Raw genomic sequence first — 144,179 nt, 5'->3', positions numbered from 1 at the left:
CTTAGAGTAGTTTATTTTAACTGTATGCTACAGGATGTTGTGGGATGAGTCTTAATTGGTTCACGAAACTCAAAGTTTGCTAAGTATTGACTTTTATATCTTTCTATATGTTTTTGCAGTAAAGAAATCCTTCTTTAAGTTTTGGCTCCAGTTCAAAATCTTATTGTTAAATATGCTTTGTTAGTAAGAAGCCTGACTCGTGGCAGGCTGTGCTGGGAAGGACTGATTACCAGGGATATCAAACAGACCTGTTCCCATTCCACTGCCAGAAAAGTTATCTTTAGAGTTTGTTTAAGAAAGGATTAATTTTACCCAAAAGAAACAGTTTATGTTTTCACATTGCAAGGTTTTTGTTTTCTGTGTGATGATAGCTCGTTATTCAGCTTCACCAAGGATTGGGAAAAACTCACCCAAACATATGTTGGAAGAAATTCTCCTGTAGTGACAGAAAACCACTGGAGTGTGCAAATACACCAGATGAGCATCACGAGATGCAAGTTCTGGACAGCTGCAGTTGTGGTGCTGAGAATCACTGAAGCCCAGGGCTGCCTTCTGGAACAGGAAAAATCCACGTTGATGCACACACAGCCTGTTGCAATCTGGTAGTGCAGGAGTTTAGCTGTTGGGTACTATTTTGTTTTCCATCCTTCAGTTACTTTTATTTCTTTTCTTTATACAGTTGATGGTTTGGACAAGGCTTCAATTGCTAACTCAGATGGACCAGCCCCAGGATCCCAAACTCCACCCTTCAAGAGGAAGGGCAAACTCTCCAACATTGGCAAAATCTTTAAACCTTGGAAATGGCGGAAGAAGAAGACCAGTGACAAATTCAGAGAAACATCAGCAGGTATTTCTGTGGTCCTTTGGTGAAAAATAGTAGAAAACACTGTGATGGTTTTGCAGGGCAATATTTGAAAAGCTCTTTGAGCTTGTTAAATGGCAAGGATTATTTAGGCATTTGACATACAGAAAAACAGTTTGATCCTTGGCAAGGAAAAACCGAACCTTGTTCAGCTTCTGCCTTGAACCTATCTCCTAAAATACACAGCTGATTTGTTTACTATGCATATCCTCAAATATATTGGAAAATCTCTCTGTCCTCCTGGTAGTCAGTGACTTGAATTATGAAACAAACCTTGTCTTCGTGGGGACAGATGTCTGGGGGAGAAGCAGATGTAGCCATGCCCAGCAGAAGAACGAGGATCAGCTCTGCAGCCCCTGCCTTCAGAGAGGCTGCTCTGGCCTTTCACCTCCCCACTGACCAGGATGGAGGATGGTCTGAAATCAAATGCTGTGATTGAATTATATTCTGTCTGAAAAAGAGGGATACTAAAGGCTGGCATTTAGTTAGCCAAACATAGTTGTTTGGGGCCACCTGAGATGCTCTGGGGTGTCCTGGCTGCTCTCCCAGAAGATTTGATATCATATTTGTCATCCCTGTGCAGACAGCTCCAAAACCCTGGGGCATCTGAAGTGGCTGTAGACATCCATGTTTAGAAAACTGAATGCCACCCTTCATATATGTGTGTGTGTGTGTCTTTGTGTCACTGCTCTAGCCAAACTTTCTCTACAAAAATTCCAAAATTATGGTTTGGGATTCAAACATTTGATGTTGTGGTTTCCTAAACTTGAATCTAATTAGATTCCAGTGAGCTTCTGTGAGATCTTTATATTCATTGTCACACTGCAAGCCCTCTGTCTACTGTCCTCCAAGGCTATAGGCAATGAAACCAACACTAGTCTCCTGAAGTGTTTTCAGTAGGCTCCCCTGAGCTCTTAGAGGTACACTGCTTGACATTTTAAATCCATACCAACCCCTGACAGTTACAGCAAGGAACTCTATAGTTTAACAACGAAACTTCTAAAACAAACTTTTTATACACAAAAAGGAAAAATAAGCCATTTTCTCTGGTGTCTTCGTCACTCCATATGCCAGCTGAAGTTTTGAACAGATTTCTGAGATCTTCAAATCCTTCTTTCTGTCCTTTTTATCTTTTTTTTTTTTCATTTTCCCACATACCCTGCAACAAACCCCCCACAATTCCTTCTCCTACTGCAATAAAAAATAAAAAAAATTCCCCTCAGTCTGATATCTCCTTCATTGCTTCCCATTTCCTTCAGCTTTCCCAGTACTTTTATCATATTGCTAAAGCAAAGTTATTTCTAGTTAATGATTCTTGTGTTCTGCAGCTTCTCCTGGATAGGTGTGTGATTTTATATACGACAAGTTCTTCAGAGTAATGAGCATTCATAAGCTGTGTATACAGAGATTCCCTAAACTTTCACAATCTATTAGCATGTGCTAAACTGTTATGCCATTAAATAATAATGCATGTATAATATTAAAATTATTTTTTAAAAAACTAATATCTGGTAAGTTCATGTTAAAGGTTGTATTTCTTATGTTGTACTGTCTTTCTTCCGAGGGCCTGAATCCAGTCTTGCAAGCATGACACCTCAATTCTTATAATACCAAGGCAGAGGATGTGTTATATTTCTTTTACAAAAGCAGGAAATTAAGCACAAAGAAATTAAGGTCAACATTTTCAAAAGTGCCTCCTCAACTACTTATTCTACTTAATTTGCTGGTCTTGTTCATGATGTTGTCGTCCCTCAAGATACTGAATTGCTTTTAAACTGTTCATGGATCACTTATGTTTGTGTATGTGCTTCATGTGAGGCTGGAACTTGAATTGAGAAGTACTCTGAATTGCATTCATCCTGCCTTAGATGGTAATTTCAGGGATGAGTAAAAATAGTATTCCTTGTATTTCTTGAGGAAATAGACCCAGGACCAATGGAGACTGGGAAGAGGCATTGACGTGGCAAGCTGCCCCTTGCTGCTTGCTTAGTGACACGGCAGAAGAAACTTGCTTATCTGACTTGAGAAGGAAATGGGAAGACGTCCATTCAAAATAAAAATCCTACAGGATATCCTCTTCCTCACGCTACTCAATCAGAGGTGTATTTTCATTACCAAGTGGGGGCTGTGTGTGTGCCTGCCTCTTACATGCAGGAAGCCCATTTCCTGGCCTGGGACCATGGGAAAGAGCACAACGATCCTCATCTATTGCTAGTACCCTTAACAGGGCTTCAGCGTGGTAAATCCACATACAGCTGAAGAAAGGGTTTCTTCTAAAACAGAATGTGGGATATTGGAAGGAACCCTCACTACTTTCTCTGGGTCTTCAATAGGCTTTTTGAAATAGGTTCATGCTATGGCCTTGCCACGACATGTACCATGGAGCGCTTTTTGTCTTAGGAGCAACTGGAAGATGTTCGTAAAGGAGCAAATACCACAAGCATTAAAAAGGAGGGATGTTTAGATATCAGATGTTAATATCTGTGCCAATGTGGGAATGATGGTTGGGATTTTCCCCTTTAGCAATGTGTTTTCCATGCTCTATCTCAGAAAGTCTGTTATTTGGGCACTGGCTGTATGCTTTTTGCCTAGAGAGCTTTCAGAATCAAGGAAAAACAAACATAAAATGCCATCATCTCAAGGGTTTCTCTCCTCTGCAATGTTTTGCTGCAAAGGAAAAGACAGCAGTTTGTGTCTTGGCACAAAGTAGATGCCACTTCAAAGCTTCATTGCAAAAGTATATACAGAGAGGGATCAGAAGGCCATTTTAGCTCTTACTAGGTCAGAGAAAAATTAATAATTGGAATTCTCTCAAGCTTCACTTAGAAGAACAAAACTAAGTACTGGAGGATATCCAGACTCTCACAGCACTCTTCAAGTCAAAGAACGGGTTTTCAGACTGCCTGAGGTTTGCAGCTGCTGACCATCACTAAGCAGTCTTTTTTGTGGGGATGAGGAAGGGGAGAGAGAGAGAAGCTGCTTTTTGAGGTCAACTGTTCCCATTATTAGTGTTACTATTATCTGTATTGGGCAAAAAAGCAAATATTTGTGAAGGGGAGTAAGATTTACTGGAGTAAATGAGGGCTCCGTACAATACAATAAATTTGCAACCTTTCTGATGGTAACACCTGAAGTCAGGGCAAGTTCTGCTGCTGGCTGCAGCAGGAGAAGGATTTTTACCTGGGATTTTCTGATTCTTCTGGATCATGAGACTGGAGACTGCCTGCCTGCCTCACCTCAGCCTTCTTCAGTAGGCAAGGACTCATAACCAGTTACCCTCGCAGTCAGAACTGATGTCTTTGTAAAAAATCTCAATACTTACATGTACACAGATGGAAAAACTGTTCTTCCCATTTTATTATTGCTTAAAGTTATAAGAAGATTTGTACTGATAGTTGGTCAGCTGGTCACTCAGCCTAATTGCACGGAGTTTTAAGAATCTCAAAGCAGTCTGCTGAGCTAATTACTTTTGGCTACTGTTGTGTTTTTCAGTAAGCTCTCCTAAAATGATACAAAGTCAAGCATTCAGAAGTCAGGAAATGTTTGAATGATGGTTCTGGGTGACAGGATGGTACAAAATACTTTTGTATTTTAAATTACACATTTACTGTGTAAATGTGAAATATATTGCATAATCTAAAATAAACCAAATATGTTGCATAATGTGCAATAAACCATAGATTATTATGATGAGTCCACACTCACTGAATAACACCCACTATAAGTTCCTAAGTTGGCAGGCTGCTCATTCCTCTTATACAAGGGGACATATTTTTGCCACTTTGATTCAAATTAAGATTCTGCCTTTTTCTTTGTACTAGTAATGAGCACTAGCTTGATTTTTTTAAATGTTCTTTCCATGGGCCAAATAGTGTTTAAAATAAATTAGCTTTTCAAGCTGAATTAATTGAGCTTAATCAGTTTAAATAAAACCACCAATCATGGCTAGCATTTTAGAAGATGGAGGACTGGGACTTAAGCTTCTTATCTGTTCACAAATTTTCAAATATGTGAAATGGGGATAGCTATGTCTCAGGGTTGTTATGAAACCTGTGTAATTTATGAAATGCTTTGAGGTTTTTTTAGTCTAGAAGTGTAAGGGGTTCATGCCTTTTAATGACAATTGGCATTTCCCATGATAATTAATTCAATACAGTGGTTAATTCAGTGTTGTAGAACTGAAAAAAATATCATTCTGCAAACTAGAGAGAGGCATTGAGGGGGGAAGGTCTGAGTCAATGTTCTTAACTTGCTGGAAAAAGCATTATTGTTTTCAGGTGGCATTGAGTTGTCCTACAGATATGTAAGAGATCATCTCATTTCACTGTCCCCAAGAAAAGAGATGTAAAAATGAAGCAGAAAGGACAAAAAGAGTGGGAATTAAATAACATTTATAATAGTTATAAAATAATAGTAATAAAATAATAGTAATAAAAACAAATAGTAGAAATAGTAATAAAATAACATTTAGAGTGCCAGCAACAAGTATAAAGTGCATATGTAAGGTGCTCATCCTTCAGGGCTGTGTCAAAGGACATTTCACCCTGCTTGTGAATGCACCTGCTCTCTAGAAGGACCCAGACACCCCATCCATGCCTGGCCACATAGTCCTCTGTCTTCATGACCACCCATCTCTTTTAAAACAGTATTTAAAACAGTATTTAAAACAGTCCCCTACATGAAAAACTTTGCAAGCCTAGAGTGTGTTCCTGTGCCAGTGTATGTGACAAGGCACATGCTTTAAAAAACACAGAGAAATACAATTTCTCTTCCAGAAACTGGAAGAATTTGTGAGTAATTTAGGTGTGGGACCCAAGGCAGCCTAACTTGATCAGAGTTCAGGCTACCACACTCTCCCCAAGGAGGCTAGCTGGTATGAGGTCTGAACTTCACATGGATTTTGATGTCTGTATGTAAACAGAATCAGGATGGGAGACTATGACACTACCTTTTCCTAACAGGGAAGTCAGGACTTTACAAGTGATGCTGACATTTTGTGACCATTATGCACCATGGTCCCATGGATCATCACAATAATCTCCCAGGTCACTGCATCAGTTTGAGGATGGGATGCAATGTGGAGCTATTCTGTTCTAACATCTGTAAATGCTTTTCCCTATAAAACTATTCAGCATTTTTCCCATGGGAAATAAACATAATAATTAGACTGCTTCGTGCCACAGTCTTGGGGTTTTTTTGACCTAAAACCAGGATGCTGTATTTCTTTTCCATGAAAGTCAACCAGCATCAATCGATGCATATGTTATTTCCTTTTAGAACACAACTTTCTGGCTTCTGTTAAAGGTTGTTTTTGTTGTTTTTTTTTTTTTTTCCTTTAAATAGCTTGCCTGTCACATGGGCTACTCTGCGAGTTGCTTTCTCTGAGCAGGGTTTTTCTCACTACTCAAAACCTGTACAAAGCAGATGAAGGTATCTGCAGCTGAGCTACTCAGTCTAGTCAGTGGGGAAAAGGTACTTTTACATGTTAAATGCCTATGCTAGGAGGAGTTCAATTTCACCCTGAAAATACCTTTTTCCACTGACCATAAAAGAAGCCTCAGGAGAGGCTGAGCTGAAGGTGTTGGATTATATGAGTCCCCACTTTCTGTGCCTGAAATTGCAGGGCAATATTTTCAGAGACCGTCCAAGAAAACCCAGACAATTTCTTCAGCAGAACGAGAGGAACCAAGAGTTCTTATTCTATAAAATAAAAATGGTTCTCTACACTTTTTCACAATGATCAGGAGTATGAGAATAAATCTATTCTTAACTGTGCTTTTTCTTTAGTGTTGGAAAGGAAGATTTCGACAAGACAAAGCAGAGAGGAGCTGATAAGAAGGGGAGTGCTGAAGGAAATGCCTGAGCAAGGTGATAATGCATTAACTAGAATTTAGCTACTAAGCACTAAACATGTATAATAAAGCCACTGTTGCACTGTTTCCATATAGTATAAATAGGTATGAGGAGACCAACTGAGAAGTGTGAGAGCTAATTTGGGCTACCTGAAAACTGAAGTTAAGTCAAGGGATTTGTGCTCTGTAACTGCTTCTGCCATAGGTGCCCCAGCTGACCTCTGAAGTATTTTAATGTTCCCTGTAAATAATGTGACTTCTGTGGCTCCTGCTTATTGTTTGCCAGAATTTTTTCTAATTAGTGATAAATCTATTTTTGAGTCAAGGTCTGCTGTCTAAAGCCACTAGAGTATAAAATGAGAAATTTTGGCTGAAAAATTAGGGGCTTTGGAACCCAGAAAAAAATCAATATAATGCATTTCAGTTATCAAAAAGTACCAGTGCTGGGATCATATGGATCCAACCACTATCACACAATCACAAATGGCATCAGCATAAAACAGTGGGCAAGAAATCACTTGTTTCAAAATGCTCTAAGGTTTAGTAACTGGCATTAGCAAGATTCTACATTTTGAAAAGCATGAGTAAGCCAAAGTAGATACTTCTTTGCTACATCCAATTATGTTTCTAGTGGTATTCTCTCTAATAATCTTCATCTTTTATAAATATAGATCAAATGAAAGTCAAGTGAGTAAAATAATTTTCTGTAGCTTAAATTAAACCATTTGTCATTTTATCATGGAGTCTAAGAACTCCACATTTTCCAAAAATAATTTTCTCCTAAAAATGGTATTTTTCTCTGTGATCTGAAGAATCAGTAAAGTATCAGTGTGTATGGGTTGTATCATACCCATAGATACTTAGAAGTAAAGGGTCTGTTTGTTGATGTGTGACATCCGTGTCCATAACAGAGTTTGGCTAATTATCAGGCTATGACATTCAGCATGGCTGGCTTCTGCATTTGTCTCTGCTACTGTCATTGTCTTGAAACAAGACTTGTAAACTCTCCATACCTCAGTTTGTCCATCTTTGGATTTGTTGTGGGTTTTGCCACGTGCTTTACTGGGGGACCTGTGTGATCTTGTCCTTTGAAGGTTGTAAATTGTATTATTGAAATTATTACCACTTAATGAAATGTGGTAACTTCTCTGGTTGATTACAGTCTGAACATAAATACTATAATTTGTGATAAAAGTATGAATACTTTGGTTATCAGTATCCTTGTCCCTCTCTTCCATTCTTAAAGGGAATGGGACTTTGGGTTCCTTACAGGGATCGAGCAAAGTGAGAAAAGGATATAAATATGAACAATTTCCTCTTCTTCCTCCCATGTCAATCTGGTCCGTGTTATCTTCATCACATTGTGTTCATGTTTGATGAAAATCGTAATTTTTAAGGACATTTTGAAAGAATATGGGGTTGGTTTGAAGGTGCTAAAAATAGAGAGGTAGGAAAGACAGTTAAGGAGTGTGAAGGTAGTTAGAAGGAATGACTATGAGGATGAAAGCTAAAAGAGGAAATTACACGGATACTTGAAAGGTGAGAGGTAAGAAATGTGAAGAAGTGACAGCGTATCACATGGAGTGAAGAAGAATGAAGTGGAAAGTGGCAAGTGCCACGTGGAGGCAGGAGGTGTTTGCAGAAGCAAGAAGAGGTGGCAGTGTCATCTGTGGAGGCGGAGAGGAGAGAGTGGATTTAAGAAGCCCTGGAAGAGAGAAGCTGAAGAAACTGAATGTTGCAGTTAAGGTAAGTGCAAGTGTCAGCTGTAGTAAATTAGACAAAGTTAGGAAAGCAGAACTCATTTTTTACAAATCAAGTTGATGTTAGTGTGCGGAAGGTGATGAAACAATCACCTGAGTGGGAGCACCCAAGGTGGTAGGACAGAGGCTACATAATTGTGCTGAAACAAGGGAAGTGCCAAACATCCAGGTCTGATAGCACACAGCAAGGAAGAGAAGTGGAATTGCCACAGTTAGTGAAAAATCAATGGGAGAAATCAGAAGAGATGCCATGTAGATTTGCTTACTTTTTGGATTGACAGCAAGTGAATCCTGCAGAAAGAAATTACCAGAGAAGAAAATCAGCAGCAACTTTAAAGTGCATGGAACAGAGAAAGCTGTAAGCCAGCAAGAATAGCACTTTTCAGCAATAAAGAGACAAATAGGGGAATAAGGTTTTTTTCAGAATCAGAAAAACTCTGAAGCTGAGCTAGTCTGGGTAAGTGAGTAAAGTATCATCAGAGCTGAGGAAGAATTTGACTTGCAGAATTTAATTATGATACGATGTATGATACAGGAAGACTTCACATTGGTTCTTAAGACTGGATGATGTCTTTGTAGCATATTTTTATATTAAATAAATGGCACATACATTTTGAGAACTTATGTCAGAATTCCTGGCTCATTTACATGCTGAGAGTGCATCACAGTACTTCTGCAGCTCTCCCTGCCTCTAGTCCATTTTTGGAACATGCTGGAACATGTTACAGCTTTGTTGTGGTCCATGCACACGTTTCTTTGCTCTGTAAACCAAGCTGCAGGGATAAGAGAACAGAATGCTCATGAACAGACATGAAGAAGGAAACCAGCATGGACTTCCAAGCCTACTACTGCAGAGGTGTCTACCTGAAGAACGTGAAAGCCTATAGAGTTTCTTTGCAGAGTTACTTTCCAGAGCAGATCCTAGATCCTGATCATTTCAGTAAGTCTTCCTGCTTTTCTTCCACAGAAGCTTGAAAGCAGAGAGATGCTGTGTGTTGTAAGTAGGTGCTAAGTAAGAAGTTAAACTGGGCAAAGACTTTAATTTTCATTTCAGATGGTGATGTAACAGTAAATTTTGGAACTTCAAATGGACACACTGTAGCCATTGGTGAAGAAACCATACAGGAAGAAAATGTGGTAAAAGCCAGTGGAAATAATGGCACTTTATCAGAGAAAGCATCAGCATCAGAAGGAAAAAAAGAAGATCAGAAAGGTAAATTAACGTATTCTTCACAGATTGTTTTTTGCCTACTTTAAATATTAACATGTTCTTCCACTAGCAACTATACATGCTGTGAGTTCTGTCCTGCCACAAGGATGCCAGCAGAACCTGCTGAGAAGATAAGACTTGTGAAACACCAGTATTCCCTCACTGGTAGGCGTGCCTCTTCCTGTGTATGTGGTAAGGTAAATAAAGAGAAGCATGATCTGAACATCACAGTGCATGCAGGGAGGTTCAGTTTCTCAGTTCACTGTGAGCCTTTCCTTGTAGCCACGGCCAAGCTTTGGTGTCAGATTTTCCTCTTATGAAAGTACATATGCATCACCTTGCAGCATCATTGCAGAAGTGGCTCATGGGTTGAATGTTCAAAAGTGTTTAAGTCACTTGAAAACCATCTACCATTTTGAATATAAGTTCAGCAACTCATTCCAATTGGTTTTCATGGAATCTTAAACACTTGCAGTCCAGCACTTCACAAACATTCAAGGGGCTGTGTCACTACTGCAAACAGAAACTAGGCCATATATGGAAAATAAAACCCACTTAAAGTGTTTTCTGTAGATGAATTGTAGTAAATACTGGTAAATATTTAGCTTTCCCAGTATCCATCTTAATTTTGCTACCTTTACTCAGATCTACCTGAGTTTGACTCATAAATGAAATATAAAGATTAGTGTGGAATCACAGGAATTGAACCAATTTTATTTTCTTTCTCTACCATCTTGAATAATGCACCACTTCTTTCCCCTGTCTAAAGTGTTCTTAACTAGTATTTAATTTATTGGATTTTCCTAGCAAAAAGAGCAAAGATACAAAAGATCAAGACCTTCATGGCTGGCTGAAGCCATGGAGGCAGGACAGAACAGCCTTTCCAATGTCTTCAATCAAACTCTACCTAGTGATGAATGATCCTCTGGAGGTTGAGAGGGTCAGGTCAGCTAACACAAAAATTTGAATTCTTCTCAGAGCTACGTAAATCACTTGACTATGTAAAAAGGGGATAGATGTCCAAGGAGAATCTTATGAGATTTCTAGTACTTCCTGTCTCCCAACAAGGCAGAAATACAAGATTAGCCTTTGTAATGACATTTAAATACATCTTTCTTTTGGTGCCAACTAGAACCAGATGTGTATTGGGTCAAGGGAAAAGAGTTATAAAAGCCATGGAAAACTCCTTTAAAATGGTTCAGTTTAACTTTGGGGTTAGATCAGACCACTTATTATTTTGTGCATCACTAAGTACAGTTTTTTGGAATTGTCAGGACTTGGAAGTTTTCCTAAGGTACAGTTTATTATTTTAGAAATACACATTTCTAACTGTGTTGAAATCCCCTCTAACTGACTTTGCAGAATGTAGAACTCCAGTGAAGCAGGAGAGGCTCAATATCTATTTCAACATCTTATTAGATTCTGCACTCCCTATATATTGTTTTGACCTTATGGGGAGAAATTAAAAATGATTGCTGTACAGGAGTAGACTCAGTACAAAAGAAAGTACAGCTATCACTCCAGTGCCTCTTAGAAAAGTGAGACTATATGGAGGAAGGAGAAGAAAAACAAAAGAGCAAAATTGGTATTCTAGGCTTCACTGAATCTCAATATGAGCATCCAGAAGATGCAAAGCCCTGAAAGTATACTTTCCTCTTGCACCTAAACATGAAGTTCTCCTATGAGTTAACATCTTGAGTCCTCTGAAACAAAAGGAGATAGATTTATGCAGAGAATACTCTCCCCACAAAAGGTGTTAAGGATCCCTTCCACGCATCAGAAAGTGTTACGCTGTAAACCCAGTACAAGCCACCCCACAGTCATTGTGAATACACTTCACAATGTGTTATTGTGTTATGTCACACAGTTATTCTTTATTTATAGCACACTAAGCAAGAAGGTGAGCCAGCCTGTTGAACTCAGTGGAAGTGTAAGGCCCACAGCATCTCACCTGACAGATTCATACTGGGTGATTTTTTTATGGCAGATACAGTAGGTTTGCATTACACCCACAACCACTGGCAGAGCAAGAAATCCACAGCTGCAGAGTGGAGATTTGCTAATGCTTACAGAGCATCAAAATCAGAGCTGAGGCAGGAATACTCAGCTCACTGTCTTCTGCTAAGACCAAAAAATGTGCTGGTGCTCCAGATCACAACCCTCCATCATGAGAACTGAGATAGGTGGATTGAACACTAGCTGACAATCAGGAGTAATGGCTGCAAGAAGTTCACCTTCAGCGAGGCCAATGTGAGGCTTCTAAAGTCATGAACTCTTAGGTGGAAATCTTGAAGGAAGATGTGCACACCTGCCATGTTTGTGAGACCCAAAGACAGGATTAATTCCTGCTGCTTAGTAGCACAGCGTTGTGCTACTAAGCAGCACCAATTTCCATTTCCAATTCCCACTGAATCAGTTTGCCAAAAAATGCATCTCAGCCCCATAAAATTATAAGGTTATTTTTAAATGCTCTTAAGAAATTATGGCGGTCTTAATTTGCCCTCTTGTTCAACTGGGTCTTGGAAATGGCCTTCACATATAAATGTGATGACTGCAGGAGCCAGAAGCTTGAAAAGAGCAAATGGTACAGGCACCTTGTGATAGTATGGTGAGAGCTGGCAGCAACAGGTTGTAGAATGTGGAATATATTAGAAGTTAAAACAAGTTAAAGGAGGAGAGTTTTTTCAGCATGAATTATGGAAATACAGTATGCACAGGGCAAACAATAGGCTCAGCCATGCATATAAAAATGAGTAAAGCAGAAGCAAGTGAAGAAGACAGCCCCTGAAAGCTGTTCCCCTTGCTGCCAGTCAGTTCCATAAGCTGTGTACCCATCTGCTGCCTATCAGCTCACAGGTGCCTTTTATATGTGGTGAAAAGTTCTCTTGGGCAATTTAATAGTATAACTGTTTCTCTTTGTAGTAATGATGACAGTCATACAAGCAGGGTGTTTAAAAGAAAATTTCTCCTTTATGGCAGGATGATAAGAAACGAGTGACAGTTTAACATAAAGCAGGTAACTGATGGATAAAGCCTTGCTGTTGAATAATCAGAGAAATCTTTTTCTGAGACCATTTATTCATGTTGTGCTTGTACTGGGCTGACTTCTGAATTATTTTATTTTGACTAAGGAAAGTCACTAGCATCTTTTGCAGTAAATAAAGAGCTAAACTGTGGTTATTTTATCTGTGAGCCTTGCAAGGGATGCAGAGCATTAATGTCAAAGAAGGCCCTGGGTATCTGGGCAGCAGACTGAAATCTCCCATTGTGCCTGGGCTCCTGAGCCATTGCACTGGGCTGCAGAATCCCCAGCAGTACCCAGAGCTCCACGTTCCATGTGGGGTCTGAGCATTGCAAAGGGATCTAAGGAGCCTCTCTGCCTCCTGCCCCCTGTAGCAGTGTTGGACAAGATCAAAAGCCACATCAGTAGAATAGGTGTCAAAATTGTCACTGTTTGCCTCCCTGGATAGCAGGAAATAGTGTGGTGATGCAGCATGTGTGCTGCACATGGTAAAGCCTCCAGGTACTGTGTCAGAGATGCTTTTCTCCTTTCAACCCTCCCAAGATGTCTCTGGAACGCGAGAGAACCCCTTATTTGTATCTGACTTCAGTTTGTAAACTTCAGTCTTACTCATTTTTGTCAAAGCAAGCTAAATCTTTTCATGATTCTTGCAGATGGTTCCAGGTTTCATAGTTAGCTTGGGATTGAAGAAGTGAAAGGCTCAGTAACCATCAGCAAGATACTGCCTGGAAAAAGCAATAAGTTCTGTTTTGCATGCCATCAGTCAGGTGTGTTAGGTGCTGCTTTGATAAATAATTGCATTGCAAAAAGCCAGAGCTCTGTTACAGGTGCTGTGGGTGATATGGGGCATAAGCTTCTGGAATGTTCCTGGGCCATTTATAAGAGATTGATCTTCTCAGGTTTCCTCATGTCTGAAGTAGACATGATTAAAGGAAACAGTTTTTAGTCCTGTTTCAAAATGAATTGTTGGGCTACATGTGCATATTTTTTTCCCTGGAGGCTAAGTCTCATATGAGAGCTGGAAAATGTTCCAGGCCTTAGTATGTTGGGTTTACAGGTTCTTTCCTCTATATTTTGTCTGCTCTCCTTAAATCTGCCATTAAATTTAATCTTCCCTTTTTCATATGGGTAACCAAAGAAAAGAAGTTTGCAGGCACAAAATCTGGTCTTAACAACATGCATTGTTGCTTTCTGATGCTTTACTTTGTCTACCAAGGAATGGTCTTCAAAGTCTAATTTTCTAGGTTCCTTTTCTCAGAGATCTTTTCTTTATTTCCCCAAAGCAGAACAAAACCTGTTTGAATATAAGGTAGTAACCTTCATCTTCCAGGGTCTCAGACAAGAGCCTGCTTTGTCTCAGAAGATTAAACCTGCAAAGCAGTCACTGTGAAAAACTAGGCAGACTTTCATCCCTCTTGTGTGCCTAGCTGGCTTCCAGCACTCCTGAGCTCTGCAGATCATTGATATGAGCAGCATACATAAAAGGTTGTGGGCTTTCTTGCCTGACTCCCTAAGAATCTCTCACTCCAGCTGAGCAATTTGCTGGCTAAAACCAGTTCTTCTAAGAATAGTATATCTTCCATTCATCACCTGAACTATGTAAATGAGGCTGAATCCAAGTATTCTTAAAAGGAAAGCTACTCTAGATAAAGCTGTGTTTGGCCAGAGCCTGTCCACTAAGTCAGCAGGGCTGGCTCATGCTGGTAGAGTGACGAGAGAGGCACAGGCTTTCACCCACAAAAACTGAGTGCCTGAAGAAAGCTCCTGACTTGTAAAGCTGGTTTGTTTCAGTTTTTTTCTTTTATAGGAAAGATATCCTAATGTGACTCCAGAAATAAGATTGTGTACATTTTTTTTTTTTAGGAACTAACTATTCAATTATTTGTGTATCTTTACAGAAAGTGTAAGAGAATGTAGAAGCCTACATGCCTTCCACCTTCCAAGACTCTCACAGATCAGCTGACAGTGAATATGTCTTAGGCATTCTCTTTTTTTTTAGCAGCTTACTTCTTACACAAAGATTGAGCAGTTAAAAATGTAAAATGATAGTCAGGGGGTTTTTTTTAATCTTTTTTATCTTGAACCTAATGCAAAATACCTGAATGTGGTTGCTTTAGGTGAGATGTTACACCTGTCCCTTTCTCCCCTCCCCTATTTTCTACACTCTGTTACAAGGCCTCTTGCATTTGGTGCTGTTGAAACTATGGAGTCAGTAAGATCTAGAAGTCTGCAAACGTGCAGATCTGCGTATCCATCCTCAAGAAAGATGAATTCAAAACTGCAGAGAGAGCTGCAAACAGCATTGTGAGACAGCTGTCCTGGTTCAGTGTAGCAAAACAGAGCCCAACAGAGCCCAAGAGAGCCTGAGTGCATTAGATGAATGTTGCCAGTTGGTAAGCAGCCAGGAGAGAGCATGGCTAAAGGACAATGCTGGCACAGGTAGAAAGGAATAAACAGTGGATTGAAATACAGTTAGAGTGGAAATTAAAGGAAGCTTTCTAACAATTAGAATGGGTCTTTTCTTGAACAGAATTTTATTAGCAACAGCAGGAACAAAAAGTGGAGTTGGTTAAATCTGAAGTTTATGAAAGGATTTGTCTGGGTTGACCACCTGCATCAGCACAATCAATGAGTCAAAAAAAGTGACAAAAGACACCTTGTCTTGTCCTGTGTCCCATGTTCCTGACTGACAGCTTCCTGGATTTTGATTAATCAAAACACAGCTCTCTGCATAGTCTGGAAAGGAAACTCATGATCTGCAAAACTCTGTAAGAGTTTCATCGTGCAGGGAGTCATCCTGCTGAAGATAACAAACTTACATTATTTCCAATTTTCATTTCACATAGTGTTTCTCCAGTGTGTTGTGTTCATCCTCCAGGAGGAGGGTGCTTTGCAGTGGATGGAGATCATACACTTGTGCTGCTTTTCTGTGAGGTAGCTCCATGACACTGCTCGAGCTGTACAAACAAAAATACCAGTTCTGTAGGACAAAATCCTCAGGTAGAAAAGCTCTGGCCTTCTGTTCCCTAGAAGTTGACGGAAGAAAAAATTGTTATATTTTACAACCTATCCTCTGAAAGTATGCCCAGCATTTTCATAGGTTCATTTTGTTCAGAATTTGCAAAAGGTCCCACTTGTATTTTGCAAAATAAGTAATCTGATTTTCTAATGCATGTGGCACACTGGCATCTCTCTGAAAGTCTTTTAGATTTGGTAAGTCCTCACAAGAGCTGTTGTATACTGAGTACTTTGTAAATCTGACCATCATTTAGCTGTTTACATGAGAACAGAGCTTTGTTAAGAGTCTGGCCCCAATCACAATTTCTGGAAACAAGAAAATCTGGTTTGAAAGTGAGGTTTGTTGAAAATCTGGCCTTTGGGAAATTTATTCTAAACATAAACATATCATCGATCCAAATGCTGAATGAGATATTAACATTTGCTTTCCTGTAAAAGAGGTAATTTATAAGCAAGTTGCTTTTACAGCAGATATTTCCATCAAGGCAGCAGTGGTTAAAAGATATTCCTATCTGATGTGTTTTGGAGACCTTTTTTAAAAGGTCAGTTCTGGATGAACAGATGTCTAAATTAAGAAAAACAACAGCAATAAAAGTGTGTTGCAGCTGGTATTGAGGTACCTGGGGGATTGGTTTGAACAAATAGATGGGTCTGAACTGATTCAGATGCCTCCTTGTTTTTGCAAAAGAAAGAGCAGGCATGAAGACCGAGGGTCCATGTTCAAGCAGAATCATGTTAGGGAGGTACAATTACAACATAATTGTATCTGTAGCCATTTACAGACATCAGACCATCTCTGTCACTGTTCAGGATCAAGCCCCTCTTGCAGTTATTAGTTATTTATATTACTACAGTGTTACTGTATATACCAGCCATTTATTATAGTATCTTACATAGATGCAGAAAACCACAAGAATTTTCCAATGGACTTGCATTTAAAGAAAGGACATTATGATTAGGCACTGGAAAACAAGAGGACACCAGACCAGGATAAAAAGCACAATAATGGCAGCCTATATATTGTCCGCTTGGCATCACAGAAGAGGGGAGTTTAACGGAGGACAGTCAGTGAATATTCATGAAGCCTGAGGGTCAGCAGAGGAAAAATAATGAAAAGCATCTGCTTCAAACTTGGCTTGTCACTGTCAAAAGCTGATATAATGGACTGGTCAAGTAGGAACTGGAAATCTCTGTCTCAAGTAAATGGGAAACTGTACCATGGGCAAAATCAGACTGACAGTGAGATAAGAACATGGAGCTTACAAAGGTAAAAGCAACAAAGCCAGTAAGATGCCAGGAGGAACAGCATGGTCCAAGAGAATAACCTCCACCACAGATTTCCTTCTGGCTGTGAGTAAAAAGAAGGTTCACTGGTAACCAAGGGGCAGTCAAGACTGGATGAGATGTGTAACTATCTGAGCAAGTAGGATGCAGCTGTGCAGGAGTCTGCCAGTCTTTGGAATGAGGTACTTAACACTATGAAAAAGAGCTGTCTTAGACAAAGACAGGGTTCCAGTAATGGCAAGGCATTTCTGTTAAAATAAATGCTATATAAATTGCCAGTTTTAATCACCATTTAAGTCTGCAAGCAAGAACTTTGATGTGAATGAACTGCTACGGTTTTGGTTTTCAATTACAGTTTTTTGTTATTTTTCTAAAGAAAAATGGAAAATTATAGGTTGTCACTAGGATGTGTTTATTTGCAACTAAATAAAGCTTTTATTTTGTACCTTTTTTTCTGATTCAGAAGATGAATTCTGATATACATTATCTAATCAGCTATATAGTTTAGTGTAGATTGACTGTATTACTTTAGAATATAGTGAATGCTATGTTACTTTTTCTAGGTTATCTTTTTCTTTTATTTTTAAAAATTTTGTCTAATAATGACCTGAAACAAAACACAATAATGGTATATAAGTAAACAAGTTTTAAATTCTTTTTTACTAGTAAATAAAATTTTAGCATTATGGGTCTTTAGTTAATACATTTAGCAATGAATTGTTTACACTTATTATTTCTGATCATCATGTCCTTCAGGATCTTCAAAATACAAAATCATATCTTCTCTTGACATGTTTGTTATTAATGGGCTTCAGATTTTAAAACGTTCTGCTTTTTCAGAATTATATCACCATTTCAACTTTAAATGAAGGTAGGTAGAATTTCACAAGGAGACCCTTTTCCTGCAAAAGAGGAGGTCAAAATGTAACAAATAAGCATGCTTCTTTCTCCGTCCAAAGTCTTTCTGTGGAAAACAAAGAGATGGTACAAGAATCTGTCCTCAAAAAAAATCTGTTTGAAAGTTGTAAAAGGTTTCTATGAGATGGTCCTTTCAAAGCTTTAGCAAAAGCATATTGGTTTATAATGGGCTGGAAATAAAGGAGGAAGACACTGGACAGTTAATTCCTTCAGTTCATGAAGACACATGTGCACAAGTTGCTTTAATAACTGCAGGTGATGCATGAGGTTCCTGTTAACAAGCCTTAAGCTAGAATTGGAAAGGCTTTGTTTCTGCGAGGAATAATGTCTTTGTTGTCTAGCACATTATTTGTTTTTCATCTACTAATCTTAAAATTAAAATGTGTTGCTTAACTCTTGGGAATCTTTAACATGGGAAAGAAGAGAGATGAAAATGTCCATTTAATGTGTGTTAAGAGCGAGGCTCTAATAGGAACATAATGCAAGAAATGAAATGGTTTTCTCTTGAGTGAAAAAAGAGACTGTTAAAAGTCTCTGCAGTATTTACTTGTCTTCTTTCTTCCCCAGTCACAATTTTCAGTAGCATGCAAACAAAGCCTATATGATTCTTATGGAATGCTCTTGGTTCTATAATATCCATTTTCAGAAAGGTGTGGGAAGGCTATCTTGAGACAAAATGGGCATAGAATTGGTTTAATTGAATAGATAAAGATTCCCATCTGGGAACTTCAGCTCTTGCACCTGGGAACACCAAGTTTTACAGCCATAGTGATAACGTTGCAAAATCACACATTGACTGGAAATGGCTCACCTACATTAATATTACAGCTGGCATTAGGTATGCACTTTTGAAATTAATTTCCTGGTCATCCCCACTAACCCTTGTTTGGTTTGCAGGCTACAAAAAAACCAGGGTTTTTTTTTGGATGAAACTAAGACAAAAGATGCACTCGGGAACTTGTAGTCCCTCCACCACTGGTCATGCAATGTACAGAACTAGCCTGAAGAAAGTCCAAAGTCTCCTGAAACGCAGATTGTGGATATTGGGTCCTAAGTGCTACCTCTTTCACTCTGCAGAAACATTCCTGTTGCACAGCAGAATGTAGATAAAGACCAAATTCCTGCTGACTAATGAACTCTAGACTCTTGAAAGTGCAGTTGTGTAACAGTATCCAAAGAACCTGCAGGACGGGAGAGCATTTTCGTGCCAAATGATAGCCTATCTTATTTAGCTTCATTTGTTTCTGAAGAATAAAAATACTCTGAGGAAGTTACCCAAAATAAAGCTGCTAAGAGCAAACAATGTGCAGCTCAGAAGAATGAGTTGCTTCAGGGGAAAACTGGGAAAATTTCCTCTGTGTAGCCATGTGCAAGCCTGTGGCTGGGAAAATGGCCCTGTTAACATTCAGCTTCACATGAATCTGAGTTTTACAGCCTGTTGATTTTAGGGTGGGTAGGGTTGAAAAGAAGCTGAGGAGATTTGTTAGAGAAGTAAATAGAATTCCCTCATTTCAATAGCATTTAGTTTGAAGCCAGCACTTTCATTTGGGATACTGAATGTAAAGGCTGATCCTTGGACATCTAGAATAGATGAGTCTGAGAGAAGTTCCAGGTAAATTTTTTCTATGAGAAGATCCTGAATTGAGGTGAACAGTAATTTTCTTCTGAGGTAATACTGCATTAAGAGGCAGAAAATGAAGTCTCTCCTGATTCCCAAGAGCCCAAGCAGCAGAAGTAGTCACTGTTTTGAGGCTTGCTGTTGAATTTACGTGGTGTATGTCTGTGTCAGTTGGCTTCTGTTCACTTTCTTACCCATAGAGAGCACTGGTCACTGCCCAGAAATACCGACATCCCATGCTCCACCACTACCTAAGCCTAAGCCTAAACATAAAAAAGCTCCGCTACCACCAAAAAACGCCATTGCCGCTTCCACTACCACCAGCCATAAGGGTAACGAAGCACCTCATGCTAAAAAAAAGGGAAAGGCTCCTGCTAAGCAGCCTCCTCTCCCGCCGCCCAAGCCAACGGGTGCCAGTGCAAATCGAGAAGCTGGTGAGTACTGCCCGTGCAGTGCAGCTGCGGTGGGTGCATGTGCATGGGGCTGCTTGCCGTGGTCTTACCGTGACTCGTGCCTTCGGACATAGCAGTGTTACTGAGGAGCATGCCATGGATGTTTGTAGAGAGCTTCCAGCTGGGCAATGGTTCTGCTGGCCACAAACGCCCCAGGCAAACACACAGACCCCCTCGCTGTTGAGTGAACCTAGATACAGCACCGAGCACATCAGAGACGGCATTGAATTCCTAGTTCAAGTGAAAATGATCCAGAGAATCAGCAAAAAAATGATCCAGAGAATCAGCTCAAGAATAAGCAGGATAGAAGGTGAACCAAGCACAACTTACCCCTAAGTAAAACTAATTTGGTATTGCTGTAACTTTCCACTGGAAGTATCAGCTATTCCAGTTAATTCGAGAATATGACAAGATCACAAAGAAATTAAGAATAAAACCATGAAGGCATCTTAAAAGGCTGTTGAATAGCAGTTGGTTTAGCTGACCAAAAAAAATGACAGCCATTAGAAATGACCAGGCTTCCCTCAGGTGCTGTGATTCTAAGTACATACTAGAAATGGAAAATATCAATCATCAAGCACATAGCACATGTATTTATCACCACACTATTACATCAAAATTCAGCAGTGATGCAAGATTAAAGGTTATAGGTGGATGCTCTTAAGGTACTGATCGTGAGTTTGAATGGTTGCAGTGATCAATCAAATTTAAATGATCAATGACAATGATCAAAATTAAAACATACATATATCATTTGAATACAAGCAGTATTTTGATGAATGGGCTCCATATATGTTTTGGCAAATTTATACAAGCCCTGTGTTTTCAGTCTCTGTCTGTCTTTCAAAGCCCTCCAGTCCCTCCAGTTTTCCCTGCAAGTATTTCTCTTCACAGCTTGTACATTTTGGCACATTTTGTATTTGAAGCATACAGAAGAGGACTGTTTGAAAACATTGCAAGACTTCTAGAATTACAATAGTAACTTTGCCATAAAATATTCATTAACTTGGTATTAACTGTCCCTACTACATCAGACAACTACAAGAATAAACATTTTGAAAATCCAGAATTTGCTGCTTGTATGTCACATGCAGCTCTTCCTAGGTGAAGCAGCCTTGTAAGAACAGACCTTTCAGAAATAAAGCAATCCATCACTAAATAAATAAATAAAGAACTGTTTATACCAGTGATTGGTAACAAGCTGTCAGGTATCTGACTTTTTAGACTAAAATACATTCAGGTTCCAGATTTGCCTTCCATTAGCCTTGCTGAAATGTCAGCCAGTGCTTGCAGACCATACAGATGTGAAATATATCCACGAATATCCCTTATTCTACTGGTAATTTCTTCCAACATTAAAAACATACTGTGTTCATTCAAAGTGGGGCAGTACTTAATCAGTGGAGCTGGTTTGAAAGAGTGTTAGTACAAGAGGTTTGTCAGATCCCCATGAAAGTGAACACATGATGCAGCCAGCGATCAAATCTCATGAAGGAGGAGAGGAATATGAGTAACAATTGAGCCATGGCTCTCCTGAGGGCAGCACAGCAGGTTTCCATACTGAAACAGTGGAACTGGGAGAATGGGACTTAAATGTAGGCATGGATGTGTGCCAAAAGGCAAACAACAGCCATTAAATTTTTCATTTAATCAGAATTCAAATCTTTTACTGAAAAAGAAGCATGACAGAAAATTGTCAGCCAGCCCAGTCAAAAACAACAACAGCAATAGCACTTTTGACCCATGTGGACACATAGGGGGTTTTCTGTGGGAGAAATCTTTTAATTTTCTGTGTCTAATTGCAGGTTCTGAGAACAATGTAAGGATTTTTACAATGGAAACATGTTTTGACATTTTCCCAGCCACAGTTGTGTGGTGATATATTTGTACTATGCTGCAATTCTTAAGTGCAAGCATGTAACTGGTTCTGTTGACCTCCAGCCTGTACCAGCCTGTACCTGAAGGGGATCAGAATCAGAGCCTTTTCTTTCTACCATCCACCTACTCATTAATATTTCTGTTAAATAATATGCAGTTTGGAACCACCATCTATTTCTATTGTAATTATGAACTTCTGCTGATGCCATTTTTCTGCTTCATTTTGTTTTGCATGTAAACTGAGTGATTTGTGCCTGATGAGGGAAGGTGAGTGCAGTATCAGTTGATTCAGGACAGTGCCCTTTACAGTCACCTGGCAGCACAAAGAGGAACAGGGATTTGCCTAAAGTTTCTGTAATTTTTTTCAGATATACTGAAAGCTTCACAGCTCTCTAAATATTTTTAAACCATAACAGCTGCAGAAGAGAACAGTAAAGTGTCTTTGGAATTAGTTTCCGTCTCCTTTGAGAACAGTCTCACTGTGAAAACGGATTTTATATCGTGAACTTATTATGGCCAGTATCTGCATTTTGATTCTCTCCCAATCTGCTGGGGGCTTGTTTTTTATTTGAATGCTTACAAGTAAAGTAGGCCTTTCAGCAGATTTCAATTACAGCTTTCTGTTTTACTCAGTAAGCTTAGCCAGAAGGCTGCTATATAACTTTATAATCTTTCATTTGTTCTCTGGAAGTTAATGAATTTTTAGAATTACATCAGAAGTATTTGAGTCAGATGCATTTTGATGAAAAGGACTGAACCATTAGATGATTGTCATTTTTATTGCTTTTTAAATGGAAGTCAGAAGTTTGAAGCTCCCATCTCAGGTGATGACACAGCATGACATTGACACAGCAATTGGAAATGTGGCTGGAATGCACATGGAAATGCGGGCTAGCTGAAATCTCTGGTGAAATTCATTATACATATATGCTTCAAAATGCTGAGTGTCACAGGATTAAACAGTCACCTTGTACAGCTCCTGTCAAAACCTTGTTTCACTACATTTTCAAGACTGCCCGAGTTGGTCGCTGGTAAGATGAAAGCCTCCAGTAGATACAGGAGCCTTCAGAGCCTCCTCCCTTCTGAAGGTCATTTGTGCAGAGTGACAGCAGTGGTTCCTGCCTCTCTTTTGTGGACAGACCCAGCTGGACTTAAAAGCACAGCTTGTTTTGCTGCCCCTCTGCTGTTGTCCTTAGGTAGGAGAACACCAATTGCAATAACATTGTGAAAGGTAATTCGCTGATACTCAGTAACAGTCCTCAGATGTTCATTGAAAAGTATATGGAAAATCACAGGGTTTTCACAGTGATCAGACCAAAAATTCATGTAGTAGGAAAGATCAGGCAGTTTTCTCTGCCAGGGAGCTTTTTTAGTTTTTTTAGCTAAGTCACTACACCTATTTTTAGAATAAGTAGTGGACTTCCTAGATGATGTCCAGGCCAGGTGTAACGGGCCAATTCAGAATGCTCAAAACAAACTCCTACCCATTTGTAAGGCTGGTCCTCTCTGCTGTTCTTGGGCAAGTATTCATCATTTCAGCGTCTCCCGCACAAAGGTGAAATTGGAACGGCAACATTTCATTATCTCAAGTATTTACATGAAGTATTGTAGAAGTATCAAGTGTATTTTTATTTTGAAGACCAGCACAAATCAACTCATGCAGAAAATATAGCGCAAAAATCATTGCAAGACTGTAAAATGCCTTTTATTTTCTTTCTGTTTCAGCTGGTTCCTCTCATGCAAAAAAACTACCAGTCTCCAAGTCTTCTTCATCACCATCTCCTTCGTCCACGTCATCTCATCCCAAAGCCTCTAAGGAGACTTCCAGCAAATCTGGCACATCAGGGACTCCAAGGGGCAAGAAAAAACCTGGGAAACAGTCAGCCCCACGAACAGCACCAGACGGGGCTGCTTCTTCCCCCTCAGGTGCGACAGCCGACAGTTTGGAAGCGAAGGCAGAAAAACCCAAGCCTGAGCAAACTTCCATAGTAGTTTTTGAAACGGAGAACGCAGACCAGTCGAGCAAGCTTGTTGTGCCCCCTCCTCCCACCGCTGCCCCTCCTCCACCTCCACTTCCACCTCCTTTTCCTGCTGCAGCTAGTCAGCCTGCTGGCTCCTCAGATGCCCAGGATGTGTCAGACAGCTGTGTGGCAGGGCCACGCAGCCCTGGGTCAGACACAAAGCCTCTTGTCCCAACTGAGCGTGGCACAGAGCAGAGTCTGAGCAGTGCAGCCCTAGGCAGCGCTCCGGATGCCGGAGGAGAAGACGCGGAAAGGTGAGACAGTGCGGCTGTCCTGGGGGAACGGTGGGACCACAGCCAAGGAAGTCGTGCACATTTGTGTGCACCGTAGGCACGTGGGGATCTCTTCTGCTTCTTCTGCTGACTGGGAACAGTTTGTGTGGCAGCCCAGCACAGTTTGTTCCTTCCCGGTACCTTTGAGCCTTTCACCTGCAGTACCTCATGTTTCCCCAGAAGGTCGTTCCTCATGACCTGTGTCTTCATTGTGTGGCTGGCACTGGGGTCAGCAGTTCAGCTCAAAGCTGATGACACTTTTATTTATCTCTCATCAAGGCAAAAAAGAAGTTATGCCAAATTATAAGGGGGTTCTTTTCTGTAGATGTCTTTTTTTCTGTAGATGTCATTAAATATCTCACTGCTAAAGTTCTCGATTCAATAGCTGAATTTACTTGAACATTTGAAAATGAGGGTTTTTTCAGGCTTCAGTTAGTAGGTGTTTGGTTTTTTACTGCCTAATAACTTGTCTAAATCTCGGGTATTGTAAAAACTGGTCAAGACAAAAGTCATAATTACATTTTTAAGGAAAATATTTGGCAGAATAATGAAACTGGCTTATTAATTTGTCTTTTCCGTGCCACAAAAAATCAGCATATTTTATATAAATACAAGAGGGTTTAGTCTAGATGCAGGTAGCCTAGAGACCTTTCTTTAAATTCTTGCTGTTGCCAGCCCTGCATTGTAGTGCTGCATCTCCCCCTGCTCTACCCTTCCTTTACATAAAGATTTTCCCAAGGCAAAGGGCAGTCTGCTGTTGATCTCCATGTTCATCAGTGATGAGCTTGAACATTTTGAGCTCAACTGCAGTGAAACTGTATTTACAATAAGTAGGGTTAGGCTTCCCGAACAGGAAACTTTGCAGTCCCATCTGCTCTCCAACTTGCTCCTCTCACCCCCAGCTTTATGACCTGTTTGCTCTCTCGGTCCCAGCCCACAAGAAATAAAAACCAATTAAGATTTGCCTTAATGCAATCTTTAAACACTCAATCATTCGGGATTGTTTGCATCCTTTTTCCTAACACACATACGTAGAAACATATACATAGCTGCATATGTTAAAAATCTTTAAACACTCAATCATTCGGGATTGTTTGCATCCTTTTTCCTAACACACATACGTAGCTGCATATGTTAAACATGTCTTCTATATGTATGTTTTTTAGAAAGGAATTAGTTTGATTAACAGAACTTTTATTTTCATCCTTGCTTATTCAGTTGCTTCTCATTGGTGTTTTGTTCTGCTTGCATTTATGTGTCACCCTCTCTGCTCATGAATGAACAGCTTGGCTACCAAAGAAGACCAGGAAGGGGAGACTCCAGATGAAGCATTCTCTGAGCTAGTGGAGGAGGCTTCTGACGCTGCTGCCCCTCCTGAGAGTGAAAGCAGCAGAGAGAGCCATGGCAGTGACTCGGACTCGGACGGGCCGATCCTGTACACAGATGATGACGATGATGATGATGATGACGAGAATGCAAGTACTGAAAGTAAGCATCCTGCCCAGGAAGCTGCAGGCTGCCATTCGCAGATTGCATTTTGTGAACATGCCTGACCCATGCTAGTGTGAGGCAGAGAGAGGAATGGCTGCAGGGAATGCTTTTATTTAGAATGATTTAGTATTTTGTCACTACTGAGAAATGAGTGTCCTGCTTGTCCCAGGCAATCATGATCAGAAACCTGCTGGGGCCTGTGCATGGGTGAGAGCAGATCAGTCATTGCATGGAGGAGAGTGGAGGTGGGAGGAACAGGTTCAGAAGGACAGGAGGGTGGGACAAGGTGGAGACCTTAGGGCATCTCAAGCCATTCATTTGGCTTGCCCACGTCATGAGTTGCTTGTGGGAGTTACAGATGTGGTGGATGACAGAGGAGGCCCATCAGTCAGCAGCTTCACTGTCTGAAAGTCACTTGTTCCTCTTTGATCAGGGTGTTTTAAGCACTGGAGCAACCTTAGGAGACAGAGCAGATCACAGTAGATTACATCTAAGTCTTACAGCTTTGAAATTTTATCTGGGGACATGACTCTATCATCACCTTAACTGGGCAGAAGCCCTGCTGTGCTGAAGGAGTTGTCCTGCCCCCATTCTGCCTAATCCCTGCTCCCAGCTGTTCTTTCCTTAGGCTAGAGTTCATGTTTATTTTTGTAGGAGCAGCTATTGTGGAGCTGATTTTCAATAGAATTCGTGGTTCCCTGATCCAGCTCACCCAAAGGCTTCACCTTTGCTTGGGCAAAGAAGACAGCAGCAGGCTGTCAGGAGCATGAAGGAGGGCAGCCCTCCCTCTACCTCCTCCAGGGTGCTTTATGTCAGTATGAAATCACCATCAAACCATGGTTTGAGAGCCTTGCTCACAGCTTTTTTGGAGGAGGTGCTTCACTGTGCTCAACAAAGAAGGTTTGAATGCCAAGGTCCAGTGTACCAAAGTGGTATGAGGCAAAATGAACATGTTTTTTGGTTGTTTTTTTTTCTTAGCCACTAGTGCAGGAGAAGGTGAAGTGCTAGGTAGCTCAAGAGGCTGAAGTCTTCTGCAGTTCTTTGTTGGGTTTCAATGCAGCCCAGAGTGATAGAAACCACAAGTGCACGTGTTCACACAGCAACACAATGTCTTATGAAAAGTGAGCTGGGAACCTGTGCCTTACCAAACTGCCTTACACAGTGAAAATCTGCCAGGCTAAGGCATATGTAGCCCAGCTCGGTCAGAATGTCAAGACACAAAGGAAATACTATAAAGGCTGTGAAGAATGCCCTTCCTTCCACAGCTGGCTGAAGCTAATGCTGGCCAAGCTGCAAAGCCCTTGTCCCTACAGTGTCAGTTTTATGGAGAACAGATTGCTTCAGTGTCTGGGGGTTCCTGCCTAGGTTACTTTACAGGCACTCTGAGCACTTTTTTGAGCTGTATTTTTTGGTTTAGTTTACAAATAACTTAGAGATGGAAAGCACTATAAAAGAACTAAGTGGTAATTGGTTGAAAAAAAAGTTGAAAAAATGAGGGAAATTATGATAGAATGAGACTAAGCCATTTAAGGCTGAAGAAAAAGAGCAGCAGTTGCTAAATATACTAAGTAGATAAATAAGCCAACCTGTAACGTATTAGACTTCAAAGACATTTTAGTGTAGATTTGTTCATTTTTATCCTATCACTTCACAAATGACAAGTGATTTTTGTATCAATTTGGCTCGTAGCTTTTCCCTCCAAACCTTTTAGCTTTTTGTTGTCATGAACTGAGCTAAAATTTTTCTTTTGATGTTAATTAAAATTCCTCTCCTGCATGTGGGAACAAGGTTGCTTTGGGGAGGTATTTAAAAGTTCTTACTGGAGTTTGTCTCTGTAACCTGAGCATGAATGAACTAAATCTACCCTACTCCACCTTTCCTCAGGCTCTTTGGCAAGTAAAATTCGTCGTAGGGATACTCTTGCTATCAAACTTGGCAACAGACCATCTAAGAAAGAGCTGGAAGACAAAAACATCTTGCAGCGTACATCCGAAGAGGAGAGGCAGGAAATCAGACATCAGATTGGAACAAAGCTTGTGAGGTATCAGTCTCAGGGTCAATGTGGTTTCACTGGGTGGAGGTGGAGGAAGAGAATTGAGAACACTGGGTTCATGTTTTAAATGCAGTCCAATGTGCACTGCAGGATCTTTGTGGTACAACTGTCTGGAAAATGGTGGTTTTATTTCTCACAAAACTTTAAACTGTCAATAATAGATTTTTTTTTTTGTCCTACAAGAAACAAAATCTGAGAGCTTTTGGGGTTTTGGGTACTTTGGTTAAAAAAGGAAAGAAGAGGAAGAGGGTAAGAATGAGTCTACAACAATCAATGCCTTGGTTCTGGTTCTTTCTCAGATTTGTTAGCAGAACTTCCACTTGTATACCCATCTCAGACAGAGCATACCTGTGCATGTTGTGCCTTCTGACCCTTCTTCTCTTCCTCTGGCTCTCCAAGTCCTTCATTATCATATGCTGATTCCAGCAAAAGAAGTTGAGCCAGTGAATGTTTAGTGTTTTACTGTACCCAGCAATGAGGCTCATCTTTCTCAAGCTGTTAAACTGCTATGGGATGTATGTTACTTTCTCCTTCTGGACTTGAGAATCTTGCATAAAAAATTCACTTGCCTTTTACAGGTGTTTGTTTTTGGTTTTTTTTAATATTCACATTTATTTTGGCTTTTTTGGTCTCTGAGAATAGACTACAGCATGCCTGTATTTTGCTAGACCTGTACTTGTTTCTGTTTGGCTCAGGAATGTTGTCCAGATTTGGAGAATGTCCTGTGTTTTTGGAGAGTCCCAGATATGGGGTAATCCAGTTGGTACTGCTCCTGCATCAACACCCAGAAGATGAGAGGAGTTGCTCTGTGAACTGGGTGTCTGGCCAAGGCAGCTATTTCATTACTGAACTGTAAGAGTGATACATCTACTAGATGTAGAGCCCAAGGGTCATTTTTATTCTGCTAATAAAGAGGTGTTGTTGTTAGCATCACTTTCCTGAACAAATCCCAGCTCTGGTGATCACATCCTGCTTGTCAGTCCTCCCTTGGGGCTGGAACTGCAGAAGCTGCTTTGTGGGTTCTGCTGGAGAGCTGAAAGGCAATGCACACAGCTCTGCTTTGGTGGCAGGAGACAAGATCTGTGTACATCAGGGCTGTGCTCATACCCAAAATCACATCCAAGCGTGATGCCAGTTTCTTAAAAATTCCTGGCCTGGTGGTCAGCACCTGGCATCATCGAGGTCTGGTGGAAAATCTGTTCCCACAGCTCAGTCAGGTTGAGTCAGGTCCCCACCTGGGACTTCCTACAGCTGGGACTGGTCACCTGTGGTAAACCTGCCAGTCCTCTGGGACAAATCCGTAAGTCCAAGGGTGATTTGAATTGGATGAGTGTCATGAGGCTAAAGACAGTCTGTAGTGAAGTGTGTGAGTGCTGATGAACAGAGAGACGCCTATCTTGAACACACCTGCAAAACAAGTTTTACTGCTGAAATTTTTCTTGCTCTTTTCCTCAAGTGAACAAGTGGACTTGTTTAGTAAATGCAGAGGCAACATCAACCATGTTCCCCCCATTGCAAATCAGAAAATTAATATCTCAGTTTGGGGTTTTTGTAATGGCAGTTGTTATATTTAGGTAACTAAATAAAATTAGGTTTCAGGTAAAGCTCCCATTTGTATTGTACATACACATTAATGAGGAATGATCAGCTTATGGGTTTTGTTGGTTTTGGTTTTTTAAAAAAATTTAGTCAGATTATAAAAGATCAAAAATATCAAAATTAATTCAGAATATCTGATAATAATCTAACAATTGCACATCTGATTATAATGATGGTACTTGCTAACAAAGAAGATACATGGATTTATTAATGAAACTATACCTGTGAGGATTTTAAATTTGCTGGTACAAATTCTGTAATATTATTCAAGTATCAATTATTCGTGTGTTCAAATGGCAACACTACATCTTTTAAAACAAATGGCCACTCTGGTTACATGAGCAGTTATTGTAACTGCCTGGAAATTACTTCCAGAAATTACATTTTTTAAGCTGTATTACAAATCCTCGTGTCATTTAGATCTGGCTTTAAATCAGCCACTTACTTTTTTCTCACAGGAGACTTAGCCAGAGGCCCACAACTGAAGAGCTGGAGCAAAGAAATATCCTGAAGCGTAAGTATTTCATTCGGGTTTCATATAGTATTTGCTTAGAAAGGGAGCATCTGTTGGATTCATATGGAAGCCCATCAATGTTGCTCCAGTATTAGAATCATAACTAGAGAGAAATCATGTTCTAGAAAATAATGTGTCAACTCTTGATTTATACACTAACCTGTAATTGTAGCTTTGAAAATTCCAATTATTGAGTATGCCAAATTTTACTTGTCACAATCTCACTTCTTGAAGCTGGCCCCAAAGACCAGGAATGACTTAAATACCCTTTAGAAATAGTTCTAGGCCAGTTAACCTTGCACCTGATTTTTATGAGGAGGAGAAGAAAGGAATATCAGTTGGAAGTGCAGGTGGGATGGAAGGGCAGAGGTTGGAAGGAGGAGTAGGAAGAGGAAAGGCAAAGTGTTCAGCAGAAAGTCAATAGGTATATGCCAACTACTTCAGCATGCTGACCTTCATATCCACTTCTGACATAAATGTCTTCTGTACTGAAACCTGCATGAGATTCTCACTATCTTCCCATTGATTAAATCCTTCCTCATATCCCTGCTGAAAAAAGTCTGTAATTCAAACAGTCAGGGGTGGAGGAAGTACATTAGATGTTTACCCTTTATACCTATTCTGCCATTTACTTTTGTTGCTCCTGTTCTTTGGCTGGCAAACTCTTCAGAACAAGCATTGTTTTGTCTTCCTTTATGAATCTTTCCATAATAAAGATGTTACCTAAACACACAGTGCAATAGGTGCCGTGCCCAGTTCCACCTAGTCCTGTGTTCATCTTGCAGAGGTGATTAGTACTTGATGGTTAAGTAGAAGAAATAAATGAAGAAAAGACACTTTATAATAATAAATCAAAAATCACACAAATAGCAAACAAAACACCTCTTAAGGCATGAGAACTTCTCACACCTGATCAAAGAGTTGGTATGATGCTGTAATTTCCAGCAATTGTTCAGTAAAGTTGGAGCTCATCTGTGCAACCCTGGTGTCAGCCCTGATGTGTAGCATGCTAATGGGAAGGGAAGAAAAGAAAATGGGATGTTTACTTGACAGCAGCCATGGACTGATGACTCTGTCACTTGCTCAGGCTAGCAAATCAGGGAGAGGGCAATTTTTGGCTTTCAGGCAAACCATCCTGATAATAAAATGCTAATAAAATCTTACTACTATTGTTTGAGCTCTCAAATGCCAAATAGTGCTATGTCTTACTAAAACGGGAAGCTGCAGTTCGTGCTTGCACAGGAGAGGGATCAGGGGCCTCCTCTCCGGCACATAATGTGAATAGACTTTCTAAAACTCTAATTTCCAAACCTATAAATTTCATAGATAAATAAAGATAAAATTGGAAATAAGAACTTTTTTTAATATATGACAAACTTCTCGTGCTGGACTATGTGAGAAAGGTAAATCCAAAACATCTTTGGTGGGCCAGGATATGGCCACTGAGCTGGGAGCACCAGCTGGGCTCCCTTATTGCCCTTTCTCGCTTATCTCAAGGTGACCAACCCAGCAGCGAACCTGTGATGTATTCAATAGCCCCTTTTGCCAGTGTTTATTCCATTCACTGCTTTTGCAGTAAGTAGCTCAAGACTGGAAAGCAGTTAATAGATTTCTTCTCCTGTTTCATCTTGTTTACTTTAAGCTTTTGGCAGCGCACCAGGCTTTGCACTCCATGCCTCCTGCCATCCTCCCCTGCTGCTGCTGGGGGGTGTCTTAAAGAGGCCAGGGAGAGTGAAAAATAAAGGCTTGGAAGCAGAATTGTAAATCACAAAAAAAGTCACAGAGACCTTTGTGAGCACGTGGAGGAACTGCTTTTTGCTCATGACTGAGATATAGAATATTTCAAGTTGAAAGTGATCTATTAAAACCAAAGCAAACCAAAAGCAAGACAGGGTTTCTGATGAGAGTCTGACTCAGAGTCCATTCAGGATGCAAGTTTTCTCTAAGCTGTAAGGCACTTATACTTTACATCAAAATTATTGCCATTCCTTCCTGTGGATCATTTGAAAATGTTTACACATCTTAAATGCCTTTGTTGGTGTAGTGAGCTTTTGTGAGTAAGTTGGGATTTCTTTCATAAAGTTTCCTTCCTCATATTTTTTAAGCTGTGGATGGGCAGAGTTATATTATTGTGTGTATGTAAACTGCAGCTAAGGGGATGTATTGTTTTGAGTAATATTTATCAGACTTCGAGGTTACATTAAGTGGTAAAGGTCCAAATGTTTACTTCAGGATAAAGTTCAGCCCAAATCTTCTAAGAGGTTCAGAAAAAAATCCCTACTTTTTTTCTTTTTTTGTATTTCCAGTTAGTGAGCAAGTTTGTTTTGCAAGAAGCTTTGTTTTGATAGTATTTCCAGATAAACCAGTTACTGAAAATCCTGTTTCCAAGTACGATGGCAAGACATTGCAGGCGGATTTGTTTAAAAACTGTTTGGATAAAACTATCCAGACTTCTGAGACTTCCCACACTAAAACAAAGTTACGACAACTTAAGAGTCCACTTGAAGGAATACATAAAGCCCTGTGTTTTTTATAAAGGCAGGCTTCTTGCACATTGGCTTTGAACCAACAGTATTTATAGTATAGCATTATGGCAAAAAAACTTTTTAGTCTTCCAAGAATTTCAGATTAAGATAACTGTATTTTTTTCCTGTATTTGTAAGGGACGGTGAATTTCTTGTACAGTGCACCTGCATGCCTGCCAGAAATGGCTTTGTAGAAAATGGGGTTTAGCTTTCAATGCTTGTTAAAGAATATTAATGGTTATCTTTGCTTGTAAAACCAGGAAAGAGAAACCACTCTGTGCATTTCAGAGCACTGCAAGGAGCAAGTGCTTTGTTTGTCTTTTCTTTCTCTTTTCTTAGCAAGCCCACAGAGAACTCTAAACATAGCTAATCCCATAGGGACACAATGGAAAGTTTGGTTTTATGCTCCAGGGGTATTTTTTGGTCAAGAATTGAGCAGTCCTCAGGCAGGAAAATTTGTCTCTTTTCTTCTCCCCTTGTGCTACTAAACAAATGTCCGACAGAACAGAAGGTGACCAGATGTAATGTGGTAAAAGTTGCAGGAGCAATAATGTATAGATGACAAGGAAGCTGCTTGTTTGGCTTTGACTGGTGGATTATTTAACTTGACGGCCACAATAACTGATGCTAAATAAAATTGTTTCAATTAGGAGTCAAATCCCAGTTTGACCTCCTAGGAATTGCAGGCAGGGAAGGAGGGAAGCCGTAGTTTTGCTGGGATCTAATCAGAGACTTCTGCAAGCAAAGGGCACTCGCTGGGCTGGTTCTTTGCCAGTAGGGCAGCAGCAGGACATCTGAGGAGGGGACTTGCAGCTGAGAACGCTGTGTTTATGTTTTCTCTCTCCACATCATACAGATTAGATCTGCTTTTAAGGTGGAAAGCAGTGATAAGTGTTTTCCTGTGCATTAATGTGTTCCTGTTTGGCCAAGTGAGTCACTTCATACCTGCAGCCAAATCTTGGCTCTCTGGCTGGAATTTTCCACAACACCTACAGGAACCAGGAGCACCAGACCCATTATTTTTAGCAGCACACATCTTCTTAGCTCCCTACAGCAACTTTCAAAACTTTTACCTTAAAAGACCAAAAGCACACTGTAGTTTTTACTGTTTGTAGGAATTTGTATCCAGGCAGCATTTCTGTAGCACCAGGCTTAAAGCAAGACTCTGCCCAGCAGGCTGGAGGTGGGAAATTGGTGCTTTAGGTACAAGTCAGTGCCAGACTTATACCTAAAGGGGCCCACGGGCCAAACAGCAGATTCAGTATATTACTAGCAGCCACAAAATTTCAGTCCATTTCCTTTAGCTCTTGAGTTTTATTCCTAGAAGTAAACCAACTTGAATGTACAAAATCCTGTCCCTGACCTTTCATGCAGAAGACTGTCTGTTCCCCATGGGTTTGATCCTCTCCTGCTTTTCCCAGGATATAAAGAAGCTCCTGGTTCCTCCTGTTGGAAATATCCTCCAGAAGATGGCCTGCTCCAAGGGGTACCTAGACCCTCTGCCCGGTCACTAAGATACTTGCTCTTTTTGTGGGGTTTTTCCCTTGTCTAGCCATCCCACTGTGCAGTCATCTGCTCCCCACAGGGATCTGGCTTCACAGCTTGGGAGAGGCAGTTAGCCTTCCACCTTCCTAAATGTCTAGAGAAAGATTTTTAAGGCATTTTATCCTCCCCCAAAATACAGTGAAACACTATTTAAGGTGCCATGCTGTTGGTAGTTCTTCATTAAGATATACATTAAGCAGCATGAGCCCCTGTTTCTTACATGAAGCATCTTATTGCTGCTTCTTAGAAGACACTGTGGTTTAGATAGCAAAGAAAGGCCAAGATATAAATAATGCACAACATACTTCACAAGCTAAAGTAAGGAAAGGGCAGTACAGTGATGTGTACATTCAGTTGTCTTTTTTCCTTCTATGTCTGCTACTGGAGATTGTCTGAGGTAGGACTTAAGCAATTCCATTCATGAGGGGACAAAATTTTTTATGTCACATGATTCCCAAGTGAATGGAACCCCAAAGTAATAGTTTGTGTTTAATTACCTCAGCTACTGTGTCTATTCATTGCAAAGACAGGATGTTTAAACAAAAGCCTACAGATGATTTATCTGTCCCAAAACAGCTAAAGACCTTTTGACTTTTTTCGGTGAGGATATTATGAGATTAGTTTTCCTTTAAAGTTATAAGTCCTTAAATATACCCAACTTATTTATTGATAGATACATTAATTTAAAAAATTAAAATGTAGATTAATCTATAACAGTTACAGTTATTCTTCAGTTTGAGTCCATTTACAGTTCCTCTATAGAAACAGGCTATCAATTTCTTTTCAATTTAAGAGAAAAGCAATTAATAAACCATAAATTAGATCCATATTTCAGTATCTCAGTAACACCACCAGCAACCTGAAATCCAACCTAATCCTGCCAGCAAGCCTGTGCGATTGCACCTTGCTCTTGGAAACCTGATGTTGGTGTTGGAGTCTTCTCACAGAGAAGACCTTGGGCAAGCACTGCCTTTTTCCCACTTTTTCCCTTCTTACTTTTTTATTTTTATAATTTGTCCTCTCCTCCTTTCCCTGATATTCTTCTTATATAAAAGCATTTGAGAAGCAAAAGATATCTGTCAGTACCATGAGGTGTCCTGTCGTAGCATTTTCTCCAGTGTGAAAGTCATTACACAGAAATTCTCCTCAGGCCAGGTCACCTCTACTAACACAGCAGGCTGGCCACAGGAAACAGAGCAAATACAACTATACCAGGATTTAAAACTCCCTTTTCATCTATACAAGTTGGCTGTATCCAGAACAAATTAATTTCTTTAAATTTATAGTTAGCCTTGAACTGTAATGCAGAGTCTGTAATCCCCAGCCATGAATAAAACAGGATCAGAATTTTATGTATTTCTCCATGTGGGATATTTCAGCCACAAAACTTTGTATATAACCATCAGAATTGGACTGAAAGGGCAAATACTGTCCTTCAAACCATACATCAATTAAAAATATGCTGAGCCCACATGAACGTGTCTTTCTAAGTGTGCTTTTCACTGGCAGTCAAGAAATCAAGTTTGGTGAGAATAGAAATTTGTTAAAAGGAAATTGTTTCATTCATATGCCCATATAAATTCTAAAAATGGACATAATTTTCTGCTGTACTGGTTCACTTGGTCCAGCCAGTGGCCCTTAACCAAGAGGGCTTGAGTGTTGGATCATATCCTTCCGTTATAAAACCAGAAAAAAAATTATATAATAACTGATTTGCTGGCAAATGACCATGAAACAAATGTCATTGTTTCATGTCCTGTAGCAGCAGAAGAAACTTGGGTAATTCAAATACTCAGAGTAAAATTTTCACTTGGCATTTATAAATTAGCCTCTTACTCTAAAATCAATGTTGGAAGTAAAAGCAACAGTGATTGTAATGCTAAAATAAGTAATTGAAACATCAAGCAACTCTTTCAGGGTACTTGCTTGCTGGTACAAGAAAGGAAATGACAGGCACCTTCTCTTTGCTGTGCTCGTGACCCACAGTTGACTTGAGATGTCTACAGAATCAGGGGAAATGCGGATAGGGAAAAGAATGAGAGCAGACAAAAGCCAAAAAGCAGACAACACATGCGGCATCTTCCAGAAATATGAGGAAACATGAGCCAGGACTTGGGAGTTCTGAAGCTTTCAACCAAGAGAAATACAGTATGTGCAGTTATAATACTTAAATATTCACTCCTTTTTATCTCTTCTAAAAACAGAGAAGAATGAAGAAGAGGAACAGGAAGCCAAAAGAGAAATAAAACGTAGACTCAGTAGAAAGGTGATGATGTGCTTTTTTGTATTGTGTATTTTTGTACATAGAATTATGTTTCATAAGAATCTAAAAATCAGTGTATAGACATTGCTGCAAATGTCCTTCAGTCATTTTCCCAGATTAGAAATCTGCTTAAAAAGCAGTACAAGCCAAGGAGACCCCATCCTGTCCAGTTCCCCACACCTGGAGAAGCATACTCAGTCTGGCCATATCGCTGTTTCTAAGCAGGGGACACAAGTGACAGTTTTCCTCTGTAGCATGACCACCCCTGTCATAGATGATCAAGAGCAGCCACACGTGTAGATCCACTCTTCCCTAGAGCAGTGGAGAAGGCAGCAAAACAATGTGACCTCTAAGATACCCTTTCAGTGCTTTTCTAACCACATCAGCGGTCTTAGCTTCTGTGGGTGGGATCATGCTCATTGTCCCTGGAAATGGAGCAGTTACAGATACAGTTCTGGGAGAGGATGGGAGGAGTTTTCATGAGTATCCCTGGTCTGCCTGTCTCTGCAAAAATACAGTTTCCTTAATATGATCATCCTTAGTTAATTAAAGTGAATATTGTTTGAGGTGACTGAAACAATTTGGCATTATAATGACCCCAAATATGGTCCAAACCAGTTTTTTTTTAGGCAGATACTTCCAAATGTCATGTATTTTTGGTATTACAGTTTTAACACGGTATAACCATTAATGCAGATGGCCTAGTGGGGTAGTGCCAGTTGCAAAGTCACAATTAACATTCCAGGGATAACTGTCATGATTCTCTGTGACCTGCTCGACAAAGACTATTTTTATAATTGAAGAAATCAGGTTAGGCTGCCTCCCCATTCCTGCGCAGCACTCCCAGGATGGTGCCTTTTTTTAGACACCTGAAAGTGACCCTATTTAGAAATACCATTAAAGTCCTCTTGAGGTTACATCATACCCTCCTCTTTTATTTTATTTCATCTTATTAAGCATACTATTTTCTGCCTCCCGCTTACAGCTCAGTCTGAGGCCTACAGTGGCTGAACTTCAAGCGAGAAGAATCCTTCGATTTAACGAGTACGTGGAGGTCACGGAATCTCCGGATTACGACCGTCGTGCTGACAAGCCTTGGGCCAGGTTAACTCCTGCAGACAAGGCAAGGCACAAATGTAGACTATAAGAAAATGCTTTCATCTGTCACTTTTGGGGAGCTTTCCTCTCTTTTACATTCTCTTGATTCATCACAAATGACATCTGCTGGTGACAGCAAGATTGTCATGGTGCTACTGTGCATCTACTGCCTGCAGCTAAGAAAACGCACTCAGGTGCCTATTATGAGCCTATTTTCCACCTCCATTATGACAGTTTGGGCCACAGTTTCTAAATTTTTTTTTCTAATTTTTAAATCCTTGCTAAGACAGATAAAAGTTTACCAAAGGTGGCCCTGATCTGTGGGAATTCAGGCAGGAGTTTGCAGGCAGAAGTCTTCGTCACTGCTACCAGGAGTTGCTTTTACCACTCATCAGAGTGAAAAAAAGGTAGAAGCTGCTCCATCCTCAAGGTTATTGGCCATAACCACCAGTGCAGGAACTGACCACGTGCATGCAGCACAGCTTCTTGGGAAGTTTGCCCCTAACATCCTACAGTTAATAAAGCTCTGCTGCCTGATTACAAAAGATGAGACAAATGATCCTGTGATTCTCATTTTTAAAAAATATTAGTCAAAGATTACCATAAGGTACTCTTCCATTTCCCTCCTATACTACTTAATGAAAGGAGAGCTGTAAGATTCAAGTAGCCCAAAGTGCTGGCTCTTAAAGCACTGGGTCTGAACCAAGACCTATAGACTTTATGGAACTCCCATGAGATGTGCTTAACATGAAAAGTGGTGTGTGCAAGAACCCACTCTATTTTGGCTAAAGGTAGTGAAGCTACTGATTGTATTTCAGCTTGTATTTTAATATTAATATTTTAAAAATGACAGCTCATCTGACAGGTGTATCAGGTCAAGGTGAAGTAGTTAAAAATATAGTCAGAAGTGTTTGTAGATGTTGGTTATGGGAGATGCTGAGCACTGTCTAGTCCTCCCAAAGTCTGTGGGAGGTTAGAGGACCCAGCACCTCCGCTTTGACAGAGGTCCAAGGTAAACTGCACTAGAAGAAAACAATGGAGTTTCCTACCTACTTCAGGGTAGCAGTTTTTAGTCTCAATTCATTTTGTAATTACAGGTGCCCAAGGCTGATCCTGTCAGCCCCAACTTTGTTGGCCTTAGCAGAAAAGCAGGTTTGGGGTTGTGTGGAAACTCCCTTGTCTTTTTTTTTTTTTTCCCAAAGAAATCATTCTTCTAATTCCAGTAGGAGCACTCCCTTGTCCTACAGCTGTATTACAGCTGTATTACAGAGCTGGAGCTCTGCTGTCTTTGTTGCTGATTTGGTGCTCAGAAATCACTGTTTCTACAGCAGCCTCTTGTAAGCATGCTGTTGTGGCTAAACACGACCACCCCTGCTTAAAGCAAAGTTTATCATTTAAAAGACTGCAGCCTGCTGATGCTATAATTTTATCATGCTTCTTGTCTGTTCTGCACTGAAAGGCATGCACACTAGATGACATTTCTTTAGGGATTAATGAAATTATACTGTCTTTATTTAAAGTGGTGAAAGAAAAGAATGAGTAAGAATAAACTCATTTCCTTTAACAGTGAAGGTAGGAAGGTGTGTGGCATAGAAACAAAACCTCTTGTAGTACACATTTGAATATTTCAGAAACTGTATTTATTACTTGATGAAGTAAATTGCTTATCATTCTCTTAATGTAAGCAACATGGCATTTACAAACTGTACTGAATTTCTTCTGTGCTTTGTTATCTGCCACCTAAAAATCCAAGCCTGAAATGTCCAAATGATTCATGGCACTTTACATAATACTAATCAAACCAAGTGACTAATTCCACTTAAAAAAAATGCTGTACATCTTGCATTCCTGAAGTCCTGTCTCCAGAGGGGACATACAAGGACCCTGCTGTGCACACAGTGCCTGTGCTGGCAGAGTGACTCACCAGCTCCTTAGGACTGTGCCTGGAGATAGAATCCCCTCCTGTCTGCCTACTCAGCAAGTGATTGTCAGGGTATTCCAACCCCTTGCCCATTTTTGACAGTAGAAGTGCTCTGTCTCAGTGTGGGCTTTGTTCCCCCATTGCAGATTGAAATGGGAACTCTAAAACACCTGCAGTAGTAGGGCCACGTTTCTTTCAGACTCTTTATTTTCCTAAAAATTCATATTTCTTACGGTTGCATATATCATTATTGTTTATTAGGCAGCAATACGGAAAGAACTGAATGAATTCAAAAGCACAGAAATGGAAGTACACGAGGAAAGTCGGCAATTTACCAGGTGAGTGAATCCCTCCTCTTGTGTAAGTGTGAGAGAAATGAGTATGACAGCAAGCCTCTGCTTTTCTGCAAGTTCTCTGCCATTGTGTCATGATTTGTGTGGATTCCTATCGTGAGTCCCCTTGAATCCCACCACTGATTCTGTTGGAATTCCCAGTATTGCTGATGCCATCTCTAGCTGTTACAGCAGTGCAGGTGACTGGTCACTATGTAGAAAAAGATTGTTTGGGGAATCTAAAAAATGCAAGAACCCTTGCAAGAACCCTTCAGTTCTTACAGATGAAGTTAGCAATCTTCAAGCACACAAAATAAAAGGGGTTTCCTCCTCTGGCAGCACTCCCTTGCTCATTAAAGTATACATTTGTGTAGATGTGTTTCCTAAGTGAAAATTAGATGATGTTTTGAACTTCAGAAAAGCTCACCAGTGTCTTGGTGAGCTTTCTAAGGGTCACTAAGGCTCCTGGCAGCACTTTCTGGGGAACACGATAGATTGCCTTGTTGCCACTTCTAATGTGTTAATGTGGATTTGTTTTGTTCTCTGCTTTGGATATCACCAAGATGTTGTCTGAAGCATTGTTATTTTAAGGAGCTCTGAAGTGTCCACAGTATTTTAGCAGGCTTTCAAATTGGGCAGAATTATTCCTAGGGGGAGGGACACACTTTCTGAAATCTAGATGGCATGTGTTCATTTTTCTTGGAAGTTACAAAGGCTGAAATTTGCCACCAGCTATCAAAACTTGATGTTAGGGTTGGCCAACATAGTATTAATGTCTTTGCTTCCGCAGAAAATTAAGTCAAACAAAACCAGTTGTCTAAGACTGAGTCCCTTCTGTTTCCTCCTACTGTTTCAACCAAACCAGGATCTGAGCTAGTGAGTGTGAATCACCTAATTAAAGAATGCGTCACAAGGAAAATTCATTATGGGTGTTTCATGTATCTGCTACTTCACTGTTTGATTTCACAACTTCAGTGATTTCTTTCTCACCAAAACATGGAGTTTTAAAAATAATAACTTATCACTTCTGTGTAGATACAACATAAAACAAATTAATTTTTAAAAATTCAAACCAGTTTCACAGACAGCAAACCTAAGCCAGAAGGTGAACCAGGATGCAGGGTTTTAATGTAGTGTTGCATTCTGACACTAGAAAATGTATTTTTCAAACATGGAGATGTATTTTTTCATTTGGCTTCTGATGTCATTTTCTCTTCAGGTAGCAGATACTATATCTTTTCAGAATGTATAAAAATACTAATTTTTAAAAAAGAGCATCCCAAGGGAGAGAATAAAAATAGCAGGTATGGAAACCAACCCCCTGCTTACATTGTTGTGTTTCTTGAGTTGCTTTGCAGTATTGAATCCTAAGTACAGATTCATACAGGCATGATTCACACAAAAAGAATTGGATATTTTTTCATGAGCTTTGAGAACAGTTGAGGCTGATTACAACTGGATTCTTGAAAGCTGAACCAGGAATCTTGTGGAGTGACAAACCAGTAAAAAAGTGAATTATTTTCTTCAAGGAGGGCCTTTAAAAATGGAGTAAAAAATAGGAACAGCTAAACTGTGATAAATACAGGCAATGATTCCATAGGGTGCTGAAAGAATTATAACCTGCGGGAAATCAGGTTTTTTCTGTTCCTTATCCATGCTCTTTTGTTTCACTGGTCATGTTGTGGAGTTACTGCACAGAAGTCAAAAGAGTAACACTAGAAAAAGATAATTAAGAGCAGAATAACATGCAGATGTTTTAAGTCAATTACAATTTTGAAAATAAAAAGAGATCCCATTTTCCCTGGGACATCTCATTAAAAATTATGTTTTCTGCTACGTAATATTGGATTGATACAACAAAAGTGATTTAAGAAAACCATAGACAGAAGTCTCTAGCCAGAGAATTAATTTCTCATACTTTAATTATTTTCAAGATCACTGAGATAATGCAAACCAAAAGGCACTTGCATTGGCACCTGATTAGCAAAGACTATTCTGTGATAGACTGAGACAACAAGGAGGGTGCTTACTAAACAAAAATAACTTATAGTATATGGTTTCTTATACTATTGCAAATTAAATATAGATGATTTAATATTATAATCAGTACTTACAATATATTTGAAATGTTAAAAATTTATATCAATCTTAGAAAAGAAAGAACAATGGGTTTCATTGTTCATCATTTACTCTAATGACTGTCAATAGACTGGTTTTCTAGTCGTAGTAATTTAGACTGATTCTTTCTGTTATTTCATAGCAAAATCCAAGAAAATTAGTTTCTAAAAATAGAGAAGTCAATACAAGTTTGGGAGGGGCATATTAGCAGGTGTTCGTTAAGTGTTTCTAATGAAAATGCTATATATGGTCCAGTATATTGTTTTTCCACAAAATACAAAACCCCTGTGTCTTTTTAGCAATCCTCTGAACCCTCATTTAGCAGATCAGCTGCTTAGTTGTGAATGTCAGGCTTTGTGCACACCTCCTTCATTTGAGAAATGCATCCCTGTATTGTATTGAATCAACTTACAGGGATAATGTGTGGAACTATCGAGAGAAAATGTGTCAAACAAAAACTTAGGTAAATCTATTGTGTAGATGTATCATTATCTATGTCTTTTTCAAGCTGCTGCACCTTTTACTACTTCATGTACAGATAAATTTTTTAAGCCATTTAAACAGAGATATATGTCTATACACTGAGAACCTGATACTGGTGCCCTCCTTACCCTTTTGCTTGGATTCATTACATTTAACATGATTTAGAATTTCAATTGCTGTAGGTTCCTAACTTATTATAGAAAGGGTTGGTGACACCTTTTGGAGCAACCCATTTCTCTAGCCATCATACAGGCAATCTGGAGTGATGTGCATGCCCTACCTAAAAGCCTAAAAAAGTGAGGTATATTTGGGTCTTCATGTACCTCAGTTCACTGCTGTTAATAAGAAGAAAGCATCTGAAATGCTATAAAATTTGCTGCTTAGGTAAAAGAAAATACAAAATTTTTGTTAGCCTCATTTTACACAAGGATTTAAATCCCAGAATTTTAATATTTATGGTTTAGCAAAGCTTTTCTAATAATACTTACTGACAGCATCTGCAAGTAATGGATGCAATTGTAGCTAAATCTGTATTGGCAAACAGACTGGAGACTCTTCTCTGGCCCTGAGGCCAGCAAGCTTGGCACAGCTTGAATCCATGCAGTTAACCTGTCCCTCTCACCTCAAAACAGGGTGATGTCCCCCCATTCCCAGCCTGCCTGCTGTCCTGTGCTAACCCCAACCATGCCCAGGCAGTACCTGAAAGCACTGGCTGACCCAAGCAAAACTCTGCCAGGGATCACATTGGCAGGTTAATGGCACGGACAGACAGCGACACACCAGGGCTTGAGCCACACCAAATCTCTGTTTGGTTTTCTATTTAGAGAGAGATGGACAGCAGGAAATAACAGGTCTGACTCTAAACCAACACAGATCAGGAAAATCAGGAATAATTGGCCCACAAAAGGAAACAGCTGTGAGAACAGGATGAGGATCAGTGTCATTGTCAGTTGAAATAACACAATTCTAAGATTTTAATTTGTCTTTTCAGGTTTCATCGTCCATAACTGTTTGACTACATCCCATATTTCAAGTAACAATTTTCTTTGGGGAAATCATTGCGTCCTGAAGACCTGAAATTGCACTGGAACTTGACTGAGTATGAGTGTGTGCTAGAGCTTACCCTGAGGCTAATGAAGAAAGTGGCCCTTGTCTTTGTCAATGGACAAATGATTAGTCTAGGAGGAGAACCCACAGGAAGTGTTTGTCTATGTCCAGACAAACCACGGTTCTGTGGCCAGCCCACATGGACAAGCCAGTGGACTTCTTTGTCAGAGCTCCACGAGTCAGGAAGTGCTGAAGACAATCGCTGGAGAGCCTGCTGCCAGGATCTCATCGGGCTTCACGGGGTTGGGACTGAGGGTAGCAAAGAGGGAGGGGGTGACAAAAGAGCTGAGAGCTGGGGGAAAAGAGACTTTGTCTGTCAGTCCACAGAGCTAAGTGGAATGGATGGGACTGCTCAACAATGCATTTGGCCAGTGGGAAGAATTATTTTTTAAAAGAAAGAGAGTCTAAGCAACTGTGCATGTAGGTTTTTTCAGTGGCTGCAGCCTGTCTTAAAAAGATAGAGATAAAAGATAGCAAGCCATAAGTCCTCATGTCATCTGTACTTTAGGAAGAACTATAATTTTCTTTGGTGCCAGTAAATACAGTTGCCAGAAATTAGTCCTAGGATAACTCAACTGTCTTTTTTTAAATCCCAGTGCGCATGCTTCAGGAAAACACACGGAACACTCATACAGAACAAGTAATATATTTTTTTGGTTTTTAATGTTGACATACTCTGGATCCTCAGAGATACATAAACAGGATTTGAAGGACAAATAATGTGACACTATGAATGCAATGAAATGCTTTGTGTTTAGAAACACTCCTTGCTGTCACTTGCCATTCAAACCATAGGGATCATTATCTTTGTCATCCATGGCAGGAAGTGGTGACAGCTTTGACATCATGCTAGAGTGAATCCAAAGTCAGAATTGAAATTAGGCACAGAAATCTTCATTAATAGGCCTGAGCAGTGATTACTAATGTAACTTTTTACATTTAAGGACTCTTGCGCTGCATTGAGGAAGAACTCCCAGACGAATCAGTATGTCTTCAGCTAGTGATCCTTTAAAAGTGAAAGAAAAAGCCTTGGAGTGTCTCCAGCCTGTTTTTGTTGAGTGTGAAGAATACTTCTCAGATTCCTAATTTTTTTATACTATCTTGAAATTGTACATGTGAATAGAGTACTATTAAAATTAAGTGGTATGGAGTGTGAAAGGCAATACATGGTTTTTCTAAGTTGGCCCAAAGGCCTATTAAAAAGCCTGTGGCATTGTTTACACTAAGAAATTCTCTGTCCTATATTAGCACTTATTTATCCTTTGAATTAGTGTACACAACATTGGGGGGGTGGGTCTGGAATTCACATATGCATACATTTAATGCAGTATTACAATATATTTGCTATTTATCCTTTCTAATGTGTGTACATATTACAATTTATTTTTGTCTTTTATGTGTCCTGTTCAGTTTTTAATTATGAAGTGTAAGTATTTCTTTTTCTGGCAATAAAAGGTCTGTGTAGATGTGATTTTTACCTCAGAACCTGTGATAGATTCTTGTGGAATGTGTTTAGTTTATAAAATTGAAAGTTGGTGTTAGAGATGTCAGCCTAAAGGCAGGAAGGCAATTTGGTGGCTATAATTAGATATCCCTCTTTAGAGCTATTTACAACAAGACCAGTTTTGCATAAATGAGGTGGATTATTTTAATGAAGAGCACTTCTAGTAACAGAAGAGTGCTTTCCAACAGCTGTCACTCTATTATTTTTAAAGACATTGGGAAAGCTTTTTTAAAAAAGGTAAGATTTAAATTACTGTTAGGATCCATTACACTTTGATAGAAATCTTTGTACAAGCCACAAAATATCAATAACCAAATAAAAAAAGCCATCTACATGCTTGTAGCAAAGAAAAGGAAGCAGCACCTTCCTTTTTTAATGGAATCAATAAGAGCCATTAGGATTCCATTTGCAGAAAATAAGCTTCTGGAAAGTCCATCACTTTATAAATATAGAAACACCACTTTGACATCAAGGAAGCAGTGAAAATGTATCTTTGGCACTAAATCATACAGGAATTAGCAGGGCATTAGGTTTGTCAGCAATTCTGGTAGAATGCTAATTTTTATTTTTAGAATTTGAAGAGTATACTCAAAAGTTACACTAGAATAGTTCTGCATAAACTTTTTTTTTGCTGATGTTGCCAATTTAGGAATGTGTGTCCAAAATCATAAAAAGGTCTACTATGTTGGCTTTTAAATATAAAACACAGTATTTCACTTCAAAGAAAATGAGTGGAGCAATTAAATAGATCTCAGTGTTGCATTAATCACGTTGAAACATTTGAAAGCAGCCAAGATACTGAAGGCAGAAAGACAGCTGTTAGACAGGCAGCATAACTCAGACAAAGGTAAGGTCAGACTATAAATATTTTATATAAGACAGTAGCTCCACCACTATGCCAAGGTACACACAGGTTACACAAGCAAATTAAAACTTGTTAAACTCTTAGGATGAAGTAAAAAATTGACTTTGCAAGAAGACATTCCTCTATACTAGGCCTGGACCATGGATGGAAAGTCATGCCAACCTTATTGTTTTAAGAGTAATAACACAAAGATGAGGATACAACTTCTGGCTTAGACGTCTTCAAGCTGAAGTTATGTCATAAGAAATAAAGATGTGTAGGTGAGATATTACTTAGGCTTTCCCTGTCTTCCTTCTGGGGTTGGAGGTTTTTAAGTATTCCCTCCAAGCCATTTCTAGTAGCAGGACTCTAGCCTTGGTAGAGATGCTGAGTTAATTTTTAATTTCTTGCTATTTTGATAATAATCAGATGCATTGTGTGCCCCACACTTCAGCAAACTAATTAAGCACATTTATGTAACTGGACAAAAAGAATTACCTTTATGGGAACTTATGTAAAATCTTATGTAGTATACTATATAAGATTATTATAAGATGTAGCAGAATTAGAACTACACACTATCTATAGTGTATTGTATCCACACACAGACCTAGAATTGTCCATAAAAAAAAAAAAAGAGAATTTGGTATGTCACCACGTGCAGTGAAGAAAGTTTGCTTTAAGAAGCCTGAAGTCAATTTCTGCTGCCTCTCCTAGTTGTCTGTATTGATAAGTTCAAATGTTTTCCAGTTGCATCAACAAACCATTGGAAATATTACACCATATACCTGCTTTGGTGCTGCATGCCTTCTAGAAGGGAAAAAAATCAGGGTAAGTCCTGAGAAACTAATGAGTTAATAATCCTAGGCAATAGGATTTTAATTATTAACTCATTTTTAATGAGTTAATAATCCTAGAGTTAAAAATAAAATGTTAAACAGGCAAAGAAAAAATAGCCCTTTTCTTGCAAAGTATAGTACAGTCCAGTTGGCTAAGAGGGATTAGTATGATAATTTTTATCAAGTTGGATGAATCATTTAAATGTCATGCACAAGATATGACAACCTTACATACATGTTACCTATGTTCCCACAGAGTCAGGTATGTCTACATCCACAGAAAGGAAAATGAGCAGCTTGAAGTAATGGCTGCTGAAATTATCTCACATATAATATTTATCAGTATAATCACATATCACAGCATGTTGCTGTGGGTGCAAAAGAATGGATGCTTAATCAAATCCTAATTTCTTCTTCACATAAAAAATTGAAATGGTTATAGAGTGTCTCGCCTCTCTCTTCTTTCAGGTAATACATATTAGTCTTTATAACTCAGATACAGTCTGTCTGGATTTTTTTTTTAATTGTGCAATATATGTTGACTCAACAAGTACCAAAAAAAAAAAAAAATTAAACGCTAATGATTATTTAAGCTAATACCATTTCAACTGGTGATTTGAAACATGTTAGGACCAGAAGCAACATCTCTTCAAAGTCACTGTAAGTACTCATATATTTGTAGTTCTACAAGACTGCAAGTTCTACAAGACTGATTTATTTGTTGGGTTTATTATTTACATACAGTTGTGCATGTCCCTTGCTGTGGTGGACTGGACCGACCTCTGATGTGGTGTGGGGCAGGACAGCCCCACCATCTGCTTTGGCCAACCTGAGCACCTCTTAGAGAAGCACCACAACCTCAGTGCTGACATGGAAAAACCACATCAGATAAGCACCCATTTTTTTAACTTGAAAGCCAAATGAAAGCTGTGAAACAAAGGTATGAAGTATCCCTGATATTATAGAAATTAGACCCCTCCTTCCAGGTGAAGTGAGTGCTTGGTTTCCTGCAGAGATGCTTCAAACTCAGACCTGTAACTAATAATGCTACAGCTACATGAGAGAATTTGTTTCAAATTAATAGTTGCTTAACCTGACTATAAACTCCATCTGAGCCCCAATTTTGTATCATCATAAAGTACGAAAAGATCCAGCCAGCAACAGACTAAAAACATCTAATTCAGTCTGACAGCCTGGGAATCAACCAAAACTCCCTGACTGTCTGCAGCTGGCAGGGCTTGGAGTCAGGGTAGGGAAAGCCACACTGTCACTGGGTACTTGGCAGCACAGACCTGGGTGAGCACTGCTGACATCCTAAGCAGCGACCAGAATATTGGCCCATGTCTTAATGTCTGTTGATGCTTTAATGACAAAGCAAACCAAGCTAAAAGCCTACATTTGCATGAGATTGTCAGGTGCACGTGAATGGTGTGTTTAACACTTTCCCATCCTCTGGATTTAATGATCTTCAGGAGTTAAGACCTGTGCCATTGTTGTAAACTAAACTGAAAATATACTCAGGGTGAAAAAAACAAGTGTGAATAAACTTGCCTCCTGCCTTTAGGATCTTCCACATTTAGTACCATTGTTGTTGCTTGCTGTAGTCTTATTATATCAAGATCAGTGCAATATTCACTGGTGGGTCATAGATTGTGATGAAAATAAAAATATATATTCTGAAAGATTTTATAAGGATGATACAAAACTATTTTGAAGGTCAAATTAAAAACAAAACCAAACAAAAAACAAGCAGTTCCCAGAATAGCTTAAAACTTCTATTTAACAGAAATCTGAAAAAAAACCCCACCAAAACTTATGAAACTGTATCTATAGAAAGAAAGGGAGAAATTGAGTGAAATTAACATATATTTGCTGTAATGTTCAAACAGGTTTATATTTATTAACTCAAATAATTAATAAGGTCTTGTTTTACTTTGTGTTCCCATTTTGTTTCAAGATTTTCATGGAAATAAAGCTTATATGAACTAGATACAACATTTCACCAATATTTTATAGAAGCTACATATTGCATTGGATAGAAACAAAGAAAGCAATGGTATTATCTGTATCTTCTTGTTTAAGCATAAATTCTTTATATTAAAAAATCTTGCAATACTATGTCAAATTTAACAATATTTGAACATTGTTATGATATAGTAAAACGTTAAAACGTTGTTAAACATATCTTCCTTTCACTACTTTGTGTGGTGGTACATTGATTTGTAAACTTGTACAAATTTTGGAATTAAAGAAATACTGTGTTTTGGATTATTATTATTTTAGCTGATGTGATTTGAAACACAAATATCACTGGCTCGTTTGAACAGGCTGTATCAGCAGCGGCGGAAGGGTGTGGAGATGGCCCATGCTTAATTGCCTGCAACTGTTTAAATAGCTCTTAAGTTTTGAGGAGAAGAGGGGGTATCCTTAAAAAAATAAAACAGAAATCCATTTACAACCGAACTGCAAATCTGGGAGAGGCACAAGAAGACTGCAGGGCACAGACACTGTTGTGCACACACAGGAGCTGATAAAGCTGGTAAGTTTGTGTCCCTTCCCCGCATTCTGCGGCACAATAGCTCAAACGCTAAATCATGGCGACGTTTGTGTGCCGTGCTTTGGACCCAGCTGCACCTTAAACACTGGGAGATCACAAACCTGTGTTTCTCTGGCAGAGCTGCAGTACACCAGGACAGGTTCAGCAGTAGGAATCACTGCACTCCTCCCTCTTCCAAGCAAGCCCACACGGCCGCTGCGGAGCGATGACCCCCGTAAGGAGGGCTGATCACACATCCACACCAGGGCGGGTTGCTGAGCTCCGGGACGGTCTTCCGAGGGTCCAGCACAGCCAGAAGGTTCTTCCTTGCTGGATAGACTCCAAGGCAGCCACAATCACCTGAAATGGAATTGTCACATGAATTCATTGCAACTCAAATTTTGCATCCAGAGTGTCACCTATTCATACACACTGGGCCATTTCTTAGACTTTATTTTTTCTATTAATTTGATGAAAAATAGTGAAAAATTATTCTTTAAGTTACTTCCTTTGATTTAATTAAATGTTCCCATTTTCAAGTCAAGTAAGGCAAACAAAATTCAAACCTTGGTTCCCCACTGCCCTTCATGCTAAATAGCTACTGGTAACTACAAAAAATGTATCTGAAATATTATCAGCTTAGAAATGCTGTCCCTCTAAAATGTACTTTCCACATGTTTCATTACTTTCAAAAGATGGATGCTGTGGAGAAGCAATACCAACAACTTTTCAGCTTACACAGGGCGGATTTTATGCAACAATTATAAAATGAATACATCAACTTGGCTCAGTGTGATTGAATATGGTAACTCTAAAGAAGTGGCAGATCTGATACTGCATTTTACACAGGTGTGTGATATCTGGGAATGCAAGTAACTGTTACAAATTAATGACAGCTGCTTCTTGAGGTTTTATCTGTTTTATATATATTTATGTATATACAAACACACTAATATAGTCCAGTATCATCACCTGAAAAACATAAAGAATGTATTGGGGGTTTATACAGTACATATGTTATGCTTGTTTTATGGTGTTTTTATTAAAACAAGGAAACTCAAATTGTGCTGCCTAGTTGCACATTACTGTAGGATACTCTGCTGTGCACAGTTCCAAGTGCCTTAGATAACTGTTTTGCTCTTTGAATTATAGATATATATGAATCAATATATAGAAACAGAAAATTTTAAAAATCACGTCTAGAAAATTGTTCAGAAAACCTTTACTGAAAATATTTTCTTTTTTAATCTCTAGCATGTACGTAGTACATAAATCTCTAGCATAGTAGAGTTAAATTCAGAGAGCCTCCAAAGGCCAAATTAAACTCCCTCCTTGTGGAACTGAAATTTAAAAATGTTCCTGAAACCTTCCTTTGAATTCTGGTAATCCTTCAAACACATGTGGTAAACTCCCTCTGTGTGGTGTATTCATGGAGAGGTGTGTTGAAAGAAGTGATACTTGGTTTAAAAATACAGTTAGGGTTGTAGCTTAATGATTTGGAGACCTAATCTATGCGCCCAGTTTCCCCTTTTTTTAGCAAGAAGTGTTTTTTACCAGTTTCATTGACAGCAGATTTACAGTGGAAATACACCCTCTGCACAGGAACAAAACTGATCTGCACAGCTGAGGCTTCAGCCTAGTCAGCAGTGCATCTGCCAATCTTTTAACTTTCAAAGTGACTGACAATGACTTTTGGTTTTAATTACTTTGAAATAATTTCTTCTTTGAAAGAACTAAGAGGAAAAAATGAGCATAAATTTCCTCACTCAGAAGGCAAGTTGATTATTATGTTAAGGATGTGCTTCCAGCATATTATCTTTTAAGTGGCTGCCTTGACAGTGAGACTGTTTCAATACTGACCACTTTTCTTCTGCAAGCATAAAAGGAGTGGTTAGGACCTGAGCACTTACCCCTCAGTCTCCGTAGATGCTCTTTGCTGAGTTCTGTTAGCAGTCTCTGCAAAGAACCTGGCAGTGAGAGAGTGCTGTGGGAAGGATGGCCTTGTAAGGCTAGGATGAAATGAGAAGCTTAAGCAGAGTCTCTGAGACACTCTCTCATACACAGTACACATCCATGTAATGCTATATATTGAATTTTGATATAAATAAGGAGATGGCTCACCCTCAGGTATCAACAAAGGAGGCAATGTGGTGCCTATTGTTGTTAATCCATGATTCAAACTCATCCTCAGATGTATTACTGTTAGTATACATTAGCAATCTTCTGTGATACGGAAAGGAACCTGTCTTAATCTCTGTGTGACCATATAATACATACCCTTCCTCCTAAATACTTAGAATCTAACCAGGAAATTCAGGGGAAGGATGTAAATTAAAGTAAGACAGAAAACACTGAGACTTAACTGGTAAATTATCTTACACTTAGGAAAAAGCTGACTAACAACAGAGCTGAGAGCAAAATATAATTTTTCCTACATCCAAACTGATACAATGCTCCCAGACCAGATTTGGGGTGTGTGGAACGACAGTACTGCCACCACCAGATACGGAGGTGCCAGGTTTAGGGGACTGTGAAGCGTAACCCTGTCACCAAGGCTATGTACATGCAGTTCTGGGGATGCCAGAGAGGCAGGTCAGGAACTTGGAAGCAATAAGGAGTAATCTAATCTAAGTCATTACCCCACAAATAAATGCTAACTACTGTGTTTTCAACAGCTGAGTGACTCTGTTCTTAATTACCCTGTGAAAATCCAGCTCTGCTGTTCCAGCTGTCGCAGAGTTGGCAGCACAGACACACTGCAAGGAAGGAGCTGTTGCTGTTGGGTGCAGCCATGAAAAATCCATTCGCAGGCTGAAATCCAGGAGGGATCATTTGCGGATCTCCTCGTGCCCCGGGGGCACACGCCCGCACATGGCTGACAACAAGGAGACACTCACCGGCGCTTTTCCCAAGGAAGAGGAAAGTCCAGCCCTTGCACAGATAAATGCAGAGATAATCTGAATCCTCCGAGTCCGGGAGTTATTTCAGCTGATGGAGTGGATCAGATTAGATTGTGCACTTCTGCAAGAGCGGTGTGATGAAACTGGGTAAAGATTCAAGACTTCAGAAAACAGCCACAAGAGTGAAAATCTGGCTTCTTTCGGAGCTTTAGTGACACCTACTGAAAACCAATGAAATCCACCCAAATATGACCAAAGCTAATACCTTCAGGTACATGCATGCATATATATTTAGCTGCATCCATACACACATAATGTGGGTAACTTTTCCGAATTTTCAGTGAAAACCTCTTCTTAGCTGTCATTGTTTTATTTGCCTGTAAACACATGGAAAAAACCTGCTCCCCTCTGTGTTTTAAACTTTCTTTGAAAAGTAGCAAAGCAGGTTTTAAAATACCAAGCATACTTCTCTTTTTTTTTTTTTTACCAAGAAGCCTGTACATGAGTGCCCGTGTCTGTGCACAGCCCCGCTACACGGTGTAGGTAAAAATTCATACAGCTATTGTCATACTGCAGAATGGTTCAGGTTGGAAAGGACCACAGTGGAACATCTGCTCCAACCTCCCTGCTCACGCAGGGCTATCCTGAGGCACATGGCACTCGGCTGTATCCAGATGGTTCTTGAGTATTTCCAGTGAGGGAGACTCCACAGCCTCTCTGGACAATCGGTTCCACTGTGTGATCACATGCACAGCAGAGATTTGTCCTTATACTCAGGTGGAACTTCCTGTGCATCAGTTTCTGCCTGGCGCCTCTCGTCCTATTGCTGGGCACCATCAAGCAGAGCCTGGATCCATCCTCTTGACACCCTCCCTTCAGATACTTATGGCCATTGATGAGGTGCCCCCTTTAGTCGTCTCTCCTCTGAACAGGCCCAGTTCCCCCAGCCATTCCTCCTCCGAAAAAAGAACTCAAATAGGGCAAAACACTGTTAATACCAATACGGGTCATTTACTCCCTGTCCTCCAGACTCAGCCCCCATAACCCACTCGTCCCCTCAGCCAGCCCAGCCCAGCCCAGCTGCTGCGCACGCGCACCGCCCCATGGCCGCCTGCGCCGCGCTCCGCCATTGGGAGAGCTAGCGGCTCGAACCATTCATCACTGTTTTGAGGGGAGAACTGGGAAAATGTGTCTCCGACATGCGTCATGCTTGGGTCCACTAAGCCTCTCTTTTTTAAGAATATTATTTCAGTTTGAGAAAATACACGTTGGTTTTTTTTGTTTATTAGGAAACAAAAACATACAAACTAGGCCGGACTGGCAGCTTATCTGGTTCCCCCCGTTGGTCAGTGGTGTATCCCAAGATGGAGGGCACAGCCCCGGGACACTGACGCCCGGCCTGCGTGGGAGCGAGTGGGGTTGGGGACGCCGGGAGCGGCCGGGGGACAGCGCCATGGTGAGTGTGCCCTGCTCCGTACTCGGGATTGACAGGGGAACAAGGCAGCTTAGAGCAGTAGGGCCCCAGGTAGCCTGTATCGGCTGTAACGCTGTTTGTTAGGTGAGTAAAGCCGGAAACCTTGCTGGAAGTGTTTTTCCAGGTGAGATGTGGTAAGCCGTAGGAAAGGCTTTCAGCCGGCTGAGGATACTCGGTGGGTCTGTTGATGCAGACCGCACGTGTATTCGATGTTAGAGCTGTGCCTGGCTAGTGGTGCTGCCGATGGTGCTCATGACTGATGTTAAATTGCTGCTCTAGCAGTAGTCGTCTACAGCACGAAACAAAGTGTGTCTGGATGAATTTCCTTAGGAGTTTCCCGTGTTTCTTGGATGAAGTGTGTTGCATAATTCCTTTCTAGGGCTGTTTGTTAAACTGTATGTGCTGTTATCAGATGTGAAAAGTGCATATTGTGTTGCTCTATACAGATATTTACTATACACATTAAGTTGTATTGATTAGTTGTGCTGTATTAACATTTTGACAGTATGGTAAATGTAGTTTCATAGTTAAAAGGTAACTTTTGTAGTTAAAATAGGAACTATGTATGTGGAATGTTTTCTTTTTAGAAAGGAATGAGGTGCTCCCACCGGATGATGTCTGCAGGATACCTAAATCTTTCAGAGAAAGAGAATTTATTGCTCTTTTATCAGGAGAAATGAACTTCTTTCTGCCTGGTTCAGTCAAAAAAGATGCCATTAGGATTAAAGGGAGAAGTTGATGATGAACAGACAAAATCCTTTATTTTAATGGAATTTATGCATCATGTATGAAGTATATGAATATGCAACAGGCTGTCATTTTTAAGGGTTAATCCTTTGTTAATGGGTGCCCTTTTTCGGGCTTATGTTGCCCAAAAAGGTACCCGGACCGTCCGTAACGCTTTGTTCTTATTGTCTTGTATTGTCCTAACCTCAATTGTTAAAATTTTAATTACTCTAAGTATATTGCATTTTTTGTAACCGTCTTATTACAACTTTTAAAATTTTAAAAACAAGTGATTGGCGTTTTTCACACAGATATTTACTGTTTGATGTATTGCCGTTTTGCAGCTGAATAAGCTGCGTTGCTGTTAGAACATATGAAATGCCTGTTGTGCCTGTGGGGAGATGAGTTAAGCTCCCACCAGTCTCTTTGTGCTTTGTTTCCAAGCATATGTTTATAAGGCATTGCCTTAAAATGAATACAGCAGCACACTACAGCTTCTCTTTAGGTGCATTGAATATTTAATTTTTTGTTAACAGTTAACCAAATTTCCTTTTTCAGCCTCACAAGAAGAAAAAGCCCTTCATAGAGAAGAAGAAAGCAGTGACATTTCACTTAGTGCACCGAAGTCAGAGGGATCCCCTTGCTGCTGATGATACTGCACCCCAGAGAGTTCTGCTGCCCACACAGAAAGTAAATACTCACTTTTAATACTGAGGTTCATTCAGATTAAGAAACACCACAGAGAAAAAAAGGTAGTATGCAATTATACAGTTCAAAAACTGCCTGAGAGAAGGTAGTTTTTAGTTTAAAAAAAAAAAAGCTTATTAAAAAAAGGAATGTTGTAGGGAATTTCATAGTTGTGAGTTACTGCCTGATGGTTAAAGGATGACTTAACTGGCATTAGAGGTGTAAATGCATTTAAAAAAACCAGCAAAGCTTGCCTGACTCGCTGTGATAAAACAGGCATTGTTGGTATGTTGCTGATGGAAAGGTGCTGCACAGACAGCACCCAGACATGGAACCAGCTGATTACAACATTCTAACTGGCTATGGATTAGGGTATGGAGTGGAGAGAGGACTATGAGGACTTCAACAGCCAGACACTCTCAGTAGCTAGAGAGTAGACAGTGTGTTGCTTTTCTTTTTTCTAGTAAGTTTTAAGTGGACTTGGTAACTAAATGTATTCGTTTTGATTATTTTCTTCTCCCTCCATTTCCTAGGGGCATGAGGAGCAAAGAAGGGAAGAGCAGCGCAAGTATGGTGTCTTTTTTGATGATGACTATGACTATTTGCAGCACCTCAAAGAAGCCTCTGGTCCCTCTGAGCTTGTCCCATCTGTGCGTGGACAGCAAAGCAGAATTGTCATCACAAGTGAGGGGCACATAGAGGATGAAATTCAGAGAATTTCAGTAAGTAGTATTTTTGCTGGTGGTAATGCTGTTCTTTGGAGCATTAACATTCTCTAAACACATTAATTGTGTGTGTGTGTATTTATATTTATGTGTAAGGATCCTTTTGACCCACAGCCAACTTGACTTTCCTGCGAGTAAACCCAGAAGCTGACAAGCAGGTATTTACTGGTGAACATTATTTTGCTAGCTCAGTGTTAAAACACTTCAGGTACCCACAACAAACTTTTTTCTACAGAGATGGCTTGCAGAGGTGTTTGTTTGAACAAGTTGTGTGTTTTTCTGGGGTGGGCATTTGTTTTTAAGGTTTTTTAGAACTTCTGTATGCTGTGGGAGTAATGAATATGCCAGGTTGTATTATCAGCACACCATGATTTTAAAGGAGACTGTAATAGAAGCCAGACAGAATAAAACCCAACTTTTCAATTGTTGGCATAACTCGTAGAAGTTCATGATGCTGGATCACATTGGAATGGAAAAGCAGTAAATGCTTTGAAGCAGTGAAGTATGCCATTGCCAGTCACTTACAGCTGAGGGTGTTTATATTTTAACCAAATATTGTCATTTTAGTCAAAACTAATAGTCTTAGTCAGAGGTACCTTTCAGGTACAGTTTGGTGGTACTATGTAAGGTTTAAAGTTAGGGTAGATGTGCATGTTGTGAAGCTTTTAACAAGTATTTCAGTAAAGGGGTGAATTCAAATGGGTGATAGTGTTCTCCTAAACAAACCAAAAAAATTTTAGAAATTTCAGTGTGCCTGCTGTACAATCATTCTTTAAAAAGCTTTAGAGGTACATAAAATACTGTTTCTGTACCTGGAGAATTTTGACAATATGAGAATTGATGCTGCCAGCACTTTATGTAGCTATCATTGTATAACTCTGAAAATTTATTGCAGGTAACATAGCACTTGTTGTAACATTTTAGTAGCGCTCACACAATTTCTTTTGGTCACAGGAGTGTCTGCATGATTTTGTTACTATGAGCTCAAATAAGAAACTGAAAACAAATACACTGTGATCATGTTTTTCTTTTTATTTTTCTAAGGCTCCATCCATTAAGTTGCCTTCGTCAGTGTTTGCCACAGAGTTTGAAGAGAATGTGGGCTTGTTGAATAAAGCTGCTCCTGTTTCAGGTATTTTTCACCTTTCTGTGATGTGAGTTGTCATCTAGGAAGTAGATGGTAATTAGGGCTTCTGCTGTGATGTCATGGTTTTTTTGGGTTAGAACAGGCTCGGTAGCAGACATAAGGAGTCATCTGTGAGAGACCCATGTTTCAATTTGAGACTTCTGTGATTCACGAGTAAGAGTTCTTTAGCTTTGCTTGGAGAGGGTGAATCCATGAGCTCTTACTATTGCCTAGCAAATACAAACTAATAACAGGGGGAAACTGTAGATAATAGTATTAATTTATTATTCTGTCTCTTTTAATCCGAGTCTGGAACTGGATTTTCACTCAGTTTCTCTTCAAATGCTGAGTAGTGTTTATATCCCTTCTTTCGTGTTATTTCAGTGTTACAGGCTGTGAGTAGGCTTTTGTTATGTATCCACATTTGCACTGGACATTGACTGCACAGCTATCTCCATATTTCATAACAGTAAGGAATTGTAGCAATTCTCTCTGTCCTGACAAAAGAATGCTGAAGATAATTCTGCTAATTGCAGCAGAGAAACACTTTTTAACCTTTTGTAATGTAGAGAATTTTAGGGTTGGAGCTAATGCTGGTAGTTGGTCATGTGGTCCTTTAACCTTGATATTTTTTTCTTTATAAAAATATTAAAATGCATTTATGGAAGCTTAAGACCTCTGGAAAATGTTTTTTTCTGAGTGATAAAAATTGACAAGAGACTGGTGGCATGCCCTGGCTTCTATCAGATCTACAAATATTCTTGAGAAATTTTGTGTTTCTTTGGTTTAAGCTTTCCTTACTGCAAATTAACAGTCCAGCTGGATTGGTTTTTGTCCAGGAAAGTAGCTTTGTAATGTCAGAAGAATGTAAATATTTATGTTTTGTTTTTTCAACTTTCTAGGACCACGGCTAGATTTTGACCCAGATATTGTTGCAGCTCTTGATGATGATTTTGACTTTGACAATCCAGAAAATATCCTGGAAGATGATTTTGTTCTGCAAGCAAATAAACCACAGAAGCGGTAGATAGAGCTTTGTTGAAATATTTGTCATATGTGAATAGGAGAGATGCTATTTGCTATTGCATGTGGTGGTGTAGGAAGCCACAATGGTTTCAGATTTCAGATTGAATACTTTGGTGTGTTGAAAAAAGTGTTACCTTGTGTTACTTGGATGGCAGCTTGCAAAATGAAATTTCTTACATTATCCAGGAAGTGGGTTTCAGATGTTACTTTGAGCTCATGGATTATATGCAGTATTTGGAATAACAGTGTTCTTAAACTGTTTAAAACATTGTCATCTATTACATGTAAAATACATTGGTAATAGTATTGATGAAGGCTACTGGGTGTTTCTGACCCCTTTACAAATGCTTTGTGTGATACCCCACTGCATTTTATCTACTTAGGTTTTGGTATCATTCTCATAATTTCATGAACACTAGCAATTTTTGCTTGTTTTAATAGTCAAGAATGCAGCTGATATTTTTCTGCTTTGACTTGTACAGCTGAATATAAAAATAACTTCAGTCTCAGTGCACAGATGCATGGTCCAGCTAGAAATGCTTTCAGCTCTCAGAAAAGTGTCTCTCTCAAGATTTAAATCTGTTATTGCCAAGTTGTTTCAGATAACCCAGGATAGGTCAGAACTATGTAAAGGTCCATGTATTATTCTAAAACTGTTCTGTGCTTCTGTTCAGTGGACCTGATGCTGAGGATGAAGATGAATGGGAAGATATGGAAGATGATAGTGATGAAAAGGATAGCTGCAGTACTGATAAAGATTATGATTCAGAAGGTCCTTTGTCAGATAGTGAGGTTAATGGACAGACAAAAGAATTCCTTTTTATGCAAGAAGAAACCAGGAGTCGTTTCACAGAATATTCTATGACATCTTCAGTAATAAGACGGAATGAGCAGTTAACCCTGTTGGATGACAGATTTGAGAAGGTGAGGCTGCTCAAGATTGTAACTGTGAAGGGTGTTAAATGCTTCTTTGTCTATTGATTAATTTCATCAGGCAGTGTCCTGTATACCTGTGCAGATTTTGCTGCTTTTAGCAGTCAGGGCATCAAGCTACTGCTCTTAGCATGTATTCTGCATTTAATATTGGGTACATTCAGAGGCTTGTGTCACCTAGGCTTTAGTGTTAATTGCTATTGCAAGGCCTAGCACCGATGGAGGTAACCAAAATTACTCCAGTGACTGTATGAGCATTCAAAAGTGTTACACTTTTGTCTGAGAGGCTCAGTTCAACACAGCAAGCCATTTACAGGGCCCTGGTAAAGTATAAATTCTTGAACAGAGCATGGAGGTACTGACAGTAAGGAGGAAATCCTACTGCAGATGTGTTTGGCAGTTGTTCAGCAAATGAGAGGGGAGAGGGAAAAGAGGCAAAGGAAATGTGTGGCTCTTCTTTAAGCTGTCAAGCAGTTGCATAGCAAATGTGGTCTAATTACAGATATCCACTTCTTTATTTTAGTTTTATGAACAATTTGATGAAGATGAGATTGGAGCCTTAGATAACGTGGAGTTAGAAGGCTACATTAACACAGACAATGCTCGGCTGCAGGAAGTCCTGGATGATTACTACAAAGAGAAAGCAAAGAAGTATGTATTCCCAGAAGTACTGCTTCACATAAGTAGTTCTGTAATCTTCTGTTTATATGGAAGTTTTGGGCGTGTTGTTTCAAGTTTATGCACTCAAAAGATTGCATCCCAAAATAAAAGCGGCTGTATATGAGTATTATCCACTTGCATGATAGAATTAAGTGGAGAACTTTATTGGTTTGAGTAGGTCATGCTCCTTTTGTATAAATGTGTTGAATGTAATGTAGCAATATCTATTAGAGGCATTCATCCTCTTGAAAAAAATACTTTTGTTGACTGTGTCTTTGTCCTAATGTTTTTAGTTTATTTTGAGGAGGCTTACTTAAGGAAACTTCATTTTTTCTGCAAATTGGATTGGAAATAGCTGTATTGGGTCTGGGGCTTGACTTAAGGGAGTCTGAGCTTACATAATTATACATTTTCAGTAAGAGATAAACTGTATTTTTTTGTTCTCTGAACTTTGACAAAGTTGTGTGAAACTGGATGCTCTTGAACCTGATGAAGATTTGGACTCTCCAGCCAATGAAGAAAGTGAGGAGGAAAAGGAAGAAATAGTAACTGTAGTTATTGAGGAGCCAAAAGAAAAGTGGGATTGTGAATCCATTTTGAGTAAGTATTTTGGAGTTTGCTTATTTGCTCTTAGGATTTCAAAGTAAATGATAGGTGATTTCAGAACTTCCCTGGCAGTGCTTCAAGTAAAATGGTTTATTCTCTGAGCACAACAGGAGAAATTCCCAAAACCTAAGTAGCAGTCCAATTGCTATTTGCAAGCCTTTCTTGACTACTTTCTTTTTTCTTTGTGACTTAGGTACCTATTCAAACTTATATAATCACCCAACACTTATTAAGGAGCCATCAAAGGTAAAATTACTAAACTTACTCTGATGAATAACACTGGGAAAACATGAGATAAATGTGTTTGTTTTCTCAGTGGGTATCAGTTTTAAAAGACAGGGAGCAGAAATGAGGGTTGGGGAGGGCTCTGGTATTATTTCTTCACTAAAGAAGAGTTTGGATATATTTTTTCTTATTAGAAGGAAAACTGAGTCAGGTAAAAGTTTCTGTTATAGCTAGGCAGAAACAGAGCAAGGAATTTCCTTTGTTGTTGTCTGTGAGACACCTGTGAGAGCTGTGTAATCTGTGTCTCACAGCCACATACTTGCTCAGGTTTATTTGCCTATGGTCTGGAACAATTTATTCTAGTTCTTTGGTCTTCCATATGTTCCCTATCATTAGAGCACAGCTTGATATCCCCAGATTTGAAATGAAACATTTTTCTTGCAAGCTTATAAAGTGACTACTTGAGTTCTTTATTTTTTCAGTAATATTTAAATAGAAGGAGAAAATGTTTGTTTTTCTTGTTCTGGAAGGCCAGATTCTGTCACAGATGTTTTGATTTCTTACTTTGGGATTAATGTGTGTTTTTGTGGGGGACTTAAATAGTATGAGGAGACTTAACATTTATTACTGTTAAATCTGAATCTGAAGTTTTTACACTGATAACGCAGTGCCATGTGCACTTCTTGGAGAGAAAACTAGGGGCCACTAATTCATATGCACTCTCTGTTTTAGCCCAAACCAATAAAAATTTCTCAGAAGACTGGAATTCCCCTAGACATCCTGCCTCAGAAAGGTCTCACTGCTAAGCAGGTGGAGCGCATGCAGATGATAAATGGCAGCGACCTGCCAAAAGCATCAACACAGCCTCGTTCCAAAGCTGAGAGCAAAGAGGATCGCAAAGCCAGAAAACAGGCGATAAAAGAGGAGCGAAAGGTACACCTGACTGCAAATAAAACCTTGCAAAGCATTTTATGTCACCTGAATTCTGTCTTACAAACTTTGTTTAAACAAACTCACTTGTCATGTCTGAAGGTAGTGGGAAAATCTTGATGGTCTCAAAGGACTAATTATTGCTTCTTAAAAAAAAAAAAAAATCTACTGGAAAGAAAGTTAACATCACACTTTTGTCTTACTGATTTCCAGTATCAAAACTTCGGGTCTGTTACTGTGGCCGCTACTGCAGATACAACTGCTGAAGGAACATCAGATTTCCTTGCAATCTAGAGTAGCAAAGGAAATAGTTACTTCTCACTTTGTGTGATCTGAAACATCATATCTGAAAAAAATGTGGAAAATCCTAATTGGCCACAGTGAAATCCTAGCTGTCTTACTTAGGAACAAAAATTGCCAGCGTATTAGAAGCTTTGGCTAACTAAAGATGTTTATCCTGGTTGTACATGTATTAGTTTGACTACTAATAATTAGTGCCATAAATAATATTATTGTCCAGATTGCTCTTACTTTCATAATCTAGAAGAGTTAATTGGAATGGTTTGATTTGCATGTCAATTCCTATTTTGTAAATTTCTCATTATTCCTATGTACAGGAACGCAGAATGGAGAAGAAAGCCAACAAGCTGGCCTTCAAACAGGAGAAAACAAGACAAGAGAAAGAGTTGCTCAATCTGAAACAAAATGTGCAAGGTCTGAAGCTGTCCTGATGAAACTGAGAAACTTATTGTGGAAATATCCCCAATTTTTCATTTGTGTTGAGAAGGAAACTGCTAACTCACACCTTTGCCAGTCCTGATTAAAGAGGCTTCTTCAAAACTCACTGTCACAAGACCCAGTAACTTGTCATTTTTCTGAAGTGAAATTCTATATAAAATAATGTATTGGTGATATCTATTCCGTCATGAGTGACATGGCAATTGCTGCAAAGTTTCATTACAGTAGAAGTGTTTTAAAATTACAAATATTTTTCATACAAGTTATCACTGAACAAAGTTATATGTGTATATTTGTTGAATGTATTCAACAAATCAGCAGAATCCTACAGATTTGATCTGATTAGATTCTTCTATTAAATTATTTCAGTATTTTCATTTATGTCTTTTTCTCTCTTATACTGATGGTTGAATATAGTTCCTTGCTATAATACAGTTTTGTATGTCAAGAAGTTTACACTCACTCCTCCTTGGGGGTTTTTTTGGGTAGATTATTTATTGTTTTGGTACTATGATGGGAGCCTTTTGTAAACAAAGGCGTCTGAAAAACTGTTCTCCAGCTAGACATCGCTGTTACCCAACCGAGTTTTACATTTCTGGCAAATAAAATGTGTCACAAGGAGTGTTGCAGTTACAGTAGTCAGTAACCCTTAATGTTGCCATTGGAATTGGCCTTGCTGGAAGTACTCAGTCTGAGTAGGATGGCAAGCAAACAGCAGATACTTGGATAAAAAGTGTGTGTTGCATATAGTCATCGTCTTGCTGTTTCTAGAATACCCTTCCTTAGGTCTTGTGTTTAACTTGGAATACAAACTTAATACCCACTACTATTGTTATAAAAACTTCCTAAAGATGAGCTGAGGGCCAAAATCTGTAGGTTTGGTGTGAACTTAAGTGTTTATACTGTGAATATGAATTATTTTGATAGTGACTGGTTCATAATGTGAGGGAAATGAATAGGATTTGTAGTCAGCCCTGAAACCTTCTGTATTCATAAAAAAGCCCCTCAGGTTTATGTCTGTATATTACAGACATAAATCTTCTGCCTTTATGTGAAAAGTTAACTTTTTTACTGGAAGGGACATGGTAACCAATACATCAGTGCAGTGGCCTGACTACTGGTGAATTCAAAGCATCTTCAATATTCTTCAATAGTTTTGTGAATACTAGATGGAGACAAGCTAAGACTGATAAAGTCTTTTAATGTACAGAAAATTCAAAATACTTGTTTTTATTGGAAGAAAGCTTTTATAATATATTTTGATTGGTAAAGTGTCATGAGTTTGGAGAAGGGAATGAAGAGGCATCTGAATCTGCAAGTCTTGGTCACTGCTCAGAAAGCTAAAGTATCATGTACAGTATACACATCTAGATTAAGCCTTCATTTTCTAGAATTATCTGTCAACAGAATCAATAGAAATAATCTGTAAGATTAGAAAAAGTTTCAGCATTTTCCTTTAGCTGATGCCTTATACTAGTTTTCATGTGTTTGACAAGCTTAAGCGGGATCTGCCTGTGTCTTAATTGCTAATTGTATAGTCACTGATTCTGTGGTAACTGGAATACTGACCACCCAGTACTCGTGACTCCTGACAACAAAACAGAAAAGGAAATCTGAGAAGCAAGTCTGTTGAGGTGAGTCAGATACCAGGAAATAAGTTCAATGGAACAAGTAAGGAACAGATGCTGTTCAGTGCTTTGGGGTGGAATGTGATTTTGTGGTTTACTAAAAAGGACAGTCTTACTAAAGCCAGTGCACACGTTCTGTGCTAGGCTTCTTGTCACTGATTCAGTGGTGCTGTGCTTATACCTAAAGTCCTTTAAAATAAAAACAAAAACAAAAGGAAAAACAAACATCTAGAGGGGATGAGAACAGAATAAAGAAGTGGGATAGGCAGAGGAAGGCACTTGAAATGAAGAGTGTAGTCTGGACCAAGGACAGACAGCTGTGGCTTGGAAACAAAAGGGGAAAGAAATTTAAACAGAGGCAATAGGAAAGGAGTCAAAAAGATTACGGAATTGCTTTGTTCCTCTTCACTTGTAATCAGTGAAACACTGTGGTAACCTTAACAGTGATTTGGAATGTGGTAAAATCCCAAGGAAAAGGAAAAAACAAAAGCAGTCATTCATCTGCTTAGCAAGACAAGGATTTCTTTTGTTTTAGCAAGCAGAGGTAAAGAACACTTACAAGAGAAGTCCTTACAGAAGTTAATTTAATGAAGTACCTCTGTAGGTTGCAAGTCAAATGAAGAGAATTCTTTTCCTGAAGTTTTTCTAAAGGCTGTTTTTGTTTAATAGAAGTCATGTCCCTGCTCTGAAATGAGTATGATTGTCTTTGGAGTTAGAAGGGCCTGAAACTACTTTCCATGTAACTTCAACACCTACTTTTTCCAAAAATAAAAAGGTGATTTAAATGCAAATCTCAACAAACTTAACACCTACAAAGTAAGGTCATCTTGGAATGCTGTTTAGCGTATCATGGAAGCATTCCACCTTAATAATGGAGGTCGTGCCATACTTTGCATGACACTTTCTACCTAAGCCATTACTGGGTATCCACTAGCTGATATCCAAACCATAAATCGGGGTGGGTACAGGTCACCTGCCCTGAATTTAGGCAGTGATGAACTTAAGTATTGTTCCACCACCTCCTCTGCCAGCTGTGATGTCACAGTGAAAGCACGTACCTAAGCAGTCATGTGGAAAACAGAATGCTGCCTGTCATAGCGAAGGAGAGCTTGTGCTTGTGTTGGAGCAGGATAAATGAAGAGGGATTTCTGCAAAAGGGAAGCCTGGTATGCAACGGGAGAGTTGGGTTTGATAGTTCTTGGGTCCTTTCCAGTTCAGAGTATTCTGTAATCCTATGGAGATGTCCCTTTCTGACAATGAGGTACTGTTCCAGCAAAAGCCCTGTCCAAGTGCCGACTGCCGCAGTCATGACACCCTGTGCTGTGTAACCGAGGCTCCTGCATGCTTTGCATTTTGCACAGCAGCCGGAAGTCAAGGTCTGGCTCCTTCTACAACCCGTGGAAAACACTTTGCATATTTTGTGGTAAAAAACTTCTTTTTAATGAGAATTTCAATGCATTTAGCTGAAATGGGTAATGAGCACTGAGGGAAGGAGGACATGACTGCTGGTAGAGAAGTGGGTTGAACAAGTTTAAACAGCAAATTATCTAGTAACTGCTTTCATTAGTGAACTTGATTAGAGAATGTATTGTGCACAGACAGACTGTGAATTCATCTTCAGTCTTTCACTGTCTTAATTTACCTGCGTGTCCAAAACCATGTTTACTATACACTGAATTTAAAAGAATGTATTTTCTCTTGGTGAGGCATAAATTACTAACTTGCAGCTTCCTTTTTTGCTCCAGGAATTTAGGCTGAATTTGTTGTTTCAGTCTTCTTGGGAAAAAATAGACTAATAAACCATCTGATAAGTAGTTCCTTTTACAGCATAATGTGGGCACCAGGCTCTGTTCCAAAGCCTGCTGAAGTGAATGAAAAGATTCCCCTTGACCTCCCTGATCCCTGGATTACAAATTGAATGCCTGACGGCACAGTTTGCCTGACACAACCCAAATGCAGGGTTTTTCTGCAAGGAGTGGGACTCTGCACATAGCCCTCTGCTCTTCAGTTTGTGTTACTGATCCTGTGTCTCTGTGGTAGATCAGATCAGCCCTGAAATAGTGCTAAAACCTGATTTGGCAAGGAAAAACCCAAACAAAACAAAACAAAAAATACACTGAAATCAGAGTGACTGCGAGAAGCAAGACAAAGGTGCAATTACTTTGCGTTAGTTGTCCCATGTTTGGTATCTCAAGATTTGTGAAGAGCATAATTGTTTTATTGAGCAAGATAGTTTGAAAAGAGAGAGCTGTGTGTTGTAAGAGAGGTGACAAGTTTTATGTCACCATGACTAGTGTGAGATCCAGCTCCTTACAGTGGCTCTCCATGCCCTGGTGATGCAGGACTGGTTTGCTCCTCACTGAGCAAGGCACGGGTGTCTGCTGCACTTCCAGTACCGCAGAGGAATATTCCTCTCAAGTTTGCTGTCAAAAATGTCTATAAACAGAATGTAAGGACCTGAGTCATAGGAGTAGAAGGTTCAAAGGGAAATGAGGACTTGGAAATGTGTGTGGTTTTGTAGAATGAGGTGTGTTTTAGTCCAGCTGAGCTGTAACCAAAATTCCTTGCTTAAGCGTCTGCTTAATTCCTATGGAAAGAGAGTGGACAGCATAGAGAAATTATTAAGAAGATCAAGAGAATAACTGAGAACTAGAAAGGGGGAGTAAGCAAAATAAGATAGGAGCAGGGTCTTTAATTTACCAGCTGTGGATGGACTCATGCAATTCACAGTGCAGGAAAGAGGCTTTAGTTTGATCCTTGCTTCCATGGTGTTCCTCACAAAGGGCACTGCCCATCCTGTTGCAGGAGAGTGATGCTAACCAAAATCTGAGACATTTCTGAACCTTACAACCTCATTTGTTGTGAGGCATGTCCCTTATACAAATTTGGCACTGGATATCGTATCCACCTAAAATTTCCCCGTGCTTCCAACTGCAGGTTATATCCCTAGTTTTCCTTCTGTAAGTCAGGTTACAGGTGCTGGTAAGCAGCTGCTCCCATTCAGCCTGGAGCTGTGGCTCTTTCAGTGGTGTTGGTGGGATGGGCAGCACTGCTGTTTGTCAGGAGAGACCCCACTCTGGAATACATCTAAACTCAGAGAACTAATAATGAAAATATTGGCTCTTGAACAGGATCAGACTGGTCTCCGTCTTAATTAAGAAATAAAGAAATAAAGAAAACCAGGTGTGTGGGGGTGAGGAGGGAGTCCAATGGGACAGCTCCTGTTCACAGACCCAATCTGTTCTTGTCTGCATGTCATCATTTGGACTGCTCTCCAGTCTGTTCCTGAGCAAAACAAACTGGAAATGGCTTCTATTTCTTATTTGTGTTGAACCGCAGCTGTACTTGGACAGCTTTTGGAAGTTTTGATGAAGTTCTTCAGGAGTTAAACTGAACCCAAAATAAATACTGCTGCAGCTCCCTGCTCCTGGATGTAAGTAATTTTAAAGCCTGGGTAAGAAAGCATCATTAGCAAAGCATCACTCCAACACATAAGCAACAGTTTTTCTTTGCATCCCAGCTCATCCAGTGTTCCAAGGAAGCCTTCAACAGGAAGTGCAAGCCCTTCAGCATTTTGAGACAGAGACTATAGGCAACAGAAATCACCACTGTGAAGAGACAGCCCCTGCAAAGGATATAGTTAAAGCTGGTGTGTGTGTTATCTCCATGTGAAGTCTTTCATCCAGTAACACTATTGTTTCCTCCAAGGACAAAGCCTGGATGTTGTGGATGAGTGTCACATATGTGCTTGACTAGGTGCCAGATTCGTTCCTCCCCCTCCCGGTGCTGCTAGTGTTTGGGAGTATGAAGAGCCAAATCAGTAGATGTCATGCCTGCCCTGGGCACATAAGTGTCTCTGCTCTTCGAGTAAATGTTCAAATATATTTTTTAAAGGCAATGTGAATCTCTAATAGATTTCTCTTTAAGAATCTGAAAGAGAGCATCATTCAAGACAGTTGATGCATGAATGCCCAAGGTTGAACCTGAGAGCTGCCCTTGCACAGATGAAGTTGCAGGGATTCACTGCCGTTTTACTGAAGGGTTTAAAAATGGGTTTGAGCTGAACTTATTTAGATGTTCAGCTAAATGGATGGAGGAAAAAGATGCTTAAGCTCTTACTGGAACAAATAATTTTTCTAGGGAGGAAGTGAGTACTCATGGACATGCAAGGATATTATTTTATCCAGAGATGCCAATTCACTACTGATTTGGTCAACTGCTGTTGTAAAGTGTCCTTTAAAATCAGTTGTGGAAAGAAAGAGAAGTGCACATAGGTTTAAAGTTAAAAGAATGTGACAAAGGGAGAAGGGAAGGTGTCTTTTCTAATAATTCTGATTTTCTGATTCTTCCTAAGTGCTCTTATGTCTCCCATGACCATGGTATTTTGTTGGAGTGCATTGGTTTTTTTATCCTCCTTCTTGTGCTGTCAACAGACAGTGAAAGGCTGAACCAGCTTCCCTATGCCTTTCAAAAAATGCAAATTTCTTTTGTTTCTAATGTTTTCTTTTTCCCTCAGAAAAAAACAAAAAAACAAAACAAAAAAAAAAAAAAAAAAAAAAAACAAACAAAAAAAACCCTTGCTCTAAGATATTTCTGTCCCTTGCAAGAGGGAAGTGTTGTTTGTATCCTCTTCTATTTCCATTACAGAAACAGTCAGAGAAGAAATCTAACTGGAAGCAGAATTATGAGTATTTTCTTAATACTATTCAATCAGCCAAGCAGGTCACAAAAGCTGTGAAGGAGAGCCACCTTCTTCCACCTTCTCCCCCACCAAGCACCAATCCACATTCCTGGTCTGCTTTCTTATTGTGGTTCTTGTACTGATCTTTGATAAGGCAGTGACATCTTATTAACCACAGATGGGATTCAGTTTTGCACCCCTGGCACAACAGAATGTGAACATTAATTCTCTCCATAGACTCTAATTTTCAGCTCTGTTTTTTGGATTGAATTGAGTAGGAATGCAAGGCAGAGGCAATGGAAGAGGCAGAGGAAGAGAAAACTAACCATACATTTTAAACTTAAAAGCAGTACATTTGGGGTCTGATATTACCACTTCAGGAGGAGAGTCAGGATAGCTGTACTATCCTGTATCAGAGGGTGAAATACATCCTCTCTCCATTCAAAACAAGTAGTGTACACAGGCTTCCTCACTCTCACGGGGTGCCTTTTCCACTGTCCCCTTCTCCAGCCAGCTTTGCAGACAGGGAAAGGCATTTAGGAAAGGACAGGTCTGGTTTACTACTTAATACCAAGTTCAGCCTCTGCACAGAGCTCCCTGTGTTAAAAGTTACAGATCCAAAAAGATGCACACACAGACAATATCTCATGATGGTGTGATTTGTAAAATGTGGGAGAAATCTTGAAAAGGATGTCAGTGGAGTCCTGCCTGCCTCAGGAAGGCAGAGAGCAGAAGGGAGAAGGGAGGCTCTTTGGGCTCGCTTCCAGAGCAGGAATTCATGACTGATGGCAAAAGCAGCTGCCATGATTCCAGCCTCTCTCCTCTCCTAGATGCCAGCAATGCAATATAAGCAGCAGGACACATCTTCCTTCCTTGACTGGGGTCAAGCTTCTCTCTGAATTTCCACTGCTGAGTTCTTTAATGACTCTGTTACTTCTGGTCTTACTTTACCAGCTCTAAGAGCAGACCCTCCCTTTCCTTCTCCCTCTTGGAGGAAACCAAGTTGTGCAAGAGCAGCAGCAGTTGTGGAGAAAGGAATTGGATTCTTTTCTCCACAACTAATTGTCTTCCTAAATGCTTTTTAGGAAGGAAAATTGCTGAATGGCCTAGTGAGGGTGTATATCCTATACTACAGGACTGTATATCCTGTACTACAGGACTGGTGAGAAAGTACATGGATTGTGGGAAGGAAAGAAAGATTTCAGTTTTGTCTCATCCTCCTCTCAACAGAGCCTAAAATTCCCCATTCTCCCCTTAAGTTCCAGGTGTCCCTGCTGCACCCCTGAAGCCAGGAATCTGCCCTGTCTCATCCTCCCCTCCCCTGTGCTCAGAATCATTTTGCCCACGCTCCTGGTCTGGAGCAGGCTTTTGGTGGCTGTTTGGGCCATATTTTCAGTATTGTTACTGAGAGAAATAATTTGTAAGCATACTGTATCTTTAGTATTAAGGTAAGGATGCTCGGCCTGCTTTTGTAAAAGGCACTGGCCACGGAGGAAAGGGTCTGAGAACATCAGGGGCAGTGTGATGGCTGAATGCGACTGCATTGACCCTGAACGCTGATTGTTCATTGCAATGAGTTGGATTGTACCTGCCATAACAGTTGCTGAAGAGCTTTTAGCAGAACAGTAATATTGTCAAAAGGGATTTTAGAAAGCACCACTTCATGTTCTTCATAATGCTGCTTCACACCCAGAACCCTGGCTCTTGGATGTGCCTCAGCTGAGGGGGCACAACTGCTTCAGCAATGTTTTCCTAAATCACAGAATCAATTAGGTTGGAAAACACCTCTGAGTTCATTGATTCCAACCTATGACCGAGTGTCCTTGTCACTGCCCACCTGGACAGCCAGTGGTGGGTAGAAATCTGTATGCTGAATTAGTGCAGAGAGTCTCCTGGCAATATCCCTTAGCCGGGCTCCAGCAAGGAGCAGACTTCCCCATGGAATGAGTCTGGCTGACATACAGGACACTCAGTTCCCCTCAGGAGCGAGGCAGCCACGACAGCCACCCTTCTTTTATTACCTTTTCTTGTTATCCCTCTTCTTGACTGCACTGATCTGGGACACCCCCCAAACAGGGCTTCTTCTCTGTCATGTGCCTGACCCTCGGGGTCCAAGGATTCACAGCTATTCTGTAAGGGCCCCTGGGAAGGCAGGGGAAGCCAACAGGGAATTCTTCTGCCCCCCTGAGCGGGGACCTGTTTCCATTTCCCTGCTTTTGAGTCTCCTTCTTCACTTGATGGCAAGAGCGGCGGAGCTCCTCAGACTCCTGCTGATCTTCCATCCACTGCATTTCTCTCAGGGATGGAAGGGTGCAATTCTGAGTCTACATCTCTTTTGCACTCTCTGATACTTCTTGGCCTCCCCACCTCCTCTTTGAGTTCTGCCACAGGCTGAGCAGATCATCCAGCTGTTCACAGTGCATGCAGGTGCCTTTCCCACTATCCTCCAGCACTTCACACTGGGCTCAGACACTCCCTGCAGCCAGAGGCCTGTATATTCACATGCTTCTTGAGGAGCTCTGCTCAGACTAGTTAATTGTGAGGTTGGGAAGGAGTAGGACTAGGACAAAGATAACAAAATCTGCTTTTATTAATCCCCAGGATTTATTCCTGGGGATTAATAAAAGCAATTACTGTTTGCAGGGTTAATACCATAAGCAGCATTTTAGTGTCCCAAGTGTTTTTTCTAAAGGAAGGTTCTGTAGTTCTGCTAAGTTTGTACTTTGGAAGCTGAATGGAATTCATCATAAACACCTGCTGGTGGGGCCAGGTGTTGAACTGCATCTTGAGTGTTCCAGAAAGGCAGGGGGATTCTTCTCCTGTAGTGTATAAACTGTGACACCAGCTGTTTCTTTCTGTCAGACTATATACAGTGTCCATTATACTCTCAAAGGTTTGCTGAGGCTCCGTGACAGAGGGACATGGAGTTTTGTGGAAAGCAAGCTGTCAGCCATGCTGCAAACTCCACCAGACAGGCTTTGGTAAGCAAACAGTCACACTTGTCTTGTCCTGGAAGGAGATTTGCTAAACTAGAGTTTGTGGCCAATAAAGGCCTATATTAATACAAGAATTGAAATTCCAGGGAAGTTGATAAACTCTTATAACAAAACGCATGCTGAATATCATCTGGGAGTTGCCCATAACTGGAGCTCTTTTTCTGACTAAAAAAGTGACTGAATATGACAGTACAAAAAACTTGGGACAACAACTTCTTCAGACTCTCCTGCAGTTATATTGCAGGGTAACAGCTGTAGAGAATCAGAAATCTGACAGCTTTTGCAGTGCTTTGGGAAAGCTCTACCGGTTCTTTAGGGCTCCCTGCTGTTGGAAGGTTTGCTGTTCCCTGGTCACTAGACACAAGGCCAAAGGGCAGAGCCCCTTCGGGGAATCACAAAAGTAGAGCTAATCATCAGTGTCTTGAAGTGAGATCCTGTTTTGTTATAGAAGAGAGAATAATATCAACAGTTCCTTTAGGAGACTACTGCTGGTTGGGGGGGGGATTTTGGTTGTTTGTTTTTTTTTTTAAGATGTTGAAAAATCTTATTACTCTTTCACCTATTCAGAGCAGCAAAAATGGCTTGCAAATGTGAGAGGGTGGACCTTTGGCCTGTTCCTTCCTAGCACTGCTTCAACAGCAATTTGGGGAGTTTTCACTGGGGTCTAGGAGCTCGGTACTAGAGTTAAGTGATGATTGTGCATCTTGTTTTACTAGGACAAGCAACCATTGACTGAGAGAAAAACTCCAACATTAACACCTGCTGTGTTAGCACTTCTGGAGAGAATACAAAGAGAGAAACATAAGCCAGGCAAAGAGTTCATTTAATCATATTTGTGTGCTTCTTATAACAAACCCTGAGGTATTCTAGGTCGGGGAGGCATTTTTTAAAGTAGACCCTAGGTTTTGGAACCTTGCTTTCTGATAGAATAATGTAGAATTATCAAATTTGACTTTTTTTGCTGGGCTTTTTTTTCGCAAGTCTTAACATGAAATCCTAAACTTATTTCTATACAACACTTGCTATAAATGAGAAAGGACAAAAATTTCTATGGGGATGTTGTTGATAGTGAATGGCTTTCCTGGTCATTATCTTGATCCTTGTGTGGATTGTATGCACAGATATTTTCATTGGGTCCTCAGGAGGGACCCAAACGTGTTTTCAGTTAGAGGTCCTCAAACAGAACTATCTATATAGACCTAAAATATAGAGTCTGACTCTGAGGTTCTTTTTGCCCATAAAGAGCTCCATAACCTTTATTGTTCAACTTTGAGATTTATTCCATCCTTTTTACCTTAAGTCCATTTAGATGAGGTACAAAGCTTTGTGTGTTGTTTGTTCCGAATGCCCTTGTTTATTCAGCTTTAAAATTAACATCACCCCATCCCTAAAATAGTTCCCTCTAAGCAGGATACCACATAATACATTTTCTAGGAACCATTGCTACTGGTAATCATGACCTGTATTAGTCTGTGTTTAGAAGGTTCTTTTAAAGTTCTTTAAAGGTTATTTGTAGTATAACCTGTGAATGATAGTACACACTGCTCCTTGTGTCAGTATCTTTGATCCCTACATTTATAAGGTTTGGGAATTTATGTAGATTATCATGTTTTATGGCAAGTAAATTTAAAAAATAATGATCTGCAGAGACCTCTTCAGAAACACTGAAGAAAACAGGAAAACCTACGAGTGTATCTCCTGTGAAAACTTCCTCAGGAAAGTCTGGGTAAGAAATTCTTATTTTTTATTTTAATATTATAATGTAAAAAGAACTTGTTTGCTTTTGTTATACAGAATATCCTGTTGCAGTGTTTGCAGTATGAAGTCCTTTGTATTAATTGAAGTAATCAATTTCACTGAAACCTGTTGCAGAGCTCCTCAGGGCCTGCAACAGACCTGTTGCAGAGTATCCTCAGGCTGCTGAGAATACTAATTTTGGTGTTGAATGTTCTTTGATTTGGAACAGCCCCATCCCAAGCAGGCAGTGACTGTGCTCTGCTGTACCAGACATCTCTAGAGGATTTGCTACTCGATAGTGCAAACCTCTCCAGCAGATCTTATGCACTTCCATTGTGCTTCCATTGTCCAAGTGTGGAAGATGCCAGCATTTATTTCAGTAATTATGCCAGGATGACAGTGTGGAGGTTCTTCCTTCTCCTTGATGTTTCGTTTCCCAGACCATGATGTTTGGTGCTCCTGCTCCTCAGACCATGCAGTCACTGGGGTTCCCATCTCTGGACATGCCCAGCCATGTCAGAGCAGCAAGAAGCCCTTACAGCCCCTCTTTAAAGGTGATTGTGGTGCTGTTGCTCAAGAGGATGGCTCAGATGGTCAGCATCTTGCAGCCCTCTGAAATGTATACAACTGCAGAGCATGAGTCCTTAGCAGGAAATATGGCCAAGAATGATTCCCCATAGCTGGCAAGGTATTTTGAGCCTGGGAGAAATCCTTGTGAGAGTGCTTGGAGCAGGGGATGAAAAGAAGCATGCACAAAACAGCCACTTTCAGAGACTCCCAGTCAAAGTTGTTGCAGGATTCCTCTGTGTGTGGTTTTACTGTCCTTGGTTGCTGCTGGCCAGCGGCTGGAAACCTCAGCTGTGGGGAAGACTGCAATGGGCATGGGAGTGTCCAGTCCACAGTGCCATTACCAGCTCCACCCACCTCCTTGGCTTTGCCAGCTACAGGAAAACTGCTGTCAGTACCCTGGGGTGTCATCTGTGCTACCTGGGACTATGTTAACAGCTTAGCAACTCCTGTGGTTATCACACAGGTCTTGCAGATCTCCAACAGGGATTTATTGATACCACCACCATTCTCAAGGTTTAGTCACTGAATTCTGAAACCTGGAGCTTGACACCTCCTTTCCCTAGGGAAACTGGCTAGTCCAGGTGTCACTGGGGTCGTAGTTGCAGCCAGTTTGCAGAGGCTTGGTACAGCCACTGCCCCCAGCGGGTCCCTGGGATGAACACCCACACTCACATCTGAAATAGAGGACAGAGGAGCTGTGAAAAAGACTGGTTTAGGTGAGCTTGCAGGTGCTGGGTGTTGGCAACTGCTGCTGCATTTTCTGTAAAACTTGAGCTTTTCCAAGTGCTTTACAGAGCAGGTGAGAAATCAGTTTCAGAGCTACCCATGAGCCTTTTTTAGCTGAGAAAGGAGATGCGAGAAACTGGCTTTGAGTGGTGCAAATAAATGGTCTCATCCCTAATGTGCCTGGAAATGGTTTCCAGGATGAGCTGCTCCATCACCTGCCCACAAATACAGGTTTAATCTTCTTGGAGAAAATAGAGTAAAATATAAAAGCTCTTTCTATAATAAGAAATACAAGTATGTGGCTTGTTGCAGCTTTCAGAGCACAAGTGGACAACAGAAGATAAGAGTGACAGGTCAACAAGGATGTGTTAAGTCTTTCTGCTGACACATTATGGAAGACCTTAAGCAATGCAATTTTTCAGCTCCACTTCCCCCTGAAATACTACAGCTACCAATAAAATAAGCAAACTGCAATTCATTGGCTCAGGTTTGGTTGGGGCTTTTTCTCTCTAGGCTACAAGTCTTATTATGCTATCCTGTTTAAAGCTGTGAGACTCTTTGTATCCGCTGCCAAGATTTAATTAAATGATTGCCTAAAGGGGTGGACGTTACCAGCAGTTCATTCAATGGTTTTAACAAAATGTAGGAAGATGCAGTACCATGTGATTTTCGTTTTCTTTCCCTAATGCTTTGATATATTGAACAAGACAAGTGGACATTGTGGACCTTCATGTGAATATTTAATAGAATCTTCCAGTAAACAATAAATGATAGTGATTGATACATGATAAATGGCCAGGTGTGCTGTGCATCTCTTCAAAGCACATTGAGTTTAGACTAAAACCAAATCTCATTCTTGCATTAAACACTTTAATTGCTTTTAAAAATTAATCAACAAGACAGAAATATTGTAGAGGTATGTCCCTTCTTATTTTTTTTTGGTCACTTGATCCACTGTCAGCATTGGATCACCTTCCATAAACTTTCAGTGACGCAACAAGTAGGGGCTTTTCAGTCCAATAATCTTCAGTAAGGCTTTCAATTAAAATCTATAAGGAATTTTCTTACTTATTAAATGCTCATTAAGTAAATGAAGATGAAAAATAGTTGGACATGGCAGTAATAAATACCATATTTTAAAGGGTTTAATTAAACTACTTAGACTAGCAAATAATGATTAGATGGATACAGAAAGTATGAACTGAAGCAACTGTAACTCCTAGGGCTAGAAAAAGCAGGCATGACAGTAGCCCCAGTATATTAAAGCATTGCTGCTTAGCCTTTCTTTCAGTTCAGGAAGAAGAGGGGAAAAACCCCAATTATACTGTGCAATGTTACCACAGTTGCTTTCTTTAACAACCAAACAAATGAATCCTCAAATTTAGAGCAAGTTTTACTGTATTTGTTGTTGTTGTGTGTGTGTCCCCATTATTTTCCGTCTGTGTACAGAAAAGTAGGATTTCACGGCTTAGTTTCCGGTATCTTACAAAAAAAAAAAAAAATTACATATAAGGGCAGGAATGGTGTATTGAGGAAAAGCATTTTAAACGTTCCACTAGAAATGAACCAATCATTAATATATGGAATGTACAACCCCAGTTCAGACTGGCTATGAAAAACTCTCTGAATATAACAGCAACCCATTGACTAAGAAAATGGAAAGTTCCAACAGGAAAAGTTGGTAAATAAAACTGAAGGAAAAATAAATTAACTTGATTTCTGATAGCGGATGGGAACTTAGCAATAGATCTACTTGTGATTACATAGAGGATGCAGTCCTTTATTCCATGTAGTATAATTTTAGCTTCTTGACATTATTTCAACAGGTTCAGGTCTCTTTTCTTCTTTCATAAAACGAATACTTTTTTTCATGAGACCAAGTCTTTACTAAATTTTGTTCTTTTACAGTATGATTTGATTATAGTAATTCTGTTGTTTATTCACCACATACTGCTCTGCTTCTTGTCGGGTTTTCAAGCAGAGTTCAGATAAAAGGTATTTTTATCTCTATTTGAATGCGAGATAAAATATCCTAAGATTTCCCAAATCTCTTACCTGCTGTGCCATGGCCTATCCTACCTTCTCCACGGTAGTTCTTTGCCCTTACATCCACTTCTGACATTTGGAGGAGGAATGGGCTGTGCCAGAGAGGAAGCACTGGTCAGTGCTTGGGCTGCTGCCCTCCTCCACCGTACCCACAGTGGATGTGGGGCTGCCTCTCCCCATGCTGGTGCTGTCACGGGCCTGCATGACCCAAGGGCAGCGCCACCACAGAGATGTCCTGCAGCTTGAGCCTCAGCTACTGATGGCCTCTGAGAAACGCTCTCAGAGGTCTCCTAACAAATACATTCAGAAAGTCCAGTCCTCTTACGGTATTAGATGACTCGGGGGTATCTCACGTCTCTTGAGTTGTAAGAATTTTAAAACAAAACAGGTTTTTTTGACAACATAACTTTTTGAAATAGCTTGACTTTCTTTGTCATGGGACATCATCAGCTTCTGCTACATTTATGATGTCAAGAATCTGGAAAAAGAAAATTGAATGGGCTGATGGGTTTAAGCAGCATTGCACATTTAAGGTTTGCTTCTGTGCTTTACTTGCAGACCATGTCTGTGTGCTTTTAAAGTACTTTAAAATGCATCAGAAGTGGTTATTTTCTTTTTATCTGAATGAGACGGTCTTTAATCTGTAGTTACATATGCACTGGTAAGAAATGCTTATCATCTTTCCATATTTTAGAAGAGGCTGAGATCAGGCAGCAGCCCCTCTCTCAGCAGCCCAGAGCTCAGGTACTGTGCTTCAGGGCTGAAAGATCAGCTGGAAGAACGTGCTCAGTGTCTGCATAATGTCTGCTTCTTAACATCACATTTAAATTCAAGGACAAGTATTTAGGTAATTACTGACACCTCTTTAAAAAGCACAAACCAAAATGACAAAATATGTATGATCAGGCAGTGCTACAAATTTTTTTTTTTGGTAGCAAAGAATTTTTTGTTGCAATTTCGTTTTTTGGGGTTTTTTACAAGTACATAAGCTTGCTTGAAGCCCAGTGAATACAATTTGCACAAACAAGGAAAAAAAATACAGTTAAGTGAATGTACACACACACACCTTTCCAAGTCCAGATGAAAATAGAAGCCTAGCTGTTTAATGTGCATGTAACACTGTCTGCAACCTTTTCCCTATTCTGGAACTCATAATTTAAATAACTACTCACTGGACATGACTGTGCAGTACCTGTTTCCCTCCTGCTGTTGTCATTACAGGAATGACCTTAAAATTCCTTTTGGCTTGTCTTATGCCAAAAATTTTCATAACAAGAAATACCCCTCAGCAATGCATCTGCAGAACACATTCTTTCATGAGCTGCAATAAGACAATCCTTAATCCACGTACCGATCAACTTGTAAGAATATTCAATGACATTGTACAACTACAATGATCCGTAGCTCAGTAACAGCAAAACAGCAACAATTTAAGAATTATTTTTTATTTGAAGCTCTCTGGAGATATTCCTGTGATTAACGAGGGAGAGGAGAATATGCTTGCTCCATGTTATATTAGTAATGGCCATGGGGTACTATGAACTCTCTTTGGATTTAATGGAAGAGTAGTTCTTAGGGTTTGAAAATTTACTCAGATTCAGAAATTCCATGTTTTATTTTAGATGAAACAGAATCCATTAGTAACTGAGCCATCCACTAAAACCATGATTATTTTTCGTAACTATGGGTTAGGTAACAAACTAAATTATGAAGAGTTTTTTTCTTTGTTTAATAATGTCATCTACTGAAAAATGTGATCTTTACAATTCTGCTTGTTCATGCATCAGGTGATAGGACTGTCACACCAACACACTGTCCACAGGAACTGTTCATGGACAATTTACCCCAGGAAACAAACATAAGTCCCCATGGTTCTAGTCTACAAGAAACAACGCCTGAAGTCCAACTGCAGCAGTCCCAATATTTCTGAGCAGAACCCCCATGAGTGCAATGGCTTCAACCATTATCAAACCTGCTAATTTCAGCTGACACTTGTAAGGCAGGTTCAGAACCTGGTTTTGAGCATCAGCTCACCACCATAGCCCCTCTGTGCACGGACCTGCCCCTGGCTCCACACGGGTCCTGCTTGGGCACAGGCTCCCCTGGGCCAGGGCTGGATTTCTGTGAAAGCCCATATTTTCAGATGGTTGCAATTATTAATCATTTCCCAGACTAAACAATGGCCATTTTTATTAACAAAAGGTGAATAAAGGCCCCTTAGGTAGGATGCATTATTTTTTATTAAGTGTTGAATTAACCAAGCTGTTGACCCAACGGGATACCATAAGCTTAAATTTAAGCAAATGCTCAAGTGCTTTACTAGAAAGAGAAAGAGAGAGAGAAGTGTCTGATGTCTGGACAGATCCAGCTCTAAAGGAAAATTAATGTTTTGTTCTAACTTGAGTCAATTCACTTCCCATTCTGAGAACTGCATGTATCCAAGACTGCAGTTCTTACACAGTCGTTCAGAAGTGGTAGTTATTTCCAGCCCTAGGGAAAAGGCACACAGCTGAACTGCCCTCGAGAAAACAAAATCTAGTTTAACATAATCATAATAGTGATGAACTTCATTGAAGAAAGTGAAACAAGGCTGTAAGATTTACTCTTGGAATGATTCTGATTTAAATGAAGGATTAATAAAGTTCATTAATTAAGTGCTTAACAGAAATCTATCTGATGTTGATAAATCATTTGTTACATTTGTCATGTGTACAACTTTGCTGTGATTTATGGCTCATTAAATTGATTTCTTTGTGATTTCCCCCCTCTTCCCATTCACCTTAACCCTATTTCTCCTATTGCAGCAGCCATAGTTTTATTGTGCCTGTTATGATAATTTGCTGTCACTGAAGATAGTCATTCAGTTGTTTGTATGAAAAGAAACAAAAATATAGAGGGAGCTGAGAGACATATGTTAGTTCTACTGTCATATGCTAAAAAACTAACAGTATGAAAAATAGAGCTTCTTGTTTATTAACATCCTGAATTTAACTACCATGTTCATAATGTGCTTTGAAAACATCTGGGGCAGTTTTTCTTCAAAACAAAACAAAAACACCCCGGTCCTAACAGATTTAAGTAAGAAGCACAGTCTTAAAAAAAAAAAAAAAAAAAAAAGGAAAAAACCCACAAAGGATGATGGTTACTTGAAGGCATGGTGAAAGTGAGGCAATGTTACAGAATTTGTAGTGGATGGAAAGGAGCGAGGAAATTGATGCAGCTGGTTTATGGCCATCCCACCAGCTGCTAGCTGAAGACCTTGCTGTTGGCCAAGGCCATTCAGCCTGTGTGATGGTTCCTCTGAGCCAAACGCCATTGTGATGTCCCCAATAGTGTTCTGGTTGTCACATGGTGGGAGCTGCCAGAAGCCCATCACATGAGTGAGATCCATGAAAGGCAGGCTTGCAGTTTCAGCTGCTGCCTCTGTCTCTTTGTGCACTGGGTACTTGTTAGTATCCCCTACAGGCCCTGAGGAAGCTTCTTCCATATTGATTTTGTGGAGAGACTGAGGTTCTGGTAACGGCAGGTCCTCGAGAAGATGCACATTGTAACCTTTAACATCCACTTTTATCGGTAGATTCTTGAGGGATCCTGCGGCAAATGAGGTAGAACTAAGGTCATATTTGTTAGGCTGATGAAGGTTCAGGTTGAGGGGGACAGCTGCTGAACATGGTGTGGGAGGGACAGCCGGGAGACTGTCTGCGCAGCCCATCCTTTGCAAGTGAGAAGACTCAAGAGGAAGAGCAGGTTGTAAGCTGGACTGGGAATGAAGATGTGAACAGTTGTATTCCTCTGCTTCTGAACTATTCACAATCCCATTCGGCACAGGGACCCTTTCAGGAAGAGGGGACAGCATGCTGGTATCTTCCTTCAGTCTGTATGAAAAGAGCTGGTCAAGGAGACCCACTGAGTCACCATTCTGCAACCTGCTCTTCAGCAGTTCTTGTGGATGAGTCTTCCTAGTATGGCGTGTCAAGTGGTCCTTCCGCCCAAACCTCTGGGCACAGAACTGGCACAGGAAGTCTTTGCAGCCCGTGTGGACCACCATGTGACGTCGCACATCTTTACGGGTATAGAAGTGACGCTCACAGTGGTCACACTTATGTTTCTTTTCCTTCATGTTGCCAGTCGGTTTCCCTGCATGACTTTTGAGGTGTTCCAACAGAACCTCAGTACCACCAAACTCTTGGGCACACACCCTACAGGTGAGGTCCCCGCTGGTGGCAGCATGAAGAGCCAAGTGTCTCTTATAGCCTAGCTTGGTGTTGTACTTCTTGCCACACTCTTCACACTTGAAGGCCATCTTGTTGGGGTCATGAGTCTGAAGGTGATTCTTCAGATGGTCTTTCCTGTGAAAGGTCTTTTCACAGTAGCCACACTGGTGAGATTTCTGTGGGGAATGAGTGGCCGAGTGCCTAAGAGGAAAAAAAAATACAAAACACAGACACAAAAACGTTATTTGTGTTCACCTTTATTCTAGTACATTAACTCTTGCAGTCTCAAAACTTGAAAACACTGGAATTCTTGAAAGAAGGCATTCCCACCATTTCTCAGGTTATTAGTAAAACCTACATTTTGTGAGGGGGAGGAAGGTGTTAATCATAAAGCATAGCGTAGCTTAAAACTGCTCAACATCATCTTTTTCACTAGCCACCATAATTAAGGGAGACTAGTTTTCTGCAATTCTATCAAAAACAGTAATAATAAAAACTGGACCTTGGGGATTAACTGTCACTAGAACACCCCAAAGGAAAAAGATGTCTTTCCCCCCCCACCCCACAACACCAGCAGAAAAGGAATGCCTTCGGAGCTGTACCTGAGCAGTTTATATTTGGAAATGAAGGCTTTTGTGCATCCGTGCTGTGAACACTTGTAGGGACGCTCCCCTTTGTGCGCATAAGTGTGGATGGTGAGCTTGTCAATGGAATCAAATATCTTCCCGCAGAGTCGGCAGGGATAACTATCTGGCTGCTTCACTTCTTTTCCCTTCAGCAGTGAAGACCGACCATTTCTCCATTTAGGTATAAACCTTACGAGAGCACCACAAGTGCTTCCTGAGCTGGCACAGCTGAACTTTGCAGCAGAGGAACAGGAAATGGTCCCAAAGCATTGAGTAATGCTTTTGCCTAATGATGCTCCTCTCAGTTTCCCTTTGAGTTTGTTTTTTGCTTTTACAGGTCCCAATTTATTTGGTGGTCTGAATCTCGTAGGAAGGACTCGGTCTTTATGGATGCACTGGTGAGATTCCAGCAGAGCAAAAGTTGCAAAAGTGCCTCCACAGCTGGAGCATATCCAAGGGTCTACGGGCTCTTTCTGCAATGAGAACAGAGACAGGTCTTTCTTATTAAACATTTTAAGGAAGGGTCATATTCTTCTCACTCATCTTGTCCTGTGCTTTTCTAAGATCCATTATTGTCTCTGGTGATATTTACTTCCATGTGCTACCACCTAGTTTGTTCAACTGGCAATAGATTGTGTCTAGGAGTAAAAACTTAAAGGTAAGGTAAGGTTGGCTAAATACTAATTTATATGTTTTTGTTAAGCATTTACTGTAACAGTCCTGAGTCCTTCACCTTTGTTTACCTGTGCTTACTGAATTTCAAAGTCTCTACATTTGTTGCATTTATGGAATTACTCATAAACAGTTGTAAATTGTACTTTATCCTTGGTCCGATGTAGTTTATCTGCTATTTCAGCCACACAAAAATGGGATGGGTTTCTGTACAAAAATGTAGTTTATCCATACAGATTTCCTTGTGTCTCGGGCTGACTTCATGCTTTACCACACAGCAATGGCCAATGGCTCCAGGAGAGACTTCCTCACTTTGCCTGACATTTGGCATTAGACTTCCATTAACTGGATAAGAAACACCTTAGGTTTAGGGATCTCAAGCCTATCCTGACTTAAAACCTTTTTTTTTCCCTTGTTTTTGCAGACAGTCTATTATTTGGAACTATTACTTCCATGGAAATAAGAGCTCTACTGGATTCAGTTGAATTCACTTTAAATACTGATATTCTAAACACGCTAATGAAAAACAATTACCAAAAAACTCCCATCACTGATGAAATACACTTCCAATTAATGCATGACCGTGCACCTCCTCAACTTCATCTACCTTTTATCTAAGTTTCTCATAAACCGTCCTTCTTTTCCCTTGCTCTTGGGCTAATTTGCTCTGGAGAGCATGGTGAGGCTGTATGCAATCCATCTATATTTCCAAACTGAGCCCTCCTCTTTGCTCAGACTTGTGTCTGGTGCTGTGGTTCCCCCTCACCCTCCTTCTGGGGAATATTCTGAAGGCCTCACAAGCCTTCTTGGAACATGAATTCCTGGTTCATTTGTATTCCTGGTTCATTTGTTTCACATTCTTTCTAGATTAAGTATTGATTTTCACAGCCATGTTTTCAACACTTAACAAACTTCTTCTATCAGTTTAAGGATTTCTGCTATGATACAGAGGGGAAGGTATTTGAATTAGTAGAGAAAGGTTACTGAACAGGAAAGACTGAAATAATTAGTGGGTACTCTGGCCAATCAGTCAGAGCAAAAGAAGGGGAAATGGTGAAAAAAGTCTGAGGCTTGACAGCTTGGTTATCCAAAAATTAGTGCCCATCTTAAGTCTTTCCAATACATCAAATGGTGCCAAGTACTTTGGACTACATCTGATGGCTCCATTGGATAACAAACACAGGACAGGAAGATCAGCCTTTCTCTGGGTAGCTGCTTGGCTAAAATTGCTAAAAGTACTCTGTGGCCTACACTTGCATTACTAGAGTTATATAAACAGAGCAAACATGTAAATAAACCATAATTTACTATTTCTAGTGATGGCTTCAATGCAGAGTAGGGGTACTTACTGCTACTGGAGGCAAAGGAGAAACATCTGATTCTTCTTTAATGAAGACAGCAGAAGCTTCCATAAATTTGGCATAATCGGCAGCATACCATACTTTCAATTCTGTGTGGGGTTCAATTGGCTGTGAATGGAAAAAAACAGAACATGTTTACTTGTGTCAATTTTCCTAAACCAAACAATAAGAAAAATAGTAGGGGCAGGGATGTGCAGTGTTTTGTCCTTACCCAAACTGCATTTTTTGACTCTGTTTAAATTATTGGTAACTTAGTTTCAAGATTCAAGCACTTTTTGAGCATTATTGTCCATTTTCTTGATTGATACTTTCTTTTTTCTAAAAGTGGAATTGTATATGCAGAGATTTTGGATGGGGGGGCCCTGTAGCAGGAGGTTATGAGCCTCAGTGCTCATAACCTTTGCTCAGTGAGATATATATTTGTCTGTGATATTCAGACATCCATCAGTCTTTCCAAGCAATATCTCATGCCCATTCCTTGATATCTGGAAGCCCACTGGACACAACACTTAACTACAGAGTACAGGCAAAGGAAAAATGCCTTGTGAATGCACAAGATCTTGGATGCCACCTGGATATCTCACACTGAGCATGGGTGCAGAGCTGATCAATATGTGGACTGCAAGGCAAATTGGCACCTTCCCCGGGCTGGCTCTAATGTGTCAGGCTTGCTATGAGCATGCTTTACTGTAACTCTGCCCTCCTTCCACTGAAGCCTTCCCCCACAGGATTAAGGGAGGCCATAATCTGCAGTCTCCCATCCAGTCATGCTTTCCCAAATCTCTCCTTGGACTGGACTATGACCTCTTCTGACAAATACTTTCAGTCAATAATATAGCAGAGAGAAAAGGAGAGGCATGATTACCCTCACTGGCTAAAGATCTATTAGTTCTTTAAATGCTAAACTTTGGGGTCATGATTTATATGACTCCCTGACCCTGTACACAATTTTCTTCATCTATAATAAACACCAACAGGGGTAGAGACAAACTGCACTGTACTTGTAGTTTTATTTTAACTAAGGTAAACTCATGCCACAAAAAAAAAAAAAAAAAAAAAACAAAAAAAACAAAAAAAAAAACCCCACCAAACAAACTGGCCTGGAAGGAGAGGAGCTAAGTCTTATTCCAGAAAATGTGACATTATAAAATCCCTTTATTTTGTAATATTGGTGTGGGATAAGCATGGTAGGGAAAAGACAATGTAGATCGTGAATACAGACAGGTGAGGGGTTAATTGTGGGTTTAATGCTGAAAACTGAATTTTTTACTGTCTGTTAGCAGACACAAGCCTGCCTGCTAACTACAACCAATGTGGGTTGGGCGTACATTTTGATAACAGCTGGCCTAAACAGAAATGGTCTGTCCTGAATTCTCCACTCAGTTAAGGACATGAGGCAGACCCATTAAGTAGGAGGTTCATTATGCATTGTGAGACAAAATGTTTAAGGATGTCTTCAGACCTTGGCCTGTGACAGCCAAGACTGATACCACAAAGAAACTGCACAGCATGACACTGTCACTGCTTTCTGCCCAGTATTCCTAGACCAGCACCCATGTCCTTTATGGGAAGCTGAGAGCTGATCAATGTGACTTTGTGGGGAGAGCAAGTGCATCAGCGTGTGAAACAGTCAAGTAATTCAAAAGCTCTAATCTCAGTAAAACTGACATTAAATATCAGTAACCAAATCCACTACAAGTGGATTTTATCCTGTGCCACCAGTGACAATAAGAGAATAGGGATCAGAACTGGGATCAGCCCAACAGCAACCATGGATGATTTTTATTTCCTCACAGTTATGTACCTTTTAAAGCACTTTTTTCTAAGGATTGCAGCCATTAGGTCAGAAAGTAAGCTAATGGTGGTGTCAGGATGCCACTTACACATCTGCTTTAGTAGCTGTAGTTTCATGTCATGAAATCCCATTTTTTTGTAAAAATAGTGGGAAAGGAGCCGATCCTACTCCATCTTAATCCACTTTACTAAAAATGTCTTGAGAAAGTATCTTCAGAATCAGCCCTAAGCCAGCCCACAGCATGACCAGCAGGGTGTGCCTAAGTGTAGCGCAAGGCCATCGCATTCATTGACCAGGACAAATCTGCAGGGTTCCACAGCACCCTGAATGATACTGGGACTTGGGAGAAATAAAACCCAAGCAATGCCCTATGACCCACAGCACAGCAGAGGTTCCAAGACACATGCATCATCCTAGGACACTCTTTGTGTCAGTGTATAGGATACAGCTCTCCATTAATGACAATGTGCAGAGTTCTGCTGAAGTCAGCAGAGAGCTGGTTCAACAGAATTTAAATTATACTGGAAATTTTAAGTTACCAGTTTGTAACAATTACTTCTTGGAAAAGTTCATGCTTCCCAAATAAAGTACTAATAATCCTGTCAATTTCACAAGTATGTAATGCATTTCAAATCAAGTTGAAATCTCAGATTATATGGACTGCATGAGAATCTCAAACACAGCCTAAATATGTCTCAAAGCAGCATATACTATTTCACATTTTCCTTTTTTTTTCTTAATAATTATGCTGATATTAATCCCCAAATCAACTATACTCCATACTGTTATAAAAGACTTTAAGGGTATGAAATGTTATTCTCTCATCATCACTATACAGTAAATATTTTTCTCACTGTGCACTGAGAAAAATGGAGGAAAAAATGTAAATACTACTATGCCATAGAAATATGTGTCAATCTTGGATATGAAACTGAAATGTTGGGTTTTAATTCATAGTAACTACTTTTCACTAATAATATATTTTTTTATTTTAATGTTGCTTCCAATGATATACAAGCATGATGTTCAACAGGTAGATTTCTGTTTCCCAAGGGTGCAAGAGTTATTTCTGATTAAAACCAACTCTGCCTAAGAAAATGGCCAAAACAATAAAAAACAAGACTGCATGTTCTAGCTGCATTCATAAACACAGAATACCTTGTTCTCTCTCTTCAGACAAGGATGCCAGTTCAGAATCTCTAACATAAACTGCTAATTTCATGGCATCATTGCAGAATTCTAAGTTTTGCAGTTAAGTCTTCAGATTTAGTGAGCATGGAAAATTGTACATGAAAATTCACTCAACACCTCATTCCTGAGCACATGGTAAGGTGCTCAGAAAACAATATGTGTCCCGAAATGTAATAAAATAAAGGAATTTGTTATTTCCAGAATGAAGTACTGTTGAATGTAATAATGCCAAATAATTCCACCATATCCACCTACCTGGCATTAAAGAGCATTCAGTTTAAACACTGTCATCATGAATGATTTTTATTTTCCCTCGGCTCAGTTTCTTCACTACTCACAACAGCAAGTACACAACACCTTTTCCTGACAAACCCCATACACTGCTTGCTTTACTGCAGATTAAATTACATTAAAGGTGGTATGTAAGTAATGATCCAGTTAGCAGAATATAATCAATCTGTCATTGTAAAAGAGTTAGTCTTTCAGAACCTTTGTCTATAAATTTCCTTTTGGATGACTGGTGGAGCAATGTAGGTTTAACTACCTTAACTGTTGTGAAGTAGACTTCTCCACAGTGCTGATAAGCCACAAGGGTCTGTTCTTCTTGGTTCCGGGCTAGCCGGACAAACATCATCCAGTTTCCACAGTCCTCATTGGGAGTATCCAGAAAGTACTTCCCTCCATCTTTCAATACCTGAAACAAAGGGGGGAGAACAGGAGGATGAATATGATAAAATCAATTCCCGTACAGAGGCACATTTTTTTTCTTTAATTTGCAATCACAGCTATCAATTATCTACCTTGTCTTGGTCATATGTCCCTTGAAATCATGGCTGTTTTGAAATAGATCACTCTTAATGAACACTGAGCACAAAAGAAAGTGAAGAACGAATACCTGCTGAGCAACCTGCTACTAAAATAACTGTAGGTCTTTGTATGTATTTTCCATTTATAGTTCATCATTTTTATGCTATATAAAGATAATATTATAAGAACTAAGTGCAGGCAGGTAGAAAGATAAGCTTTATGCCTTAATCTACTTCCTGAGCAGTCGATAATCTCAAGCTTCAGTGCTACCACATTTTGCATGGAACAATTGTACGGCTTGTGTTAATAAGTTCAGAGAGGTAACATACAACATAATGGCATTTTAACAGTCTTCTCTTTTTCCTCTTAACAATGCAAAAGTAAATACAAATGAACAATTGGGCCAGAAAGGTCTTTTCTTTTTCCTTTACTTCATTCTTCCTTGATTCCCCTCCAAGAGAATGCCCCTATGAGGCAAAAACTACCGACCTCAAACAAGTCAGTTGCTTTTCTGCAACAGTGTCTCAAACACGGACAGACAAAGCTGCACAACTGATGTCAGCACAGCTTGTATTTGTTCTACTAACCACATAACTGAGCAAGTAACTGCAAAAAAAAAAAAAAAAGTTGCATTTTCATTGCTTCTGGGAATTATTTTATCTAACTTCATCATGTTTCCGATGAAAGCACCTGCCTCTTGGACAAGTTTGGTCACATACTCATGCTAGGGAGAAGTCAAGGCAGCTACTGCTGTCATGTAGGAAATCTGGGACTCTAATCTCCTCTTCTGAAGAAACAGTCCATTCATCAGCCAGAGCTGCGCTTATCACTGTATACTTTTAAGCAAATGGTGCTGACTGATAGAGGATAGGGTGTGGTTTACAATGGCTTGGTGAAGAGGAAGGAACTGGGTGCTTAGCTCATCCATCCATTGTTAGAGAAGTACATTTTCTGCATTTTTAATAGTGTCTAATCAAAAGACTGATGATATTTAGTAATAGAGAAGAACAAACCTTTTCTGGCGTTCACATGCTATGAAAATCCCATAGACAGACAGTGTTATTTTCCAGGCAGATGATTCCCATGATTTCCATGTGCAAATCGAGTTTACAACAACTACTGAAGCTATTACTACTTTGAAGCTCTCAAACTAAAGTTCTGAAGTATTTCCTCACAACACAGTGTTTTCCAGTCCCAGGCTACGGGAGAAAGCTCAAATGAAGCACAGAGTGTGTCACAGGACAGCTGCTGCTGGTGTCTCTCTATTCGGGGATGAGAGGGCCTGACAGGAAATGCAAACTCTGGAAGAACCATGACCTGTTGGGAAGTCCTGACAGAGGCTGTGGCTTGACCATGGACTCACTGTATGACACAGAGCTGTGCTCAGCCACGACCCTGACAGCAAAATGCAAAGACTGGGGCTCAGAGGATTGCAATCAACTGCAGCTCCCAAGGAATCCCTGTGGGAAAGGATGTCCATGTAGATTTGTCTAAGCTGGGCTAGTCCTGAGAAGCCAAGGTTTTTGCTGGATAAAGTACAAATAATAGTGTCATGGTCCAGGTGCAACAGTCGGTACCTATGTGTGCAGCAACAGAAGGTACCAGCCCTAAATAACAATCTGATTAAATAAACTGAGGTAGTGCACTGTGCATCAAACTCTATATATAAATTAACAATTATTATTAATTAATAATAATAACATTTAAAAATAATTAAAAAGTGTTTCCCTATCTGTTTCTCCCTACTAAGCCAGTGCCTTAGTGTGTATTTCTGTCACTCTCGCTAACTCAGTGCACAAACTCAAACCTCCCAGTGGTATGGTGCAAAGCACAAATCCTTTTGTGTTACCTGGGAAGAAAGTTCAGTATCCATGCTCCCTGAAAAGCTTACCAAGAGCTATCAGACTGATAGGTCTAACACTGTAGAAATGGTAAAACTAGAAAGCAGGAAAACTAATTTCTAGAAAACAGAGTATACAGGAATATTTGGGTACTTCAGGTTATGCTGTATTGCCTAATAATGTGATTTACACTCACACATCAGAAGTACAAATAATGAACTAGATCAGATGGCAAATTGACTGATTAAAATACCTAAATAAGTATGAGCTGCTAAAGACACATATGCACATAGAAAGGCAGTGCGTTTTTACCTGCAGGACTAGTCTGCTCTCATCATAGCAGGTCAGTTTTGTAGACAATTGACCAACATAAGGGCCAAATTGTGTTCTCTTCTGTATTACTTTCTTTGCAAATACACCAAGAACTGTGAAGAAAACAAAGAGCAGTCTAATATTAGGTACAGACGTCACAAACTATGTCTTGTATGCTTACAGCTGTGAAAATGGAGATAAACAAAATAGTGCAGAACACAAGGATTCCTTCTCTAGACAAATAAACCCACTAAATAATTCTAAGGTGAAGAATCTAAAAAGGATGTAAATAGGTACTGATTTTTTTTTTTTATGGAACTACATTGAATAAAAAGTTACCAAAAATCCATGACAGGATGTTAAACTGAGTATGCAACACAAAAGTGTTGATACTCCTCAATCTACAAACTGATGTTACCATAGTCCTCTGCCTTTTGGCATAATCTGGGAGGTCGTTCTCTCCCAATGAGAGTGGAGAGAATCTATAAAAACACAGTATTAGCCTTCTTAATCATTCCAGTTATTCCACGGACAGATCAATGGAATGACAGTGTAGGCATCTTGTCATTCTCTGTCTGAAAAGCAATCTAGGCAGGACTAATTTTCCACAGGTAGCTGTGGAAAATTTGCACACTAAACATCATTCCTCTGTTAATGTTTGGGCATTCAAATTGCTTTGCTTTCACAAGGAAATAACAGTCTTTCTATAATATGAACTGAAAATGCTGCAAAAGGTAAATTACCCCACTGTGATCTCTTGAGTTTGCAGGGGGTGGATAAGGGATGTCATTTACCATTTTGTTTCTGACCTTTCATTGAATACTTTTTCCTGTTTTGCATGCTTGGGGAAAAGAGAAAAAAAGTGATAGTTCATGGCTGTTATTATTAGATACAAATTCAACATTCATTAAACTTGAATTGACTGAACAGAGCTAACTGGTTGCTCACAGCTAAATGTCACACCAGCTCTGGCTAATGTCCTGCCATCAGTTGATGCGTCTGTTACCAGAAATCCGTCACAAAAAACAGTAGCTGACTGTGAGCTTTAGCTGTGCTCAGCTGAAAACAGTCTTCATAACGTTAATGCCCAATGATTATGCTTTGAGTTACTCATGAAAACAGGCCAGTGTCTTTGTCTCCTTTTTCTCAAACGTGGGAAAAAGAGCTAAAATACTTACTCTGCTGGTTTCCAGCTCTCAGCTCCAACACTCGCAAAGTGAGGTAGTGAGGTAGGGTGAGGCGGGCTCGGCTGGGAATAACCCTATCTTTAGCCCTGATGAGTGGTCCGTGGAGTTTGCATTCTCCTATAAGGCTTTTACCGCAATCCTCACACCCTACAAATCCAGAAAAGGGAACCTGTTACTAAAAATGACATACTGCTTTCCAATTTGGTCTCTTCTAATTTTGTCATCTTGAGAACACATCTGGAATTACGAATGCTTTTCTTCACATCAGTCTTCTACATTAGGTACTGAAAAGATTATCTGCAAGTCAAAAATAAACAAGGAAGGTTTAAAATAACACCTCCAGTTTGTGCATTCTCTCCTGAGCAAATTGGTGGGTCCTGACCGCCAGATTTATACATTTGCTCATTCGGAGGTGTCACAAACAGTGCCTTTAGAGACTAGGATGGAAGCAAAACTGGACTTCACTGCATGCCCAGCTGTAAAGACACACATATTTATACAGAAATGTGGACAAAGTTGTTAGCAATAAGCTAGGTAAGGTTGGTCCCTTCCAACCTTACCCATTTTGTGAATATGAAATTCTGAAATTTGCAGAGATCCAAGGAATCCAAGAAAGACATGGTGTCTGCTGCACAGACCATTCTAAGTAGAAGACGAGACCCTCAGAGTACCACGAGAAATGGGTATGATGGGTGCTACAGCCACAGCTCAGTTGACAATCATGCAGGGGCAGCCTCCTCATAGGCTGCTCTGCCTGTGGAAGTAAGGAAAAGGGGCACACTGCATCTCCCAGCTGTTGGTTCCCAATAATGACATTTGCAGGCTGAACACACAGACCATCCAGAGAACTAATTAAAGAGAAATACATGTCTGCAAACTGACTTTCCCCTGGCACAGTGAGATATTTTTGGTTCAGCGCAGCTCAAACTGGTTGCCAGGGAAACTCATACAGAGCAGTGACAAAACTGAGCAATGAGACTTTCCAGCAGAAGGTCATCTCAGCACTGGTGTCTCACAGGGTGATGGGAAAAAGGGGACTTCTTGCACAAAACCTTTTTATAGACAGTAGAAACCAAACCAGTGAGCCAATAATGCTTTACGACTGAGTTAAAAAGAAAAGCTGATATTGGTCATCCATGACTACCTCGTTTTGTTTTCCTTCTGAAAACTCTGCTGAGCAAGTCTATTCAGTAAGTGACAATACAGAGCAGAGGAGGGGAGCCAGAACAGCCAGGAGAGCCCAAGGGAGCACTGTAGCAGAGACTGGGGCAGGAGAGGTGAGGCTTTCTTCCAGACAGGGGCTCATAACCAAGGGGCATAAAGGGCTCGGGAGACACTGCCTGAGGAGACATCAGAGATAGTCTTTGAAAAAGGACAGTAGCACCAGAAATATCATATTCAGGGTACCTCAAAAAGGTTTATGTTTGTAAACACAAGCAGGCACTTGACTAAATCATGCACCTTGAGAGTCTAGTCCAAAATCTCCCCAGATAAGCCTGAAGTATTCCTACCTAGTTCTTTGGGCTCTCCATCAACTCCAGCTGAGGAGATACATAGACTTGTGTGCTGGTCAGGCTGCAGGCACTACAACAGTCAGTATGTTTCAAGAATTTGTGGACCATGGAAGTTTTCTTCTTCCATGGCTTCCAGGCTGCACACTTGCACTGTGAATAGCTGAAAAACATTACTTATTTTTGCTAGTGCTACAGATAAAGAATATGCCCCTTACGGCCATCACTTAAAATGCACAAAAAGCCCAACAATATAGCTTCCAGGTAGGTTTTTCTTGTTATACATTTGTTTATGTACCCATAAGTCCTTTACAGCTAGGTTGCAAGAAAATAAAAATATTTTCTTGGTGATTTAACTTAATTGGGTTTTAAATAAATTCACCCTTCTGAGGGGCAACAAAATTATGAGGGCTTCCCGAGCTTGCTTGGAATAATAGTGACTTTGTCTCAAGTCAAACAGCTCCTGCTTGGAGAGTCATTGTATGCAAACGGCCGAAACACATTACCAAAAACAAAATGGAGACAAAGAACTGCTGTTAGAGGAAGGATGTGTCTAATCATAAAGTACACGACCTTATCAATCCATGCCATACCTCTGTGATTCATCACTAGCAAGCTCCTGAGCAAACCTTCCTGCTGCCCCAAGGCAGTGCCCACCTCCAAGGCTCCAGGGTGGGCAGCTCCCAGGAAAGCTGTAAAGGGAAAGGAGGGGGGAAGGGTATCCCTTGAATCAGCTTCCAGATTCTGCAGCAGTGCTCCATTAGCTAACCCTCCTTGGTCCTCCAGATCCAAGACATAAGGTCTGAAATGATTCACACATGGGTAGTAGAGAGGCTCTCCTCTAAAATCAGGAACCGCTTAGCATCTAACTGGGTGTTGAGCAAGGGTCTCCAAGCTGAGCAGCTCCACAGACAGCTGCCTTGGCAGCACACTCAGCAGCAGCACAGAGACATCAGCTAGCCCTGCACAAAACTACCTGCAGAGCTAGAAGTGCTATTAAGTACCTTGCTAGCATGGCCTGGTATTCTGACCTGGCACAGCTGCCCAGCACCTTGAAATATGAAATTAGCTCAGTTGGTTAGAGCATGGTGCTAACACCACCAAGGCTCTGGGTTCAGTCCCTGTACACTTAAGAGTTTGACTTGATCACACTTGTGGGTCCCTTCCAACTCAGAATATTCAGCAATTCTGTGAAATATCCAGAGCTGTCTAACACTTGTTCTAAGGTTTCCTGTGTATATGGGTCACGAACATAACTAGAATGACTTAAGTTAGTTAATAACAGGCATACTGGAATTACATTCACTACACAGTATTTCTGACCCCACACTAACATGTTAGTACCCTGACTGCAAATTTATTGCATTCTAAAAGTTACCAGGTATACCAGAAAAACAGGATTGGAATATTGCAAACAGAATAACTTTAGGAGCTACTGAAGGAAACTGAGATCTTTGTAATTTCTCTCCCCAAAACTAACAGTACAAAACTGTCAAGTTCACATTCTTTCTTAGAGACAATTACAGGCCAAGTAATGATCCTTCATGTTTCAATGCTAAATTACAGATGCCATTGGCAAAGGAATGTACATAGAGCCACAGCACAGAGTTTATAAAGCTCACACACATTTTATGCCACTTTTTACCTTGGCTAATTAAGCAAAATATATTTTTTTCAAAAACAGCTTCAGAACACGCTTTAACCTGTTCTGAAACAGGGTGCATCCAGCTACGGAAACAGCATACACTTTGTTGTATTCGCACTAGAAATGAAAAACACTTGGTCAGAAAAATCACTTTCTGCAAAGAAGACTTCTTCTGCATTTTGCTAGGCACCTTAATACCTCAACACTTTTTCAGTTTCCTTCCTCCCTTAAATGGTATTTACACAAACAAAATTAATGGATTTGAGGTCATGTGCAAACATGCAAGAAAAAGTAAAATTGCCACTATTCTTCTGCTTTATTGTGATTTAGATGAGTAGGCAACAAAAAGAAATAAACAAGATTTACAGAGTTACAAGCTATTAAAAACCAGACTCTGTCATTTACTACATCCTTAGAAAAACAATGCTATATTGTCCCCTAGAGGGTACTTCTTCATTCTTCCTCTGTCCTTGCAATGATTCTGAAAAAATTCCTTTATAAAATAATGCATTTTTATCTATCTGTATATAAAACTGCACAAGCTAATAGATCTTGCAGCTGTTAAGATATTTATTTTGCTGGACCTCCCTGCAGCAGAGGCGAGGCAGGCATACAGAAGAGCACCTGGAGCAGGTGCAGGTTCTGACCAGGTTGCGGGTGTGCAGCCACCACCTCAATCGCAAGGACAAGGCACTCAGCCCTGCCAACCACCGCTGGAGGGGCGAAGGGAAGGGTACATCTCCCCAGTACCCCCCAGCTGGTATCCCTGCACCTGAATGCCTCTGCTCCCAATTCTCCCACATATTGGGAGGCATGGTTGGCAGCAGCCAGCCCCTGACTTTCCCCTGCTCTTTGGGTCATCACAAAATTGAGACCCGCTGCCCACAGGATGCGCTCCCACCACATGAGCTGACTGGACACTGGTAGCTGAGCTCCCAGGGAGGAGAATGGGCTGTGCGTGTGGCTCACCTGTACTGGCCTCACCATGCTGGTGCTTCACCCCAGTCCAGGTCTAGGTGACAGTTCTCCTTTGCTGCAGCCCATACAGCCTGACAGCCTCAGCTGCCAGCCTGCCTCGTCCTGCAGACAGCTCTGGGGCCGCCACGCTGCACTGGGACAAGCTCCCGCAGCCAACGGTAGCCAAGCTGGCACGGCAGCTTGGGCAAGCTGGACTTGAGCACAGTCAACAAACTGGTTTCCAAAACAGCAGCACGGCTGGAGCACTGTGCCACCCCCACAGGCACAAGCCCGGCCTCGGGGAGAGCTCATTAGAGCGGGCGAGGAGCCACGGGCTGCGGTTACACAGAGCCCTGCTGCACAGATAACGGGAGCTATACATAGCCATACTAGGAACTGCAATCACTGTCCTGATAGCTCACACATGCCACCAGATCCTTAACCAGTCAGCAGCAGAACATCGCTTCTTAAAACCAGTTTGCTAAAAACTAGATGCCTATCAGGACCTCCTCCTTGCGTTTTCTCCAACCCCTGGTTTCAAGTGAGACTTTACAGTACCTGAACACTTCAGTGGCCCACAAGATGCCTGCGGTGCAATTACGTTCCCTGTGAAGGCAGAGGTAAATAATTTCTTTCCAATTGTCCACTTGGAGCAAATGCACCCTGTGAGAAATGATCAGAGGCTGAGCAGACCTTGGCATTTGCTGTGCTGTTTTGCAGCATTAGAATTAGCTCCCATGCGCAGAGGGAACAAAGATCAGTGTACACAGCAGTTGAAATCCTAGCCTAATTACAATCATAAGATTTGCATAGCAAACAACAGTAATTTATTCCAGAGTAAAACTGTAGCACTCCGTTAGCCTTGTTCAGCCTTCACAGAGAGTAACTCTGCAAAAACACCTTCTGGATATTTTCTGAAGTACATTACAATGCCAGTCTTGGTTCTCTTAGCAAAAGGTGCATGAGGGTTTCCAGCCTGAGGTTTGTTCTGCAGCACTCTGCGCTGGAAAAGCTTGAAATCCTTGTTCTACAATTTATTTGGCAAAAAAATTCAAAGTACTCAATTAACAAACAGTTAGCCATGGGTTATTTTCCCATTATTGTGGGCCGCTGACACATATTTTCTCTGAAAACAACATTTATAAAAGAAGAGACTTATGGCCTAAGTTTGATGTGCAAAATGAAGCTTTTAACTGATTAATAATTGATTCTATTTATATTGAAGTAAAATAGAACTTGTCATAATTACCAGAATTCAGAATAATTTTATTCAAATCCTATTAACTTCTGATATTTTGTTATGCTAAATTGTCTACAGAATGATCTTTACTTGTTAACTGGAAAAATTGATCCCTAGTCCAGCATCAAAATAGGTGAACATTTCCTCAATGTCTCCTTTTCATGTCTTTTATACCAAAACCTTCTGTTAGCAGAGACATACAACTGCTCGGCTCTGCACGGAAAAAGAGAAAAAATACATAAATCAAGAAAGCCCACTATAGGCTGACCTTGCAATCATAATCATTAACCTGTATAAAGACTGAAAACTTGCGCTTCTGTGCATGACACTGTATTATTTGGGAAGCAGGTGCAGTGCTTTCCATAACCCTGCACCCAAAATAACACCACCCTGACAAGGAAGGGAAAAAAAAAATAAATAAAGAAGGTAGATTTACTCCTGTGTGCTTGAGAGGGAAACTTTAGATTTCAAGCAGAGAGTTCCTGTCTTTGATACATGGAAACCCTGAAGCCTTGCAGCCTCTACCTGGTGGCACCAGCACAGAAACTGTGGACATGCTGCTGGGGCAACACTGATCCCTTACCAAGGCCTTGTGCTGCCATGCCAAGGCTTTCTGGTGAGAGGACGGGAGCTCCTGAGACAGAGGTGAAGGATGAGGAGGAGCCCTGGTCCTGCTCAGGCTTTAGTGGCATCCTGCACGTAAATGCCTGCTCTCTTGGGGCCCCCTCCCTGGGAAGAACAGTAGGTGGTTTGCAAACATCCCAGAAATCATTCTGAACATTAAACATATTCATGGGAACATGACCTCACTCTACTAAAATGTAAAACTTTAAAAACTAGTTACTATATTTGGAGACAGAAACAGAGAAAGAGAACAGCAAACATGCCTTACTGCCACCCCACCCCATACATTCAGGCAGACCGGCAGGTCAAGCTGATTCCCTAAAACCCAGCACTGCAGGTGAACCTGGCCCTCAAGCACCCTGACCCAGACACTGATTTGCTGTGACACCTTCCCTCACTTCACCTCCATCCTCCCTGTGCTTGCCTTTGCCCCAAGAAGAATGAAGATTTGGAAGGAGAGTACACCCTTGGGTTTTCAGCAGTGGAAGATCGTATGTCAAGGCACCTGCTCCTTCCTCACAGCAGTATGATCCTGACCAGCTGTTCTTATGGAAGAATGCTTCTAGAAGGGTGGCTCAGCACTTATCTGACTGTAAAGAAACCTCACACAAAGCATGTGTCCATTTTTCTGGCAGACACATGTTCCAATATGTAAATTCCTCCAAACTGCAGAACTATTTGTTATACAAACACTTGCAAGATAACAAACATCATGATTCATTACTAGTTTTGAACAGGGAGTCATCATGATGATAATCAAGCTCATCTGGGAACAGTAAGTCTTTCACCTGGTGGCCATGAAGTACTACAACAGGCATAGCCTAAAGGAATTTAAACAGCTTTCAGTAAAAAAATCAGTGTCACACCAATCCCCATGACACTTTTTACCATGCTTGTTCTGTCTAGCAAATCTGAGGAGCAAAACAGTTAGAGAAACCTCAAGGAGCACAGCTGGGCTATGGAATTCAGCAGTTTCAGCATGTTCCCATGAAGGCTGTGCAGCAAAAGCACACCTGTGCTCTGCTGTATTTTACAAACTGCACAGAAAAAAGTTACCTTCACTGTCTGAACATCTGAAAAGGCAGTAACTTAAGCATCTTTCCTGCAAAACTAAAGGAGAAAAAAGTCCCAACAAACCAAACAGGAGGGAAAGTAGGGAGGTGCAAACTTCACTGCAATCTGATCAACTAGTTTATCAAAGTTCTTGGTATGTTCATTCATCTAAAAATGACCTGAGGTCAAAAAGTTCATTGATTGATTGAAAGCTAATTTAAAAAATAATGATTTTCTGGTTATTCTTGGGATAAAACTTATGTGTCACATTTCCAATACACCATATGGGGTTTGGTTGTTATCAGAACCCATATATATAAATGAGCACAGTTCAAGTGAAGTCACCTCCTATCGTTTACATGTAATAGCTTCTAATCAGCACAAACAAAAGACTTCTCTTTCTGCTGAAAGCTGAGAACATTTCAAACAATCATATTGAAAAATGCAGTTGGATTTTCCAGGGGTTGTTTTTTTCCTTCTCTCCCTCTCCCTCCACGGTCTTGGCATGAAGTCATATAAAATTAGATCTGAAAACAGGGAAGGAGGTTAACAGCAAATTCACAGAAACAACTACTATTTTTTATGAGAAAGAACCTGAGTCAGCATAGCATGGTCCTACAAAATGCCCAGCAAAAAGCTCTCTGAGAGGGAAGCTTTTCTGTTGCACTCTGCCCATCTTCCCCAGCAGCCAGCACAGTCCACCAGCCTGGTGTTCCTTTGTCTGTGACACCTTCTGCTTGCTCTAGGTCTTCACTAGCACTGTCCAAACTGCCCTTTTCTACGCTGTAGACGGCAAGACTAAAATCCCTCTGTCACAGAAACAGAGACAGCCACCAGGAGAGTAATATTCAAACTGCTCATAGGCCCCCTGCGGCTCCTGGACCACACGTTGGACCCCCTAATCTGCATCTCCCACACCACAAATTCTACCTACAGCAGAAGCATTTTATATATCTCAAGCACTTTCCTTTTGGAGAGATTTTTGCCAGGATGGTTGATTTATTTTAGTGTGAGACATTTTAGTGGAAAATGTGAATGCTACTGTGTCAGTTCAACACAGACACCAGAATCTTCCATCTTTGTAATACAGAAAAACCCCATATAATATATCTTCCTAAATGCATCTATGTATAAATACACATGCACGCAGCCACACACACACCACATTAAGTGCATCAATACTGTCAGCAGTTTTATTGATGGCAGGTCAACATCACAGTTTCAATTCTGATAAAGGAAGTGCAGCAATTATAATGACTAAAGCTTAGTATCGATTAGTTGAAATATTTCCAAGCCTTGCAACATTCCCTTAAAAGGGAATTCTAGATTGGGTCTCTTTCTCCTTCACTGAATTTGGTTGTTAGTGGCCACCAAATCCAGATGTTGTGTTGAAGAGACTGGTGGAAAACTTGGTGAAAAAAGCTACCTCTCCTAGGGAAACCAGCCCAAATAAATCCTTCATTGTCTACTGGTGGCTTTCAACATGGACTTGTGGGAACTTTACCAGCAAAGACATTAGCAGCTTGGACATATTTCAGCTGCTTACTGGAAGAATAAACCAAACAGGTAGACACACTTTGGCGAAAGTAACATGAGTTTACTGTAGAATGCAAAGGGGAAGCATGGCATGCAGAGTGAAGAGACACTGTACTCATCCTGTGGCTGCAGAACCTGATGTCTTCAGAGGCACATACAACAACATGAAGCAAGTACAGCTACGGGGAACCAAAGTGCAGTGTTTGCACCCCAGGACCCACTTCTGCAGGTATTAGTCTGTGCACGTGGCTCCACTGATGTGCAAGTAGCCACATTATGAAAGAAAGAAGTCCATGTGGAGAAGTGAACACATAGACACTTAGAACTGGTCAGGGCTGAGACTTTGGAGTCCTGAAAGAACACTCCAGTCTGTACTACATTCAGTGGAAGCTATTAATAAAACTGGAAAATGAGTTAACTTCCTCAGTGAGCCATCCAAACTTCCTGCTGATATTCCCACTCACCCAAGAGAAAAAAAAAAAAAAGTTTTTTTTTCCTTATCAATGAACCCTAAAGTATATATCTAAAATACCAAAATGAAGGAGTTATCATTTAAAAGCATTGGCTTTTGTAAACGAAGGATCATTAACAGCTCAGCAGAACAGCTTTAGTTCTTACTATGCACCCACTTCGAAACAGACAACTTTTGTTACTCCTTGCTTCATTTCCAACAGGAAAAGCATGCTTGATTCCCAGCCTCTCTGGGAACAAAATGGGTAGGAGAGTCTCATCCTTAGCCTTTATGACCCTGTTAAATTATTCTCTTCTTTTAAGGCATGAAGTGAAACCTTTAAAAAAACCACATAGGCATTGGGAAGCTCTGCTGCTGAACAGACACAAAAGTTTATTTCTGTAAAAAAATACATGCGCAAGTATCATATCTGTGTTTCCACTCATTCATTTTCTTTTTCCTAAGATCCAACTTTTTTTTTTTTCCTACAAAAAATATTTTTACGGGGAACCATATGATAATTAACTAATGTCTCGACTGATACTGTAATAAAGAAATTATCTCTATCTGCACTTCTTTAACAGACCAGTTAAAAAGGCTAATAAGATTGGCAGCAACAAATTAGACAACAGTGTAGTACATTTTCCTTACAATAACTATTCTCCTGAGGCATAATGACAGCCCTGTAAAACACAGAAATACAAAGTAGATGATTATAGATTATTACAAGAGAATTGCATGAGAGTTGCAAAACTTTGTGGGTTTAAAAAAATTGCAGATTTTTTCTATAGATTGAGCTCTCAACTCAAATTGAAGTATCTCCATACAGCTTTATTTATTCTGCTGACAGTCATCTCAGCTTGAGATCAAATAAAATTCAAACAGTTTTTATAGATTTCTGATTAATCTGTAGTTTTAAAAAAATTATTTGCAAAAGTCACATGCACATACACAAATAAATTCTTACATGAATCTAAGAAGCAATCTTGCAATGCAAAGTTGCAAAGAATTTGTTCCTGTTTTCATACTTTCCCAGCTCGAAGAACAAGATGAACAGATGTTAAAGGCATCACCTAGGGGGAAATGCACCATTCCTCAGATACATATTTACATAACTCTGGTTATTTAACATACATATTTACTTAAAGCTGTGTATGATTACATATCTCCCCTTGTATTTGGTATATTTTACTCTGTTGGTTAGAAATCCAATATACTATACTTCTTCCACTTCAGCACTGCCAACAGGTCAAAACAATTTCATCTTTCAGAAAGATGTTAAAAGAGGCAAAGGCACAACTGTCCTGCCAGAACATCCCTTTGCACCTCCCCACTCACATCTGCCTAAGCACCTTCCAGTCCAGTAAGTTAAACATAACACACTCTGCCTTGTCTTATCACCCAAGGAACAGGGAACAAGTGCCACCTTCTGTGTCACACATGAATCATCCACTTTCTTCCCCATTACATCAACTAAAAAAACCCCGATCAACTGAGCTTTCCGCAACTGCGACTCTTTTCTATTTGCACCATTACAAGTACCCAGGAACCCTCACTGCTCAATGTTTTCATAACACATCTAGATTGCAGCACTAAAAGGACCTACAAATATATCTCCTGTCCAACTTAAACGTTAACTTTATATTAACTTTAGCTTTACATTTTAATGGCTTCCAATGCCTATCATGCATAAATACACTTAAGTGAGGTCAAAAAACAGTCTTGACACATTTGGATAACAATAATGACAACAGAACCTACAAACTTAGTGCCTGCTTGAGTTCAGTGTTTCCACGTCTTAATCAAAATTATAAATGCATTTGCTTTTTTTTGCTTTTTATCTCTGAAAATCTTGGAAACTTAACAGCAGAAGCTACAAGCAAACATGTTGATGCTCTACAGTTAAGCAATGTATTTTCATTTTAAGGATCATAAAGTAATCTAAAGAAAGCATGTTTGCATATGGAGCCCAAATTCTTCCAAGAAAAACAGATAAGTTATCTGCTGGGAAAAGCATAAAATGCAACAAAATTAGTAAGATTACTAGCTCAAAATCACTCAAAGAAAAAAAAGCCAGACTGAGGAACACAAACTATTCCAACAAAACATGAAATTTCCCAAGCACTTCTCTCAAAATGAGGGGACTACTTGAGAGTTTTCCAACTACTGCACCCATGCACAGACACTTTTAATGGGGTTTGCAACAAAACTCCAGCAATTCCTACTGCCATGTAAGAACAAGGCTGCATGGCAGCAATTACTTTTGCCCTTACACTTAAAATATCAAAGGAAGAAGTGACATTACTTAACATTTTTCCTGCTATCGTAAGTGGGCCACACCTGGAAGTTGTAGCTGCACCAGCCCAGAAATCTTTTCCTCCAGTCACCACAGAAACTAATATAGAAACTCTGGCAATTTGTTCTCCTGTTTTCAGTAGAAAATTTGCATATGAATTACACACCAAATGCCCTTGGTCTGATAAACTGTTCTGGACTCGCACAATTAAAATACTGCTTCTTCATTATCATCCTTCTCTTGCTATTCTTTTCTGTCTTTATGAAAAAAACCACGTACACCTAAAGCCAGCAGCAAGCGTAGTTGTCAGTTTACCTCTTGCCTGGAGTCCATGCACGGAAACAGAGGTTTGGGAATATATCCTCACATTTCAAAGGATTTTGAGATTCCCAGATTTTCTGCCAGACAGGTCCTCTTGTTAGTCACTGCCTTGTGTGTAAGTATTGACACAGCAGTCTGTACCAGTTAAGAAATCATCTGATGCAACTCAGCTGATTTTCAAAGGTATAAAAAATTACATATCATAGCATACATGAATGATTGATGTTCAGGACCTGACTGGAAGACCTGAATACTGATTTTCTATTACTTTTCGTATTCATTAATCACCATCAGATAAAGAACAAATGAACTCACACAGAGGCTAGAAAGAGCACAAGAGTTGCTTAGGTATTTCCCATGACAGAATACAACTCAAACATTGGTTTTGCACTCAAGAACAGAACTGCAAATATTTCATAATCGCACTACATATGGGAAACCAAAACAAGCCTTACCTTATTTTAAATGGCAATTTTAGTAAAAAATCAGGCTATGCTAGTACAGGGTGTAAGGAACCATGTCATCCTCCTTCGGCAGACTTTTCCAAATGCCCCTGTATTCAACTAAGTCTAACTCCGCTCTGTTTTGTTTCCCCAGGAGGACCCATTCAGGACCATGTGCTCCTTTTCAGCTGTCAATAAACAGAAGCAGTGAATTCCCCAGCGCTTCACAAAGCTAGTTAGGCATAGCCATTCATTTCTTCAGGAAAACAGGGCATTGATTTCAGCAAATTCCCAGGGAGCAGCTACAACAAAGAGATCAAAGACCCACCTCCTTTCCTGCCTGGCTTTGGCCGGCTGGGCTGAGAGGAGCAGCAACAGGTTTTCCGAAGAGCGGGCTGTGTCCCCACCGAACACTGCATGCTCCATTCACGCCCATCGCCTTCCTACATTCCTGGGACATCCCCCGGCGCTAACCATGACAAACCCCTACATTCAGGCAGCATAATGTACTGCACACTACTTCATCCAAGGATAAAAAGAAAAACAAGCTCCAAGGGAAGTCTGCTGCTTCCCCGACCAACCAAACCTCAGTAGCTGACAGACTTTTCATAAATGTCTTTTGTTTTTTAGCTTCTCCATCTAAACCAGAGAAATGTTTGCTACCTCAAATTCATTGTGCTGAAACTTCTCTGGAATGCTGGCTTTTCTGATTTATTTTCACAAGCTTGAAGACTTAGCTGCTGGAGTTTGAGGTCTAGCTGCAGCAGCCCTTGCATTGTGCAACCGTGTTATTTTCTTTGTGCAATTTGCCCTAGACTGCAGTGGGTGTTTTTCTAAGGAATTTAAGGGGATTTGTTCCAGTTTGGTTAGAATTTTTACTTTTTTTTTTCATTATACATCTTGTCTTCATTACTGTAACCTGGAACAAGGTTTTTAATGCTAAAATTTGACCTTGTATTGAACCAAGTATTACCAAAAGACAATGTCATGGTCAAGCTTAAGGACTGGTGTTTTGGCTACACATCTACTGCTAAACAGTAAGACCTGGTGCTGAGACCACCTGGCACCAGCTCCACAAGTCTAAATGCTCATCTCCTTCTCTTTTCCCCCACAAACAGTTTGGTTATATCCAAGTTCCTTAACTGGAACACAGTCTGATAGATATTATCCCTCACACACATCCTAGTGTTTGTTGCTTGTTAGTGTATGCTAGTACTGAGCTCACAGGCTGGCATGAAATATTCATTTATATACAGACAGACATAAAGCTCTGAAGTCAATTCACACCTGTACAGATTTGCCATGTCATTCTTTAGCATTCTCCTGTACACTGACGTTTTACCAAGGCACTACCCAGCTGTCAGAAACACCCACCAGCTGGAACCTGGAGAGTTCCCTCAGCACTGGCACTGCCTCCAGGCCACTGACACATCTCCACAAATGTCTATCCCACTAACATGAGCAAGTATCACAGGACCTGGCATAGCACAAGCAGTACAATCCTGAGAAGACCAGGGACAGCTGGTAGGGATGACGGCACACTGCACAGAAGACAGCTGAGAACACAAGGAAATACAGAACTGCAGAATTACTGCAGCTGTAGGAGACCTGTAATGATCAACTAGCCGAGATTCTTGCTGAATGCCTGCCCTTTAATACCATTACCCAGGGCCTTGTCAAGCTGTATCTCGAATACTTCCAGTGTGGGCAACTCCACCACTTCCCTGGGCAGCCTGTTCCAATGTTTGATCGATCCCCCATTGAAAATGCCCCTTGCATCCACAAGCATCTCCCCTGAAGCAACTTGTGGCCATTGCCTCTTGTCCTGTCACAGTGTATGCCAGGAGATAGGCTGCTTCCAAATCCTTTTCCCTAACCACCATTTTTGTACTGAAGGACCATGACTTGATCCCCTTGAGCCTCCTCTTCTTTGAGCAGAACACACCCAACTCCTTCACCTCTACTCAGGTGACAACTTGTCTAGCTCCCTGATCATTAGGGAGAACATGAGAAAGGCACTGCTGCTGAGCTGAAAAAAACAAAAAATGAAACTGCCAGCACATAAAATTGCTAAAACAGACAAACATCTGAGTACAGCTGAGGAGTCTTGAAAAAGACCCCTGTGCAGTCACCCTGCTTTCTTTAATATTTCACTCCTGATAATAGTTTTGCATGTTGTATACAATACAGTCAGGCATATTACATTCCTCTTTTTAGAGTTCTCTCTGTATCTAAATGGCATTCAAGCATGACTTGAAATTTCCATTTCACAGAAGAAATTTTAAAAATGCATTTTAACAAACAACTTGATCTCCACATATAATTGCTATCTTCCATTAAGCCACCAATAGTTTTATATTTATTAACTGATTGCAGTTATCAATGAAAAAAAACACCAATCCTGTTTTCCTTGTCCCTCTAAGGAAGTACTGAAGAATGATAAAATGTGTGTCTGAAATTTCCCTCTCTTATATTGCAGTGTGCAGCTGGGCACCCCTTGGAGGCAATGATAAGAAAAGGCAGCTGAGGCACTGGAGGGACTCCAAAAGAAAATATGTAGATCAGACCAATAAGCAGAAAAATGTGCTTAATGCTTCAAATAACTTAAGCTGGAGTGAGAGAGTGCAAGTATCAGAGAAACGTGAGCAACAAACTTCCGTGGTAGTTACAACAGCAAAGCATAAGGATATACCACTTATCTGTTAAGAAGAAGCACAAATAATAGTGATAAGGCAGGAGATTTGGATGTGACTGGGATAATGATGCCTTGGAAGCACAGGAGTTAAATTCACAAAATTATTTAAAAACCCCAAGTACATCACTATGTAGTAATCTGGGATGGTATTTGTGCCAAAGATAGATAAAACATTTTAGACAGAATTGCAATTTTAAATCTCAATGAACCAGTCTGTTCTTATACTTGGGCCAGATTTTTACAATTTTACTCACATTAAGTCATGCTTTACTCCAAGAATAATCCCATTGATTATAATGGTAATATTGTTTCACAGATGTCCCAGAAGAAACGCAAATGTAAAAGCAGACTTTATACTTCAGATAAAAGGCATCAATCATGAGTACATCTGGGAATCCGATAAAAACATATGGTACAAAAAAATCACTGTGGGATGATGGAAATGTACTTACAGAGCAGGTCTGTGGACATGTTTACAGATCAGGCAAAGGAAACCTACACAAAATAAATGAAAAAAGAATTATCAGTTTTCTGAACTAGAGCTATTCATGTTTATACCTCATGCTAATAATCATATGCATAGTCTTTTAGTTCTTTAAGAAATAAGGAGAATGTATCTACAGAAATCTAAAAAGGAAATACTTCAGTTTTTAGATGAAAAGTAAAACTGATTTAGAGGAAAAGAAAAACTGATTTCACAGACAATGTAAACTGACAATATTAATGTAATGCATTTTAATTAAGAGCAGTTCACTGTATTCCACATCTTCATTAACTTTTATTGTTATGTATTTTCCAGGCATCGATTACAACAGAATTTTCAAGCATCATGTATTTTACCCCATTGTATGCTATTCTGTGTTTAACCCTGATATCTCTTAACAGTCCTGACCCTTGCGGAGTCAAAAAGAACATTAACCAAATATAGGGCAAGACATGTTATTTGCTCTCTTGAAGAACTTCTGAAGACTTTTGGTCTTCTGCTGAACTCATTCATCTTGTTCTCTTCCCATTCATCTGCTGGTTTTTGACCTGTATTTTATTTACTAAAAGCACACAGGAGTAGAATCTGAATTTCCTGTAGTTGTCTGATAATCCCCAACACACGGGTATCCCAATGACTGAATAAGGCTACTTGGAAATAATAATGCATGTATTAAAAAGGGGACACACAAATAACAATACAAATCACATCAGTGTATGCCATTTTATGCCCTGTATAAATCAGTGTTTAAGGCAGCGTTTAAAGGGGTGTGTGTGTATGAATCAGGGTGAATGAAAGATGTTGAGTAAGGCCATGTGCTGGGTCCTGCCCCTGGGTCACAACAAACCCAGGCAGGGCTACAGGCTTGGGGAACAGTAGCTGGAAGGTGGCCTAGCAGGAAAGGACCTGGGGGTGCTGGTCAACAGCAGCTGAACATGAGCCAGCTGTGCCCAGGTAGCCAAGAAGGCCGATGGCATCCTGGCCTGGATCAGCAATGGTGTGGCCCGCAGGAGCAGGGCAGGGATTGTCCCCCTGTACTCGGCACTGGTGAGGCTGCACCTCAAATCCTGTGCTCAGCTCTGGGCCCCTCACTACAGGAAGGACATTGAGGGGCTGGAGCATGTCCAGGAAAGGGCAACAGGGCTGGGGAAGGGTCTGGAGAACAAAGCTTATGTGGAGCAGCTGAGGGAACTGGCTTTGTTTAGGCTGGAGAAAAGGAAACTATGGGGGACCTTATGACCCTCTACAACACCTGAAAGGAGGTTGTAGAGCCAGGTGGGATGAGTCTCTTCTCCCAAGTAACAAGGGACGGGACAAAAGGAAATGGCCTCAAGACGTGCCAGGAAAGGTTTAGGCTGGATATTACAAAAAAAGTCTTCATCAAAAGAATTGTCAAGTACTGGAACAGGCTGCCATGGGAAGTGTCCCCATTCCTGTGGGTATTTTAAAAACATGTAGATATGGTGCTTAGAGACATGGCAGTGCTGGATTAATTGTTGGACCGATGATCTGAAGGGTCTTTTCCAACCTAGATTATTCTATGATCTGTGACAATGTGACTCTAATGAAGACAACTGTATTTTGTTCCTGACTGAAATGGGTCCAAAAAAATAATCTTCATTTTTAAAAATACAATGATAGTTAGTAAGATACTTCCAAATTAATTTGGGCTGGTTGCAAGAACTGAGTTGTGCTGAGAGAAAGCAGAAGTAGAGGGGCCCACATATTAGAGGGCCCCTCTACTGTCAGCATGCCTGTTTTATCTTTCCAGATAAAACAGGCATGCTGACAGCAGGCTTCCTAAGCAGCACGTGTCCTAGTCTGATTTCCATCACCCAGAAAACACTTTATTTCTGAAAAAAATCTACTCTGCAGTTTGACGCCATTCTGGCTTTGAGCAAGACTCTTGTCTGTGGTGTTAATTTCTAAAAATATAGCCCTTGCAGAGGGAACAGTGGACTTTAATGGCATCCATATGTGACTGCACACGCACCAGCGTTTGTCATCCCCAGAAACAGCAAGCTACATGTTATCACTGTCAAAGCAGTGCCATCAACTAATAGAGATTTAATTTCCCCCACTGAATAACCAGATTCCTGATAAAGTGATTTAATTGTGTTGACATTCAATCTGCAGAGTAATTACCTGGTAAACCACCACAACACAAGTTCTTCCCTTGCATATGTTTTGAGTCATTATTACACCTTCATTGTCACACACCTGGGGTGCAGCACTGGCCTGTCATGAGTAAGTGCAGCCTCAGTCTATGCCCTCTCTGGCCCCCACGCATCCTCCATCCAGCCTCATTACAGTGACACTGTGGTCCATGAACATCCCAATTAAGTTTTGGTTGAGTTGTTCTATGATGTCATTTTGGAGGTAAATCACCAAAGTGTTTTTCTCCACAGGCCACTGATGCCTGAGAAATTTTTCCCCCTGTACAATTATATGATCAAACAGTGTTAACAACACCAACCCCAAGTGCTCAGGTTCTGCCCTTGGGAAGGGCACAGAAACTACAGCCCAAGAGGGAGAACCTCTCTGAGGGCATCTCAATCACTGCAACACAACCCACACACAGGACAGAAGAACAGCAGGCACCACCACAAGGAACTTCTCCTCTTCCAACAGCTGGTTCAGACTTTCTCTCTGACAGAGTGAGGATAAGTACAACAAAGCTTGACCTGTATTTGCAGGGGCAGGGGAGTTAAAGCAGAACTACAAGCTCCTTCATAAGCTACGCCAGCTCTGACCTGCAGTTATCCTCAACAGGGATCCAGAACTGCCTGTCATCCTAGCTGCACAAACCATACTGTAAATCCCTCTCCTTCTTCAAGGGCACAAGGGCACCCCTTGTGCAGTGTATTCCTCCTGACCAAGGGGGTTGCAACACATGCAGAGCTGTGGCAGCCACAGATACTGTGCCAAGCAGGCACAGTGCCTGGCAGTTTCTGGCCACATCAGTCACTTGTCCATCTAAACTCAGGTGGCTGGCCAGGAAATACACTGAGCTTTAGACAAAGGCTTGTAGGTATATTGGCCAAATTTGCTGTGCTGTCCACACAGTCAAAAGAATTTGTTTGCAGTTGCTCTTAAGTATCCTACTTTCTCAACAATGAATGGGCAGAAGAGGAAGAGAAGTTGAGTGGAGGATGTTTCCCATACATGAAAATTGCAGCCTAGAAAATGAGAGGCAAAGCCTAATGAGGTTTTTACAGGCTTTCAGGTATCAGAAAAATAACTTATTCATTTAGGTTGAGGAAGACTTGGTGGGTTAAGTATAATAGATGGTTAACAGTCAAAAGATAGCAAAGCAGTGATTACAGGCACTTTGAATGATGAAAAGTTCAGTGCTTTGTGGTGGTAGAAAGTGGGTTGCACCCATCAGAGGAAGTGGGGATGGGTTCTGCACTGCCTAGAAGGACATGTCACAGTGTATTTTGTGTAGGAGCCAGGATTTTAAGGATTAGGTTGTTTTCAGTTGCTCCGCCATTGCCAAAAATTCAGAGACTATGCATTTTATGTTTTATAAGTGATTGTAGTGGGCACACTGTGGGCATGTATGACTCAGAACAGATACATATGATGATGGTGGGTCTGCCCTGAGATGTCCAGTCCACAGTGGGAAAGGCAATGACTGCTCTGCTCTGGTGCAGAAGACATGGAAGTAATGACAACAGGCAGCAGTTTCCAGGTATGGTTCATGAGGAGGATCTACAATGAGGATCAAAGTCACTGCTACATCAAAGGAAAGATGACTGCCACAAGGAAATGCACAGCAAGGAAAACCAGCCTGCACAGGACCTATGGGGCTGTGAAGGCTGCCAGAAATGGCCTTGATAACTTCCTTGCTTACCAGTGGTTCACACTGGGAGGCAGCAAGAAGGGCAACAAAGACTCCACCGTCTACAGCTGCTGCAGGTCACTGCAGAGTTCTAGGAGGATGACAAGGTTTTACCAAAAAGCACTTGTTTCCCTGGCCTTGAAGCTCATCTTTACAAGAGACAACAAACTCCATGGCAAGGGAAGCCAGGAAACTGCTGTGTGAGGGACCTTTGCAATGTCTGCAGCCTAAGACCACAACTTGTTGTTCGAGGCAGCTGCCATGCATGTAACACCCAAGGATTCTCACATGGGCTCATGTGACAGAGCTCTTCCACTGACCTCTTTCACAAGGTGTACATCTATCTTCCCTGGCATCATACCACAGAAAGCCAAGGGAAAAGCAGGCCCAGATATGGGAAGAGACATAAGTGGCAGCAACAGGAAAAGCTTTCACACTGTAGGTGATACCCTTGCACTTGCAACACGATGCCATCTGTAGATAACAAGAGAACACGCTGCCTGCAAAAGAGACCTATGCCATGCAGACACAAAGACCTGGGTCAGAGCTTCTGAAATATGAACCCACTGTGAGTTGAAACATGGCTGTTCTGAACAGCTTCTGCCCCCACCAAGTCCTCAGAGGTTATTGCAGAATTCCTTACATTGCTTTCCACATAAAAACAATGTCCAAAACCCAAGACAACTGTCAACACAGACACACTCTTTGTGATCTGATGTTATACAGCCCCCAAATGCACCTCAGTTTCATGCTGCCCACCAAAGAGGCACATTAGTTAACCAGTCATCTAAAGACCAACCTCACTATGTGAAGTCATCTGTCCACCTTACTCATGCAGCTGAAAAGGAATACTGCTATTCCTTGGATACTCAGAAGAATGCCCAGCACAACTCATTTATAGATTCACAACAGCCTCATATAAGTGACATTGTTATCTAGGTATCTTTTATCATATTTTAACTACGTAAAGGTAAAACACAAGTAAATGTATTTTTTCAAAACATCTGTGGTAAGAAATAGAGTTGCAGATGTCTCAAATGCATAAGCAAAGATGTGACAGGAAAACCACACTTAACCTACTTACACTGACATTAAATCAGGAAGGACTCTCTTTCCACCACCACAGAAATCAGTTTCTGGGGTTTAACTTTCAGCACACCTGATGACTCAGGTTGCAATCCTTCCGAAGAAAACACCTTCAGGAGACAAGGAATCTATCACAGAGCATTAGCATTCCACTGATGTCCCTACTTGTGTTCTTTTGGCTGCAGCTAGTGCTTGTGCTGGGCTAACTGCTGACATAGCTTCTCTTCTTCCAAATTCATGAACAAAAAAGAAAATAATAATGATGTAGAAATTACTTAAGATTAACAGAGTACTAACAGGGAAAAATTAACATGCACAGCCAAAATCTTCATCTAAAGAAACCCACACAGATTTTCTAAAGTTTGTGTTAGTCCCACATGTACCTCCATATCGGGATTTAGTGCATGCTAAGTACAACTCCTCAAACATATGATTTGTTTGATCTAACTGATCAACATTGATATTCTTTGCATTTTTAGTTTATCTTATATAGAGTCCCTCTATATAAGAGGGGCTAGCAAAATAGATGAAATTAATCACTTTATTTACAATATAAAATAGTGTAAGTTGTACTTTTACAATTACTTGGGTTTTTTTCTCAAGTTGTGGTATTATTTTATAATTACAAAAGAGAAAAACTGATTTGCCATCATCTTTTCTTTATGTACAGGATTCTACATCTTTTCTCTTGATTAAGCAAAAAAGCTTGTGAAGCACAACACATGAAAGCTTGAGTCCACAATCCAGAAATATGGCTCACTAATATTGCAGAAGGCCCCTAAGTAAGTCTTATTTGTGAATGCAAAAAATAAGGAAAACCCAATATTATAAATGTAATGTCTTTCTTTACAAAGGACTATGCAGAGGTAAAAGAACTGCACAAAATCATAAGGCAGACTGTGAATGGAAAAAAGACGTTCTCAAGGATGTTTTCTCTAATGTATTTACTAAGGATATTTTATATACCTTCATGATAATGTTTTCAATGTTGTTTATAGACACGCAAACACTATATAAATACATAAGCTGGTCCTGCTGCTGAAGGAAACTTTATAACTATATACACATCTCCACAGATTAAAGACAGTAATATGCAAGCAACGAAAGCCCTGTCAGTTCCCAGTGACTTCAAGAGTCACCCAATTCAAAATTTTTGGATCCCTTGGCTAATATTTTGGCAAAGCTATACCAAGCATTAAATCTGGATACATTAAAAAGTCCTGCCTTACCATTCCCTCCACCAACCAATCAAGACTCTAACCTGGTTATGATCACTTCGACATGTAGCATCAGCAAATATGGTCCACACACAGGCACCTAATCTATCAAAGCCTGTTTTCAGTTTAAAGCAAAAAAACCTCAATTTTCATTAAAAGTAAATGCATCTTACATTCTATGCCCTGACACCAGAAAGACAAAGATGAACAAATCCCACTCCAGGCTGCAAAGCAAATTCTTCCTGTTCTGAAATATGGCACTGTCTCTCACCGTATTTCCCAAGCCTGTATCACTTGACAATGGTCTATTTCGGTCAGCAGAAGATCTGTGGCAGACAAGGCATCAAACACAAGTCTGCCCATCTCCAGTGCCCTGATAAGAAGAAAAGGTATTACACAGATTTTTTAAAAACAGATAGTAACAAAAAGGAGAAAAACTCCTAGGAAAAGTTACCAAATGGCATCTCATGCCAACCTGCCTTACTGAAGGCTGCTCTTGTTTTTTGGCTTTGCAAAGCACTCAGAATTTTGACTGCGGTCCAGCAAAGCAATTCTGCATTTCCCATGTTTTCCCACAATTGACTTGCAGGGAACTATTTGTACACATGAAGACAAACCTACACTTCATATTTTGCTGGGTCAGGATCAGGGCACCAATCATCCTTCTGGATCCTTATTTTCCTATGAGAATTGGATAAAATGAGCTAAAAAAAAAATCTTGTAAGTGTGAGCTTTAGAAAGCCTCAAGACCCAGGAACATTCCTAAAATAATTTGCATTCCACAGCAGCAGGGCAAAACCATTTCCATTTCAATGAGCCCTTTGGAGAGGACTCTGGTCTACTGGCTGAAACTCAGGACTGAATCCTAGCATAAAATAAACACCAAACCCACTTGTACAAGGTCACGTGAAAAAGCACTTTTTCCTGCTCTCCCTCAATACCTATCACTTCAAGCCTGCATCCAACACTTAATTCAAGAAGGGCACTGCCACTCCTCTGCTGGACAGTCTGGTCAGCAGGGAGATTTCCTGTCCCTTTCCTGCAATCATCCTCAAGCAGCTGTCCTCAAAGAGTCAATAAGTCTGTGGCTCCAAAAAAGGTTTGACAAAAACCTGGGGTTTAACACTCACTTCTTTCATGAGTTTGATACAAATAACACACACCAGCAGCTGAAAACTTTCCAAATGTGGTGAGCAAAACCCACAGCAGAGACAGACAAACAGACAAGTTCCCACACGGTGCAACAGTCACTCCCGTGACCAGAGAGGGGGATGCGCTTTTAGTCAGTACTTTGGCAATGTCAGTAAATTTCAGGAAATCATAAAAACAGATTTGTCATCTAGAAGCCAACACCTTAGCTCACACATCTTGCTTAGATTATGGTAATCTAAAACCTCCCACCCTCAAAATGCTCACGACCTTGCACATTATCTACAACATATGCAACCTAAGCACTATTGCAACAAGGTGATGCAATGTGTAATGTTGCTGCTGTATTATAAAAACACGTTCAAATTATTTGGTAAATTTCACTTCTCAGTTTTGCTCACTGTCATACACTTTTAGCAGTTTTAAATTTCAATGCTGTGAAATGACTACTTCATTCAGAAACTTGTAAAAGTGAGGAAGTTTTATCTGAAAAAGGATTTTAGGTCAAGAATATTGGTATTTTTCGATTATTTTAGATGCAAAGTGATCTTCACAGTGATTCTAACGGGTTTAGCAGCTTAGTCTCTTTAGTTGCTTCATAAAAGCTGGATGTCTCTTACCTAAATTATGTAGCAAAACATAATTAATGCTCTTCCACAACATGCCTCGCTGTTTGTTAACAGCTTCTTGGCTAGTAGAAATGTTTTCTTTTTCCTCTCCACTCCCAAAGGCTCCATACTTCAGAGATTTGCTTGAGCTGCCAGAAGTAGGCAATGATAACAGAAGTACATCCTTATAACTCTGAAGCACAGGAGAAGTTTTCACTAAGAACTTAATACTCCGGGCAGAGACAGCAGGAGCTGATTTGTTTCAATTAACGCTACAAGACTTACACTGGGTAACAGCTGCCTGTCACATTGCTCCATTTGCTTGCTTCAACCTGCAAGCTCAGATTTCCTTTGGACAGCAGCTGGACCTGTCAGTGGCAAACTCGGCAGCAATACCACCCACATCCTTTCCCTCCTGTTCTCACACGTGGACTGGCTGGAGCGGGATACTGCATGGGAAATGCAAGCTATCACTTCATATGGTACAGAGGCAAGGGATAATCATTAGAACTAATTTATTAAAATTAGCCATCACATTAATTGTCAGGGACTGATTCTATTGGAATTAAACTGTAACTTGAGGAGTGATTTCTTACTGCCTTTTCTTAAAAGGTATGTTTGTTTTAGGGGTTATATTTTCAGAGTAGTGCCTAGAATGCCTGTGGTACACAACTCTAATAATAACCAAATCCTCCAAATGGTGCATATATAATGAAAAGCTTTAATAATGAAAGCTACACATGTTCCTAAATATTACTTGTCTGTTTCCATATTTTTTCCTTTGGTTATCAAGCCATTTAATGATTCCAAAAATCTGCAAATTGTGGATCACAGATTATTGTTGAATAAAAGCAGATATAGATGCAGACTATTCATATTCAGCCCAGTAACCTCTTTCTCAGATAAAAAAGAGTAAAAATGTTGCTCCCCACTGTCAACTAAAGATTAATTGAACCTTTTGTTCTCCCATACAGACAACTGGTCACATAGGCTTATAACTGGACTCTTGCCTTTCTGAGGTCTGGACTGGAATTGCATAGTATACAAACCTGTTTGGGATTCTGTGCCACTTCTTGCACATTACTCAAACAAGAAGTCAAAAAAATGTGGCATTACATGCACAGTGTTCATGCTCGTTTAAAATTTCATCCTGCAGGGCAATGTTGTTCTGCTGTTTTGTCCAGCAAAACTGAAACTTGAATAAATTAAAGGAGACTGTCTGTTCTCTACACAATGTTCTTTTTTTTCAGTGAAAGAGAATGTGAAAGGAAGTATGAGAACAGGATAACAAGGTCAATGATGTGGAGACTAAAGGTAAAGGAAGAGCCACTACCTCCACAGAATGACAAAAACAACTTAAAAACAAGTCACTGTTAATTCCCCTGTCAATACCAAATAAAGAGCTTGGAATATGGTGCACCACACACTAATGAATGCCAAGTGCAGGCTGATATAAAATACACCTTGTATTTCAGCAGTTTGGCATTTTTATTGCAGCCACTTGTCTGTATGCCAATTTTTCAGAGGCAGCCTTGGAACCTGATTAACTTCTCCATGTGCTCTAGCAACAGAGGCAAAGAACACCATTTCTTCATTTAAAAGTGATCTTGACATAAAGCAGTTACAATAATTTAGAAAAAACAAGCTAAATGATCTCTACCCTTTTATCAAAATTTACCGAGAGGTCACTTGTCTTCATTCCTTCACCGAGTTGCATGACCTCAACTCCAACTCTGACATTTGAAACATCCATTTAGTATGGTTCTGTGAGTTAATGAAAAGCAACCTGAAACAAATCAGATGTTTGGCATTTGTACCCCAAGTTACCAGAAGGCTGGTTTAGTAATTTACAAAAACCTACATGAACATATTCTGTCAGATGTTTATACAGCATGTGAGGTCTGCAAGTGGAAGAACTCAGGGTTATCTAAAACTGCCCACTATCAAATACTTGGATGTTTTCTGTCAACAGCTACCAAAGTGTATTTTCCTTGTTTCACCATGACATTCTAATCTCCAACATCTACTACAATCTTAATAACAAACTAACAGCTTTCTAATATCGTTGCTAATGACTTGCTAACCATATTCACAGTGGGAGAACCCATATGATTCAAGGGCCAGTGCTCTGCTGGGACAAATTTAGGCACAGGTCACACTCTCCAGAATTATGCTGTCTTAAGTTGTTTGGTAAACTTTGTGGATTCAACTTTGGAAGAATATCCTTGTCAAAACACATGATATTCAAATTAAAATTTATTGCAATTTCAGATTCTAGGACCCAAATATATTATTAGAAGTATGATACCAACTATAACACCTCAGTAGATGTGCGACCATTTTTGCCATCAGGCTAGAATTTAATATTAAAAATTATAACCTGACTATGGGTTTTTGTAAATTAGATGATTACTTAATAAATTTATAAAGTTACCAGTGCAAATCACTGACCACAAATATAATTCAGAGACTTACACAGTTGAAAAAATTAGTGAATTTGACAAGTAAAAATTTTCAAAGTAATATATCCTGCTGATATTTTTACAGATCAAAAAAAAGATACTCATTCTACATTGTCTCAACTATTTCATGAACTATTTTTTTTATTTGGGTAAAAAATATCTGAAACAATCTCATTTATATTCTGTTTTCTATTAGTTTAAGAAGTCCATACTCATTTTTGTAATGTCTTATTTTAAAATTATTTTATAATGCTGAGATTTTTGATGTTGATAAAAGTGGTATGAAAAATTTAGGAAAAATCTGGTACTTTTATTTTTGAAAGGACTGAGACCACAACTCCTTTTCAATCAGGTCACTTTGATGACCTCTAACATCGTAGTATACACTCTGTAACTCAATATTTTATTTTTGTTAGAGGTCTACAAATCTGTAAATATTTGGCTGTATAGGTCCTGAAGCCTGCAAAGACTTGAAGTGTTCTGAGATTCAGGCATCAACACTGACAAATTGTTGAAACAATAAGAACAACTTAAAGGACAAAACAAAAAAATCATTTCAAGCCTTATCTTTTCTATTAGAGTAAGACAAAGGGTGGAAAGCAATTTAATCCCCCATTTATCCTTGTTTTGTTTTCTATCTTGTCAGTCTCTCTGTTTTGGCCAGGGCAGCCTTTCTTCTTTTCATTCAATAAATGCTTAAAAATTAGGATGCATTTTTATTAGCCAGAGCCCTCCACAGACTCAGTGAAAAATCTGTATAGCAAATTCAATGATTAAAAAGAGAGACAATTCCTTCTATCAATTACACTAAGAGTATTTCAGAGAGAAGAACAGCATGTAAATGTGCACAAGTCAAGTAAAGATGATTTCCAAGCGTGAAAATTATTCTTGTCCCTGGCAGCTGCTATGTGAGAAGTAATAAGGTCCAGAAGCCTTGCTGGGCACAACCAGTGACAAGAATATCATTACGATCCATCTGAAAGCCCCAAGAGACGCAAAATGCCAATCCTTTGTTCTAAGCAAAACTAGAAATCCGAAGCAACATGTTTCCAAGCCAGGACATAGTGAGTGTCACCACATGAAGACCTCCCTGACTCCCTCAAATGGTTTTGAATAAGGGCAAGCTGAGAATACTTTTCAGAACTACAGAATTTTGGTATCACAGATTTTGTAGTAAATGTGTTTGCTTTGCCTGCATATTTACTTGCTTTGCAGGGAAAGGAGTATTAGGTTTGCAAAAACAAGTGAGTCATGAACAAGTCAAAATATTTCCAGTAAACTTATTTTTGCCTGAATACCCCGAGTTAACTGAAACCAAAACATTTTGCAGACTTGTATCAGTTTCACTGGCTTGTGATGAATCGGTGCTCCAGGCTGTGCTACATTTTGCTGAAATTGTTAGTTACAGAATCACAGAATCAACTAGGCGAGAAAAGAGCTCTGATCATTGAGTGCAACATGACCAAAACCACCATGTCTACTAGACCATGGCACTTAAATGCCACATCCAGCTTTTCATTAAACACCTCCAGGCACAGTGACTCCACCACCGCCCTTGGCAGCCCATGCCAATGTCTAATCACCTTTCCTGTGAAGAATTCCTTCCAAATGTCCAACCAAAGATTCTCGTGGGCCAGCTTGATACAATGTCCTCTTTGTTGCTGGTTGCCTGGGAGAAGAGACCAACCCCCACCAGGCTATAGCCTCCTTTGGGGAAGCTGTAGAGAGTCAGGTCTTCCTTGAGCCTCCTTTTCTCCAGCCTAAACAACCCCAGCTCCCTCAGCTGCTCCTCATAAGACTTGTGCTCCAGAGCCTTCACCAACTTTGTTGCCCTTCTCTGGACAAGAGAAATTTAATTCACCTTCATTTGGGGTGTAACAGCCTAACTGTGGAAATCCTCACCTGACACATTTTTTCTTACTTTCATTGGCATCCACCACTGAGGACAAACACTGAGTGATCTCTTTCCAGTGCCTGGCACCAACGGGATGAGGAAGGGCTATCTGGCTGCCAGGTTTACAGGAAGCAAATGATGCATCTACTCAGGATACCTCATGTGCTAGTTTTCAAATTTCCGCTGAAAGAGGGAGGAGTGGTTTTGTCATAGTGCATTTGAACTCATTCTGGCCAGCAGCTCTGGTCTTTTCTTGGATGAGCCCTGAGAATACAAAAAAAAAAATAGTGTTTCAGCCGGCAAATAATCTGCTGCTCTTTCTTACTCTGAGAGATATTAAGTCACTTGCCTAATTAATATGAGTGATTGCTGAGATACCTAAGTGCAGTTGAAGCAGAAAAAGATTCTGTTACACTTTCTTAGTTTGTCTTAATCACTTTAAAAGGGTTTAATGTCTTTTTGTGTCTCTCAGCACATAAAAAAAAAGAAAAAAAAAAAAAAAACAGAAGCCAGAAAGCATCCTAGAACATGTATGGAACATTTCTGGAGCATTACAAAGGCTGCCTCTCTGCACAGAAGGTTAAGCTGGTTGCTAAGACTAAATGAAAATTGAATTGAAATAGAACTTATGATTACAAAACATATTTCTGGGGGTTTTGTACTTTTATCTACCAGCTTCTCTTTTGTTATGCCAATCAAACATCAGTTATTTATTAGTAACTTCTTTCTCTTAGCTAATACTTTCCAACATTTTACTACCTTCCCTCTGCCTTTTGCTTACTCCCTCTTTGCAGATCTTTGTTCAGCAGCTCTACCTCCCTTCCTTTCAAAATCCTCTTGGTTCTCTGCATGCCATATCTGTGATGATGACTCTAGAAATAATTCCACCCAGAAAAGAAGTAATATCTACCTCCTTGGGGACAGAATAAGCATTGAACTACTTTAGTTATGTCTTTAATATGTGCTTCACCAGTCCTTCCACCGCTTATTATTGCAGGACAATATAATGATTAGACACTTGGTGTCTTCTTTGGGCATCAACATGTCAAGGCACTGGTGAAATAGAATTCTAATGCTATATAAATAAATTGTTTGTTGCTCAATTTTACAGCTCTTTTATTGTAATCTTTAAAAAAGCCATACTGAATCGAAAGTTACTTATTTCTGCAGGACAGGACAAACCAAAGCTGTCCATCACATTTTAGAGCTGCAGTGATTGAAATAACATTCCGGCTAAAGTACACCAACAAAATTGCAGTGATGGTTTATGACCAAAAAAAAATCATATGGGACTCTTGCAGTTGTGATTCTCTCTGAAAGACAGAGAGAACCACATGTGTCATGTGTCATTCACGCAGAAGACATCCTTGTTTCTACTCAAGAGTGTCTCAACACCATTAATAGCAACAGAAACCTGGAAACAAGAGTGAGTGGAAGAGAAATGTTTAATATTGCTCAATGTACTACATTTGCTTGGTGTTGTGCATGTTAGCACAGGTTAGATACTGCTACACTAATATTTTCCTAAGTGCTTTCCTAAGCTTTTATTTTTTTATCGCAAGTTGTTTGTGAAATGGCTTCTAAAATAGTGCTCTAGGTGCAAGACACGGAAAGATAAAAGCAGATTTACTCCGTCCTGCAAGACATAACTAGTTTATATATGCATCCTTGATCTTTATTTAGCACTGAAACTCATGCCACTTTACAAAAGATCAATCACTACAAGCAGACAAAGCAAGAGAAAAGAGGAAATGTGAAAAACATAGAGACAGTAAAGTCCATTGGAAATATCTCTTGCTTCTGGATTGCCATGTCAGAGACATCTGGAACCCAAAACACTCTTTCACAGCAAATTGAAAATAGCCCATTTATAGAAGAAAGCATTGGAACATAGAGATAAATCAGCAAAAAAAGCAAAATCAGAAGCAAAATATTTATTTGATTATCTCCAGGATACGTGTGCAATTAAATTTTATGATCAACTTTCAAGATTTTCCCATACAGAATTCAATTCAACTGACCTTCTTTCTGTCTTAACTCTTGTTATTTCCTGCTAGTTATCACAAAATAGCAGTATCCTTGGCATCATTCACAGAGATTTCCTACTTCTTTCCACGCAACACAAGAAAAGAACAATCAGATTCTTCTGGGTTTAGTGACAATTAAATGATGCAGCCACCTGCACGGTGGCACAGGCTGCAGTAGAAGTGTGTGACTGCTGTTCCCTTGGTATTTGGAGCAGTCTTGTTGGCCTCATGCTTATCTTTGAAAGCAGGAACATCTTAAAATAAAAGCTCAGAGGGGCCAGTAGGGAACTAGCTGGCAATACTCTTATTTTGAAAACATCTTCTGGGCCACATAGCTCTTACTGAAGAGAACAATTTAGATTCATAAAATTAGGTGTAAGGTCAAGTGCTCAAACACATCAAACTTACAATGACTGCCTTAAGTATAGTGTGTGTATTCACTTATGGGCAGGGTGGGGGTCGATGTTTTTTGGGGTTTAATTATCACTCAAGAAATTAGGAAGTTGACAGAGGGACAGCAGATCAGGTCTCAGTACTGGCAATGCACTGTAGATTAAATGTGTCTCAATAGTCAAGAGGAAGGGAATTATCTTATGATGCTTTCTTTCCATAGAGTCCTGGCAGAAGGGCAGGCACTGAGAGAAGACATGCAAGTGCTCACAGAACTTCACAACAGGAGGTTCTTGATGCAGAGAAAATTATAGAAATTAGAGGAAATAGAAGTTATTGCCTTTAGTTAGAGAGCATGAATTTGTGACCTGCCCTGGTTAAACTTAGAGAATAAACTACATTATTTAATGGTCCCCTTTAGGAAATAAATAATTATTTTCTGGTATTTATGTGATTTTTCGTACCAAATTCTCCAAACCTCCCACTAATGTTCTCACTCTGATACACAGATCCAGAGGAACTGGTACAGTCCTTCTAATGTTATTTCTCTCTTTTATTCCCACTTATCCCATCTTCTGCTTCTTACACAAATAATCTTATTATCAATTTTCAGCATCTGCATGATCAGAACCACCAGTTCCTATTAACATGTCAGAGCACTGAACAATTCAAAAAGTGGTGCCAGTCAGCCCATTACACAGTTATAGTACTCTATTTCAGCTCCCATTAGGTTTGCAAATGAGATTTTGACTGCTTTGACTTACAATTCAGGGCAAGTAACACACTAATGGTGGAAACTATACTGCAGATACAGTGGCACCAGGGCAGCAAACACACACAACAAAATCGAGGAATAAGAACACAGTTTGTCACCGATCCTGTGACTGTACCTGTACTTCTGTTTAGCACAACTCCCTGTGTTCCACCCAGAGCCACCTGCCCCGCACAACCCATTTTGAGTTGTGCCATGTGAGCACTCCCCATGCACAGAGGCGGAGCGGTGCTCCTTGTGCTGCTTCTCCAAACCAACAACAGGGACAGGAAGGACCAGTGAAGGGAAATTCCCAATGACAGCATCTTTATTTCTCCCCGATGAAGGGTCAGAGCACAGCAGAGATGTTGCAGGGTCACTGGCATACTGAAGACCTCACAACAAAAAAGGGTCACTCTTGCGAAGTGCCAAGAAGGGGCAGGAGTGCTTGACACCTTGTGCTGCTGCATGTAGTTAGGTGTCTCAGACTTAAACAGCCGGATTTTCTGCTAAGCTTTGGGACAACCAAGAATCAGGTTGCACCTGCTGATGTTAATTTTACGACTGCAATGCAATCCAATCTGAGTGTTCGGACTGGAAACCTCTTCCCCATTCTGTCAGAGCTGGATTGCTAATCTCCTGGTAATAATGCCAGGCACATCCTCTCCTACTGATTCCTGGAAAGAGGAGTATGTGTCATTTCTATTTATTCATGAAGATCCTCAGCATGTTAGACAAAGTGGCCACAGACAAACATGCATGTAGATATATCATGTACCCAAAACATGGCTTGGATTCTGTCCTATATAATTCTTTATAAATTAAAAATATCAACTGAGGTGGGAAGATTGTGTTTTAACTCGTATTGTAAAGGCAGCTAGTATTTTTGCTCTTCATCAACTACTTTAAATACCTTCTATAAAAGCAGTTTGCCTTACTGGCTATGCACAGCAAGGTGGTACATACTTGTTGTGTTAAAGTCAGACAGGAAGCAACAGCCCTCAGAGAAAGTTTGGCTGGCCAATATCCACCTTTCTCAAAAATGAACTGTCATTTGACTAAGTGACAGAAGCTTCTAATAGAGAAATTAAAAAAAAAAAAAAAAGTAAAAGTTAAATTTTAACCAAGTTAAGAACTTTAAGAAAAAAACAAATCCTAGGTAGTTGTATGTAGTAAATGTAGTAAATCCCTCTTCCACACAAGAAAAAAAAAATTAAAAACGTAGTGTCTCCCGTAGGAGTCAATGACAGCTCAAGGCTTGACCTCGGCAAGCTGTCACCTCCTGCAGAGAGACGGAAAACTGTGTAAATCGCGCTGCGGCGGCTTCTGCCGGCGGGGGGCTTGATGCAGGCGACGAGACCCGTGTGCGAGCGGCGGGAGCAGCTTTGGAGCCGCAGTTGTTTTTCCACGCGGGAACAAACCTCCTGGACCACGACCCGTGCGTGTCTCTCGTCACGGGGGTGCCACCGCCGCACGAGGGTCACCGCACCGCCCGCTGCCCCACGCTCTGCCCTGAAAGCCCCGTGAGGGCTCCGGGGCTGGAGAGAGGCACAAAGGAGAGATGAGGAGATGTCCCCTCCTCCTCCAAATTCGCGGTCCTGCGGCCTTTCTGTGCCAAGAGGCAAGAGGGGCCGGGGCGGGCGCCCATCCCGGGGCTCCGGTGCGCGGCGCTGAGGGCGGACAAGCGGGAGAGCCCGCACGGCCGGGGCGTGAGGAAAGTCGAGGGGGAGAAGAGGAATGTGAATAAGTAAAGACGAAACTCTCCTCCTGAAGTCGGACACATTGTGGCACAGTTTTCCTGCGGCGGCGGGCCCGGTCCGACAGCCACGGTGCTCGGCGTCCGCCCCCCAGCGCCCCGCCCGGAGCGGGCCCCCCGCTTCCCCGAGCGCCCCGGCACCGCTGCGGGACTGCGGAGCGCCGGGACGGGGCGGGGGTGAGCCCCGAGCGGAGCGCGAGACGGCCCGGGGATGCAGCTCCGCCGCCGGCCGTGCCCGGGCGCTCGCTGTGCGGCGGCGCTAGCGGGAAGCTTGTTCTCGGGGGAATGCGGGTGCCGCGGCTGTCCGTGCTTGTGAGGATCCGCAGAACGTCCTGACCTGCACTGCTGGTGTTTAACAACTTCCCAGGAAGGCAACTCACAGAATTTAGAACGTCCTGCACACACGTCCCGGTTTTGCTTCCTTTACTTGGGACTCAGCGTCAGACTCGCACCCCAGCAGGCCGAAGGGGAAGGCAGTGTGTGCACTTCCCCTGAAGCGACCAGTATCTGTTTCTTTTACTGTCACGGGTCAGCCCTGAGGAGATGATTCCACCTTCTCCGTTACCACCAAGCTGGATGGCACTTTGAGCAACCTGACCTACTTAAAGATGTCCCTGCTCAGGGCAGGTGTGGGGTTGCACCAGTTGATCTATAAGGCCTCTTCCAACTCCAGCTACTCTGTCATTCTATGAGCCAGTGTGGACTGCACTGGGTGATTCAAGTATTGGCTCCTCATGCTGTAAATGAGTAAATTTTGCAAAAGTTCTGGGATTCAGCAGAGGAAGGAAGTTCAGGCGGGCGTCACTAGTGCAGGGTGCACAATGTGAAAAGGTGACACCAGCGGTGTCCTTCCCGGCGTTTCTCCAGCCGGATTGCCGCGGGCTGTCATGCCCTCTAGTGCCTGCAGCGCCCGCATCCTCTGGCTTCTCTCCGCTCCCTCCTGCACTCACGCACCCAGGAGCTGCAGACCCCCGTGCACCCCCCGTGCCCCCTGGGTGCAGAGCTGTCCACCCTGCGGCCCTACGTGCCTGCCGGGGACAGCTGCTGCTGGGAGCACTGACCCAGCACCGACACGGTGTTGCTGCAATGTAGCCCAGATGTACTTCTGTGAGGGGGACTGTCCCAGCCGAGGAACTGGCCCGTGAACAGACAGACAACTACACAAGGCAGTGAAGGCACATTTTGTCAGTCATGTCTGGTACTGTTTCCAGCGAACCGACAGGAAAGGACGATTACAAAGAAAACCGAGACTGGACTTCGCATGTAGATCCAGCCCCTCACCTCCAGGAGGGGCTCTAAGAGAGGATGCTGAGGAGGATTTTGCACAGGCAGAAATTCCCAGGGGCAGGTAACTATTTGAACTTGACAAGCTAGAGGAACAGCTGCTTTGGCTCTATTACCTGCTGAGATGTCCATTCAAGTTTGTGAGGAAAGGAAAGACTAACATGAGTCAAAAGCAATTTATTGAATTGCTGTAGTAACTACCTTTCAAAATAAGGAAAGTAAGGAAATATTGTTCCAAGAACATTATCAAAGCACTTGCAAAGATTATTATGATGCTCTCAACATCCTTCTCATGACTTGCTAGCACAGGGTGTGGGACAGCATTACTTTTCAACTGTAAACCTCCCAGGTTTTGATGGATTATATTGTGTAAAAGGAGACAGAATTTCTGTGCCATTCATTGCACTAGTAACTTCTCTCTTGATTCTATCAGCCTGAAATCAGCAACTCCAGCATAGGGAAAACATGTTTTAATGCTCTACTGTTGCTTAGGTTCATCCTTCAGCATGGCTAGGGCACAATACCTGTAAATAGATAGGAATTAATTCCTTATTTCTAAGCCACTGGTCTCCATTAACTTGATGACTTGCCTGTTTGTTACTCAGTTTCCAAATCTGCTGTTCCTTCTTGACCTTATTCTTCTAGCTAAGAAGAGGTGGAATCTGAAGGCTCTTCCTCAGCAACAGGTTGGTCAGCAGCACCTGCCTCCCCAGACACCTTGGGAGCTGCATCTGTTGCTCCAGGCTCTTCAGCAGGTGCCTTTGTTTGAGCAGATGGAGGTGGATGGCTAAATTCATCTAAGCGCTTTTCAACCACGGTACGAATCAAAGCTGAAACAGAGATAGCCACCATTTACAACCATGGAGGAAAAACCCTACAATTTGAGAATTTTTTGAATATATTACAGACCTATAAATCCCTAAATAGGGAAATAACCCTGAAATAACTCTGAAAATGAAAAAATATCTAAGGACTGGAGCAATAAAATGGTATCTAGTTAAAAACTTCAACAGATTTAACAAGAACACGATAGACATTCTCATCAATATTATATCCTGCAGCAACATTCTCTTTAGGATGTTTGTTCAGTAGTCACACACAGTATTTTTTTCTTAAAGAAGAGACATTTCCCTTCCTTCTGAAGAGCTACATGAAGAAGTGATCCTTGAGTGTACATGTATCAGCACAAAATACCTAACACACCGGCTTTAACTGTCCAAATCATATTATACCTTAACAAGTAAAATTCAGGGTCCTAATTAGACTAAAAATAAACAAAATGAAGCAAACATAATTGTAATACAAACCCAAAATCCCAGCAAGAGGAAAACTATTTAATGAAGATGTTATTCAAGTGTAAAAAAGTGGTTTGATCTAGGAGCGCACTGCTGAGCACAAATACACCATACTTTTGTGTTTCTACACAAGACAGAATCCAGGTGTTTCAGGTGTTTCAACTGCAGCCTCTAAACTAAGAAAAGAGCCCAAATATTTAGCTTGAACTAGCCAAAGAAGACTGATATTTCAATCTATTTCATAAGCAAGGACAAGACTATTGACTGATAAGGAGGTAAGCCCTTGTTTTGAGGAAAAATATTGGTCACTTCTCAGTCAACCATGGCCCGCCATCATCCTCCTTTCAATGTAGGAAAATAATCCATAGCTCCATGAGCTTATACAAGAAAATTAAGAAATTTTCATGGTATACATGTGGCAGTACACAGGGTGGGCTTTTCTGTTCCCACTGGCACAATCAGGTGTGCTACAGAGAACACTAAAGCAGTAGTGGCTGTGTAACATAGAGGAAGTAGAAGCTTTACAGCAGAAAAAATGTGTTCTTTAACCATTCTGTTCCTGACATAGGTGTTGTATCTCCCAGCATTAACAAATCTCAAACAGTATAAAGTCAGAAGAGTGGGTAGTGCAGCATGACTAACACTTCCATTGTTTCAGCTGAAAATCAGTTACCTAGTTGTATGTAGTAGTAGTTTTCCAACATTAAAACATGTTAATGTAGTAAAAAAAAAACAAACCAAATCAACAAACAAATACAAACAAACAAAACCCCTAACACAAAAAACCATGGGTACTTTTCCTAAAATGACACTTCCTACCTTAACCCACAGTGACCATATAAACGTGACATTTGTTCTGACCAGCCAAAAAAAACAATCAAGAACATCAGGCAGCCGAGATTACATTCCAGGATTTGGCAACTTACAGTCAACCATTGTCCTTCCCAGAACCTTCTTCTGCAGTGTTTCTTCCACTTCTGACATCAGCCATGGAAGGAATTCTGTCTCAATATCTGTCAGAATTCAGCAGGAAGAAACAAAGGGGAAATGTCACTTTATAAAGGATGACCAACAGGACTTGGTGGTTGTTTTTTATTTGCTACAACAATTAAGGAATGATACGCCCCCCACCCCCTCCCCCCCGCCAAAAGGCACTTCTTCTGCAAGAGTCACATGAAATCTCTCAGGTGTTGTTTGGTTTCTTATCTCCAACCTCTCTTACTGAGGTTCATGATCATTATAGATTCAGAGCAGAGTCCTCTCAACTGCAGTTATTCTCAAAGAGGTCTGGCACCCTTGAAGGGCTTAGCACAGATGAGATACACAGTCATGTTCTAGTGGGATCAAAATAACTATCCTGAGCAAGTCAGAAGAATAACATTTCCTGCCTTTCTTTCCAAAGACATTTGGCTTCTGGTCTGCTGAATGCATTTGCTCTGTCTAAGGAGCTCTTGCTTACTTATGCATTTCTCAAATGATACTTTTTGTACACTGTGATCCCAAAGCCTGCCCTGGTTGCAAAACACACTCTGTTTCTGCATTGACCTCATGATTTACCCTGGAGAGAGTGTAACCATTCCCAAGCTGTGTCTGTGCCAGTGTGGAGACTGGTGAAGTGGGGTGCAGCAAGGTAGCTCATAAGAAATGCTGCTGATTCTAAGGGCTTGGAAGTCACTGATATACAATTCCAAAATTATTTTCAGGGCCTAATTCTAACTGACTAATTAGAAGTGACTAATTAGTCATTTGCTCTGATAATCTTTAAAAAATATTCAGAATGACATACTGATTTGTCTGATCTATAAAAATACGTGTACTTCAGTTTGAATCTCTCTTCCAATCCTAACCACCCATTTATTTCTGTCCAGCTCCAAAGTAGCTCTTCTCATTGTCACACTGTCAGCTCTTGTTTATTCTTCACTATTTGTACAGATGAGCAATAATGGTTTTTGTGTTCAGCCACAAATGTAAATGAATAGTCTTATGATATTATTCTAAATAATAGGATAGTATGCTATGTTTCACAGTTGTTTTGAGCTTTATATGACTTTGCTCACATATTTAAAAAGAAAAAACAAAACAAACCTCTTTCTATAGGGTCGTAAAAAAATCCACTGTCATGAAGATTGTTGAAGACTGAAGGAATGAGATCAGCCAGGTAACGCTGAGCGAATGCCCGAGCTGCAATTTTCTCTGCAGTCTCTTTCTGTTTCCGCAGCTTTTCCAGGTGCTCCAGCCTGCGACATTCCTGTCAAGGCAATTATGCATGCAAAACTTAGAGGCCTTTAGCTGTGACTCCTTTGATCTAGATTTTGAATAATTATCACAGTGTGTGTCCCATAAATATCAAATATAGTAAAAAGTACAGATAATTATGATTACTACCTGGTATTTGCAGCCTCTAACTTCCACTGAAACTCCTCACATGAAAGAGTGCTTGAAAGCAAGTCTGTACTTAACCTATGGAGTCTTAAAATACCCCAAATTACAGAGGAACACATTTCTGTAGTATTCCTTTTCTGAATTTGACAAGTCTGCAAAATAAGGGCGTCAGAGCTGGCCAAATGAAACCCTTATCTGATGCCTTAGTATACATTAATCTCACAACTTTTTGCTTTATTATTGCAGATCAAGCTGGTTATTTGCCTTGGAATACAATGAAGTTTGGATAAGTATTTCCCAAACTTTTTATCTTCCAATATTAGATCCTATTGCACATACAAAAAGATTAAAATTCAATTTGGTTCAGGAAACCATTAGAAAACACAATTATACAGGGCTGAAAATTAGTAAGTAATTAACACTTGCCTTCTCTGTTTATTCCTATTTACTAAATGCTACTAATATGTCACAATACTTTGCTATCTTGAGATGTATGTGTACACAGAGAGTAGAGCATGCATTGTGTGTGAAAGACCAGGAGGTGTCTCTCTTACTTCCAAGCATTCTGGTTATTTGTTTGGCACTTATTATAGCAAAAAGGCTTAAGAAACAGCTGTACCAAGTACACAAGAAAATGCTCTTGGTTTTGACCTTTTGACCAGGTCAACTACACCAAGTCACTCAAGCATGACTGCTCCAAATAAACACAACATTGTGGTGCTGTTGTATGAGAGCAAGTGGCAGAGTGCAGCTGTATGTCATCAAAATGCTTTAAGGTATTTCAAAGCTGACAGTACCCTCTTGGGCATACCCAGCTTATATCACAGCTGTTGTTCAGCACTGGAAATGTTTTTCTCCCTTCTGATAGGAAGTTCCTTAGGAAGTCCTACCTTCTCCTCTCTGATTCGCCTGTCCTGCTCTTCCAAGCGCTGTAATTCAGCAAACTCTGCATTACGCAGCTCTGCGAAGGCGCGCTGATGTGACCACAGCTGGGCCAGCTCTTCTTCTTCCATGACTTCCAGCAAAGCCTGCTCAACTGTTTTTCCAACCAACACTTCCAGGATCGGCTCAACTTCAATATCAAAGTCAAACAGCTGAGGATGGGAGTCAAAGAAACAAGAGATAAATGTCCCTTGATCACAATTACTCTTAACAAGGATTGGCAAGGAGAAAAGGAGGATGAACAAAGCCCTTGTACCAAAGTCAGGATGGAGAAGTGCAGGTGTGGGACCAGTGTCAGCTAAGGCAGAGAGAATCACAAGTGCTGCTGGGGGTTAAGTGGTGAGTGGGCTGGCCTGACACACCACACAGCCTCCCACAGCCCCTGTGGGGACTTCCAGGGAGAAGCTAAGCATTTGCCTAGACTGTATTTCTGTGTTCTTAGTCCCTTCTTGGGCTGGACGTTTGACAGAAGAGAGCATTTCTCAACACTGTATCGCTTAGCTGACAGCAGCAGAACCAGTGCGTGTGGCAACCCATCTTCCTTAATTTTGCCCTTAACCTCAAAGCAGACATTGGTGAGTTGGGTTTGGGTGGGTTTGGTTTGGTTTTGGTTTTTTTTTGGTTTTTTTTTTTGGCATGTTCTGTGAGGATTAGCTCCCTTCTGTTTCTACTTCAATTTTGCATCAGAAATGTGTTTTGGATAGGAGAGATATTTTGACAGCACTTGTGGACCTGATTTCATACCTCTCCTTCCTTGATTTGAGTGGCCACATCTTTTCCTGATTTGGCTGGTATGAAGAGTGGAGTGGGTGGTCTGTCCAAAAATTCATCTGTTTGACACTCTCCATCAACCTCTATTATCCGATCACTAATCTCTTCCAAATACAGTTCTAGAAACAAAAGCACAATGAATACTTGAAGTGGGATTCCTTTCATTTTAGCTTTCAACTAAAGAGTTTTGATGACTCTATATTCTGAATTACATCCAAAGAGTGCAATAAAATGCTTTCTAGAAAGTTAGAAAAAAGGCTTCTCAAAACATAGGTCAGTCTGCTGCAAAGGCCACCTGATGCTGTGTTCTCTGTAATGTCAGGTGCACTTCATGGAAGTGTTCCAAAAACAGTAGTTCACCTTAAGCAAAAGTTTTAAAACCTTCCATTTTAAGCATATATGAAATTTCTCTAAAATAGACCTCCTGGGAAAATGTCACTAATTAAACAAGTTTAAAACCTCTAATTCCAGCATTCTATGATTTTAAAATGTGTGATTCTACCAATTTCATCACCAATTTAGCAAGTGAATATGGATCAACAAGCTTTTGTTTTCAGACAGATATAAAAAAATGCAGCCTTTTACCTGTCTGCACGTAAACATGTTCTCTGCCCTCCACAGGCTCCGGCGTTCCTGGTTGAACTTGCTCTTGTGTAAACTTTCTGGCCTGTAGCTGTTTCTGTGCTCTCCTCTGCCTTTTAACCTCAAGGGTATGGGACTCGGTACTCTGAGCAGGGGTGAAGAAGAAAGATACCCACAAAACAGAATACACTTTGTACTTGAAAATTATATTCAATTGCCTCTACAGAAAAATGAAGGCCGCTCTTTGATTTTAATGCTAGCTATCTAGTATTTTGGATTTACTTTCCTGGGTCCTGGCCCAAAATTTTCACAGACTTAAAGAGTGAAATATATATAGCATGAAATTAATAAGTTATGCTAGCTGCCTACAGGTACATAATAATGGCACCTAATGCTTAGAGTAATAATTAATTAATTTCTTAATTGAAAGTGAATATTGTATACAGAACTTTGTTAGATAAAGTATATTAAAATGGTATGTTTGGAAATTTTGAGAGGCTGTCGTGGGGTGACAGCCTTTATCCCAATATCGTGTGTTGTGTCTGGCAGCTGCGCCTTCTCCTCCCCCGGCCCGGCCGTCTTGCCGCGGCGGGGCGGGGAGGGAGGGGTGTGAGTGTGACCAGGCACCTTGGCTTTTGCTTTTGGCTGCTTGGCTTGGCTGGCTTGCTTGCTTGCTCCTGCCTCGGCTGCTAGCTGCTTTTTTGCCGCTTTCTGCTTTCTACGCTGTTTTTTTTTTCCTTTTTCTTTCGTTCCCTCTTTCTTACCCTCCCCTGAAGATATTGGACCGGCTTCGGACCTGACCTGGGACGTCCAGGACCCCCGGAGTCTGCGAGAGAAGCTCAGCGCCCTCCACAGCACTGCCTGGTTTTCTTTTCTTTTCTTGTGTTGGGGAGTGTTCTTTTGTTATTTGTTAATAAATAGGTTTTGTTTTCCACTGTGCTCCTCCGAGGAATTCCTTCCCGAACCCGGTATTGGGGGAGGGGTGGTTGGAGGTTGTTTTTTTTTAGGGAGCTCCCTTTTGGAGATTTCCCCTAATTTGTCCTAAACCAGGACAGAGGCCAAACAGACTTAAGTCCAGTTATCATATTATGAACATAATTGCTTGCTATATAACAATTATAGTCCAATTATTGCTGATGAAACAAAAGAAACTCATAATAATGTTTAAATTCAATATTCTACTTATAGATTGAGATAAACATCAGGAAACATCAGATAAACTGAACTTCATAAACAAAATTTACATAAAATTCACCCTTAAAAATGGCTACTGGAAAACACAAAGCTATTTTCAAACAGTAGCTTTTTAAAATACTGCTTTAAATTCATACATGATCAAATTATCTACGTAGAAATATTCTCTGAAAACAATGTATCACATTTGGATGGGACTCCAAGCAACCTGGACCAGTGGAAGATGTCCCTGCCCATGGCACGGGGTTGGAACTAGATGATCTTTAGGGTCCCTTTCAACCCAAACCACTCTAAGATTCTATGATTTACTATTATATCAGGATATAGCAGTAATACAAACAAAATACTTTGGCATCCTCACAAGCAGCTTTTGCATACAGCTGGACCATTTAGCTCTGCTTCTGTGGTAGGATAAATCAAAGTCTACCCCATGACTCAACTTCCCAAGAGCTGCAATTCCCCTTGAGGACACCTTGCATATGACAACAGATTATCGAGTAATGACTTGTGCTCAGGACCAGTACCCTAAAGAAACAGAGAAAGAAAATAAAGGCATCAAGTACTTAATGGGGGGTAAAAAAAATCAGAAGTGCAGAAGTTCATATGAAACTGAGTGCTTTAAAGAAGGGTTGGAAGCAGACACAGGCTGATTTAACCGGAGAGCCTGTGACTGCGTGAAACATTGCAAGTAGAATTACAGCTTCGGTAGTTAAAATTATAGATGAGGAACAGCTTTGCTGCCCTACCTATGTCTTTCCAACAGAACTGCAGCATGATGCACTTAAGGAACCCCAGTACCTGCGGTGGGGGAGGACGGAAGGACAGAACGTTTCCGCGCACCACCCTCGGGTCGATCATGATGTTGCCGTAGCGCACCGGGGCCTTCTCCCTGCGGCACAGCACAGACAGCGCCGCTTGCGCCTTCCCCCCGGCCGGCGGAAGAAAGGCAAGGCGGCGGGGGCTGCGCTCCTCGGGAAGGGAGCTGGGCCGAGGGGAAAGGCGCGGAAAGGCAGAGGGGCAGCGGACCGCCGGACACCGGCACTCACGTCTCGGCGGCATTGGACTGCTCCCGGTACTTGGGGCGGGAGGGCAGGGAGCGGGGCTGGCTAGAGAAGCTGTAGGGCCCGTCGGCGGGCGCGGTGAGCTCGGTCGCTCGGACGGGCACCACGGTGGGCTCCATGCTGCGGCTCCGGCTCCGCGCGGGGCGGGCGCGCCTGAGGGAGCGGTAACGGCGTCCGTCTCCCGGGCAACGCGCCGCGCGTGCGCGGGCCGGCGGCCGCGGGGGGCCCGGAATGGCTCGGGCTGGGAGGCTCCTTAAGGATCATCCATGGGTAGGGACACGTCCCACCAGACCAGGGTGCTCAAAGCCCCGTCCAGCCCGACCTCGAACACTTTCAGGGCGGGGAATTCCCAGCCTCTCCGGGCAACCTGCTACAGTGCCTCACCACCGACCCAGCAAACAATGCCTTCCTAATACCTAATCCAAATCGGCTCTCTTCCAGTTTGAATCCACTCCTCTTGCCCTGTCACTGAATGCCCTTGCAATAAGCCCCCCTCCAGCTGTGTTGTCGGCTCTCCGGTACTGGAATGCCGCGGCCCGGTCACCCCGGAGCCTTCCCTTTGCTGTGGGGGCCCTTCCCCTCACGGAGCCGTCCCTGCCTCGGGCCGTGCCGTGCCGTGCCGGCCGCCGGGCGCTGGGAAAGCACCGCCGTAACCCACAGCGGGTCCGTCCCGGCCGAGGCAATGAGGGCGTCGGACCGCGAGGTGTCACCGTCCTCCCGCCGCCGCCGCAGGATAACTCCGCAGGGACACGCCGCTTCCAGTGAGGTGCGCTGGCACCGGCGTGCAGGGGTTGGCGGCGGGGTGGCGAAACCCAGTTGGATGGCTTCAATACCGCTGTCCTGGAGGTACCGGCTCGAACAGCTGCACCCCGAATTTGTGATTTCCACGTCAGCTGGAGATTTGGATACTGTAAAGGTGTGCTGTGATGACAGAGGGAAGATGAGGTGAGTCCTCAGTGTGCTGTGCCACCCGTGGTGAGCTGCACTGCCTGCCAGGGCAAATCATGAGCACGTGTTTTCAGCCTCTGTGAAAAATTTCCATTAAGAGAAACATAAAACCTTTGAAGGGTTACTGATCCAGTGACAGACTTTTTTTTTTTTTTTTTAGCCTGTGTGGGTAGGGATATGCCTTGATTCTTTTAGCAAGACTTAGCATATAAGATAGCCCATGTCCTTTGTTTCTGAAACCTTTGGTTTAAATGTAATTCTTCTGTTGAATTCTAGTTATTTCAGCTCAGTTATGTTAGTGCTGCAGACATCTGTGCTCCACTGCAGCCCTGAGTAATTCACAGGAGGCCTCAAAGGCATGGGGAAAGCTGTGGAGCAGGAAAAACTATTTGAAAAACGAGTGTGAGAAACGCACCCTGAACTAAGAAACAAACAAACAAAATCAGAAAAACTCAAAAAACAACAATCAAACAAAAAAAAAAAAAAAACCCTATTGAAGCAGTCCTTCAATATTTGCTTGTGTCTGGGCAAGAAAAGTTAACGAATGAGTTCTCAGTCCAGCCAAGTCAGAGCACTATAGTCCTTAAATTTGACCTGAACCCATACAATCCTTTGATTTTGGAGACCTGACTCATATTTTCTGAAAATTTAAGTTTGCCTATATAGTTGGCTATACTGCTTTTAGACTGGAAATCTGGACAGACCTTTCCAGGGTTTTTATGGATCTGCTGTTTCTCTTCATGTGAAAAACAGCTGCAGCATATCCTAAAAAATGTCAGTCTAAAGCTGTCCAGAGCGTGCTTGCTGAATAACCCTAGAAATTTGGCTGGAATGGACTGGATAGGAAAACAACAAGAAGACAGCCTGTAACCACTGGAGCAAGGATTCCTGAGGAGTTGCCTGTTCCTTATTGACCACAAATCTTATGAAGATGGAGGTGTTGCATCACAAGTTCATTTTGTTAGGCTGGCCCCAGCTGGTGTCTCACTTTTCGGGACAACTACTCATTCACCTGATGCGTTCACTGGTTGAATGGCAGCGACTCTCTTCTTTACCTCTGTGAAACACTGCTACCTCCTGAGTTACCAGTTCAGTGCAAAGGTCTCTGCAGGTTTATAAGTGACAAAGCCATGCCCAGAAAAAAAAGGCAGCTTTTCTCCCTTGCCCCCTTTTATGCTGTTGTGGGGTTTTTTTTGTTTTTTTTTTTTTTTTTTTTTTTTTTTTTGGGGGGGGGGGGGTTTGTTTTTGGGGGTTGGTTGGTTGGTTGGTTTTTTGTTTTGTTTGGGTTTTTTGTTTTGTTTTGGGTTTTTTTGGGTTTTTTTTGTTTGGTTTTTTTGGTTTGGTTTTTCGGTTGTTGTTTTTTTTCTAAAAATACCTGGTGAGTTCTGGAACACTGTGTTCATCACAAGACTGAGCAGAGCAGGATCTAAAACCACATTGATCGCAATCAGATTCCTGCCATTAGTTGCTTTCTGGATCTCACAGTAGCAATGTTTTTTTCACATATTCTTTGGAGGATTTTCTTGGCCCTGCACAACCGCAGTGCCAGAGGTACTGTCTGGGAAATGGGCCTAGCTAGCAACTAATGAATCAGCCCATCTCCCATATGGCAGCTAAGAAAGGTCTTTTGAAGTGCTTTCAGCTGACTTGAAAGCTGCAGAACAAGGGCTTTATCACCTTCCAGGTTTGCTGTGGGTCTGTTAAAAGGCCTTGAACCATACTTGGTTTTTTGTTTGTTTTCATAAGAATTTCCTGGCCTTCTACCGTACTTTATGGCATGCCCTTGGCTTTCTTTTTTTGGATGTGAAACAAGTTTATTCACAGCAAAGCAAATGTGAAGGTGTCAGTGTGTAGTAACAGAAGATATACACCCACTATTTCCTGCAGCACTTGGGATCTGTAACTAGTGAATGACACCTTGAAATACAATATGAGGGATCTGCAGTGCTGAGCCTGGGCCTTCCTGGGGCCCTAGCTTGGATGTTGCTAGACTGGGAGACCTTCTGCCACAGTTCATTACACAATACAATGCTGAGCAGACTAGCTAAGTCCAGTTTCCACCATCTTAACTTTCTGAAGCATTTCATAATTAAGAAAGGAAGGCGGTTGATAGATCTAAGCATAATGCTTAATTGTCAAAAAGGACAGGGAGGGGCATAATGCCTTACTAGAGCATTGTCTTCTGTCTGGAGGAGGACCATGGCTGCTTCCCTGTTGTAGAACTGTGTAATTATATAAAATTTGGGTTAGATTTGGTTCTCTATGGTCCTGAGATGGAATTTTAATCTGTGGTTCTTACGCCCTTGAGCCTGCAGTTAAAGGCATGGATCTCCCAGTCTTGAAAGCAACTCTAACTGAGGCCAAAATGCCATTGCTTTCAAGTAGACATCAAAGAATCATAGAGCAATCTAGACTGAAAAGGACTCTGGAGGTCTTTAGTGTAACCCTCTTGCCTAAGCCAGGACATATTCAAAGATAGATCAGATTGGTTAGGGCCTTCTTCTGCCAGGAGATTTTTGAAAATCTCCAGGGATGGAGATGCTTGAAATAGCCTTGAAAATTCCAGAAGTCATCATGCCACTGGTAATCAGTGCCCTGAGGTGTCTGAAGGAAATCCAAAGAGCACAAACATGGACAGTCATCAGTGTGACTGCAAAGATGAAAAAATCACAGAGCCCAAGTGAGGTGTATATGTACTATTTGTCCTGATGCTGTGAGAGGGCAATTGATAGAAGTGCCCTGAAACCTGTTTCAACTTGCTGCAGTGACATGATTAGAGTGAATTAGCAAATCTCTCAGTATTGTATCACTGGTGTCTGCCAGCCCACTGACAGTGTCTTTGCTGCTGTTCAGGGGTGCTGGGCTCAGAGCATCAGAGATAAACAGGCCTGGTCCCAACAGGGAGATACTCAGCTCTAAAAAATTATCATGTGCCAACGTGGGAGTTTTGACAGATGAAAGACACAGAAGGAAAAATAAATACCAGAGCTAAGCTTGAGTTCTGCTGGTGACATCAATATTTTTTTAATAAGGATTGTTAATGATGATTCATAACCATTAATAGAAAAGAAAGGAGATCCTATCACTCATATCTTCAACCCAAATTATTAAGCTTCCTTTTCTGTGTAGCAGCACAAATTCCTCTTGACTCCAGTTCTGAGTTTGTGGGGTTGGGCAGGACTGGAAAATTTTGGTTCTCAAGACCTTAATTTCTCCAACACTAGTGAAAAACCAGAACTTATTAATAATGGTTTCCAGACAAAATTTACAATGCTGTTTCCCCCTACACTTCACCCTCTGACTCTCAGTGCCATTTCCCCTAGGTTGCCTTTCCTCCAAGTTCCCCACAAGCTTTGTTTTTCAGTGTGTCTGCTCTTCAGGCTGCATTCTTCACTCTTGCCACCATGTGCTTTCAGAGAGAGTGACTAGAAAAAATTCTGAAAGGTTGATAAAGCACCTTAGAGAGTGGAGTGCACTGAATTTTAAACTGTCATTCATTAGACTATCAAATGGAAAATCAATTGTTGGTGACCTTCCTATTTAAGCTCAAATAGACTGTGTGCTGCTATTCTGCTCCAGCCCCTTCTTACCTCTCCCTGTCTTGAACAGGGCTCTCCCACTCCATCTTTTCACCACAGGAAGCTCTGCCTCCTTATTTTGCATCTCCCTGTATTGAGAGCAATTGTACAACTGCACTAAACTTGCAGAGTAAGAAACAAGACAGGTCTGCTTCTGTTGCTCCTTCACTGTAGTCTTGGTGTTTTTTCATCTTGATATAAGTTGCCCTTTATAACATCTCTGGGAGGCAGACCAGTATCACCCATGCTTAATTTGAGATAAAATGCACGGTCTGAAAACTGCATGGCGTAGGAGGCCTTTTGGAAAAAGCAGACCCAGATGTTGAACACCCTAACTACAAGTCTCTGCTCTTTATCTCAAAATCATCCTTCTGATGACTTGTGGAGAAATAGGGGCTGCTCTGCTCTTTCTCACACCCAAGGACTTCTCAAGTGCCATGTCTTCTGGTGTCTGTAGCTTACAAGAGGGGTGTGCATCTCTCTATTGTATTGTGTAACATTGTGTACACCTCGGAGCACAGCCCTGCAAAGTTGTTGAATGACGCTGTGGTTGCTTTCTCACCAGTTGTGTTGAAGAAATCTGGTAGGTGAATCACAGGCACAGCTGCACAGGTGCACTTGCTAAATCTTTATGGTGGAGAGACTTGCATGGCCCAAGACTGTGCAGCAAGCATGTGGAAAAACAGAAAAATCCCTAATCTGTGTTGTAAGAGCATCTTCTCTGATCACCTGACTTGGAAACTGCTTGGATTTGGCTTTAAAATTTTTTTAATATAGTTTTATAATTTTCAGCATAACCTGTGGGATACTGAAGGTGTAGGGCTTGAACATGAACTGTTGCATTTGTCAAGGAAGTTGGTGGGAGGTTTGTGGGTTGTAGGAAGGAAGAGTTTTGGGCAGCCGTTGGATCAGTTCTGTAAATAGACTTGTTGGCTGAAGAGCATGTTTTGTTTAGAAAGTGTGAAACCCTTCATAGAAACCTTTTCATATTATTACCTAGCAGAGGAAGCAGAGCTCAATGGAGTCAGCCGTGTTTAGATTTTGTGAGCCATTTGTTCAGACTTATGTGCTGCCACCTCAGGTTAGAAAAAGAAAATAATCTGTTTTCCTCTCCCTGTGTAGAAGAACAGCTAGAACTTGAAATGGGTTTCACTCAGAAGTGAGATTTAAATTGTTGTATTTATCACAGTGAATGGTAAAGACTGATTAAAGCAATAAAAAAAGTATTTATAGAAAAAACATTATAAGATAATTAGTATTACTGAATAACTGACAGGCATAAAAAGCAATTTTTTACCTAGCATCCACAGAGACTTGCAGACAGCTACCTATACGATAGTCAGCTATCCATATGAGGATTACATCACTTCTCCAACAGTGGTTGCCCTTTTCCCATGGAACTTTTTCTCTATCATTGTCAGACTTTTTATTTAAAAATTGCTCCATCTTCTGAATTTCTAGCTTTCTGAATGTTTCACTCTGTTCTGATGACACATGTTGATAAGGACTGACTGCTAACAAAATTCAGAGAAAAATGTAACCAGAAAGCCTACTGAAGGTGGGTTTCCTTTTCCTGTAGTCAGAAATTGTCCTCCTGGAAACACACGATAGCCACACTAACTGTGGTCTGCCACACTGCTACCAGAGTAGCATCATGTTCTTATTTGTTCAGAGGTCACCCCTGTGATAGCCAAGTGGCCTCACTGTAGTAAAAAGTAATATTCCCTTCTCAGGTTGAGAGACCTTCCTGGGTATGATGGGAAGCTGAAATTGTCACTTGCAGTTTATGGGCAAGGAATGAGACACCTTGGGAATAAGCTGGTGGTGCTGCAGCAAACCACCTGGTCTCCTGTGATGTATCAGCACCAAAACCAGAACAGTCAGTACAGAAATAAAAACTCCTATTGCCGGACAAAAAACAACACAGATGGGGTTTTTATCAGCTGTGATACTTCTCCATGCAGTAATTAGAGACATTTGATAACAATATTACAAGAGGAACCATACATAAAAACTGCCTGTGTGGAACTCCCTACAATATGGAACTGAGCTATGAGCCAATAATTTTATTATTAGCTTTTAACATCAGTATTAGCTTTTTGACATTAAAGTATACATAACCCAAGCAGAATCCCCAAACTATCTGTTTTGGCTTTAGTGTTAGAAGAAATTAGAGATCTAGTTCTAAGCAAAAAGCTGAAGAGAAAAACAAAAAAAAACCAAAACAACAACAACAACAAAGAAAAAAAAACCAAAAAACCCCACAGCAAAACAAAACAGACTCCAAAGTTCTTGGCTTTATTATAAGTGGACCACAGTCACGTCCTACAGAGTGGTTCCCTTTCAAAAACAACAGAGTTCTGGGTGATCAACAGGATGCTCTACATTCCCTAATACTACCTGTCAATGCAGGATATGCAGTCTTGTCAATCAGTTACATGATGTCCAAAGAAGATTTCAAATCCTATTTCATCAAGCTGCATATAGTATAAGGAACTCTGAAGAGCGAAATGCACACACCAAAAGGAAAACCCAGCTGTCCATGTTGTAAAGAGGTAAATATGAAATACAAAGTGTGGGCCACAAGGTAGGTGTAATGCCGCTCACTAATATTTTTGCCATGGGTTTGCACCAGCAAACATTACATCAGTGTGGCATCTTGTGCCTGGGGTACACAGGTAGCAATCATGGGGGGAATATACAGAAGAAAGATCTTACGTAGAGCAGTGGTTCTGTTCTGTGACTGTGTCCAGAGCAGAGCCACTTGGGTTACGTTAAGGCAGCTCTCACAGAAAACGACCACGGCAGTAACAATTCTGTTGTGCATCATTGCTAAGTGGCTAGAAGTTGTTCTTCCTCGGGTGTGAATCCATTGTCTCTTTAGTTTTCACAGTTCCCAGAAATAAGTGCCCTTCAGATAATAGCTCAGAGAAGAGATCAGACAGATGAGAAGGCTTCTCCCTCAAGATCTTGCTTGCAGAGGCATTGTAAATCAATGGTGATTCTGACATTGTGGAGGGAGAGAAAATGGTGCATCTGACTCCATCATCAGAAGGTTAAATAATCACTTTATTATGCTGTACTGTATACATTGCAGCTAAACTGAATCTGCCTTGCACTCACCCTGCTCACAACTGCACAGCACTGCACTCATCTCCTGACTGTTCTGTGACTGTCAGCAGACAGTCTGACACACACACACTCTTGGCCCTGATAGGCCAAGGGAACAAAACATCCTCACTTTAGGTAAACAATCTCCATTTGCACTCTAGCACAACACAGGCACAGCAAGAGAGATAAGAATTTTGTTTATCTGCTTCTCTGCTTGTCTCACAGCTTTTCCCTGTTCAGAGGGCAAGTGAATATCACACAGAGGCAGAAAAAAAAAATTACTCACAATGCCTGTTCTCAAAGAACTGAGCAAATTACTGAAAATATCCCTTACACCATAGTTGGTGCATTGGTTTCATGAAGCACAGGTGCAATGGCTTATTTTGACTCCTTATTTCACCTTAACCTAGTTCCAAATGTCCTTCCATCACATCTGACAGCCCATATTTCCATACAACAAGAGATATGCAGATTGCTTGCTGAAATCCCAAAAATTCAAGGCCCTCTGGCCATGGAAGGTTCATCCTGAGGTTTTCCATGGTTACAGCTGTGAATTGAGGTCATCAACGGACTTTATGAATTCTGTACTTTTTTTCTTGTAGCTTACTGGGAGTTTCCCTCTCCCATTCTGATTCTCTATATTTACAGAGCCAAAAACAACATAAGGCATGTGGGTGGGACTGAGGCTAGATGAGTTATGATGGGGCTTATTGCAATAACAATCAGTGCAGGTGAGACAGGAAAATGTGTAAGAATTGGAAGAGGTAAACTGAAACTAGCTGACTGAGAGAAGTGGTTTGAGGGATGGAGAGGAAATGAAATTGGGACTTTGAGAGCAAGTCAAAGGTTGGGGCTTGTTCAATTATAACAGAAATAGCTGGATGAGGTCAGGAATGGAGGCTGGGAATGGAGAGGGAATGAAAATGAGGCAGAGATGAGGGCTAAGGATGGAAAAGATAAAGGTCTGAATCAGAGTTTTCTGTGGTGGGATGGAGCAGAAAGCACCAAACTCTGGGACGGGGCTTAAGCATGAGAGCTTAAGCTCAAGAAGGCTTCTTTCAAAGGCTTAGATGGTGCCTAAAATCCCGAATGTTACTGTTTCTCTGATGGCAGTAAAAATGTCAGCCCTAGATGATAGAGCTCTACATTCAAGGTATCTAAATGTATCATGTATGTGTGAGGTGGGAATCTAAGCTTGCATTACAGACAGAGAAGACTGGGAAAGGATTTTACAACCTAAGTATCTGGAATTGTAACCACTTTTGATGCCTTAGGAGATTCCTATGATTGTAAGATATCCAAATGACTTGAAGGGACACCTTATTTCAGACAACTGTGTTCTACCTGCACTCAATTCAGTTCCAGGAATCCAGAGAAATAAGACACAAAGAGCCTATGCCTCATTTTCTGCAGACTGTGCAGAAGATGAAGCACAAGCTTACGTAAATATAAGCCTTTCATACAGATAAATAAATATACATGTCTATATCTGCAGTCTGCACCTGAGTGTTTGAATGCCTGCAGTCTGAATGTTTGTGAAACCTGCAGGCATAATGTTTATCTCAATCTTCACTAATGTTTGGACATAGAGTTGATACTATCATCCCTTTTCTGTAAGGTGCCATCCTAATTCAAGTGGCAGGGAACAAGTTTGCAACTTCCTGGTGTACAACCTGGAAAGAGGTACTCCATGAGGATCTCCTTTATTCTTCTGTTTGTTCTTTTGAATCCTAGCGAACGAGACATAGCTATATGTCCAAAACCTGGATGTCTGCTAGGCAAACTGTACTGTACCAGAATTAAAATTTTCTCCTTTGCTGCACAACCTTTTTTCCTTACCAGTGCAGGGGAAGAACAGAGTGCACCATGTGTTTGAAGACAACAGTAGGATGCAAACACAAGGGACTGAATTCAAGCTGCATCACCAGCCTTAATTCCAGCATTGCCTTACAAGGCAGTGGCTTGGATTTTCTGCTTTAATATTGCTTTTTTCCCTCTTCCAGTCCTACCTCCAAATTCATGTTTGGAATGTCTTTATGAAATTTAATTAGAAAATTCTGTGTATGTGAAGCAAGTGGTGCAATACTGACGATGGAGAAACTTGTGAAGAGTGGAAGGCTGACTGTCATCATTCAACTCTTCTACCAAAATCCATCTCCAGCGGACCCATTTGTAAATGGGTGTTTGGTCTTTCTGGCTGAGGAGTCAAAGGCAGCTTTGGCATGGCACTTGTAAAATAGATAATCCACTTGTTGGATGTAGGAGTTAAAAGACCTTACTCTTGGAGTCCCAGATAGTTGGTCTGGATCCTAGGATGCAGTAGGGTGGAGTGGTAGCATGATGAAATGGTTTTCTGAACCAAAGGCAGATAAGTAAGTGCTAAAGCAAAGTTCTCTACTTCCTGTGTAATTCTAATCTTTTGAGGTCTCTTATCTGCCTGTATAGAAGAAAAATCACTTCTGTGGAGAGATATGATGTGAAAATAATGCTGACTAAACAGTCAAGTCTCAAGGGATGAAGGAAGTCAAAAGTTATCTGTCAAGGAGGAGGTAAGTGTCTTTTGGGGTCTGTTTGTATTCACATTTTCTTTAATCATGGTGTTCCCTGGACTTCAAGAAATGCAAGAGCAGGATAAGGGGGACTAGGCCACTCTTCTGTACAACTCCACCTCAGCCCTTTTTGGTTTACAATTTATAGAGCTTCTCTCCTTTTTCCTCCACCAATTGAAGGTGATCTTTTCCAAATGGTCCTTCTTATCCAGGAGTTGGAAGATTTAGACTCATCTATACTGAATATTTAAGCCCAGGTAAGCTTTCTGAGCGGGATTGTCATAGCCCTCTCATTCAGCTTGCTTGGAAGCAGAGTGCCACTGTTTGGGTGGCTGACAGAAATGTTTTCTCTAGTTAAAGCTTACCAATATGGTCCTTCTCATAATTTCTTCTATCAGGTCAGGCACCTACCTTCCCTTTTCTCTGTGTCCTGGGAACCCCTACACCTGGAAAACATGAATCCTGAGAAGATGGCATGCCATTTTTAATGTGTTTCACTTTTGGAGCAGCATCACCTCTTTGCAGCTTAACTGCTGTTACGTGGTAGTATAAGTTGTTTTCCTGTCAGAGAGGGATTTGTAGCCTGCAGCCTCTTACAACAATAGCAGTGATACTGCTGGTCATTTACTGTGCTTCCTGCTACTCAGCTGTGCCACATCATTCAAGCAGACCTGCAGTACCTGTAGAAAAGTAGGTACAGTAAAAGTAGGGCCTGGATATTTTAAAATCAGACAATGGACACTTAAGCATTCATGCAGAAAAATGTTTTATTGTAGTGAAGTTACACAGGAGAAAAATGTCTCCCTGCTTCTGGTTTAAGGCTATGCTGACCCATAAAAGCACATTGCACTTCCAGTCATTTTTACAAGTTTATAAGAATACCACCTACTATTTTCTTTTTTGTCTTTTTTTTTTTTCGATTAACTATAACTATTTAAAGCTGGAATCCAGAATATTTCCTTGTAGGAGTTTTTGTTTGTTTTTTCTTTTTTTCTTTCTTGCTTTCTTTCTTACTTTTCCTTTCTTGTTTTTCCTTTCTTTGCCTGTCCAGTTTATTTAGTCTAAAAGCACCTCAGGACACTTGAGGGTTACTTCATACTTTCCCATAATGACCTCATAGGGCTCTAACCCCAGGCTCAGTGTACAACACTATGCTGCTCAGTGGTCAGATCATTCTTATCACCAGCAAGCAGGAAGATGGAACGGCAGCACATACAGGGTGTTTATGGAAGAGTGTTGAAGTGACCTAGATGACAGAATAGCTCTTCCCCCATTAAAGTAACTGCCAGACCACATTTAATGCAGAAAATCAGCAAAGCACTGCATCAGCCTGGTACACATACAGACACGAAAAATGGTACAGGGTCTGTGACTATACAGAAAACATAAAGAAGGTGAGGCAGGTTTTGGACCTGCCAACCTTGTAATTGTCATTTGAGGAAAACAAAAACAACACTGTGTATCATCTGCTAACTACTCTTCCCACAAAACAGGTTATGTACAGCATACTAACTTACATTTTCACATAATGATACACAGGTCGTCACCATCAACGCTTGTGGTGAAAGGATGTGACATGTCAAGCTGACTGACACTTCAGAAAAAAGTTCATGAAGAGCTAGCTTATTCTTTGTCTCTTGAATGTAAAATCCTACAAATGATTAGTAAGATGTCTATTTTTACAATATTTACTCTGTACAATGCAAAGAGAAAGAACAGGCTTTTTAAACATAGGACTCCTTAGCATACTGGATCTGCTCTACCTCAAAAACCGGCTGGCTGCACCTCCGAGCCACATATTCGAGTTTGTTCTTTTGACAGGACTCAGACATGGCTCTCATCCGGTAGACTCCTGGGGTCACGGGTAAATTCACACGGGAGTTTACTCCCACAGAGATGCTGAAGGTTTCAGTTTCCATGTCAGAATCCTTTGTTGCAGAAACTCTGGCCTTGCGTA

General features: G+C 40.7%; 5 protein-coding genes across 15 annotated transcripts in view; 2 read left to right on the top strand and 3 right to left on the bottom strand.

The window, feature by feature from the left end:
• PHACTR2 (phosphatase and actin regulator 2) overlaps positions 1-43,672 on the top strand; it is a 70,383-nt gene extending 26,711 nt beyond the window's left edge. The window contains exons 1-13 of one of the 6 annotated variants that reach the window (XM_041424042.1): positions 791-847; positions 6,650-6,730; positions 8,254-9,414; positions 9,529-9,687; positions 19,745-19,978; positions 23,600-24,149; positions 25,453-25,655; positions 27,543-27,699; positions 29,769-29,824; positions 36,099-36,160; positions 37,143-37,280; positions 39,438-39,514; positions 43,101-43,672. In XM_041424042.1, the coding sequence (XP_041279976.1) occupies positions 9,285-9,414; positions 9,529-9,687; positions 19,745-19,978; positions 23,600-24,149; positions 25,453-25,655; positions 27,543-27,699; positions 29,769-29,824; positions 36,099-36,160; positions 37,143-37,280; positions 39,438-39,514; positions 43,101-43,116 (1,782 nt within the window). In that variant the 5' untranslated portion in view covers positions 791-847; positions 6,650-6,730; positions 8,254-9,284 and the 3' untranslated portion in view covers positions 43,117-43,672. The other 5 variants (XM_041424041.1, XM_041424043.1, XM_041424045.1 and 2 more) reach the window with 5 other exon arrangements.
• Positions 43,673-53,016: 9,344 nt separating this feature from the next.
• Positions 53,017-62,316, top strand: LTV1 (LTV1 ribosome biogenesis factor). Its single transcript, XM_041423983.1, has 11 exons — positions 53,017-53,295; positions 54,598-54,729; positions 55,260-55,448; positions 56,496-56,583; positions 57,480-57,600; positions 58,278-58,527; positions 59,060-59,187; positions 59,657-59,796; positions 59,996-60,048; positions 60,760-60,960; positions 61,575-62,316. The coding sequence occupies exons 1-11, from the start codon at positions 53,026-53,028 to the stop codon at positions 61,686-61,688; spliced, it is 1,686 nt and encodes a 561-aa protein (XP_041279917.1). The 5' UTR covers positions 53,017-53,025; the 3' UTR covers positions 61,689-62,316.
• A 12,461-nt stretch (positions 62,317-74,777) lies between these two features.
• Positions 74,778-117,850, bottom strand: PLAGL1 (PLAG1 like zinc finger 1). Of its 4 annotated transcripts, none has more exons than XM_041423929.1 (8): positions 117,759-117,850; positions 105,310-105,352; positions 90,077-90,232; positions 88,899-89,011; positions 86,483-86,632; positions 82,941-83,060; positions 80,896-81,392; positions 74,778-80,494 (listed from the first exon to the last, which is right to left on the bottom strand). In XM_041423929.1, exons 2-8 carry the CDS (start codon positions 105,326-105,328, stop codon positions 79,222-79,224), a joined length of 2,328 nt encoding a protein of 775 aa, XP_041279863.1. In that variant the 5' UTR covers positions 105,329-105,352; positions 117,759-117,850; the 3' UTR covers positions 74,778-79,221. The 4 variants fall into 4 exon arrangements, with proteins under 4 accessions (XP_041279863.1, XP_041279861.1, XP_041279862.1 ...); XM_041423927.1 differs by having other exon boundaries at positions 117,610-117,840; XM_041423928.1 differs by having other exon boundaries at positions 117,629-117,840.
• A 6,259-nt stretch (positions 117,851-124,109) lies between these two features.
• On the bottom strand, positions 124,110-132,203 carry RSPH3 (radial spoke head 3). Of its 2 annotated transcripts, XM_041423857.1 has the most exons (8): positions 132,022-132,203; positions 131,774-131,864; positions 129,785-129,926; positions 129,173-129,318; positions 128,377-128,580; positions 127,190-127,352; positions 126,031-126,117; positions 124,110-124,639 (listed from the first exon to the last, which is right to left on the bottom strand). In XM_041423857.1, the coding sequence occupies exons 1-8, from the start codon at positions 132,153-132,155 to the stop codon at positions 124,455-124,457; spliced, it is 1,152 nt and encodes a 383-aa protein (XP_041279791.1). In that variant the 5' UTR covers positions 132,156-132,203; the 3' UTR covers positions 124,110-124,454. The 2 variants fall into 2 exon arrangements, with proteins under 2 accessions (XP_041279791.1, XP_041279790.1); XM_041423856.1 differs by having other exon boundaries at positions 131,774-132,183.
• A 10,816-nt stretch (positions 132,204-143,019) lies between these two features.
• LOC121346202 (T cell activation RhoGTPase activating protein) overlaps positions 143,020-144,179 on the bottom strand; it is an 8,561-nt gene continuing 7,401 nt past the window's right edge. For both annotated transcript variants that reach the window (XM_041423786.1, XM_041423787.1), the window contains exon 10: positions 143,020-144,179. This exon is cut by the window's right edge and continues 945 nt beyond it. In XM_041423786.1, the coding sequence (XP_041279720.1) occupies positions 143,947-144,179 (233 nt within the window). In that variant the 3' untranslated portion in view covers positions 143,020-143,946.

The sequence above is a fragment of the Onychostruthus taczanowskii genome, unplaced genomic scaffold (genome assembly GCF_017590055.1).
Source record: "Onychostruthus taczanowskii isolate IOZ18803 unplaced genomic scaffold, ASM1759005v1 scaffold8, whole genome shotgun sequence".
Taxonomy (NCBI): Eukaryota; Metazoa; Chordata; class Aves; order Passeriformes; family Passeridae; genus Onychostruthus; species Onychostruthus taczanowskii.
This window is presented reverse-complemented; position numbering and strand designations above follow the sequence as displayed.

Coding starts and splice junctions, on each gene's coding strand:
- LTV1 (XM_041423983.1), top strand. CDS start 53,026: ATGTGTCTCCGACATGCGTCATGCTTGGGTCCACTAAGCCTCTCTTTT. Junction 59,797..59,995: donor GGATTGTGAATCCATTTTGA/GTAAGTATTTTG, acceptor TTTGTGACTTAG/GTACCTATTCAAACTTATAT. Junction 60,961..61,574: donor CGATAAAAGAGGAGCGAAAG/GTACACCTGACT, acceptor TCCTATGTACAG/GAACGCAGAATGGAGAAGAA.
- PLAGL1 (XM_041423929.1), bottom strand. Junction 89,012..90,076: donor GAGAGCTGGAAACCAGCAGA/GTAAGTATTTTA, acceptor TTTTCTTCACAG/TTCTTGGTGTATTTGCAAAG. Junction 81,393..82,940: donor CTCCTTTGCCTCCAGTAGCA/GTAAGTACCCCT, acceptor TTCTCATTGCAG/AAAGAGCCCGTAGACCCTTG.
- RSPH3 (XM_041423856.1), bottom strand. CDS start 132,034: ATGCCGCCGAGACGTGAGTGCCGGTGTCCGGCGGTCCGCTGCCCCTCT. Junction 129,319..129,784: donor ACATGTTTACGTGCAGACAG/GTAAAAGGCTGC, acceptor TTTTGTTTCTAG/AACTGTATTTGGAAGAGATT. Junction 126,118..127,189: donor TTACGACCCTATAGAAAGAG/GTTTGTTTTGTT, acceptor GAATTCTGACAG/ATATTGAGACAGAATTCCTT.